Source organism: Schistocerca gregaria, chromosome 4 (assembly GCF_023897955.1).
Source record: "Schistocerca gregaria isolate iqSchGreg1 chromosome 4, iqSchGreg1.2, whole genome shotgun sequence".
NCBI classification, from domain to species: Eukaryota; Metazoa; Arthropoda; class Insecta; order Orthoptera; family Acrididae; genus Schistocerca; species Schistocerca gregaria.
In genome coordinates this window covers 125,146,763-125,290,941 of record NC_064923.1, presented here as the reverse complement: position 1 = coordinate 125,290,941, position 144,179 = coordinate 125,146,763, and positions in this window count along the sequence as shown.

Below are 144,179 nucleotides of genomic sequence, written 5' to 3'. Positions count from 1 at the left end.
TTTAAGTCCTTGTGCAGATCATATTTGTTCCTGGTATTGTATGTATGAACTGAGCTGTTTGTTGGAAAAAGAGATATGTTGTTTAGGACAAATTTCATTAAGGGGTAAATATACTGAGAGGCAGTAGTTAGTATACCCAGTTCTTTGAAGAGATTTCTACAGGACGTCCATGAGTTTACTCTACAAATATTACGTATTACACGCTTTTGCAGTCTGTTAACTTTTGTTTGACTTGAAGAGTTACCTCAAAATGTTATACCATATGACGCGTTCCGACCATGCTTCCGGTTCCCTATGGGACGGGTTAACGAGGTTCTACTGTACGTGGATCATTCCACGGACGATATGGGAGTCAGTGGGGGAAACCTCCGACATGAACGACTTCGACAAAGGGTGTTATAGTGCGATGTCTGGGAACGAGCAGCACGGAAACTGCAAAGTTGGTCGGCTGTTCGTCTGCAAGTGTCGTGAGCAACTGTGGAACGTGTTTTTCGCGTGGTGGAATCATGAATGCTGGACATCCACGTCTCTTAACAGAATGCGGAGATTGGCGGTTTCCCGACTCTAAACCGTGGTAGACAGCGATCAGTGACAGATCTGACGGTGGAGTACAGTTTTGGAACAGATACAAGTCTTTCGCACCTCGCCGTTCATTGCACGTAGTTCAACTTCAGCTCCACAGCAGATGGCACCTACGTGTCCGCGTACTGACGCAGTGACATCGTCAACTGCGTTGCAACAGGCGCCGAATCACTGAGACTGGACCGTGAATCGGTACTGCTACATTATTTGCGAAACTTACCAGTTATTTCTGGAATCCATGCCATGCGGAATCGAAATATGCACAGACATAGTAGTAGGCACTGGTCATGACTTTCCGACTCGTCAGTATAGTCACTATTGAATAATTTGATGTCCTACTCACAATCCGTTTTCAAGTGCAGTGCATAGCTTACAAAACTGACGAGCAGGCAAAATATTACTATTCTGCCTAGCTCGGAAATGGTATGCGAACAAAAGCCATGTACATAATACGAGAGTTATTCGGAAAGTAAGGAAAGATCGGTCATGAAATGGAAACCACAGCGAAAACCCGATGAAGTTTTGCGCAGGTGTGTTGGGCAGTGTCTCTAATATGCCCGAAGAACGCGTTAAGTCGTTTTTTTAGTTCTGAACACACAGGGAACACTTAAAGATACCTAGAACAATAGTGTCTCCCGCCAATTACGAGGGTCTGATGAGAAATTTCGCCTGAAGCTAAGCAGCCAACATTACATAACTGTAGTGCGTTTTCTTCTTCAAGAAAATTCTCAGCCGAATTCTGCAGGGGCAATGAAGATGCTCCTGTATAGTTTTCAGTTGGAAATGTTTAATTATCCACAATACAGCCCGTAATTGTCTCCCTCTGAGTTTTATCTCTGCTCACATGAACCGCTGGCTATAAAGACAACATTTTGGCACAGACAATGAGCTGTAGGTCAGCGTTGAGAATTGGCTGAAAGCACGGGCGGCTGTCTTCTATAACAAGAGTATTGAAAAGTTGGTACAACGCTACGAGAAACGTTTAAGTCGGATCGGCGAATATGGAGATAAGTAGCTGGAAGTTGTAGCCAACTGTTGCAAACTAAAACAGTTTTGTTTTTCACTGTGGCTTCCATTTCGCAATCTATTGTTCCTTACGTTCCGAATAGTTCTCGTATATTGGATTTCTAACGTCACCACTACCACGTAATAAAATGTCGTGCAGTGTTACTACCCGAAGGTGGTCGTGATCATCCCTACAGGTAATAAAATGAAGAAAAGTAATTATAAACAGGGCTGCTGTCGATTAAACATTGTGCTTTCCATACGTGGTCTAACAGAGCGTCATTCATACTAAGACCACAGCATGTAAGACTAATATCATTTGTAATGAACACTTAAAATGTCGATTTACTGGCACGATATTTAAGCCAATTTTCTACGATGTGCTGCAGACACTGACTATTTTATTTTAGCAATCTGCTTAACTCAGACAGCCGGTAACTGTGTCGTACTTCACCTATGTGAATGTTTCTGTTTCGAATTTCTCTGGTAAAGTATACCTTGTCAACAGGTATAAAAGTGTACACTCTAAGATAAAAAGATGAGGAACCAGGAAGGAGGACGTGTATGGAGACGCCTCGGACAGTGGTGCGATACCAGTCTGACTGTCGCCCGCCATACGGGCCCACAACCATGGCTGATGGTCTGTTATATCATTTACTTTTAGAGCAGTAGCCCTTTAGTTCTGATCCGTGCGGTCCTTACAGCGCCGCTATACGTCGACGATGCTCTACGTCTCGATTTATTGCCCTCCATGGTAAGCCATTTTGGGCTTACATTTCAGCACGATAATGCCCGTCAGCTCACGGTGTAAGTTTCTACTGAGTCTCTTCGTGCTTGCCATACCCTACCTTGTCCATCAAGATGGACTGATCTCTCCCCAGTTGCGAACGTTTGGAGCATTATGGGCATGTCTCTCCAACAACCTCGGGATTTTGACGATCTATCCCACCAACTGGATTTCATATGGCAGGATACCCATGAGGAGAACATACAACAACTCTCTCAGCCGTTTTGAAACTGAATTACTGCTTGCATAAGGACCAGAGGTGGACTAACACGCCGAGCAGTCTAAGGCGCTGCAGTCATGGACTATACGGCTGGTCCTGGCGGAGGTTCGAGTCCTCCCTCGGGCATGGGTGTGTGTGTGTGTGTTTGTCCTTAGGATAATTTAGGTTAAGTACTGTGTAAGCTTAGGGACTGATGACCTTGGCAGTTAAGTCCCATAAGATTTCACACTCATTTGAACATTTTTGGACCAACACATTTCAGACTTACTCAATTTGTGAAGCTCTTTCTCTTGAATAAATTATTCAGTTTTTCTGAAATTGTACTCATTTGTTCGTCTGTACCTGTGCACCATATATACCGATTTCCATCTCATTCACATGATTCATTTATGGTTTTTCTCTCAGAATGTATCTAAATATTTGCAAAGTAGACACAGTGAGTTCTTTTATGACTGAAAAAAATTCATTCGTTTACGAAGGACATACATGGCCACAAAATGTGGTTATTTGATCCAATTGGAACACATCTGTGCCTACTGGGAACCGGTTCCACGTCCACATATCACCGGCGCATGAACTGTGTGTCTGCGAGTCGGTGTCTGCTGGGATGTACTTACGAAAACCTACCAATCACATGTCGAATTACTGTATCACTTTCACATAGCTGTTAAAGATGAAACCACAGACTTCGAAATTCGTTAATGTGTTTATTTTTTCATACTAGAAGCTGTAAAATTGTTTGCTAATACAGGGTGGTCCACTGATCGTGACCGGGCCACACGAAAAAACTACAAAGAACGAAACTTCTCTAGCTTGAAGGGGGAAACCAGATGGCGCTACGGTTGGCCCGCTAGATGGCACTGCTATAGGTCAAAAGGATATCACCTGTGTTTTTTTTAAATAGAAACCCCCCATTTTTTATTACATATTCGTGTAGTACGTAAAGAAATATGAATGTTTTAGTTGGACCACTTTTTTCGCTTTGTGATAGATAGCGCTGTAATAGTCACAAACGTATAAGTACGAGGTATCACGTAACATTCTGCCAGTGCGGGCGGTATTTGCTTCGTGATACACTGTCTGTGTTAAAATGGACCGTTTACCAACTGCGGAAAAGGTCGATATCGTGTTGATGTATGGCCATTGTGATCAAAATGTACAACGGGCCTGTGCTATGTATGCTGCTCGGTATCCTGGACGATATCATCCAAGTGTCCGGACCGTTCGCCGGATAATTAAGTTAATTAAGGAAACAGGAAGTGTTCTGCCACATGTGAAACGTCAACCACGACCTACAACAAATCATGATGCCCAACTAGGTGTTTTAACTGCTGCCGCGGCTAATCCGCACATCAGTAGCAGACAAACTGCGCGACAATCGGGAATCTCAAAAACGTCGGTGTTGAGAATGCTACATCAACATCGATTGCACCCGTACCATATTTCTATGCACCAGGAATTGCATGACGGCCACTTTGAACTTCTAGTACAGTTCTGCCACTGGGCACAAGAGAAATTAAGGGGCGATGACAGATTTTTTGCACGCATTCTATTTAGCGACGAAGCGTAATTCACCAACAGCGGTAACGTAAAGCGGCATAATACGCACTATTGGGCAACGGGAAGTCCACGATGGTTGCCACAAGTGGAACATCAGCGTTCTTGGTGGGTTAATGAATGGAGCGGCATTATGGGAGGAAGGATAATTGGCCCCCGTTTTATCAATGGCAATCTAAATGGTGCAATATATGCTGACTTCCTACGTAATGTTCTACCGATGTTACTACAAGATGTATCACTTTATGACAGAATGGCGATGTACTTCCAACATGATGGATATACGGCACATAGCTAACGTGCGGTTGAAGCGGTATTGAATAGCATATTTCATGACAGGTGGATTGGTCGTCGAACCACCATACCATGGCCCCCAAGTTCATCCGATCTGACGTCCCCAGATTTCTTTCTGTGGGGAAAGTTGAAGGACATTTGCTATCGTGATCCACAGACAACGCCTGACAACATGCGTCAGCGCGTTGTCAATTGATGTGTGAACATTACGGAAGGCGAACTACTCGCTGTTGAGAGGAATGTCCTTACATGTATTGCCAAATGCACTGAGGTCGACGGACATCATTTTGAGCATTTATTGCAATAATGTGGTATTTACAGGTAATCACGCTGTAACAGTATGCGTTCTCAGAAATTATAAATTCACAAAGGTACATCTATTACATTGGAACAATAGAAATAAAATGTTCAAACGTACCTACGTTCTGTATTTTAATTTAAAAAACCTACCTGTTACCAACTGTTCGCCTAAAATTGTGAGTTACATGCTTGTGACTACTGCAGCGCCATCTATCACAAATCGAAAAAAGTGGTCCAACTAAAACATTCATATTTCTTTACGTACTACACGAATATGTAATAAAAATGGGGGTTCCTATTTTAAAAAAAAAAACGCAGTTGATATCCGTTTGACCTACGGCACTGCAATCTAGAGGGCTAACCATAGCGCCATCTGGTTTCCCCTTTCAAGTTTCGTTCTTTGTAGTTTTTTCGTTTGACGCTTATTTCGTGAGATATTTGGCCCGGTCACGATCAATGGACCACCCTATGTAACTTCAGATCCTAACACATCGGACAAGTATATAAAATAGTAGCCTCTACGGAATTCGTACATATCTACGAACAGAAGATTATTTGAAATATTAGGAAGGTGGAAACAGAGTCGTCTCAAGCTTCGGGCAGTATACAGCAAGCCTGCGTGAGGCGACTGAAGCTCTTTCGAAATGCTTGAAGTGTTAACGTTATCGTATCATCATTGCTATAATCGGTAGCGCGATAAAAAACGATTTGATTGGCGTTGGGCAGTTTTCGTTTCGGCGTGAGAGTCAGCAGTGACAGGAGGGGACGGCACGGCGTGGGAGGAAGCGACAATTGTTTGCTTCATTACGGCGCGCTTTTTAAAAGGGGTTAATTTCCCCGCCATCGTGAAGAGGCTCCTCGCACAATGGGGGGACGCGGCATCGCGTGAGATTAATTTATACGGCACTGCCATTTTTTGAGAGGTGCCGGCGTGGCGAGGGGCGGGTCCCCGCCGTACTTTGATCCGCCTTAATTCAGGGCGACGGGCCAGCACGATATAATCAGCTGTTATAGCCGGCGCATTCGGAGACGTAATCAGTTCCGAGAAGCGGCGCCGCCATTGTGGCCGGAGACGCGGCAGGGCGCATGCGCGGCCGAGGACGCCTGGCGGACGCCTCTGGCCGCAGCGCGCCTCGGCCACCACGTGCCTTACCGGGCGGGACGGCGCCTGCAGATGCCGGCAGTTCTCCAGGGACGGGTGCGTCAGGCGGTGGCGCTTCTGCACATCATCCCCCGTATAATGATACTGTTTCACACAAAACATTATGACTACCTGCTTATTAACTCTCTGGTTTACTGATGGACCCAGTACAGCAGCGGTTCTAGAGTGCCATGGATTCGGCAAGTCGTTGGTAAGTTTCAGGAGGAATAGGGCACCACGCGTCTTGGCGGAGGTCGTGCAGTGTACAGGCCGGTGGTCTGAGGGTCGAGCTGGCGCCCTACGTGTGTTCCATCATGCTCAGATTACACAAATCTGGTGGCTAAGATATCAGTACGATTTCACTATCGTGTTCCTGAAACCACTGTATGACGATTACGGCCTTGTGATCTGGTCACTTTTCTTGCTGGAAGACTCCGTCGCCGAAGGTGAGGACATCAATCGTGAAGAAGTACAGTTGTCATTGTGCCTTCCATTACTACCACAGGTCCCATGGAATCCCAGGTGAATGTCCGCATAGCATAATGCTGCCCCACCGGCCTACATCCGCGGGGCGGTGCATGCCTTTCGCCCGGATGACAACGTATCCAGTCACGATCATTGATATGGTGTAGCAAGAAATACCGGGTGATCAAAAAGTCAGTATAAATTTGAAAACTGAATACATCACGGAATAATGTAGGTAGAGAGGTACAAATTGACACACATGCTTGGAATGACATGGGGTTTTATTAGAACCAAAAAACACAAAAGTTCAAAAAATGCCGACATATGGCGCGTCATCTGATCAGAATAGAAATAATTAGCATAACAAAGTAAGACAAAAGAAATATGATGTTCTTTACAATAAATGCTCAATATTTCCACCATCATTCGTCAACAATAGCTGTAGAATAATGTTGTGAACAGCACTGTAAAGCATGTCCGGAGTTATGGTGAGGCATTGGCGTCGAATGCTGTCTTTTAGCATCCCTAGAGATGTCGTTCGATCACGATACACTTGCGACTTCAGGTAACCCCAAAGCCAATAATCGCACGGACTGAGGTCTTGGGACCTCGGAGGCGAAGCACGACGAAAGTGGCAGCTGAGCACACGATCATCACCAAACGACGCGCGCAAGAGATCTTTCACACGTCTAGCAATACGGGGTGGAGCGCCATACTGCATAAACATCATACGTTCCAGCAGGGGTTTATCAGCCAGGCTGGGGATGATGCGACTCTGTAACATATCGGCGTACCTCTCACCCGGCACGGTAGCAGTTACAAAACCAGAATCACGATTTCCTCGAAGAAAAAAGGCCAGATAACGGTAGATGTGGTAAATAAAACCCATACCATGACTTTCTCGTCACGCAATGGAGTTCCCACGACAGTTCTAGGATTTTCGGTAGGCCAAATTCTGCAGTTGCGGGCGTTGACAGACCCTTGGAGCGTGAAATGTGCTTCGTCGGCCCACAACACGTTACTCAACCAATCGTCATCTTCCGACATCTTTTGAAACGCCCACACCGCAAATGCCCTCCGCTTCACTAAATCGCCAGGTAACAGTTCATGATGCCGATGGATTTTGCACGGATAGCATCGGAGGGTACGCCTAAGTGCCAACCAAACAGTAGTGTATGGAATGCCTGTGGGACGTGCGACTGCACGAGCGCTGACTTCCCCGTGCATAGACGAACCCGCTGCAGTCTCCATTTCTCCCTGAACTGTCTCAGCAGCATTAAGCCTTGTGCTCGGTCGGCCACTACGGGGTCTGTCGTCTAAACAAGCTGTGGCTTCGAACTTCGAAATCATTCTCGCCACAGCTGCATTTGTCAACGGACCTTTACCCTTTCGAATCCCCGTCCTATGGCGATAGGATCGTATCTGAACTAGCACATTCCACATTCTGATAATATAACATCACTAAAAGTGCCTTTTCAGGTAACGTCAACATGCTGCGAATCTCTCTCATTACACCTCCTTTTATACACGATTGTCATGCGCAGTCACTGACGTTTTTCTGTCCAGCAACATCTGTCGGACATTTTGTGAACTTTTTTTACGTTCTAATAAAATTCCATGTCATTCCAAGTATGTGTATCAATTTTTACCTATCTATCTACATTATTCCGTGGTTTATTAAGTTTCCAAATTTATACTGACTTTTTGATCACCCAGTATGATTCATCCCATCAGGCGACACGTTTCCACTGATTGACGGTGCAATCTCAATGATCGCACGCCAACTGCAATCGTAATTGACGATGACATTGATTCAACACGGGAGTACGAATGTATCGTCTGCTACGAAAACCCGTATTCAGTAATGTGTATTGAACGTCTTACTCTCAAACACCTGTGACTGCTCCAGCACTGGACTATATCGTCCGGTCTGCCTTAGATTGCCGCAGTTTAAAGTATATAAGGTTGCTCTTCAACATTCTGTGGTCGGGAGTGCATGTCCAACATAGTGTCACCTACTCGTGATTTCACCGTTGTTCAGTCAATGTTCATATATACTTATGACAGTAAAACGTTAACAGCGGACTATATTCGATGTTTTCGTGCTGTTCGTCCCTACGCACCGTGCCTTAATACTCTGACCTTTGTCAAAGTCGCATACATCAGTACACTTCCCATTTACGTGCAATATCATAGTTATGATTCCCCATTCGTTTCTGCTCCGCTTGTACGCTCTTATTGCCGCAACACCATCAGGTGGCTTTAAACATCGCGGCAGTCTCTGATCATAATGCCTTGACTCATCAGTGTATACAGTGACAGAAGGGGAAAGTGTTACACCATGATGCACCAGTATGATACTTATCAAGGTTTTTGGAGATGTTCCTCACATAACGGGTATTAGAAGATTAAACTTTTTTCCCAGTTTGATTTTCCCATTTGATACTGACATCGATCATCAACATCAGTAAGATGTGTGACCACCGCGAACACGAGTACACTCTCGCAAAACAAATTTCGAATGTCATACTGAGGAATTTCTTGCCAAGCCTGAAACAGATGGTGTGGTAGTCCATGAACGTTGCTCGCTGTTGTGTGGTATGAAAAAGTACGTTGCATCTTCCAGTCACATCGCAGACTCATCATATGGGTGACAAATCAACGGATGGGGCACATCAGTCAAGGATCAGCTCATTCTCAAGACATTTATGCTGTGAATTGCAGTTTTGGGTCCTCCAAGACACTGCTAGAAAATTCCGCATGGTACGTTCATCGTGGCAGATATGACAACAGGTCAGGTTCTTGTCAGATACTGGCGACGCTCGGCCTCCCTTCAAAAATTACCGAAGAAATCCTGTTTTCATACCCAACCATTTCCTCCACCATGATTCGGCGCAACTGAAGCGCTCGATACAGCGTCACCAATTCACAACCAAACTATTACCTTTCAACCCAATCTAGAGATCGGGTTGCAGCACAAAACACCAACTCACAAGCAGAACTATCACATTCGAACCTAACCTATGCATTGGGCTACACTACAGATCATTTGATAAACTAATACAGACGAAGAAATATTGTCGTGTCCTCTTTCCGTTTGCACACGCATGACCTCACATTGGCTCTGAGCACTATGGGACTCAACTGCTGTGGTCATCAGTCCCCTAGAACTTAGAACTACTTAAACCTAACTAACCTAAGGACATCACACACATCCATGCCCGAGGCAGGATTCGAACCTGCGACCGTAGCAGTCGTACGGTTCCGGACTGCGCGACTGGAACTGCGAGACCACCGCGGCCGGCCTCACATTGCTTATCGCCATTATGTTACGGGACGAGTCGTATATCCAGTATCGGTAGGTTCAGTAGATCCATGATTCCAGGTGTTGCAGATTCTCCAGTCGCCTACGGACAATCTAGCATCGTTCCGATCGCAGTAAAATGAAGCGAGACCCATGGATGAACATCACAGTTAACTCTGGCTGTAGTATAGTATCAGCGGTAAATGACGCATGGCATCTCAAGATCTCAAGACTTGTGCCAGTAAACTGTTCCCAACGGTTCGTGGTAAGGCCGTCTCTACGACCTCTTCCCGGATTTCAACATTTGTCATTCGCTATTCATAGGACTAAATGCAACAATCGTACGATCTTCTCGTCGTGTAGTCCTGGAGGACTGTTGTCCTAGTCATTGGCTGCCGGATATGAAAGTCGTTCCGTAAAAAAGCCAGCTGTCTGTGTATGCTGACGAAGTGTTGTGTTCCCGTGTCCCTCATGTCAGTGCCTTTCCCAGAGTGCGAAAAACGGCAAGAAGCTGAGCTCACACGTCTTCTGCCGAAATGATGTGTTGCGATGTCCTCCTGAAAAGTTCCAGTGTCGTTAGACGTACACAGTACCTCAGGTTTAGTAGACAGTTGCATTAGCCACTGCACAACGTGGTCACAACGTTTATCGAATAGCGCGGACTATCTCGGTACGCCCCTTGACCCATATTCCAACAGAACGCCACCTGCCTGCAGTCCGACACACATTTTCACTCGTCGCCGCTGTTTCCACATAAAAGTCCCACAGCGGCTTCACTTTCATTTCCTTTCTCCCCTCCACCTTCAGTTTCGTTGTGTATGGGTCGTCTGGGTAGAACGGCTAGCACACCTCCTATTGGTTTCAGGTGCTCCGAGGTGGGCGGAGGAACCACGACAGTACAAACAAATTAGTGACACACAAATATGCACTTTGTTGCGCTTCGAGACTTATTCGAGTTGTACAGCAACTCGTTGGATGTGCCTGCGGACAGATACAACTAAGCAGTGGGTTGTCAAGCCGTGAGTTATCGAATACAATGTCAACAAGAATGTGGCCGCTCTGGGCGCCATGCCTACTTACTTGCTCCTCGGCTCTACAGCTCTTCAAGGTCCTTGGCCTGCATCACAATATCCTGCCATTCTATCCCGCTGTCCGTCTCCATCCTCTGACACCTAGCTTTTTCATGTCTCCCTCAATTCCGTCCACCCATCTCTTTCTGGGTCGTCTCTTCCGTCGTCTGCCCCCAGCCTTGCCATCAAAAACCTTCTCACATGTTCTGTCTTCCTCCATTCTGACCACGTGACTTGCCCATTGCAGTCCTCTTATTTTAATCGTTGTGACAATGTCAGGTTATTTAAAATGTTGTTCTAATTCTGCGTTCGTACGGATGCGCCAACCTTCTCGATTGTATATTGGCCCGTATTTTTTACGCATAACCTTTCCGTCCCAAATGCTAAGGATCCTTTCCTCATTTGCAGTCATGGTCCACGTCTCGGTACCATACATAACAACTGATCTTATAACTGTTTTGTAAATGAGGGTATTAGTTTTTCGTGATCTAAGTGAGTTCCCAAGTCTGGCAAAGTAGCATCTGTTGCCTGCTGCTATCCTAGCTTTCACCTCGCTGCTGATGTCATTTGTCTCTGTAACAGTTAATCCGAGGTACGTGAAGTCTCTCACCCTTTCAAGCCCTTTGTTGCCTATCCTGAGATTTGGTAGGTTTCGCTGGTTGGTCATTGGCATGTATTTGGTCTTTTCGACATTGACTACCGGGCCAAGTTCACTTATACCTCCCTCCAGGTATTGATAGGCATCAGCTGGCACAGCAGCGTTTCGTACGAGTAATTCCACATCGTCCGCGTAGGCTAGGTACTGCAGTGAACGAATAAAAATGGTTCCTCCTCTATTTAACTCTGACTTATGACTTTTTCTAGGCAGAGACTGTATAGCAGTGAGGAGACATCATCACTCTGTCTCAGTCCCTTCTTCACTTCCACTTCTCTCGAGATTTCGATATGTATTTTTACTTTACAGTTAGTTTTACTGAGAGTCATCGTAGTAGGTTTAACGAGCTTCTTAGCTATTCCAGCCTCTTCCCTAACATTTCGCAATGCCACTCTTGAGATGGTATCATAGGCTTGTTTAAAATCGAAAGAAATCTGGTTAATGTTTATTTGATGATCATAACATTTTTTTCGAGTAGTATGCGTAATGTGAATATTTGGTCAGTTGTTGGCCTATTGCTTCTAAAGCCGCTTTGATAGTCTCCAAGTATCTCTTCCACGTAGAGTGTAAGCCTCCTAGTTAGGATCTTGGAGAACATTTATATGTAATATTTTGCAGGGAGATTCCTCGGTAATTCTGGAAATTTAATTTATGTCCTTTTTATGTATTGGGCACACAATAGCCGTTTTCCACTCCGTTGGCATGTTATCGTCCTGCCAGACTCTCAGTATTACTTTATATATTATTTCCTCACCATATTTGAGGAGTTTCGCCTGGATCTGATCTTCTCCAGGTGCCTTATTATTTTTTAAGGTCTTGATGGCTTATATAATTTCCTCCAGTGTGGGTTCCGGTGCTAAGACCTCTGGTCCACAATAAGTTATTTCCATCAGCTCTTCTTCTTCTAATTCTTCTTTTTCTGGGTTCAATAACTCTTGGAAGTATTCTTCACATCTGTAAAGTATTTTATTACCTTCCCCTAAGAAATCCCCTTCTTTACTTCTACATATACTTGTTTTGGCTTGTAACCCGGTCTTTCCTTCTTTAATCTTTTGATACATTTCACGTACTTGCTTCTCTTCCCGAAGCAGTTCAATTTCTTCCAATTTTTCCTTTTCTAGTGCTCTTCCCTTTTGTCTGCAACTCTCTTAGCTACACAGCACCCCTCATTATATTCATTCAGATTTGTGCTAGTTCTTCTCTGAAATAATTCCATTCGTGCTATGTTACGTTCCTCAGTTCTTCTCATATATTCTTCATCAAACTAATCTGCCTTCCTTTGAGCCAGTACATGTCCCAAAACCTCACCAACTGCCTCGAGTATTGCTGTTTAAATTGTTCCCACATAATTTCTATATGTTCATTTGATGTGTCGGTATCGTTCTTAATCCTCTCTTCTATTTTCGTCTGATATGCTCCCCATACTTCTCCTAACTTCAGTTTCTTAATTCAGAACTATTCTATTCGTGTCCGTTTTGTTTATTCAATAGTGAGATCCTTTGCCTGTACTATATTCTCACTAGATGATGATCTGAATGGCAGCCACCTCCAAATTGGCTCCTGAAATCCATTATGTCCGATCCGTGCTTCTGATCAATCAATATATGGTGTATCCGATTTCTAGTTTGTCCATCTGGTGACATCCATTTTTCTTTGTGTACCTTTTTGTATGGAAAACATGTACTGCTGACAGTAATGTTTTTACTTATAGCAAAATGTACAACACTAATTTCAATCTCATATGCTATTTCATGGAGGCTATGTCTTCGTATAGATGGCTGATAAGCCTCTTCTTTTCCCATTTTTGCATTCAAGTCTCCTATTAAGATCTTAATATCATATTTGGGTGCTTGATCATACAACAGCTCTACCTTTCTATAAAACTCACTCGTCCTTCTGTTGTCCCTCTGCCTGCTCTATGGGTGCGTGTATTGTTATGTTGAAAAATTTTCCTCTTTTAAACTTACCATGGACATCCATTCATTGATTAGTTCGAAGCGCATTACAGCATGTTTCAGTCCTTTAGCGATCACAAAACCTGTACCACAGATATTCGTCCTCCTGCCACTATAGAAGATAGTGAAATTTCTTGAGTCAGTTACGTCGCTTTCCTTCCACCTAATTTACTGGAGAGGCAATAGTTTTATACCGTAGTCGTTTACTTGCGTTAGCAGCTGCCGTAGGGCTCCAGCTTAGTATAGGCTCCGCACAGTCCATGTTGCTAAGTACATCTCTCATCATTTCTCTGTTTGCTGGGGTCGTCATCAGAATATCTGTCCGGCTTATTCCTTTGTTAGCATTCGCAACAAGTCATTTTTACTAGGTAAGATGGTTAATCTTCCGGCAACTATTTGAGGGGTTACCACTTAGCGTTCGCCGGGTAGCTGGTTCCATTTACAGGAGAACATCCTGGGCGCCACAGTCAAATGGTTCAAATGGCTCTGAGCACTATGGGACTTAACTTCTGAGGTCATCAGTCCCCTAGAACTTAGAACTACTGAAACCTAACTAACCTAAGGATATCACACACATCCACGCCCGAGGCAGGATTCGAACCTGTGACTGTAGCGGTCGCGCGGTTCCATACTGTAGCGTCTAGAACCGCTAGGCCACTCCGACCGGCGTGCCACAATCAATCACTTGTCACTTCACGAAGACTAAGGCGACTCCACTTGTAAACTACGTCTCGCAGGCTATTCTCCACTACAAACTGAAGCCACTAAGAGCAACCCTGGAACTCTGTACTAGAAATATCTTACGTCAACGCCGAATATGAACCATCCATTGCTGCCTGAGCCCGTCGCTTATCACAACGTGGAAGTCCATCTCATTGGTGCCGGCGCGGAGGTTGCTGACTGGGTTGCGCTTTTGGTTGGCGACAAACTTCAAAGCACCGCCCTTGGAACCAGTCGGAAACTGTCTCAGACTGTCAGCTCCGGTTGTGTCCATTGCCTAGGACTCAACAAATTTACATAATATGTGTCGCAGCTGCAGATTCCACATGGTGCCTGGTCTTTCAGTCACGTCCGAAAGAACAGACACCACTCTTTCATATAACTGATTCTCCTCGATGGGCAACGAATCCAACAACTTCAGGGCCGATGCACAGCTACTTTCGACCTCCTGTGGGAATCTCAAAGTAGCGAGCATGGAGAAAATGGACGGGGACATCGAATAGGTGTGATTAGGTAGCCGGACGGTCTGGCTGAGCGGTTCTAGGCACTTCAGTCTGGAACCGCGAGACCGCTACTGTCGCAGGTTCGAATCCTGCCTCGGGCATAAATGTGTGTAATGTCCTTAGATTAGTTAGGTTTACGTAGTTCTACGTCTAGGGGACTGATGACCTCAGATGTTGAGTCCCATAGTGCTCAGAGCGATGTGAACCATTTCTTGTGATTAGGTGGGAATGTGGGTCGGCCGAGGGGCGTATCGAGATAGTCCCGTAGCCGCGATAAGCACTGTGTCCAGTGGCAGAGTGGTTAACACAACTGCCTAGACAGAAGGACGTTCCTGGTTCGAATCTCGGTCCGGCACACGTTTTCACTCGTCGCCGCTGAGTCTGCATAATGTCTCAATTTAGCTGACATGAATATTTCCTTCCCTTTCCTTTCTCTCCCTCCACCTTCAGTTTACATAAAAATCTTTCTTGTTGGTACTGGGAACCAGTCAATTTCTTGGCAGTATGGCACTTATAAAGTTATTAAAAAAGTGTGTATTTTCTAATTGTTCTCATAATTTTTTACGGCGATGCAGTGAGCAGCATAATTCTGTGGTATCAGAGCACCTTCTCAGTTTTTGGGAACGAATCAGTTATGTAGAAATAGACGTACATCGTTTATCCATTCTCCTGACAAATATCAGGCATGGTAGTTTGAATGTTTGGCAGTTTTATTCTCCAACTGAGTGGACAGTTGCGGACCACTGTCCAAAACTGACTGATTTGGTTGCCATTCAACTGCAAATATCGTGATTGAGGCTTTGATAGCGGCTTCTAACACAATAAATGGCTGTTTCTTACGCATGGCCATTAATTTTTGACAACGATTAGGCACATTCTGTGTAGCAGAGGGTTATCAAAACCTACACATTTCCTGCCGGAGGATTCGATCGATTTGGAATATTGCTACCGTGATGCTACTTAATGCTCTACAGAGGTGAGAACCTCTTTGAACCATAACTCCGAAGTCATTTGTGATCCCTAGCCAGAGGGTGTATGTGCACACTATGTATTGATGTAGATGAAAGATTTTAAATGCGCAGTCAGTTGCGACAAAATTTTCAATTACTTCAGGAGAATTCCGGTGTCAGACACAATCCGAATGGAAGAATGAGAATTTTCACTCTGCAGAGGAGTGCACCCTGATATGAAAGTTTCTGGCACATTAAAACTGTGTGCCAGACCGAGATTCGAACTCGGGACCTTTGCCTTTCGCGGGCAAGTGCTCTACCAAGGCTCGCAGGGGAGCGTCTGTGAAGTTTGGAGGGTAGGAGATGAGGTACTGACAGAAGCAGAGCTGTGAGGACGGGGCGTGAGTCGTGCGTCGGTAGCTCAGTTGTTAGAGCACTTGCCCGCGAAAGGCAAAGATCCCGAGTTCGAATCTCGATCCGGCACAGTGATAATCTGCCAGGAAGTTTCACAATCAAAATGGTTCAAATGGCTCTTAGCACTATGGGACTTAACATTTGAGGTCATAAGTCGCCTAGAACTTTGAACTACTTAAATGCAACAAACCTAAGGACATCACACCCATCCATCCTCGAGGAAAGATTAGAACCTGCGACCGGACAGACACAATAGACGTAATAGGTTTAGAGAAGTATTGGAGAGAGAACTCGGTAAAGACCAAGCTTAAAGATCGTAGTTGCAAGAGTCTCTTGCGTCGACACACGTATTTGTTATAGCGGTGTGCTCACGTCATGCCCAGCTGTCTTTAATGAGCTTGCTGTCTAAAGCAATAACGTTCGAAAGGAAAATTTGAAAACGTACCTGTTAGCTACAGATCTAACGGCGTTAGCACAGCCAGTATATTTGTCTGTCATGGGGCGAAGACGATTCTGATTGTCTGAGTCAAAAGTAATGTGTCCTCAGCAAATGTTGGCAAGCTACGGTGCAAGACTGATCTGCAGAGGATAGGGAGAAGAAGAGGAAGACATAGGCATTTAGTAAGACCCCTATTTTTGCCAAATCCATTTTGTAAGAGACATTTCGTAAAATCTATCTACAGGGGTACTTTAATGAGATTGCTGTTATAATGGAGGTAGGAGGGCAGGGTGAGGGAGGGGTGGCGATAATGGGAAGATGGAGGCGGGATCGTGCGTTTATAAAAGTCTTAGCAAAGGTCTTTTACAGGGTAATACGGTCCTAAAAGGTTCCACTATTGACTGAAAAGCTGTGATGAATGGTAGGGGAATGATGAATGGTGGCGTCCGATAGAGTGGAGAAGAGGGGAGAGGAGTGATCTAATAACATATTGCTGAAGAAGAGTGTCTGATTTGTTCATTCGCTTTACGCATCGAATCAGTCAGTAGCTTCCCTTAGCACAGACGTCGTCAACATTACTGAGACCATTACTGACGAACGAAACGAAGTATCAACCGACAACCCCAACAGTGTTCAGCACCTAATTTAACTTGAGACTGAAGAGGTAATACTCCCATCTTTGAAATACTGCATGAGAAATATTGCTTAGTTAACGATCGATCAAGTAAAACATGTGGGTTAGTAGAATTTTTGCTAACTCAAGATTTAATGAATGAAAATACGTTGATTTTACACATTTCTAACAATCATTTCTTATGTTTGTTTTCATGTCGGCCAATACAAATCGTAAGCCATGCTTCTAGCCATTCGGTTACTCGCTCATGACACTAGGTTCATATCTGGGTGGACGATGTTTGAAATACCCGTTCAGCCATACAGGTTCAGGTGTTCCTCTGTTTTTGTAAATTGCTGAACCTAAATGTAGGGATCGTTCCTTTGAAAGGACGCAGCCAACTTCCCCTACCACCCTTCCTCGATCTGAGCTGCTGTTCGGTTTCTAATTACTACATTGTCGGTGGGACGTTAAACCACAAACGAACTTCTTCCTCGCTTATGTTTTAATTGCAGTCATGGTCGACAATTAACATTCACATCTGTAAGTTGAGGCAATGGAAGCGAAATTCATTACAGTTATTCTAATAATAGTGGATAACAGACATTGACATTTCGCCAATCTAAAACCAGTTATATATGAGAGTGTAGACGTTCGTAACCGGAGTCAGTTTCAATAAAATAATTCTGGGTAAATAAGGGCGTTATGTGTGATAAAACTACCAACCTTTGTGCTGTTGTTGAGGGCAGGGTGACTACTTGCGGCTTGTGGTTACTGTTTTGCATTTGTTACTTGATGATAGCTGGTCGTTTTAGCATAACGTATTTGGATTGGATGACAGGGTCAATGGGACGGCATCTCGGATATTATTACTAGGAACTTTGAGGTGAATTTTGACTAGCTATCATCCACCAGTTCGGTGGAAGCTTCCAGTCTGGATGCAGAGCTACTGACTCACTGGTTGGTGGCGCCTGAGTCATGTCAGTGCTTCCTGCTGCCCCCGGGGTCCGGTGTTCGTGTCTTGTGGATGGGCTGCTCCACTAACACCGTCGGCTCCCCGGCGTGCACTCGCTGACAACAGAGACGGTAACAGCCTGTAGCCCTGTTCGGTGTTCGTGTTGGACGATCGCATAGCTATCTACAGACACTACGATTTTTCGCTTAGTGGCAGATGGCTGCTGTGACCACGTCACAAAAATCAGGCACCTTCAGCACAGTATACCGATAGAACTAAGGAGGAGCTGCGTGTTAGACTGGGCCAATTCACACATAGATTCGATTTTTATTACATTTTTGTTATTTAGATTTTCCACACTCACAGTTCTTTAAGGTTCTTTGCTAGATCTAAAATTTGTTTTGGTCAGAATACGAATTAACAAGCAATAGCTTAGACAAATGGCAACAAAAGTGACTTACTTGAAAAACAATATTATATTTTTGTAAGAGAAATTGAAAACTCATACTCCAAAGTAACTTTACTACGTCTTAACAGTTCCGGAATCTTTCAGAGCAAGGATGGAACCTGACATGCCTCTGCATCACCTATGTGAGCTCAAAGTCAACCCCTTTTGAACCAGTTCAAAACATTGCTCAGGGCGTTGTCAAATAGCCCAATATACTCCACCCCTTAACAAGACAAGGCAAATCGAAATTATGTGGAATCTGCAAAAGAACTAATGTTAATATCCCACAATAAGCATCTTAACCATTACAGGAAGCAACGTGGGAAGCATCTAGCCGTTATGACTTACACATTAATTAAACCCACTTAATCTTGTAATTTACTTAGTCAATCACTCAACAGGTATGCTAAAACTACCTTGGGTGCTTTCCTTTATTTGCCAAATAACCGACTCACTCATAGTCAATGAATTACACCAAATAACATGTTCATGTCCCTGTTAGTTCAAGGTAGGAATGCATTAGCTAAATTCAAATAACTTAATACGGGCAGTCAAATGAAAACTCGACAGATGGAAAAAAGTAAATAAAATGTTCATTATTTCTAAAGTAATTGCCGTAAATCTTTATATATTTGTCCCACTGTGAGACAAGAAGGTCAGTGCCATTATGGAAAAATGTTTGTGCCTATGGAACGACGATTGTAGTCAGACGTGCACCTTTTCGTCCGGAGAGGCTCCAAAAATATGGAAACCGCATGGTTAGAGATTCGGGCTGTGTAGACGTTATGTAAGGGCTTCCCAGCGAAACTTCTGCAGCATCGTTGCAACAGCTTTGCCAACATGTGAGGCTATCCACATCACAGTTCACACCAAAGGAAATCAGAGTCCGTCATAGTACAGTATCCAGAATGAGATTTTCACTCTGCAGCGGAGTGTGCGCTGATATGAAACTTCCTGGCAGATTAAAACTATGTGCCCGACCGAGACTCGAACTCGGGACCTTTGCCTTTCGCGGGCAAGTGCTCTACCATCTGAGCTACCGAAGCACGACTCACGCCCGGTACTCACAGCTTTACTTCTGCCAGTATCCGTCTCCTACCTTCCAAACTTTACAGAAGCTCTCCTGCGAACCTTGCAGAACTAGCACTCCTGAAAGAAAGGATATTGCGGAGACATGGCTTAGCCACAGCCTGGGGGATGTTTCCAGAATGAGATTTTCACTCTGCAGCGGAGTGTGCGCTGATATGAAACTTCCTGGCAGATTAAAACTGTGTGCCCGACCGAGACTCGAACTCGGGACCTTTGCCTTTCGCGGGCAAGTGCTCTACCATCTGAGCTACCGAAGCACGACTCACGCCCGGTACTCACAGCTTTACTTCTGCCAGTATCCGTCTCCTACCTTCCAAACTTTACAGAAGCTCTCCTGCGAACCTTGCAGAACTAGCACTCCTGAAAGAAAGGATATTGCGGAGACATGGCTTAGCCACAGCCTGGGGGATGTTTCCAGAATGAGATTTTCACTCTGCAGCGGAGTGTGCGCTGATATGAAACTTCCTGGCAGATTAAAACTGTGTGCCCGACCGAGACTCGAACTCGGGACCTTTGCCTTTCGCGGGCAAGTGTTCTACCATCTGAGCTACCGAAGCACGACTCACGCCCGGTACTCACAGCTTTACTTCTGCCAGTATCCGTCTCCTACCTTCCAAACTTTACAGAAGCTCTCCTGCGAACCTTGCAGAACTAGCACTCCTGAAAGAAAGGATATTGCGGAGACATGGCTTAGCCACAGCCTGGGGGATGTTTCCAGAATGAGATTTTCACTCTGCAGCGGAGTGTGCGCTGATATGAAACTTCCTGGCAGATTAAAACTGTGTGCCCGACCGAGACTCGAACTCGGGACCTTTGCCTTTCGCGGGCAAGTGCTCTACCATCTGAGCTACCGAAGCACGACTCACGGCCGGTACTCACAGCTTTACTTCTGCCAGTATCTGTCTCCTACCTTCCAAAATTTACAGAAGCTCTCCTGCGAACCTTGCAGAACTAGCACTCCTGAAAGAAAGGATATTGCGGAGACATGGCTTAGCCACAGCCTGGGGGATGTTTCCAGAATGAGATTTTCACTCTGCAGCGGAGTGTGCGCTGATATGAAACTTCCTGGCAGATTAAAACTGTGTGCCCGACCGAGACTCGAACTCGGGACCTTTGCCTTTCGCGGGCAAGTGCTCTACCATCTGAGCTACCGAAGCACGACTCACGCCCGGTACTCACAGCTTTACTTCTGCCAGTATCCGTCTCCTACCTTCCAAACTTTACAGAAGCTCTCCTGCGAACCTTGCAGAACTAGCACTCCTGAAAGAAAGGATATTGCGGAGACATGGCTTAGCCACAGCCTGGGGGATGTTTCCAGAATGAGATTTTCACTCTGCAGCGGAGTGTGCGCTGATATGAAACTTCCTGGCAGATTAAAACTGTGTGCCCGACCGAGACTCGAACTCGGGACCTTTGCCTTTCGCGGGCAAGTGCTCCACCATCTGAGCTACCGAAGCACGACTCACGCCCGGTACTCACAGCTTTACTTCTGCCAGTATCCGTCTCCTACCTTCCAAACTTTACAGAAGCTCTCCTGCGAACCTTGCAGAACTAGCACTCCTGAAAGAAAGGATATTGCGGAGACATGGCTTAGCCACAGCCTGGGGGATGTTTCCAGAATGAGGTTTTCACTCTGCAGCGGAGTGTGCGCTGATATGAAACTTCCTGGCAGATTAAAACTGTGTGCCCGACCGAGACTCGAACTCGGGACCTTTGCCTTTCGCTGGCAAGTGCTCTACCATCTGAGCTACCGAAGCACGACTCACGGCCGGTACTCACAGCTTTACTTCTGCCAGTATCCGTCTCTGCCAGGAAGTTTCATATCAGCGCACACTCCGCTGCAGAGTGAAAATCTCATTCTGGAAACATCCCGCAGGCTGTGGCTAAGTCATGTCTCCGCAATATCCTTTCTTTCAGGAGTGCTAGTTCTGCAAGGTTCGCAGGAGAGCTTCTGTAAAGTTTGGAAGGTAGGAGACGGATACTGGCAGAAGTAAAGCTGTGAGTACCGGCCGTGAGTCGTGCTTCGGTAGCTCAGATGGTAGAGCACTTGCCCGCGAAAGGCAAAGGTCCCGAGTTCGAGTCTCGGTCGGGCACACAGTTTTAATCTGCCAGGAAGTTTCATATCAGCGCACACTCCGCTGCAGAGTGAAAATCTCATTCTGGAAACATCCCCCAGGCTGTGGCTGAGCCATGTCTCCGCAATATCCTTTCTTTCAGGAGTGCTAGTTCTGCAAGGTTCGCAGGAGAGCTTCTGTAAAGTTTGGAAGGTAGGAGACGGATACTGGCAGAAGTAAAGCTGTGAGTACCGGGCGTGAGTCGTGCTTCGGTAGCTCAGATGGTAGAACACTTGCCCGCGAAAGGCAAAGGTCCCGAGTTCGAGTCTCGGTCGGGCACACAGTCTTAATCTGCCAGGAAGTTTCATATCAGCGCACACTCCGCTGCAGAGTGAAAATCTCATTCTGGAAACATCCCCCAGGCTGTGGCAAAGCCATGTCTCCGCAATATCCTTTCTTTCAGGAGTGCTAGTTCTGCAAGGTTCGCAGGAGAGCTTCTGTAAAGTTTGGAAGGTAGGAGACGGATACTGGCAGAAGTAAAGCTGTGAGTACCGGGCGTGAGTCGTGCTTCGGTAGCTCAGATGGTAGAGCACTTGCCCGCGAAAGGCAAAGGTCCCGAGTTCGAGTCTCGGTCGGGCACACAGTTTTAATCTGCCAGGAAGTTTCATATCAGCGCACACTCCGCTGCAGAGTGAAAATCTCATTCTGGAAACATCCCCCAGGCTGTGGCTAAGCCATGTCTCCGCAATATCCTTTCTTTCAGGAGTGCTAGTTCTGCAAGGTCCGCAGGAGAGCTTCTGTAAATTTTGGAAGGTAGGAGACAGATACTGGCAGAAGTAAAGCTGTGAGTACCGGGCGTGAGTCGTGCTTCGGTAGCTCAGATGGTAGAGCACTTGCCCGCGAAAGGCAAAGGTCCCGAGTTCGAGTCTCGGTCGGGCACACAGTTTTAATCTGCCAGGAAGTTTCATATCAGCGCACATTCCGCTGCAGAGTGAAAATCTCATTCTGGAAACATCCCCCAGGCTGTGGCTAAGCCATGTCTCCGCAATATCCTTTCTTTCAGGAGTGCTAGTTCTGCAAGGTTCGCAGGAGAGCTTCTGTAAAGTTTGGAAGGTAGGAGACGGATACTGGCAGAAGTAAAGCTGTGAGTACCGGGCGTGAGGCGTGCTTCGGTAGCTCAGATGGTAGAGCACTTGCCCGCGAAAGGCAAAGGTCCCGAGTTCGAGTCTCGGTCGGGCACACAGTTTTAATCTGCCAGGAAGTTTCATATCAGCGCACACTCCGCTGCAGAGTGAAAATCTCTTTCTGGAAACATCCCCCAGGCTGTGGCTAAGCCATGTCTCCGCAATATCCTTTCTTTCAGGAGTGCTAGTTCTGCAAGGTTCGCAGGAGAGCTTCTGTAAAGTTTGGAAGGTAGGAGACGGATACTGGCAGAAGTAAAGCTGTGAGTACCGGGCGTGAGTCGTGCTTCGGTAGCTCAGATGGTAGAGCACTTGCCCGCGAAAGGCAAAGGTCCCGAGTTCGAGTCTCGGTCGGGCACACAGTTTTAATCTGCCAGGAAGTTTCATAGTACAGTATCCTATTATTCACTGTTACTGAACTCGCACGGATCCCTACATTTTTCAAACAACCGTACTGTCCACTCCTGTGTTCGCCAGCACGAAATTTGTCGCAACGACAGAGAGCTTCAAGTCCCATCATCCAGTGGCAGCGAATAGAGATTTCCAAAGTAGCTGTATCTTCTCCACAAGCCACAGCCGCTCTCTACGTGCCTGCCACTGTCGAGACCCACTGGACGTACTCTCAAATTGGCTTGCGCGCGCCGCACCCATCTCCATGGCTGTTGTCCAACACAGAACAAACCAGTTCCAGTTTTTCTAGATCTGAACGACAAATAATAATCCTCAACACGGCCGTCTTTTGATGGAAAGGCGTGTATTAAAAAGTCGAGTGAAGCGTAAGAATGCGTGAATTATTAAACTCCTTGAAAAACTGCTACGTACCAAGGAAAATACCTATCAGAAAAACAACATACAGGAGCGGAAATATATACTTCCCATGCATGAAATACTGTCTTCATATTTATTATTTTCGTCCAGGATAAACTGCCAGTAGGCAAAAAATTCTTCAGGAATATGTTGGAGCTTTTGTCATCTAATCAGTGAGATTCGCTCCTATCCTATTTATTTCACGATCATTCCTGTTTCTCGAAAATTTGCTAATGTTTAGGACACAACAAAGTATTTCGTAAATTAATCCGAAAAATAATGAGAAACAAACATTCATCTTACAGCTGCCTTCTCACCGCTAGTGGCGCTAGAGTCGCTCAACTGTCGGATGAGAATAACTTTTACGGCAGTGAATTTTACAACTGTATATAGCGGACTGTGAGTGTAGCCTGTAGCTCTCTTCCAAAACATTGAACTGAAAATTAAAAATCAGTGTGTGATATTACAAGTTTTGACTCATATAGTGGCAAGACGTGTACCTTTAACGTTAGGTCCATCCAAAAGCTAAAGGACTGCTCGGTGATAAATGGAGAATCGCATGTTAGGAATTACTAGGAGAAACAGGAAAACCTCGAAACGGATCATAGAACAGATGGAAGTGATAGATGTATAAAGGAATGTAAAAGTAGATGAGGCCTTTATTTATCAGTAGGTGTCAAATGGCTGATACTGTGCTAATGATAACATTAGTTTATTTAAGCGGCCATGATAAATAGTATTTTTAAAGGTCTGAGTGATCACTAAATCACTCGTTTTTGCCGCTCAGGAAGTTTCATTTTACGCAGCTCATGTTCGGAATTACGCGCCACCAATCGCCCCCGCTCACCTTGGGCAGAACACCGCTGCGAGGCACACCTGGCTGCTGCGCTAAGCTGCCCCCTCAAGACACACTCTACCACACGACAAACTGCATCCTACGATCCTAGGAGGCATAATAAGAGTTTAGATAATCCTACACACACTCCAATAGCTATGACATATGTTAGGTAAATGTGTCCTGTCATTTTGTTTTATTCTGAAAGTAAATACACGTTTGTGTCACAAATTAAACAATATTTATTAAATCGTAAGTTGACCTGGTGGAAGAGACCAAACGGCGATGTTATCGGTCTCATCGGATTAGGGAAGGATGACGAAGGAAGGCGGCCGTGCCCTTTGAATGGAACCATCCCGGCATTTGCCTGAAGCGATTTAGGGAAATCACGGAAAACCTAGATCAGGACGGGCGGACGCGGGATTGAACCGTCATCCTCCCGAAGGCGAGTCCAGTGTGCTAGCCACTGCGCCACCTCACACGGTAAAATCGTACGTCTATCGTTCGCAATCAGCAATCTGGCGCAGGTCTAGAACATGGCTGATAGAGGAGGGGACTTAGATATCATGTGGAAAGCTGCTAAACTAGAGACGGTGTTTTCTGACTAAAGATTTGTCTAGGAGAAAATGACATGACCTTACTGTGCAGGAGCAGTAGTTACATTTGGGTTCTTTAGTCTGCCACTCACTCCATTTGTATGATTGTTGCAACTCTTTCCCATTGCTTCCCACCCATAGACAAATAGCAGTTCAAAAGTATCACATGCATTAACAATTCGAAGCCTGTGCAGTGAGTAACATAGTAGATTCGCTGGAGTTACAGGCCCCGTTGTAAGCACCCCGGTGAAAAGTTTTTGTATCTGTTCACGGAAATAAAATCATAATTAAGTGCCTCAAAAGCACTGTCCTCATAAACCCTCTAACAGGTCCTGGAGTCCTCATCCGGAAGTGGACGCTATCACATAAGTTATGGTCCCACGAAGTTTGACAAACTTGCTGATACACAGTGGACGCTATTATTTATTGTTGGTACGGTAAAGCTTGACAAATGCGCTGGTACACAGTGGACGCTATCACATAAGTTTCGGTCCTAGGAAGCTTGACAAAAGGGCAGATAGACGATCCAGAAACATTAATGTGACCTTCGCCTATGTTCAACATCAGTTTGCGATAGCCACTCATAGACGAAAGATGACAGCAGTATCAATGGAGAGTGCATGAAGTGTGTCGGGGGAACACGGAAAACAGTGCAGTAGTTGTAACGTGGTAGCAGAGTGATTTATCTCAGGCCCAAAAGCGCATTGATCATTGGCTTTGTGGCCAAGGGTGGAAGCATTTCCGAAATGACTAAGTGAGTAAACTGTCCGCACGTCACTGTGATTAAAGTATGCCGTATACCGTACATGGCATCATCTATACTGACTGATGGTCATCGGTGACGAAGGATTGAATTTCCATGCCAATACCCCAACTGGACATTCACTGAGTGGGGACAGGTGACATTTGCTGATGACACACGCTTTATGCTCCGTGGGACAGATGGCTGTTGGCGTGTCTGGCCTGATACATCAGAAAGCATACACTCTGCGACGATCGTCCGGAGAGTCAAGAAGCAGATGGCATTTTATGAGTGATCTCGTCATTCTGGAAAGTACAATTGATTAAAACAAGTACGCATCTATCTTTGGGGACTGTGTCCAACCGCAGTCCACATGATTCCACATCCCTGACACTATCTTTCAGAACCTCATTCACTCTCTTCCTTTATGTCTATGAGCGGTACGTGATGTAAAAGGTTTCAGGCTTTTGACAGCCGTGACTGAACAGTGTATAATGAATTAGCCCACCGGCAGTATGTTACGTATAGCGCATGAACTCACCGCCAATATTTGACTACTGCCCAACCGCGTTTTTGGATGTTTATGGAGCAACTAATATACATGCACCAATAAGAAAAAAAAAGTTGCCAATAGGCTATCGTTGTTGCAGCGGTTACACATCAGAGACTTTACATTAGTTGAAATACGCAGATATCAGCAATTTATGGGGTCGTTATGTAAATCTATGTGGAAATGAATTAAAAAATGCGACAGCTGTACAAAGACACGTTAGAGAACTGAGAAATTTGCTGATTTAAATTATTCTAGTAAAGGTCAGATTGTAATCTTGCAGCCGGTGGGAAAGAACGTACCTCAAACAGTGAACGTTACGGAGTCTTCACGTGCTCAGTGGCAATGAGAAATGAAAGTAGGAAATTGGTTTGGTCTGGAATTGTAGACGGAATGGAACTCTGTACAAGTTTCCAAAGTTTATAAGTTCATTACATGGAGCTGCAAGAAAATGGCGATCCGTACGAATGTTCGTTCTCAGTCAACAACCACAATGGTGCGATTTCGCTGAGGTTTACTTAGCAAGCCAGTGTATGATTTGTGGCAGAAGACACATAGTGCGCCTTCTCTCCCCCAGTTACACCCTTCCTACTTCATGCGAGAATGATACGTGAGAAGACAGATGTGGCTACCACTCCGTATAGGTCAAAATGTATCTAATTTTAACGTCATGGCCACGTGAAACGTATGTTTGAGGAAGTAGAGTAGTATGCTTATTGACAGTCTGGGACGTGGTCTGCCGGCCGGAGTGGCCGAGCGGTTCTAGGCGCTACAATCTGGAACCGTGCGACCGCTACGATCGCTTGTTCGAATCCTGCCTCGGGCATGGGTGTGTGTGATGTCCTTATGTCAGTTAGGTTTAAGTTGTTCTACGTTCTAGGGGACTTATGACCTCAAAAGTTGATTTCCATAGTGCTCAGAGCCATTTGAACCATTTGAACTAGGTTAACACAGCGCTAGTGTTTCTGGAGGTGTATAACAGCGGCACAGTGGCTTTAGTGAAACCAGAGTTACTTTTGATTTAACTCTGCCTGGTTAGCAAGAAGATGACGGTAGTCAAGGCTTCTGCTTTACGACGTTCATAGACAAGTGCACCAGGCTATAGGATTGTTTGGTGCAGCTCTCCACGCTACTCTGTCTCCTCGATGTTTCTTCATCTCTGCATAACTACTGCTACTTAGCTACCTACATCCACTTTCAGTTGCTTATTGTAGCCAATAGGCCTTTTCCTCCCTCTACAATTTTAAGACCCCCCCCCCCCCCCCCCCCGCCCTCTGTCACTTCCTTTCGTCCCAAATTTATTGACGCCTCTACTTTATCACTTCTTTCATTCAAACTGTGCCGCAAACCTAATTACTTCCTTCTTCGGTTTAGTGTCTCGGTATAATCCAACTGATCTAGTCACCTGATATTAAGGATTCCCTTGTTATTTCAAAAGCTTCTGTACTTCTCTTGTCTACACAATCTATCGTCCACTTTTCACTTCCAGATGAGGCTGCACTCCAGTTAAACAAACTGCTGGCCACTGAAACAGATAACTGGATATCAAATAAATGGCATTTCATCGCAACAATGGAAATCAGACTATAAGGAAAAATTACACAGCAGTTTCTCATTCATAAATTGGTTGTTTTTGAAAAGCTCGTGCTGTGTCTCGCGTGAGAAAGAGAAACTTGTACCAGATCTTCTCAAAACTCGACAGAGGCAGGTTCGCGGCCTATCGCGACAGTTTATTTTATCGTTAAACTACTTCTCACGTTGGTCAGGACCCCAGAATTCTCCTAAGAATATGTAATCTTCGGGTTCAGGAGGGCATTTACGGGAGGCCATGACGAGTGGCCCTGCGTAGCTAAAGACTATTCTTCCCTCTGACGTTAATGGTAACACAATCAAATTACGTACCTTGAGTCGAGAAATGCGCTTGTACGAAGAGAGACATGTATATCTAAGACGTTTAGAGGAGCTCGGACCGTCTGCACAGTGACCACCGTTGCGACTCGTATTCACTGAGTTGCTCAGGGAGCGGGATTGCATGTGCTGCCATCGAGTACACAATACCATCTCCCATCGTACACATGGTCGGTAATTTGGACAGCAGGTCTATACTTCTCACATGTTCAGGTCTGTGGCATCGCCCTACCTTAGAGGTCTCTATTCATCGCTTTCAGCAAGATAACACAAGACCGCAACTTGCCGTGCTGCCCTAGTCTATTCCGATACAGAGGATATTGTCCTGGCCAGCACGTTCTCGAGCTCTCTCATTCATTGAAAACATATGGTCGTGGGTTGCCAACAGACTGACATACCACCGTTCGCCAGCCGACACAACTGATAAATTCTGGCTTAGAGATGAAGCATTTTGGAATGAAGTACTCGTATCTGTCATCCAGGCTCAGTTCATCTTGGATATCCAGTCCGGTTAGAAACACTGTTGCTGCCAGAGATGATAGCTCTGTGTAATAAATTTACGTGTCATGTGGTTCCGCAAAACACATATAAATTCACTCATCAGTTCTACCTTCTGTACCTTAGTTAAGTTCGTTATCCCTGTCTCAGTTTTAATGCCTAGCAGGGTACTTACAAAAATAGTTCATAACTCTTTGATTGATATTCGATTTTTAAAAATTCTCAATTGAAGCTTACATTCGTTATGATGAAAGTGAGATCGGCTGGTTTTCGTGGCCTACTCAGTATAAAGATCGGTAGTGGCGACAAAACTGAACCGTGTGGGCCTCGCTCTGGCTGTAGTAGGGAGCCGCGCGGCACGCGAGCCTGGACAGACGGGAGGCGCACAGACAGACAGGGCGCCGCGTGTAGCTGGAGCAGCGGCAGCAGGGGCAGGCAGTATGTGCCCGTCACTGTTCCGGGAAGCTGCGGCCCAACCCGACGCCGCTGCATTCCTCGCGCTGCCGCCGTCCGTCTACTGCGCCTCTCCACACACGATTGTTCCCGGCCACTGCTCTCCCCACACTACCGCTCTACCCGTCATTAGCGCCCCGCAGTCCGGATCACGCATCACGAGTGTGCAAACCGAGCTTCCGTTTTGATTGCACATGTCCATCAGCTCCCGCATTGAGGGATGCGGATCCAACTGCCATACTACGTTTCAAATCTTTGAGCTACAAATTTTGAACTGTTTACGTTGTGAAAAGGGTGTATTACTTTCTAGCAAAAGGCAAAAAGCGAATTAATTCTTGATTCCGAACTTCTTTAATTTACAGAGAGGTGAATGCGAGGCTCATGTTAGGCTCATATTGTTCTATGCACTGGAGCTAGTTTAGAAGTAACTGAAGATTGTTACAAAGTTTATTACAGAACTAACTATGTAAGAGCAAGACATTATTTCACTCGAGTAATTAGTATTAATCTACAAGAAAAAGACGAGAAAATATTAATATTCCCTATAGTTTTGTGAAAATCTTGAAAACAAGATTTCTTGGTACTTTGATACAAGATAACTTGGATACTTAACACATACATCGACAGATATTTTCCGGTAGCCACTGTACAGCACGTGGCGGAGGATACTTCGTGCCAATGTTAGCGATTTTGTTTTCTGTTCCATTCACGTATTCAGCGGAGGAGAAATGATTGTCTATATGTTTATATACGCACCCTAATATCTCTTATCAGGATCACTTTATGAGACGTCTGATGTTCATAGCAGAATTCCTCGAATACCAGTTCTCAAAATTTACTCAATAGGGGACAAGTACGTGCAGGCGTTATTTCAAAGTTATCCGTCTAATTTTCCCGTCCATGTCTTTTAGACCTTCATATGGCCTATCCCGACATTTAGGATCATGGAATTACGTCATTTTGCCTGTTTTTTGCTTCCTTATTTGAAATCCCTAAAATACAGAAGATATTGTCAATAATGCTTGATTACTTCCTTCCAAAAAATAGCTTATAAACTGGCTCATCAGTCACATCAGTAAAATTCTTTGAAGTTATCTACCATTCGCTATGCAATATTGTAGCGAATACGTAACACATTCTCCATAAAACACAAACATTTGATTATAAAACAGAAATAAAGAATTATTAATGCGTACTTGTCAAACATCAGTCAAACATTAAATGCTATTGTGTAAACCTTGAAAACACGAAATAAAATCAACTGCTGTTACACATCCCAGCTGCATGATGTCACCAACAGATAAAGGCACCACAATTTCTATGTCAGCGCCACGAGATGTTCTCACTGTCAAAAACAGATGTCTCTACTGATAAAAATGTTCAGAATTCGAAATATTGACCACACTTGGTTTAAGACACAACAGAGCCTTAACATAATTATTTTCCACACCTATGCTGTCACAGTATACTAAAATGTCTGCAAAATACGTCGGCAACGGAAAAAGTGTGATGTTTACATCAATGATCACAGTGATTTTTTCATCAAGTTATTAGTCATCTAAAAAACATGGTTGTAATCTCTGAATTATTTGTCAGGGGAGCAGAGATTAAAGATGAATTATCAGTAGTAATTATAACAATTGTAGCAAATGATTGGGAACTAGATGAGGTTAACGTAATGTGTATTCCGTCTGATAATCTATCAACTGTCATCCCCTCACATTTTTTCCATCGTTAGTTTTGAAGGGGAGCGAAGATTATACATCACCAAAAAACGGAATTGATGACAAGTATTACAAGCAAACTGCTGCTGCATTTGGAACTATCGCTCAGTGGAAAACCTGTAGTAACTAAACTAACATCTAATAGAAATACCAACAGCAAGCACACATGCGGAACACGGTTTCTTTAGGTATGGAAGGAATAAGATGTTCGATTTTAGGAAGTAATGTATTTTATTACACTACATCATCTTAAACTGCAGAACGTCATGGACTTCTTACACACAATCTCAGGAGAGATGACCAACGATGGTGACAGTGAGAAATGTCTCCAAATTTTATGCCAAAGTCGATATATCAAAAATAAATAAAACATTTATGGTACTAAGGGACAGATCAAGATAATATGGATAGTTTTTATGAGGCACTCAGTGATGTAGTTGTTAGAGTAAAGGACAAGGACAGTTTTCTGCTCATGGGTGATTTTAATGCCAGGATTGGAAATCGAACAGAAGGGTATGAAAAGGTTATGGGTAAATTTAGAGAGGATATGGAGGCAAATAGGAACTGGAAACAACTCTTGGATTTCTGTGCCATTATGGGCTTAGTAATCACAAACTCCTGTTTTAAACATTAGAACATTCACCGGTATACTTGGGAAGGCAGAGGAACCAGATCTGTCATTGACTATATAACAAAAGATCAGGAATTCAGGAAGGCTGTGAGGGACACACGTGTATTCAGGGGATTCTTTGATGACACTGGTCATTATTTAATCTGCAGTGAAATTGGGATTGTGAGGCCGAAAGTGCAGGAGGTCAGGTCCATTTGTAGGAGGATAAGAGTGGAGAAACTTCAGGATAAGGAAATCAGGCACAAGTACATAACAGCGATCTCAGAAAGGTACCAGTTAGTTGTATGTAGTCAATTATAGTTATTGGAAAAGGAATGGGCAAGGTTCAGGGACACAGTACTAGAAGTGGCTAAAGAATGTCTTGGAACAGTAGTGTGTAAAAGTAGGATGAAGCAAACAGCTTGGTGGAATGACACAGTCAAGGCTGCCTGTAAAAGGAAAAAGAAGCCGTATCAAAAATGGCTACATACTAGAACTCAGGTAGACACAGAAAGTTATGTTGAAGAAAGAAAAAAACCCAAACAGATAATTGCAGCATCCAAGAAGAAATCTTGGGAAGACTTTGGAAACAGGTTGGAGACTATGGGTCAAGCTGCTGGAAAACCATTCTGGAGTGTAATTAGCTGTCTTCGAAAGTGAGGTAAGAAGGAAATGGTAAGTATTTTGGACAGGTCAGGAAAACTGCTGGTGAATCCTGTGGATGTTTTGGGCAGATGGAGGGAATATTTTAAAGAGTTGCTCAATGTAGGTGAAAATACGATCAGCAATGTTTCAGGTTTCGAGGTAGAATGGGGTAGGAATGATGATGGAAATAGGATCACATTTGAGGAAGTGGAGAAAACGGTTAATAGATTGCAGTGCAATAAAACAGCTGGGGTGGATGAAATTAAGTCGGAACTCATCAAATACAGTGGAACGTCAGGTCTTAAATGGGTAGACAGGATAATTGAAATTGCCTGCGAGTCGGGACAGGTTCCATCAGACTGGACAAAAGCAGTAATCACACCAATCTTTAAACATGGAAACAGAAAAGATTGTAACAACTACAGAGGTATCTCTTTAATCAGCGTTGTGGGTAAAATCTTCTCAGGTATTGTTGAAAGGAAAGTGCGAGTATTAGTTGACGACTAATTGGATGAAAATCAGTGTGGGTTTAGGCCTCTTAGAGGTTGTCAGGACCAGATCTTTAGCTTACGGCAAATAATGGAGAAGTGTTATGAGTGGAACATGGAACTGTTATCTATGCTTTATAGATCTAGAAAAGTTATATGACCGGGTTCCTAGGAGGAAGTTATTGTCTGTTCTACGAGATTATGGAATAGGAGGCAAACTTTTGCAAGCAATTAAAGGTCTTTACATGGATAGTCAGGCAGCAGTTAGAGTTGACGGTAAATTAAGTTCATGGTTCAGTGTAGTTTCAGGGGTAAGACAAGGCTGCAACCTGTCTCCACTGTTGTTCATATTATTTATGGATCATATGTTGAAAACAATAGACTGGCTGGGTGAGATCAAGATATGTGAACACAAAATAAGCAGTCTTGCATATGCGGATGACTTAGTTGTGATGGCAGATTCGATTGAAAGTTTGCAAAGTAATATTTCAGAGCTAGATCAGAAATGTAAGGACTATGGTATGAAGATTAGCGTCTCCAAAACGAAAGTAATGTCAGTGGGAAAGAAATATAAACGGATTGAGTGCCAAATAGGAGGAACAAAGTTAGAACAGGTGGACAGTTTCAAGTACTTAGGATGCATATTGTCACAGGATGGCAAGATAGTGAAAGAACTGGAAGCGAGGTGTAGCAAAGCTAATGCAGTGAACGCTCAGCTACGATCTACTCTGCAAGAAGGAAATCAGTACCAAGACTAAGTTATCTGTGCACCGTTCAATGTTTCGATCAACTTTGTTGTATGGGAGCGAAAGCTGGGTGGATTCAGGTTACCTTATCAACAAGGTTGAGGTTACGGATATGAAAGTAGCTAGGATGATTGCAGGTACTAGTAGATGGGAACAATGGCAGGAGGGTGTCCACAATGAGGAAATCAAAGAAAAACTGGGAATGAACTCTATAGATGTAGCAGTCAGGATGAACAGGCTTAGATGGTGGGGTCATGTTACACGCATGGGAGAAGCAAGATTACCGAAGAGACTCATGGGTTCAGCAGTAGAGGGTAGGCGGAGTCGGGGCAGACCAAGGAGAAGGTAGCTGGATTCGGTTAAGAAAGATTTTGAAGTAATAGGTTTAACATCAGAAGAGGCACCAATGTTAGCACTGAATAAGGGATCATGGAGGAATTTTATAAGGGGGCTATGCTCCAGACTGAACGCTGAAAGGCATAATCAGTCTTAAATGATGATGATGATGATTATGGTACTATATGCAAGATTTCGCACATTTTGAAAGCACAATGAAGCTTCTCACTAAATACTTCTGCACATGAACAGTCTGTTTTACTTATTGAAATATTCACAGCTTGCTTTTTGGTACTACTAATAAAAGACTTTTACCTCAAATATCATTGTTAAGAGTTACACAAGTGTGTTGTACGTAACTCTTCTGATATAAATAAACTAATTACATTCTATTAGCAATATTGATTTATTTTTCACAGTTAAAAAAATACAAAAGTAAACATGTTAACAATGCGTTTTATATGTCGAAACTTCGTTGATACTGAATTTATCACGACAAATATACTCTTACTGTAACTAAACCAGCACTCTGATACACAGTACCTAAGGAAAAGGATGTTGCACATTGAACGCAGACAGCTATGTCTCTTTATGGAAAGAATAGCACTCTCGTCTCTTCTTGGGAACATATTTTACACAGGCGATCGTTTTCAAAAGCCTCACAGATAATTAGTGTTCAGATAATGAAGGAATGGTGCTTTTGGAATAAAATAGTTACAACTGCCTGAAGAGTATGAGGAAGGTCAATGTTAACTGCATCCTTCGCTATAATTGAAAAGTTTTTGTTTTGACATGTGTTATCTGCAAAATCGTTACCTTAGACGCGAAACGCAAACAGACACTTGGGAAACCACACTGTATCATTCATGAATCATCCGATTATTCCCAACATTTCAAGTCTCCACAGCAATGGGATCACACAGCTTAATATTCGACATTAGTATAAAATAATCCAGTTTCACTTAGTTCCTGTTGACGCATCTTAATAGACAGTCTCGAATAACTGAAGGACGACAGTTTCGCCTCATGTATCTTTCATTTAGGATGAGCTAACCTTACGGTCTTTGTATTATACACGAACTGTTCGATGGTGTTGGTTCAGGTGAAGAATGTTGGCATATTTCCATTCTGGGTGAGGATTCTCCAACATAATGTGTTGAACTGCACACTGTGGGGATGAATGAAGCATTTTCTTTTCAGTTACGGGTAAGTATTTCCCCATACTCAGCGCATGTGTCAGTGTGTACGCGCAGACATTGCCAAATCTTATCTTGATGACGTCTAAACAAAGTGAGACTCATTCCGACAAGCAAAAGCAAGTTGAGACCTAACATGCCAGTACTTAGTGGAAAAACTATATTTCCTTTGTAATATTTTCTTGACTGGAAATGATGATAAGAAAACAGATTTCTAAGTAGTATTCATTAACGAAGTCAGCAGGAAGGGATTCGCTCTAGAACTTCTTACCTCCACCGACTTCCAAGAAAGCATGTGTGCCCTCACACTATCTCCACTTTAGAATGCTCTTAGAAGAGCTGTGCTGCGTTAAAACTTAATCATAGCAAACTAGTTTAAAACAATTACGTTTATCACACAAAATACGAGAGAGACGCGTGCAGTGACGTCAAGAAAGAAAGATATGCTACTAGGTAACTTGGGAAATAATGTTGCCCACCCTGTCATTTGAGTAGGTGAGCGCGGTGGTCTTCCGTATTTAAGAGGCAAAGTGTGACTACCTTCTAGATCTACGTCTACATTTATACTCCGCAAGCCACCCAACGGTGTGTGGCGGAGGGCACCCTAAGTGCCACTGTCATTACCTCCATTTCCTGTTCAAGTCGCGTATGATTCGCGGGAAGAACGACTGCCAGCAAGTCTCCGTGCGCGCTCTAATCTCTCTAATTTTACATTCGTGATCTCTTCGGGAGGTATAAGTAGGGGGAAGCACCTCATCCAGAAACGCACCCTCTCGAAACCTGGACAGCAAGCTACACCGCGATGCAGAGCGCCTCTCTTGCAGAACCTGCCACTTGAGTTTGCTAAACATCTCCGTAACGCTATCACGCTTACCAAATAACCCTGTGACGAAACGCGCCGCTCTTCTTTGGATCTTCTCTATCTCCTCTGTCAACCCCACCTGGTATGGATCCCACACTGATGAGCAATACTCAAGTACAGGTCGAACGAGTGTTTTGTAAGCCACCTCCTTTGTTGATGGACTACACTTTCTAAGGACTCTCCCAATGAATCTCAACTTGGCACCCGCCTTACCAACAATTAATTTTATATGATCATTCCACTTCAAATCGTTCCGCACACATACTCCCAGATATTTTACAGAAGTAACTGCTACTAGTGTTTGTTCCTCTATCATATAATCATACAATAAACGATCCTTCTTTCTATGTATTCGCAAAACATTACAGTTGTCTATGTTAAGGGTCAGTTGCCACTCCCTGCACCAAGAGCCTATCCGCTGCAGATCTTCCTGCATTTCACTGCAATTTTCTAATACTGCAACTTCTCTGCATACTACAGCATCATCTGAACTTCCGACTCTATCTACTAGGTCATTTATATATATTGTGCCGGCCGGCGTGGCCGAGAGGTTCTAGGCGCTACAGTCTGGAACCGCGCGACCGCTATGGTCGCAGGTTCGAATCCTGCCTCGGGCATGGATGTGTGTGATGTCCGTAGGTTAGTTAGGTTTAAGTAGTTCTAAGTTCTCGGGGACTGATGGCCTTAGAAGATAAGTACCATAGTGCTCAGAGCCATTTGAACCATTTTCTATATATTGTGAAAAGCAATGGTCCCAAAACACTCTCCTGTGGCACGCCAGACGTTACTTTAACTTCTGTAGACGTCTCTCCATTGAGAACAACATGCTGTGTTCTGTTTGCTAAAAACTCTTCAATCTAGCCACACAGCTGGTTGTGATATTCCGTAGGCTTGTACTTTGTTTATCAGGCGACAGTACGGAACTGTATCGAACGCCTTCCGGAAGTCAAGGAAAATGGCATCTACCTGGGAGCTTGTATCCAATATTTTCTGGGTCTCATGAACAAATAAAGCGAGTTGGGTCTCAAACGATCGCTGTTTCCGGAATCCATGTTGATTCCTACAGAGTAGACTCTGGGTTTCCAGAAATGACATGATACGCGAGCAAAAAATATGTTCTAAAATTTTAAAACAGATCGATGTCAGAGATATAGGTCTATAGTTTTTCCCATCTTCTCGACGACACTTCTTGAAGACTAGGACTACCTGTGCTCTTTTCCAATCATTTGGAACCTTCCGTTCCTCTAGAGACTTGCGGTACACGGCTGTTAGAGGGGGGGGGGGGGCAAGTTCTTTCGCGTACTCTGTGTAGAATCGAACTGGTATCCCGTCAGGTCCAGTGGGCTTTCCTCTGTTGAGTGATTTCAGTTGCTTTTCTATTCCTTGGACACTTATGTCAGCCATTTTTTAGTTTGTGCGAGGATTTAGAGAAGGAACTGCAGTGCGGTTTTCCTCTGTGAAACAGCTTTGGAAAAAGGTTTGTTAGCTGTTGTTTGTATATGAATTGAATCACAGTGTTAGCACAGACAGCAATTAATTGCTGCATGCTCTTGATTACACAACATCAAGGTAAACCTTACTTTATGACACACAGTTGATTATTAAGGATTTTAATCCCATAAGGTAACAACAGTCAGCCATAAAACTGATTATCATTGATCACTGAGCACCTTTGAGCACTGACCATCACTGATCACGTATCATCACTGATCACTGACGACAATTGAGCAATGACCATCATTCCATATCTGCATACTCCGCAAGCCATCGTACGGTGCGTGGCTGAGGGTACTCTCATAACTACTTGTCATTTCTTTCTGTCCCGCTCTCTAATAGAGAGTAGAAGCCTTGATATGAGCCCTTCTTATCTTCGTAATTCGTACGCGGAATGTACGTATGTGCTACCAGGATCGTTCTACACTCAGCTTCAAATGCCAGTTATCGAAATTTTCTAAATACTTTTCCTAGAAAAGAACGTCGCTTTCCCCCTGGGGATTCCCGTCTGAGTTTCCAAGCATATCCACAGCACTTGTATGTAGTTCGAACCTACCAGTAACAAATCTAGCAGTCCGCCCCTGAGTTCCTTCGATATCTTCCTCCTATCCCAACCGGTATGGAACACAAGAACTCAAGCAATACTCAGTAATAGCTGGCACTAATGTCCTAAATGCGGTCTCCTTTACAGAAGGGCTCAAAATAAACTGCAGAAGATTTGAAAACGACGAAACAAGATGTTTTCCACGGGTTATTGATTAGAAAGGCCACTCAATATTTTAAAATACCTTTTAGCACACTACAAATCAGATTAAGAATTGGAAATGATTCAGAACAAAAGGTAAGCTCTACTTTTTATCGCATAAGTGTTGAATAAAACCATGTGGCTATCATTCTGTAAACTAATATTATCCATTTGTATGTTTAGAAGGGTACAAGATGTACTACAGAAGATTTGAAATGAATCAGACCCCAGCATAGAAAGGAAATGTGCACACCACATAAAAACACATAAAGCTATGATGTGTTTAAACAATCAACTTTCCGTCGAATTGTTTGAGTAAAAATGTAAAAGAACAATATTATATTCTGTAGGCTATTTCCATTACTGAACAGAGATGTTAATGAGCCATTATTCTCTATTTCAGACCAAAACCCAGCTCTGTCTAAAAAAACTCACCAGGTTTTGGCAGAGGAGAGGAAGCTCTGGTTCCAGAAGAAGCGTGCACTTAACTTGCTATCACACCTGCTTCTTAGATGTTGGAAGAGCTATTAGGAAAGAAGGCAGACGCAGACGTTAAAAATATTATATTTGTGCAGTCGAAATAGGATTGTGAATATGATGGTGATGGAAGTGAAGAAGAGATAGAGGTTGAGCTGGCTGCATCCACAGGAAGAGACTGGGTGATTGGTGATTCATCTTTAGATGCTGAAAAAGATGATTTGATAACACGCAATGTAATGTATCGGGGAGCAGTGAGACTATACACTGCTTAGAAGGATTAGGGGAACATGAATTTGGGCATCCGCCATATCCCAATGAGCAATGATTGATGACTGGGTTTGCTACCAAATCATATAATAGTCCTTCACAATTGAAGTACACATCAAAACATCATTACACCCTCCATCGTTTACATAAAAAGATAGGTGTGGAAAACAAATACGAAAAAAATCAATCGTCCCGTCAGTCTGATTGCTTGTCATTAGACTATGAGAGCTTCAATAACATATGTGACATCCGTGAGCGTTTATCACTGCCTGACATCTACGTGGCAAGCTCCATATATGTTTACCGCCGGCCATTCCAGTACCTCAATGACCAGACTTAGCAAGACATCTCTGCTGACGCCCCCCGCATGGGCCCTCGAATTAGAAGGAATTCAGGGTCACCATCGTATCAACCAGCATCTACGTGATCCAACAGGATCTGTTTGATGTACTGCCTGGCGGTAAGTCGACCGTGAACAACGACAAGATCCGTATGGGCAAGATCCATAAGCGTGTCAGCACTGAAGCCAACCGACAAACTCACAGAACTTTGGAAATCTTTGGCAAGTATCGCTCACCATAGGTCTCCGTGCATGAGCACAGCCATTACCTCGATTCAGCGGACATCGCGACCCGTCTGTGAGTGACACGTTTCGCCAATGACGAATTAGCCAGTTGACATGGGAACGGCAGAAGATGTAGTCGTGTCCAGAGGGGTACTCGAAGAGGACTAGGAAGATGAAAATTACAATGAAGAAGAAAAGGGTGATAACATTCACAATTGAAAAACAGTCTCCAACAAATCACCGACAGATATCAAACCGACTGAACTGCGAGAGCGATTAGTATTCTTGCTGGTTTCAAAAGCGGGAAGCAATAATTAACTTCATAATGAAATACTGTCTATTGAAGAGGAACTTCTAGAAACATGATTAACGTCTAAAGTTTGAGGGAAAAATAAAGTGAAATTGCATATGAGAACATTAGGCCGCACCTAGACTCGGTAGGACGTAACTCGTGAACTTTCCCTTTCCTCGTGCACTGTGTGTCAGAAAGAGCTACAGTAAGAGCATATTTGTCGTAGTAAATTCAATGAATAGTTTTGACACATAAAATGAATTGTTAACATATACATTTTTACACATTGTTGCGCTGTGCAAATAAATTAATAATGTTAAAAGATGTAATTAGGTTTTTTAGTAGCAGACTTAGATATAACATACCTGTGAAACTCTTAAGAGAGAATCTTACCCGAAAGTTTTTATCGGTAGTGCCAACAGACGAGTTGTATTTTAATAAGTATCACAGGTAATTTAAATTCAAAAATATTTAATCTGATGCTTCATTGTGCTTGCAGAATGTGTGAAATCTTACATACAACACATTTTATCTTCGCCAGAGCTTTCAGAGAGCTCTTGCGCATTACTATAAGCATGCAAGCTGTATAATCATTTTAATAAGTTATACAGACACTCTATATGCGGAGAAATACTGACTGTAAACGTCCGTAGAACTTGCAAGTGTCATACGCCTACCAAGTTTCATCGAAAACGAGTGGTCTCCAAAAAGTTCTTTTCAAGAGTGCCAATACGTTAGCTGCAAGTATTTTAATAAGTAATACAGACAACGTAGATGTGGTAATGTGTAATTTGAAGCTTCATTGTGCTTGCAGTGTGTCAGAAATCTTAAATATAATGAAATTCAGTTTTGCGCGAATTTGTATGCCACTTATACCCCCAACTACGGACTCACCGGATAAACTGAGTCATTTCTGGAGGTTTTGTACCAATTGGGGGTTCTCGCACTATGCAATAATGTAAAATGAGGTCCTATATTTCAGCCACCATAAATTCAATTAGCTGCCTGTCGTGTGCAATGGTGTAGCAGCAGATACGACATAATGCGAATACTGCTGTGTGTGTGTGTGTGTGTGTGTGTGTGTGTGTGTGTGTGTGTGTGTGTGTGTGTAGCCATGAAACATGTGGCCATCCCTCATTTCTCTATTGTTGAGTGTTAAAACATAGCAGCAATTCATTTTTTTTAAGGAAAAAAGGATCCAGCCCATTACAATCCACGATCCTTGTTAGTCAAGTCCCAGGGGAGATGGGAGTGGAATGGTGGATTTCATAATTACCAGCAATTGCGAGCTACTTCCAGCTCCGTTATTTGCTTTAGAGTAAAGAAAAGCGCTGAAAATTCAGAGTCGGAACGGAACGGAAGGAGCTATTATTACCTCGTTCCCATACAAAAAGAGCAAACTTTGTTCATAGATGTTTCCCTTTGAGCGTTATGAGAAAAATATCGTTAACTTTCTAGACATGATTTTTAATGTATTTATCTGGCATCCGATTGTTCCTTTCTCATTCAGTTAAGCCACAGAGTAGAAAAGGGACCGAAATTAAAATTTTTGTTATGTTTACGCTAGCACAGCTACAGGCGATACCAGATGGAGGTACTAAAATAGCTCTGGAGCAGAAATAAGCAATCCGGACTGTAAGTCGGTCGAGGACACGAGAACACGTTTCTACATTAGCACCAATCGCCAGACACAAGCTACACATTCTCCAAATTCCATGGAGAGAAGGAAACATGAATCTATTCGTTAGCTCTTGTTAAGTGAAGCACCAAGCTTTATCTCAGATGCAGTAACATTTCTGCGAGTTGACAATGCAGTTAAGAGCATGTAACGAATTGTTAAGCAAACACAACAGAACGATGACCACTGATCACTCGTAAAGAAGCAGACCACACTAGGTCATAACGAACTGAGCCTCACACATTACATCCACACATACCATAGCCCTTTTGCTATAAATGCAGTAGGTCATTAGAATGGATGCCATTCGTACTGAGGCCTTCGATTCAATGATTATTAAGGTACAGTGACATCCATGTATTATATGATCCAGTACTTCTCGTGAACATGCTGCTTTCCATTCCGAAGAAGACAACATCCAGGTAACCACAACCTGATGCTTGTGTGACTTTGAATTGGTTGCCACGTAGCCAATTGCTGATGGAGGGACTGGGGATCTTGTAACACCTGTGCATCTGACAGTACCACACTATCGTCAACATCACTGCTGGGTGAGAGAGCCATCTGCTGTCTCTGTACCTGATCATCGTTGCAGGTACTTCCGGATGCCGAGGGCCTACTTGTCATGTGGGGCCAGGATCAGCTGACTACACGACTTCTGACAGCATGCTACATCCCGATGGGTCACCACAGATCATCGTAGTGTTTCGGAGCGGGATCCAGGAAACACTGTGGTGCATATACTCACAATACAGCTTCGCTGCCTGCAGACTGTAAGTCTTCTGCCCGCAAGACTTGGCCAAACTGCTAGAGCAGTGACCTTGCCAGCCAGTCTGGCCGACAACAGGAGTCAGTGGAATGTCACCGTGTCACTGGCAAAAGGCATCAGCTGAAGCTGACGAGAAGACACTAAATTGCAATTTAGAATCAATAAATATTAGCTAACTAATTGTGTTTTATTGGCGTCAAAAGACTCACTACAGGTTCCAAAACACCATCCTGACAACACAGCGGTCTCTCCACACGGCATCCCTACAATTCTCTGCTCTTAGGATCAGAGCGGAATCTTTGAGATCCTGCGCTGTAATGAGTAGCGGAACTTTCCAGCCACATGTCCCAGAGAGTATAGCAGAGGGCGTATCAATTGGGAACTTAGGAGACTTTTAGTACTGGTGTAATCGAGGGAAACCTCCCAGACCATTGGTCGGAACTAGGGTATTAGGACCAGATTAATTTATTTCTGGAACGATGTTATCAACTGTCCTAGACAAAAATTAAAATTTATTTTACATCTTTCTTGTGTGTATGTGTATGCACGTTTTAGTGTGAGTGAACTATTTTTCTATCCACTCCTCATTCTCTTCTCCAAGAGTAGTGTGGACTGTTTCAGATCAGGCCCGTTATAGAGTTACAGTTTTATTCATTCAAATATCCTGATTGGTTGGTAGTTGAGCAGAGGTAATCCCAGTAAGGAACAAATGAGAGAGGATTAGCAGCTCTGGAATTTGCCCGACAAACAAGGAAAATGTTCCGAAGACCTTGGTTGGACCGGGGGACTGCAACTGAATCTTTTCTCTCAAGAGCTACACTGAAGCGCTAAAGAAATTGGTATGGGCATGCTCATTTAAATACAGAGATATGTACACAGGCAGAATACGGCGCTGCTGTCGGCAACCCTTCATGAGACAAGTTTCTGGCGCAGTTGTTAGGTCCATTACTGCTGCTACAATGGCAGGTCATCAAGATTTAAATGAGTTTGAAAGTGGTATTATAGTCGGCGCACGAGCGGTGAGACACAGCATCTCCGAGGTAGCGATGTAGTGAGGATTTACCCGTACGAGCATTTCACAAGTGTACCATGAATATCAGGAGCTGGGTAAAACATTAAATCTCCAACACCGCTACAGCCGGAAAAAGATCCTGCAAGAAGGGACCAACGACAACTGAAGAGGATCGTTCAACCTGACAGAAGTGTAACGCTTCCGCAAACTGCTGCAGATTTCAGTTGCTGAGCCACCAGCAAGTACCAGCGTTTCCAATCAATGAAACATCGATATGGGCTTTCGGAGAGGGGGCCCACTCATGTACCCTTGATGACTGCACGACAAAGAGCTTTACGTCTCGTCTGGGCCCGTGAGCACCGACATTGGACTGTTGATGACTGGAAACATGTTGCCTGGTCGCACGAGTCTCGTTTAAAATCGTATCGAGTGGATGGACGTGTACGGGTATGGAGACAACCTCATGAATCCATGGACCCTGCAGGTCAGCAGGGGACTGTTCAAGCTGGTGCAGGCTCTGTAATTGTGTGGGGCGTGTGCTGTTGGAGTGATATGGGACACCTGATACGTTCAGATACGACTCTGACAGGTGACACGTACGTAAGCAACCTGTCTAATCACTTGCATCCAGTCCATTTTGCATTCCAACAGACTTTGTCAAATCCAGCAGGGCAATGCGACACCCCATACGTTCAGAATTGCTACAGAGTGTCTCCATAAATACTGTTCTCAATTTAAACACTACCGCTGTTCACCAGACTCTCCAGACATGAATATTATTGAGCATATCTGGGCTGCCTTGCAACGTGTTGTTTACAACGGATCCCCATCCCCTCGTACTCTTACGGATTTATGTACAGCCCTGCAGGAATCATGGTGTCAGTTCCCTCCAGCACTACTTCAGACATTAGCTGAGTCCATGGCACGTCGTGTTGCGGCACGTCTGCGTGCTCACAGGGTCCTACAAGATATTAGGCAGGTGTACCAGTTTCTTTGGCTCTTCAACGTATTTTTACTTCTTCAATTATATTCTATCGCTGTCACGTTAACTAGTTTTCACTGATACTTTTCAGAGGTGTTTCCGTAACCAAATCGACTAGAGAAAGTCACGATCTTTTAAGTGTCTCTGTGTTGTGTTTGGCGGAATTTTTGGTCACGCATGTCCGTGTCTATTGGCACTGTGTACAACTTGATTTTATATTTAACATTTCTCAACAGCATAGATCACAAACAAAACAAATTTACAGTATTATTTAATTAACTTTGGCTCGCTGAAACGTTATATAATTTTTATCTGCTGCAACTATCGGAAGACAGGCAGACGCAGACAATTTCACAGACTTCCGCACTCTCGTTGCCCCGTAATCGCGACTTATTTAGTATGATAATGGAAAGTCTTTCACATACATGTGTTGATTGAAATTCTGTAGTACTTTTGTGAAGTCAATATGGAAACGACGAAACTCTACCTGAGAAAAACAATGTAGACATCCTGGACGGTTTTGACGTAAAGGAATTTGTCTATAAATTTGAATCACACTGTAGATCATTCAGTTCCATCTGCACGAGTGCAGTGGTGCTTCCAACTGAAACGGCAAATGGTCTCGAAAACAGATGTAAGACTGGCAATGCCCTCAGAAGTTTAGAGAGAGAGAGAGAGAGAGAGAGAGAGAGAGAGAGAGAGAGAGAGAGAGTCTCTACAGTCTTAGTTGAGTTCCATCGAAAACTGTTGCATGCGACTTCATGCAAATAATGCGAGCGGCTTCAGAAATTTCTGTTTGTACCAACTACTTCTTCACCTGCTCCATGCCAGCAAATTTAGCAGGAAGTACTTGTTATACAGAACAATGAATCCCGTCTGTCGATGGTTGTCAGTTTTTGCTCTTTCATTATCAACTAAATTTTCAAATTTGTTCTGCTTCCAATTGTAATCTTATTTCACAGCAAATTTGCAGTACTCATCTATTATGTGACTGCATAGCAGGTATTGAGAATTCTCATCCCTCTTCTCTGTCATTTCCATTCAGCTTTATAATGTTGTGACGATACGTTGCTCTTTTCGTGCAAACAGCTACTGGACCTGTGAACGTCCTTCATACAACGAGCAAATAGAGAAACCTAAACAGTGCTGACACCACGATTCTGCCGATCTGAAGAGAGTAGTGTCGGCCGGACAATGCCACATTCCAGTACTATATGAAATGTCGCGCTGTACCGACTACTCCCGAGAACGGCCGAGAAACATCAAGACAGTCCGAGCCACGGCTCGCATGGAGCCTGCACACACAGCTCGTAGGTGGTTTTGCACGGTGCGGACGGACCTGACAGACTTAGGCGATTGAGAAGCACGGAGGCTAATACACTGAAAACGATACTCCGTTCCTGGTGCTTCGCTTGCGTGGATAGATGAAATATTAGATGCGGCTGCTGCGATTTGGCAGTCTTGGTAATATACACAATACACCCGTCAAAAAAGTTTTGCAACACACCAGTTCCCAGAACTTCTGTAGACTTGACTGTAGATACTGTATCACAGACACAGTCCCTGTTCAGAAATGTCACTAAACCACGCCCAAAGATGTAAACAACCACGCATGAGCAGCGTCTATTAGGTGGAGGGTGTCCGAAAGCCGATGTTCGAGTCATTCCACCAGGAAGGAGGTACACGGCTCGTGTTGTCTGTGGTTCAAACGAGCCTAGACGGTCAATACCGCAGTTCGATCGCGTCCGCATTGTTACCTTGTGCCGGGAAGGGCTCTCAACAAGGGAGGTGTTCAGGCGTCTCGGAGTGAAACAAAGCGATGTTGTTCGGACACGGAGGATATACAGAGAGTCCGAAACTGTCGGTGACATGCCTCACTCAGGCCGCCCAAGAGCTACTACTGCAGTGGATGACCGCCACCTACGGATTATGGCTCGGAGGAACCCTAAGAGCAACGCCACCATATTGAATAACGATTTTCGTGCAGCCACATGACGTCGTGTTACGATTCAAACTGTGCGCAATAGGCTGCATGATACGCAACTTCACTCCCGACGTCCATGCTGAGGTCCATCTTTGCAACCACGACACCATTCAGCGCAGTACAGATGGGCCCAACAACATGCCGAATGGACTGCACAGTACTGGCATCAGGTTCTCTTCACCGATGAGTGTCGCATATGCCTTCAACGAGGCAATCGTTGGAGACGTGTTTGAAGGCAATCCGGTCAGGCTGAACGCCTTAGACACACTGTCCAGCTAGTGCAGTAAGTAGGAGGTTCCCTGCTATTTTTGGGGTGGCGTTCTGTGGGCCCAACGTACAACGCTGGTGGCCATGGAAGGCGCCGCAACGGCTGTACGATACGTGAACGCCATCCTCCGACCGATAGTGCAACCATATCGGCAGCATATTGGCGAGGCATTCGTCTTCATGGCGACAGTTCCGCCCCCAGCGTTCTCATCTTGTGAATGATTTCTTGCAGGATAACGACATCGCTCGACTAGAATGACCAGCATGTTCTCCAGACATAGACGCAATAGAGCATGCCTGGGATAGACCGAAAACGGATGTTTATGGATGACGTGACGCGCCAACCACTCCAAAGGATCAGCGCCGAATCTCCGTTGCGGAGTGGGGCAATCTGGACCAACAGTGCCTCGATGAACTTATGGATAGTATGCCCTGACGAACACAGGCATGCATCAATTCAACGGGACGCGTTACTGGGTATGAGAGGTACCGGTGTGTACAGCAATCTGGACCACCACCTCTGAAGGTGTCCCTGTATGGTGGTACAACGTCCAATGTATGGTTTTCATGAGCAATAAAAAGCGCGGAAATAATGTTTGTGTTGATCTCTATTCCAATTTTCTGTACAGGTCCCGGAATTCTCGGAGCCAACGTGATGCAAAACTTTTTTTCGTGTGTGTAGTTCTAGGTACTAGACTATCGAAACTGATTGCTCATATTTAAGGTAACACTATTAAATTGTAGCAATTTTTATAATTCATGTTGCTTAACTTGCTTTGAATTGCAGAAATGAACATGAATTCATACTCACGTTATCGGAAAAGATTCACATCTCTGGAAAGTCAGCACTAGTGAGTCTAGCTACATTTAATCCGAAAAATCCTGCGGTCAATTCAGTCAACCTTTCTTTCAGTTTAGTTTTTTCAGCTGGTTTCCTTACAGTACACAGAGTGCAGAGCGTTAGTTGTGTTGTACAAATGTTGGTGTAACATGAAATGTTACTGTGCCGAGGAGTATGCGGATATGTGTTTCATGTATGGTGAGGCTAACGGCAATGCGCAGAAGGCTGCGTGCTTGTACCCTGAAGCGCCAAAGAAAGTGGTACAGGCATGTGTATTCAAATAAAGAGATATGTATACAGGCAGAATAAGGCGCTGTGGTCGGCAACGCCTATATAAGACAACAAGAGTCTGGCGCATTTGTTAGATCGATTTCTGCTGCCACAATGGCATGTTATCGAGATCTAAGTGAATTTGGTTTAAATGGCTCTGAGCAGTATGGGACTTAACATCTGAGGTCATCAGTCCCCTAGAACTTAGAACTACTTAAACCTAACTAACCTAAAGACATCACACACGTCCATGCCCGAGGCAGGATTCGAACCTGCGACCGTAGCGGTCGCGCTGTTCCAGGCTGAACCTAGAACCGCTCGCCCACTCCGACCAGCATTACCAAGTGTGAGCGTGCGATCGAGTCAACGAAACATCCTCGTTATAGGCTTTTGGAAGTCCACTCGTGTGTCTTGATGACCGCCTGGGCACGTCGACATCGAGGTTGCTCTGTTCATGACTGGAAATATGTTGCCTGGTCAGACGTTTCAAATTGTATCGAGCGGATGGACGTGTACGGGTATGGAGACATCCTCTTCAATCCCTGGACCCTGCACGTCAGCAGGGGACTGTCCAAGCTGGTGAAGGCTCTGTAATGGTGTGAAGCGTGTGCAGCTCGAGTGAAATGGGACCCTTTGTTACGCCTAGATTCGACTCTGACAGGTAACACGTACGTAAGCATCCTGTCCGATCACGTGCATGCAGTCCATTTTGCTTTCCAACAGACTTTGACAATTCCAGCAGGTTAAAGCGACACCCCACAAATTCAGAATTGCTACAGAGTATCTCCAGACTTCCGCTGTTCACCAAACTCCTCAGACATGAACATTATTGAGCACATCTGGGATGCCTTGCAACGTGCAGTTCAGAAGAGATCCCCGCCACCTCGTATTCTTACTGATTTATGGACAGCCCTGGAGGATTCATGGTGTCATTTCCCTGTAGCACTACTTTAGACATTAGTCGAGTCTATAATACGTCGTGTTGCGGCACTTCTACGTGATTGCGGAAGTCCTACGCAATGTCAGGCAGGTGTTCCAGTTTTTTTGGCTCTTCACTGTACCAATAGGCACAACCTCCCCTACAGCACCTCGTTACGGCATCTCGAGAGTCGAACGCTTACTACGGTCATCAACGCCTCTGAGAAACTGGGAGCTTTTCACATGCTGCGGGAGCCGGTAGATCTCCACGGAATACAATTTTGCTGTGGTAGTGGAAACAGTCGAAAACTTTCTATGAATCTCGACGAGGTGACTTGAAACAAAAATTCCTGGAACGCGCCGCCATAGTGTATAGAGAATAATGCATCGCAAGACCCAGTGTAGACGTATCATCTCCAACGGGTTCACTGTATTCGTTAGACGGACTTTGGTCCTAGACTAACGTTATGTTAGTGGATGCAACAAGCTGTAGGTAACACACTTCATTTAGACATGGAGAAGGGTTTGCTTGTCTAATTATCTCAATTCTCACGTATGTGGTCATCTAGCCTCCAACCCGCATACTGTACATGAATCTCAACATCAGCGACGTTTCTCATTGAATGTGTGGTTAGCGATACTAGGTGATCTCCTTACTGGGCCGTAAATGTAACGAAGGACTCAAAAGATCGAATTATCTCCAGCTTCTATGGCATCGTCAAGTAGGATTGCTTGGATATGTTCCATTACAACAACACCCGAGGGCGTGATACGTACGTGATAGAGCAATGGTCCATTTTGCTGCTATGGTGAGGCGGCACTAAACGCTCCGATACCACCAAATATGGATTGGGCGAGGATGACCTGTACCATGGTCTCCAAGATCACCTGATCTGAACCCCATAAACCTGTGTTTTGGGCCACCTGAGAGGCGTAGCGATGGGTACAGGCCTTCACCTGGGTACAAGAACAACACTTTCAACACCTCGTTTCACTAAGAGTACAGTCATGCACTGTGGTGTTCTTCACGTACAACACCTGGACTTCTACCAAATTGTCTCTAATAACTAGTCTCGACTAGCTGCGCCCTGCTGTTGTACCCGGGGTTAAACAGTTATTTCTGAAGAAATTATAATGCCAAAACTCACTGTCTTCGCATATGCGCCATCACGGAAGTTATCCTTTGGAGGTATTGAGGCATAAGCCACTTGCTGTTCAGCAAACTGCTTGATATTGCATAAACAATTAAAACCTTGGGAAGGGGAAGGCGTTAGGGTAGACAACCAGATTCTGAGACGAAGGGACAAGCTGACAGAATAAATGTCGCTCACAATGCAACTTCCACAGTCCAAGACCTCAACATTAATTCTTATGAACAATCGAGCTTCTAGAAGCAAATGAAGTCTACAAAAATATTACAAACCATCCCCATCGCAAGCCAAGGCGCTGTTTAAGAATCCAGATAATACCACAATCCAATACACTGCTGTGAAATATTTTGTCATGATTTTATCCTACAGGAGTAGTTCTGCTGTCCTAGATTTACGTAATTTCTTACTTTATTTGCCAAAATAGTTAACAACTAGCCTATACGCTAAACTTAATGGACTCATTTGATTGTAAACTTCCATGGATGTCTTTTTAGTCAGATTGCTTACGCCACTGAAACAGCAGTCACGTAGATCATCATGCGGGAACACTGATTTTTATAGGACTAGAAGATAACCTACGTGTTCATTCATAGCACAGGCTGTCTCCAATCCAAAGTGGATCCAAACCCGTCCACCAGCTTAAGCGTGAAGGAATAACAAACAAATGAACTCGACGAAGAAAGAAAATAAGCTATTTCTAGTTCGGTGCGGCCACAGATTTATAATATTTGCATATGCAACAAGGGACCAGGAAATGACCTGCGAGAGTCTCTGCAAACATCTTGAGACTCTGGCATAAAATGGGGGTGATACGCATTTACAAGAACTCAGCAAGAGATTTCTCACAGACTTTGTCACCTCCATTCTCCCAACTTCCTACCGACACTTTATCCCTTTTACAACGAGCAACTCAGCAGAAGGTTGGGTAACCAACCCCAGCGAGAAGCTGAGTCGGTGAGCAGACAGCATTTGGACGTCAGTTGAAGGCAACGCGAAAGCACCACTGAAATTATCCCAGAGACACCCAGTGGCTTTTCTCAACCCAAAATGCTCCGGAATTTCAAGTTCCTCGTTCAGATCTCCGGGGGGAGCCAGTCTGAGAGAAGCTTCACGAAGAGAAGATGCTGCAAGGAGAAGCAATGCATAGGAACATGGCTTGTAATATGCATGTATTACGAACTACAGACGTAGTCAAAAAAGAAATGGAGAGCTGTAACATCGACATGTGGGAATAAGTGAAATGAAGTGAACTGGGATGGGGGAATTTGCTACAGATGACCGTTCTGGACACAACAACAGAAGTAATGGAGTAGCCTCCATAGTAAGTGACAGAGCGGGAAAAGCTCTAATGGGACTCAAGTATAAAAATGATAGAATTATGTGAATTAGATTGCAAGGGCAGCCCCTTAATATCACAGTCATTCAAGTTTATGCGCCAACCATAGATGCTGGAAAGGAAGTTACTGATTAGTTCTTTGAAGATTTACGACAATTACTGCTGTCGACAGCAAAAAAGGATGTCGTCTGCATAGAGGGAAATTGCAATGCGAAAATAGTCAAATTGTCGAAGGTGTAACGGGAAAATTTGGTTTTAGTACAATAAGTGTACTAGGACAGAGACAGCTAGAATTCTTGCAAAACAAATAATTGGTTATTACTAACACACTTTTCCAGCTACTCAAACAATCCCTATATACTTGGACTTCACCAGACGGCCAACACCGGTATCCAGTAGATTACATACTTCGCAGTCGGAGGAGGAAGAGAGCGATTCAGTCAACTACAACAAGATCTGGAGCTGATTGCGGATCAGATCGCAAGCTCTTAAATGCAAAATTCCGTCTGAAACTGAGGAAAGTAGCAAAAGCTGTTCCACCTTGCAGATACAACCTTAGGACCGTACCCTTTGATTACACAACATAAGTCCGAAACAGATTTAATGGATTCATTGGAAAGACTGCATTGAAAGTGCTGCATTCAGATGATACTACACAGTTGGTATAAAGTGAAGAAGAGTTAAAGACATCTCGCTGAAGGTGAAAGATGAAAGTGAAAAAGCTAATCTTAGGTGGAATGGTAACAAAAGAAAAATTATGGCAACTCCACCTATCATATCATGGGATACAAGAGGAGAAACGATGGAGTTTCTACGTTCAGTTATCTCGGTTCCCAGATTTCTGCTGATGGTGACATGACATCACGAGACGCTTGCTGATTGGTAGAAAGGCAATGTTAAATCTTGACACTGTTTTTAGGAGCAATATAACTTTACCAACAAAGATCCTTACTGTAAGAGATATGATCTTTCCGATTGTGACATATGTACGTGAGACCTAGACCATTAGAAAGGCGGAACGGCAAAAAAAAAGGTTCCTTTGAAATGTGATATTGGAGGACACTTCTTAGAATCTCAGGGACTGCAAAAAGATCGAACAGGTCAATATTAGAGCGAATAAAACCAGAGTGCCCCCTGGAAGGTCTGACACTATGCAAAAGCTGACCTACTTTGGACACGTCATGAGAAGACATGTTTCACTGGAAAAACCTCTAATGTTGCGGAAGGCACTAGAAGAAGAGGACGTCAGAGGATGGATCGATGGCATCACTGAAGCAATGTGTTCCACCCTGGAAAGCCTACGGGAGAAAGTGTAGGACAGAAGAAGATGGCTTGCTTTGGTTCATGGGGCCACGGAGAGTCGGAACCAACTACACGAATAGAGAGAGAGAGAGAGAGATGAGTAACAGCGTCATCTGCCCTCACGTACGTGCTTGTTACCAGCAGATACGCTCGCATTTTTAATCACGCCCAGCCTCAATAAAAGCCTACCACATTCTACATGTCTGTGTGGCATACGGCATTTAAATGACACGGACGTTGTCGTCTTCAGGCATCTTGGAAGCTGTGAGACACGCGTGACGCTCGGCAGCTGGAACGCAATGGGCTTGTGATGGAAGTGTGGATTAAACACTTTGAGGATGATATAAGCATTGTATTCACTACTTTGAGGAAAGTATAAGCACTGGAAATTTGGAATTTTGTGGTAAGGTCTTATGGGACCAAACTGCTGAGGTCATCGCTACCTAAGCTTACGCAATACTTAATCTAACTTAACGTAACGTACGCTAGGGGCAACACACACACCCATGCCCGAGGGAGGACTCGAACCTCCGACGGAAGGGAGTCGCGCGGACCGTGACAAGACGCCGAAGACCGCGCGGCTATAAGCAATGCATTTATTATGTTGAAACATATTACGTAGGATAAATATTTTTACAGATACTATGCAGTTCAAAATTCAAAAAATAAATAGCTTTTTCTAAGAGGAAATTGCTGTTCCAAATTTCGCATTATATTCTTCAAATCAATGAGTAACTGGTGCTACACACTTTTGACAGTCTCCTATTGTTAACTTAGAGTATAAGCTAATCCCATTCCAAATTTATTGCGTTTATAATATATATGGGACGTTGTACAGTATTATTACCTTTTCCTAACTGGGAAGACGTTTCACATAATCAAGTCAGTAATGGCTGGTAACCACAAAGTTCCAATTATCTCGCAAACGGTTCGTTTACGGACCTTGTTTATTGAGAGTTCTTTTGCTTCTAGTATCATGTACTTTCAGATGTTTGTGTTTATGCGATTAATTATGATACACTCCGTATAGGACTTGACTGCACATGTCTTGGTGGTGGCAACGGGTCTTACACTATTAACTGCATTCGCTTTTGAACCAATTATATAATTCGAATTCTGATACTATTCATTATTTCAACCTTCCTCAGCGTTTACTGGGCGTATGAGCCCATATTGGAATATACTTTGGCTGCCGCCATTTCGTGATCGCGTGTTGTGATTCATCAGCTAGTGGTTGTATTTGATGAATTAAGTCGAGTATTTAATTTAACAAACAGCAGCTCCTGTTTTTAACAATACGCAACCGTGTTCTGACGCACTTATTTTCTGCTAAAACGGTAATTCTTACCGTCGGTTGGAGAGACTCTATGGACTATTCTGCGAAAGTGTGTTTATTCGTATTTTACAAGCTACCTTCAATAGTGTATTATTTCAGTATGTCTAGAACGTCTTGGCAAACGATGCACATTCATATCTTATAAACCGCAAAATCATTCAACCGACTTGAAGTGACATTGCCAGCAGATATCCAGTGTTTCATACTTGACTATTACAATGGCAGTATGAGGTCTGCAATCCCACTGCAAATATAGGTTGCTCACTGTCACTCTCTTTATATTGTTATGATCTTATGAGTGTTATTCATGCTTAATGAGTTTCATTTTCTAATTCTGTCCCTACTATTTTCATTACGCGGTTTAGCATAAGCGTGCGTTGCTCATTTTGGTTTCCTTACTCATTACACACAGATAGCTATAGTTTAGTATAACATACACAGGAACTGTTCACTTGAATTACCCTAATTTAACCAATTACTCATAGAGCTTCGACACAATGTGAGGACACATTATATTTACTCACATCGAAAATTTAGCTGCGATTTTGCGGATATAAAATTTGGGCTATCAATATACAACTGCAAATCTGCATGTGCTCAAGTCATTCAATGAGGGCTGTTAGATGTGAATATACACACGTAAGTTGCTCGACTGACGTCATTGCCTCACTTCTTACGACGTAATTCAACAGTCGAAATAACTGCAAACGCTTATGAAATCTATTACTTTCTCGAAGTAATATAACACTTCGCTACTGAATATCACAGTGTTGAATGTCACAGATGTCAAATGGTTCAAATGGCTCTGAGCACTATAGGACTTAACATCTGAGGTCACCAGTCCCCTAGAACTTAGAACTACTTAAACCTAACTAACCGAAGGACATCTCACACATCCATGCTCGAGGCAGGATTCAAACCTGCGATCGTAGCGGTCGCGCGGTTCCAGATTGTAGCGCTTAGAACCGCTCGGTCACATAGGCCGGCCACAGATGTCATTTTGAAGGTATTGACCAAACCTTTAAGATTTCTGCTATTATATAAGTGAATACTATATTGAAGTAGAACAGTACTTAGAAATATGTTAAACTGGACAGAGTGGAAATTGCGACCAGTGAGGCAGTGAACATGAGTCATATGACGCAACAACCTGTCAACAATAACTTTACATCTCTCGTCCACGTTCTGGGAGAAGTATGAAACAGTTACTTTGATTACAAGAATGTAATGCATCGGGGAAAAAATATTTCGAGTTACAACTACAATGCTTAAACACACATTATTAAGACCAACATTTGTCGGAAACAATGCAAATCAATCTACAACTGGAATGGATACAGCGACACAGAATACGAACTTAAAAGAAATATTTGTTTTTAAGAAATCGAAAATAGGGCTCAGTTCTAGTGTCCTATTCCACCTGTCGGCTTTGACCATTGACATAATTTGTGATGTTTTTTTGTTTATGCGAGAGACTGTAGTCATGAACGTTAAATGATTTCTCTGGATTTCCTCGTTAGGCGCATATATTAGAAATTCGACGCACATTGTTTTGTTTTTATATCGCAGTTTGTTTTCAGTAGCTTTTATTGATGCAAGTGGTCGTGATTTATAAGATCTCGATGTCTCACGCAATTGCTTTACATTATGGATGAGTCAGTGGTGTTTACAGCGAAAATTCTCCTTTAGAAAATGACTGACCGTAACTCAGCTATAAGACTTTTGCAATCATTGGGCATTATTGCAGAATTTTGCAAGTGCATTGTTTGTGGAAATTATATGGTTTTGACAAATGTTCCATCATCACGAGCTTCCTACGAATACATGTGGAGGAGCAGAAAAAATAATATATGGAGATCCATACGCAGGGGGACCTGATTCGAAAGATAGAAGCTGAATTTAGAAGTAATGTTAACCTACTATTTTTGCTATCAATAATCTTGTAAATCTGTCATCCACGAAGCAGGGGTTTCTTTTGTGGCACTGTAGTTGACTGGTTTTCATTTTATAGAGAAGTCTGCGGGGTATTTATAAAGTATAGGGGATCAATAGGGGAGGGCGAGGGGGGCAGAGGTTACAGTTGATGTAGATGATTCATATTTAGGAAAGAGAAAGTAAGAAAGGGGGAATGAGGTTGTTGCTTTTGGATTTCTGGAGTAGTACTTTCTGGAGGGGATTGTGCTGATGTTGTATTTAGGGTCTTACCAAATCGTTCAAAGGAAGTGTTGATATCTTTAATAGAAGAATATGTTGAAGAAGCTTCCGTAGTCATGTCGGATGGGTTTGCTTCGTACAAGGTGCTGGATGAAAGGGGTTATCATCATTTGGTCGCAAATCATAGTATTCAGTTTAAAGATTACAAGACGGCAGCATGTACCAATACTACTGAGGGGTTTTGAGAGGCTGTAAAAAGCCGGCCGTGGTGGTCTAGCGGTTCTAGGCGCTCAGTCCGGAGCCGCGAGACTGCTACGGTCGCAGGTTCGAATCCTGCCTCGGGCATGGATGTGTGTGATGTCCTTAGGTTAGTTAGGTTTAAGTAGTTCTAAGTTCTAGGGGACTTATGACCTCAGCAGTTGAGTCCCATAGTGCTCAGAGCCATTTGAAACATTTTTTTGAGGCTGTAAAAGCTGTTGTCGGGCGGTGAAAGAGAAGTGTTTCAGTGGTGCAAACGCAGTTGGATGAACTCTGTTGGAGGAAGAGTATTCTTAATGGTTACTGTGTATTTCTAGCATTTATGAAAATAGTCAGCAAAATGTATAAGCCTCATTTTGTTAGTTAGTGTTAGTGGAGCTGATATTTTTCTCTTGTTTTACGTTGCGTTTTTTTTCTGTTACTCTACTGTGGGTTTGCACTGTTTTGGTTTCTCTGGGGGAGATTTTTCTGTCGTTTTTATATTTTTTAGTTACAGTCGTAGGGAGATAAGGTTTGCTGTGTCTTGTACCGGTGGGTTTTTGTGATTAACTTGTGATATAAGTTTATTTATTATTTTAAAAGTTTGCGTATGGGTGAGGGCGGTTGGTAGGGAAGAACTGATTTGGGTGGTGCCTCTCTCGTGCCTGGCAGTTCGTGTTTCTTATTAATTTTTGTATTAGTTATTCTGGATTTCGGGTATTTCATTACAGTTTGACCACCTAACACTATGTTTCTTGTTATGTCCTTATTTTTTTTCTTCTTGTCAGCCTCGATCTTTCACTCCTTTGGAAGTTCATATGTTATGTTTTCCTTTTCGATGTTTTTGCTATACTCCTCTTAATTTTATTTTCATTCCTGATGTATCAATTTAATGAGTGTTATTTTGCAGCCACTGTAGCTGGTATTACTTCAATGTAGTATAGTTATCGGTTCCAAGATTTGGTCACTTTTTAGTTTTTTTTTGAGTGTACGGTAATGTTTGAAAAGATATTCATTTTTTTGAGAGTCTAGTCGTATTCTGTAGTTCACTAACAAGACCTTCTTTTAAGGAGGTTTCTCATACATTACAAGATTTTTGCGCTTGTAATTGCTATTTGTACTGCCGCGAAACAGCAATATTAGTATCGGTAACTAGAAGTGAGCTCCTATATAGGTTACTTCTATTTACCGTTTCCAACTAATCGATGGTTCATTACTTAGATCCTTTTTGCACTACATATGGAAAATATAACACAATACCTGCTTTCGTAATTGCTCTCTGAAGTTTCGCGCAAAAGCTAGTAATATTGGAAACGGTAACTAGAATTGACCTATATATAAGGTTCATGGTTCAAATCGCCCTGAGCGCTATGGGACTTAACTTCTGAGGTCATCAGTCCTCAAAAACTTGGAACTACTTAAACCTAACTAACCTAAGGGCATCACAAACATCCATGCCCGAGGCAGGATTCGAACCTGCGACCGTAGCGGTCGCACGGTTCCAGTCTGTAGCGCGTAGAACCGCTCGGCCACTCCGGCCGGCTATATATGAGGTCAATTCCAGTTACCGATTCAAACCATTCGCTAGTTCATTCATTAGATCGTTTTTTCTATTCGATAGTTCATTAACTGGATCGTTTTTTCTAGCAGGTGAATCGAATCTAATTAGATTTTTCCGCTAGTAGTTGTTCTTTGATTTACCGCGAAACAGTTACAAACATTCCACCTATTGGCTATTTCATTAATTAGGTCGTTTTTCCAGGTTCTGCATTAAATATAATACCATTTCTGCACTTGCAGTTGCTCCCTGACCATCTACAGTAAAGTTAATAATATTGGAATCGGTAACGGGAATTGACCTCTTATATTGTTAATTTTTGATAGATTTCCGTTGCTTGTGTTCTTGCCATGTTTAGGATTTACGGTGTTCGTTTCTCCATATTTTATGTTAGTAATTTGTATTTGTAATTCGCTTTATTTTTCTGCTGGTGTATTCTAATTTAATTTCACCCCTCCCAAAACCCCAACTTTACTCCGCTTCTCCCGTTTGAATGAATAATAAAAGTAACGTAATATTGCAATAGGTCGACTTCACCATGCGCTATACTGTAATACAGTTTATGGTTTACCGTCCCCCTCCACTCGCATAAGTTATGTTAATAATTCTAATTAGACAGAAATTCGTATTTATTTCGGTTATCTTCAACTCGTTTCCATGTAATTTGTGCGTAAATAATAATCGCGTTGAATGTAGTATTTTATCGCATGCTACACTCGTTTGTTTACGAGTATGATCCGTTCCCTTGATAGATTGCCGATATGCAACACTTCAACAATATAGCATCTGCCTACATTGTTAATATTAGATGCGAATATATATATATATATATATATATATATATATATATATATATATATATATATATATATATATATATATAAACGGTTATCAAAAGAAGTTTAATTTGTTATCGGAGAGGAAACGTGTCGAGCATCGCCAAACGAGAGCTCTGCAGATGTAATGGAGAAAAAATGTATGCTAAAGGAAACCAACAAATCGGGTACATATCAAATCCCAACGAAACAGAAGAGCCATTATTTTTATTTCCCACACACACAGCAGACATAAAACAGAATTGCCCCAAAAACAACACAGATACAACGAATAAGATTAAGGAAATGCAATTCAAAATGCGTATCTAGAAATAACGTCACAGCACCCATTACCAACCCATCACTGGCAAAATCTGACGGCTACTTTTTTCAAAATTCTTTTGATCTCCAAACTTTTTCAGAAACATTATAATAAATTGTTATAGTGGTTTCATAGATGTTAACGGAAACAGGAGCTATGTTATGGTCTGAATTATGGACTGAATCCGAAATAATTTTATTTTATATTTTATTTATTTCATTTCAACTGGGAGTAACAATTAATGATCACTGCTTAATGTGATAATATTTAGTTTCAAGAATGATGGTCGATCAACAAATCGCTTAATATATATCTTCTCTTTAATGCCATTCAGAAAGAAAACCTGAATCTCCCGGTTAATATATCTGTGAATACGTTATTTAAAATTTAAATCGCAATATCTGGGTTAATTATTGACATGCAGAAATACGTCTACTCACTGTGATTGAGGGGGTCGTTCCAGCTCGAGGTCACAGGACAGCGGCTGCACTGCTTCTAGATAGTTTCGTCCAGTTAACAGTTTGGACATCGGATCTAAAAGAACACGGATTCCTCCACCAATTACTAGTTGTCAACCACGCACAGAAGTCTCTGCAGCAGAGCTATATTCAAACAATCAGCGATCACATTTTTTGCACCAAAGAATAAACTTCTTTGCCACATCATGATTTTTGCCTCTTCTCTCTCTCTCTCTCTCTCTCTCTCTCTCTCTCTCTCTCTCCGTTATTTGCTTAACAAACATTTTTGCGGAACTGTAGACTTGACAAAATAACTCAGATCATGGGAAGACTAGTATAGCATTTTACACAAAAGAAATATTGTGTAATATTTTGTCCAATAAGCGACATGAAACACGGAAAAATTGGTATCACGCATCAACAAAAATACACATGTGAAACGAAGGAGGAAAGATTCGAGTATGACCCCCGTCGACGGCGCAGCCAGTAGAAACGAAGCACAATGTCGGATTACGAAAGGATGGGGAAGGAAATTGTTTGTGCCCTGCTCAAGGGAACCATCTCCGCCAGGAGCGATTTAGTGAAATTACAGAAAACATGAGTCCTGAAACTTCCTGGCAGATTAAAACTGTGTGCCAGACCTTTCCTTTTTGTAGGAAAAGCCTCTACAGACTGAGCTTGCTTGGACATCTCAGTCAGAAGAGCATTTAGCCGAGAAAAGCAAACGTCCCGAGTTCGACTTTCGGTCCAGTTTTAATGTGCTAGATAGTTTCATATCAGCACGCAATCCGCTGCAGAGCAAAAGTTTCGTTCTGGAACCTGAATCTTAACGGGCGGGTGGGAATCTGAACTTTTGTTTACCCGAATTGAGCACAGTGTGCTAACAAATGTGTCATTTCTGTCGGTGAATATGTAAGCGAGACCGGGGGCATATCCGCACATATTTCTTTTAGGAATTTCTAAAAAGATTTTTCTTTAAGTCATCGTATTTAAAACTGTTTAGTTTTATAACATGGTTATTAAAGTATAGTGTGATATTTATTTGTAATTCAACATTACATTTAAGAGTGCAAGCCGGCCAAAGTGGCCGAGCGGTTCTAGGCGCTACAGTCTGGAACCGCGCGACCGCTACGGTCGCAGGTTCGAATCCTGCCTCGGGCATGGATGTGTGTGATGTCCTTAGGTTAGTTAGGTTTAAGTAGTTCCAAGTTCTAGGGGACTGATGACCTCAGAAGTTAAGTCCCATAGTGCACAGAGCCGTTTGAACCATTTTTTAAGAGTGCAAAATAGTTTCAAAGAAGCTCATGTTTCGCACGAATGGGAACACGTTTACACGTACCATAGAACGAAATGATAAAGAAAGAAAACACGGCACGAAAATTTTGAAAATGTGTTTTGTTGACAGAATACAAAATTTCTTGCTTATAACAATTAACATGGTGGAACACTACAATGCTACTGGCAGTAAACAAATTTTTTGACTAGCTTCCACCTGTTGGCGTACACTGATAGTCCAAAACATCATGACTAATTACTTAAGGGTGTGTTGTTCCAGTTCTGCAATGCAATTCAGCAGCGATTCTGCGTGGCATGGATTCGACAAGTACTTGATAGGTTTTCAGTGATTTGTGGCATCGAATGCCTACGCCTATATCACACAGTTCCCGTAGTTTACGGGCGTTGATTTGCAGGCACGGGGCTGGCTCACGGTAGCATCGCATTTGAGTTTCATAGGATTCATATAAGCCGAATGTGATGGCCAATATGTCAACGTGATTTTACTGTAATGCTCCCAAAACAAATGCAGCACGATTCTGGCGTTGTGGCACGGACAGTTATCCTGTTGGAAGATGCCATCGCTGTTGAGGAAGACGTCAAGCATATGGGACTGCAGGTGATCCCTAATAATGCTCACGCAGTCCACAGCTGTAATGGTGCCGCAGGTCCTTGGGAATCCAACGTGACTATCCCCCATAACAGCCGGCCGCGGTGGTCTCGCGGTTCTAGGCGCGCAGTCCGGAACCGTGAGACTGCTACGGTCGCAGGTTCGAATCCTGCCTCGGGCATGGATGTGTGTGATGTCCTTAGGTTAGTTAGGTTTAAGTAGTTCCAAGTTCTAGGGGACTGATGACCACAGCAGTTGAGTCCCATAGTGCTCAGAGCCATTTGAACCATTTCCTCCATAACATAATACTGTTCCCACAGGTCTGTATCCGTGGTGTGCTGCTTGTTTCGAACAGCAGTCTCCATATGACGACTATCGACCTGTTTTAACGATAAACTTGGTTTATTCGACCAGGCGACGCGATTCCACTGCTCCGTTGTCCAATCTCGATGATCATGTGCCCATTCCAATAATAACTGTCGATGTTGTCGGGTCAACATAGGAACACGTAGGGCTCCTCTGCTGCGGAAGACCATGTTCAACACTGTGCGTGGACCATGTTCAACACTGTGCGTGGAACGACGTGCTCCAAAACACTTGTTCCTACCACAGTACTGTACTTTGTTGTCAGATCTGTCTCAGGTGGCCGCCTATCCTGCTTTAGAGAACAAGCAAGCCATGATCCCTATGTTCTGTGCTGAGGTATGGGCGTCCAACTTCTTGTCCTCCACTAGTGGTTTCAGCAGCACGCGAACAGACTACCAGCTTCACCGTCTCTCCCCCAAGCACAGGGCCACAACAAACCGGCTTTTCTCAAAGTCGCTAAAGTCGGTGGATTTCAACATTTGCGTCACTTATCGTCGCTAGAATGATTCCCCATTAGTTACTGCTCCGTTCACATACTTCTCTTACTGTGCCACATGAACTCAGCGCCACCAGGCAGCATAGAACCTCCTGGTGGGCAGTAGTCATAATGTTTTGGCTCATTAGTGTAACGTGGGCTACATAGAGGTCTGAGTGTTTGTTAAACCCTATTCAACCTTATCGGAGTTGCACTTTATGCACACACAAAAAATAATGTGTTTCCCGTGGCACAATCGTTGTGAGCTCACCTTTTACGCCTAAGGCACTGGACCCCTTACTGACTCGTTTGATTGGGTGTATCATTCCAAGAAAGGCAATTTTCATGTGCTTCATCAGACTGCTGCAGGTTGTATCAGAAAAAAAGAAGAACTAAATGGAGCATTCCTCGAGACGGAGTGTTTACTAACACTCTGGAAACACAAATTTGTGAGAGAGGATTTAGAGGAAACAGGAGATACAAGATGACAGACGACATAAAGTGAAGCGAAAATTACGCGAACCTGAAAAGGATGGCAAAATACGGGAGAACATGGAGAGCTACAATGTAAAAAACTGCCTTTGGGCAGAACACTAATGATAACGTCAAAAGCAGACCTTGTTCTTCTTTTTATCACTTTTTTGCCATTATCAGTCCTTGCTCTCATAGAATAAATTCGTTCTGTTTAAGATTGGTTGGATTCGAATAGTTTTTCCAGAAATTTGTACCTTTTCATCTCCTGTGGCATAATTGCCTTACATTGTGTTTACAAACGTAAACGTGCTCTAACAGAAATGAGTATACGTGCCCCATCGCAATGTTCAAATTAGTTTCCAAACTGCTGCAGTAACTTTCAGGATTTCAAATTTTAGGGATGTACCTTTTAAAGCAAAATAATCTCCTGTAAACGGAAGTTCTCAGTTCTAAAAGATGTGCTCCCTTAGAGCTCCGATGCTCGAGTAACACTTCGCACAAAAACGTCAATATGTTCTTCGCACTAAAGCCTTCACGCAGCCAGTGTCGTGAACTTAGAGACCTCAGTGTACGGCAGCACTAATCTCCCATTGTCGGCAGTGCTCTAGCACAAATGGTTCCCGAGAGAAGTGCTCTGCGTAAACGTGCCCCGTGCTGTAACGTGTCCCGGTCTCCTCGACGAGTATCCATCATAACAGTATTGGTACTCACATCTAGATAAGCATTTTCACACACAATACAAATCTATGGCGAAATGTTCTTCGTTAATAATTTTCGTGGACAGAGAAGCGTTCTTTTAGAACATCTCGAATAGTTTGCCGCAGATGTCGGAAAATCTCGGGCTCTGCTCGAGTTTTCGATCGACCCGCGACAGTCCAGTAATTATTTTTCCAGCAGTGACGGTCTTGGCTATCTAATTTGATTCTGTCTCCAGTACAGATCTGGAGAATGATGTAGGAGGAGCTTGTAGTACACACAGGAGAAAATCACACTTAATAAATTCGCTGTTAAAGGATACGGACGCCACAGTATTGAAAATTTTATCAGGTAACATTAATATTATCAGGAAGTGAAATAAACCAAACTGGAATGGCACAGACGAGTTTCCTTTAATGTGTGGTACAAATGTTGCATTCCCAATGAATAGTTTATGAATTACTACATTAAAGTAATCTACTTATTGTTCTGCATTAAATTAAAAACAGAAATGAAGGAATAGCGTTGAATATGCAGGGTAAACATTAATGTAGCCGAAAAACTGCAGGGACGGATTCGTGACTGGAAATGAAGGAAAACGTCCTATGAACAAATGTCCTAAAATCGATGGTGTGCGTGCAACGACAACAAATCGTCCCGGAACGCAATACAGAGCTGCATCGCGTCCACGTAACAACAGATGTTCAAAATGGCCTCCATGGGATGCAGTGCACGCGTTCACACGTTACGGTTGTCATGCAAGGTACACAAAATCGTACTTTGACTTACACCATGTTGGCGGGCCATTGGGGCTTGTACTACGGTTCGTCTCACTGCCCTGTAGAACCCGAGCCACCAAACCTTGTGTACGCACAGTCCACCGCCTGCCTGCATCGTGATCACATAAACGCCCAAAAGAATGTATGACCGGAAAATCACGCGACCGTGAGTATCGCCATCTTGAATAATTAGAGAATTAGCTTGACAGCCGAAACCGATCAGTATTCTGTGAAGTTAAAAGTGTCAACATGGAAAAGTTGTGAAAATTATTTAATGGAAATAGTGACCCTCGTTTCTTACCTGTATAAAAGTACCTCCTGTCTGTTTCGAATCTGATTGCGTGAAAGACCTATATGTCAAATAATTTCCTAGAACAGAGGAAAATCGAGACACCCAGCCCGTGTGTGTGGACATACCATAATTTTTTCGAAAACTATACACATATAAATGATAATTGCAGAGCTTGGCTGAAATGTAAATATGTTGGAGTGAGACTTTACTGTGCTCAGTGTTCCAGCTTGTGCAAAGAAAATGATGTGGGTAGGAAGTGAACAGTCTATGTCCAGTTTTACAGGGGGCATACGAGGTGCGACAATAAAGCAGTGAGACCGATTTTCTTTGAAAGCTGTGGCAACTTTGCAGGCTTCCGTAGGCACAATATCATTGACCTAGGTCTATAAGCTGCTTCTAGTTCAAACGGCACATCGGTGCAACTGTTCAGTCGTGAAGTTGTGCTGTAATAAGTTAAGGCATGTTTGTGTGTCTCGTCACGGAAATGGAACCGCATAATATTGCGCAACTGTTTGCCATTTCTTTTTGCATTAAATTGGGTGAAAACGCGACGGCAACTTACGGTAAGCTTCAGAAAGCTTTCGGAGAGGAGGTTATGTCAAGAGGTCAAGTTATTCGTAGGCATAAAATGTTTAGTGAAGGCAGAACGAATGTTGAAAGCGAAGACGGCAGTAGACGACCACCAACCTCACGGACGGATGTCAACTTGGCCAGGGTGCGAGAACTTGTACGATCTGATCGAATATTATCCGTGAAAATTATTGCAGAAGAACTGAACATCCATCGAGAAACAGTTTGTCTAATAATAACTGAAGATCTTGGCATGAGAAAGATTTGTGAAAAAATATATCAATCCAGGATTGCTAAGCCGTGTTATCACTGGTGATGAAAGTTGGTTTTTCAATACGATCAAGAGACAAAACGCCAAAGTTTGCAATGGTGCTCAAAGGGTTCACCCAGACCAAAAAAAGCTTGCATGTCAAAGTCAAAAGTGAAATGCATGCTTGTGTGCTTCTTTGATTCCAAGGGCATTGTTCATAAAGAGTGGGTGCCTCCTGGACAAACAACCAATATTACTACAAAGAGATCTTAGAAAGACTTCGTAAAAAAGCTCTTTGTGTCAGTGCCAACATTGCTGATAACTGTATTCTGCATCACGATAATGCGGCATCCCATACTGCTCTGTCAGTACAGCAAGATTTAACCTCAAAACAAATTTCAGTACTACCACAGCAATCTTATTCACCAGATGTCGCTCGGTGCGACTTTTTTCTATTTCGAAGAGTCAAAACGGCGCACAACAACACAAGATGTCCAAAAAGCTCTTACGAGGGTCTTGGAGGATATTACAGAAGATGAGTTCCAGAAATGTTACCATCAATGCCAGAAGCGCTGGAAAAAGTGTGTGCAATCAGAAGGGAACTACTTTGAAGGGGTAACACTAAACTTGACTAAACTGGTAAGTAACATTTTTTTTCGCATCAGTGTCATTACTTTATTGTCGCACCTTGTACATTCTCCAATTCTTATGCGGAAAATTGAATTTTCAACACACGTCCAGCTGTAGGGATATGAACGATTTACGTGGAAAATTATGTACTGTCATAAGGAGGATATGGATTTACATGAGAAATTGATATTTACAGAGTCATAGTCACTTTGAGGGGGTATTTCTGATATTTCGCTCAGTGTTGAATTTCACCAGATTGGCGTTGCGATCATAATATTTAATTGTAATTACACTGACAAATGTTTCCTACGGCGACTCCTCTTAGTCTCCGGGTGTGTGGCGGAGGCAGCTGGCGGCTGGAATGGGTGGACATTTACAGCTGAGCCTCCTGAACTGGCAAAGTGGGGTATGAGGGTGAAGTTGACCTTACTGTGTCGTCCTCTCCACGGGTGAATAGTGAACTAATACTCAGTGTGTATTGGGGAGCCTTTGTAATCACGTGTGTTGTGAATATTATCCGATTTTTATGTGGAAATTTGAGAAGATTTAGTATGGGGAGTGTTTGCGCTGGACAGTTCTCACCCACGGTGACAGTCTCTTCGGCCTCTGAGCGTCCAGTATGACCAGCAAGTGGATGCCAGGAGATGGGCACGTGAAAACGAACAGCGGTGGTGGCCTGCAGAAGTTCCTGAAATCTCCAACGTCTGACCCTGATAACTACTATTGAATGGATCGTGGTTGACATGTATGTGTTTACAAAGCGCCCTCTCCATGTGGTGACGACTGCTGTGGGTGCCGCTGAATTCTTCTCAGTACATCCCAGTGGACTCTCTCTTGCTGCAGAAAGGTAGAACGGTACTTGTTTAAATAAAAGTCTATTCACTGTCGTTATTGTCCTATCACACAGTCACTCAGTAGACTCTTTCTCCTCCTTCTTCTTCCTGATGTAGCAGGGGGAACCAACTTGGGAATTCTATAACGCTTCAAAAATTCCACGTAGAAGACTTGTAGATGGTCGGGAATCACACAACCGTGATGGCATAAATTCCGACGAAATTTGAAATTACAACTTCCAACCACAACACAAAATTCCTTATTGATCAGTTTATTGTTACCGATAGCAGTATTGCGAGCACACTCTAGTCATGCTCCTGCACAATCTCCTGCAAATTGTTTGAGGATATACCGCAACCGAACTGAAATTTGAAATTCTAACTACTAAATTTAGCTACCTCCAAAGTAATGGGTTTCTAGCCAATCGATCTAACTGGGCCTGTATCCACTAATAGGAGGCAAGGAAAATCTGGAAACAGGATAAGTAGGATTTGGAAACCAGACTGTTGGGGCATCAAATCCCAGATAGCTCCAGGATTTCCCACCGATATGCCAGTCCTAGTATCCACTAACAGGAAACAAGAAAAACCTTCCTCCACAGGGGGGAATCCATTTAATTAATTAGTCAATCAATCTGATAGAGTGGGGGTATTGAAATGAACTATTTTCAAGACATCCACAGTCCAGCATTTTGGGGACAGCTGGAGATTTTCCAGGTATTCACTCCCATTTTTAGAACAAAAGGAGGGTTAGTCTAGTTTCTGGTGGTCTGTGGCAGATGCTCACTCAGGAAGTAACATCTTGAAAGAGACAGAGAGAGACAGAGACAGAGACAGAGAGACAGAGAGAGAGAGAGAGAGAGAGGGAGGGAGGGAGGGAGGGAGGGAGGTAGGGAGGGAGAGGGCATATGCTTTAAATTTCCTGGTACTGGTTATTTTCGGTACCTGGAAATTACTGTTGAAACACACATATGTCAAAGAACACTGCTGCAAAAAAGGGGACCGCAGGCACATGTAGACTTGCCACTCAGGCAGCCACAAAAAAGGTTTCTTGCATCCAGTGTCATGGGCAATGTCCTCTGGGTGACTACAATAACCCAGTATGCATCACAACTGCATGTAGTTTCAATAATGATTGACAGTCTCTGAGTGCCTGCTATGGCATACATGTGAATACTGGGAGTTTCGTGCTTAACTGATCATGCAATCAATGCTAGTGACACACATGTTCGTCTGCAGTGCAGAGCAGCGTGGTTGCGAGCCCGGCGACAGTGGACAACGTGATCAGAAGTCTTTTGCCACATATGTTTTTTGTGATATGTAACAGTGTAATTACGCGTGATGCGTGTTTTATGTTGATGACGATTTCATAGTTGTATTCCTTGTGTTATCGAAAGGAAGGAGTCTGTTTACGTATTTAATTACTTATTTTCGGTATATTTTACTAGAACTGCATCTTCCAAAAGTAAATAAACATCAGAGAATGATGAGCTCATTCTGCCACATAAAGAGATCCAACCCATGCAAATTGGTATGCAAACTGAATTTTATAAATAAACGATATATTATTATGCCCTGTGCAATGTTGTTGAATTTCCTGTCGTGGTATCCTTCCAGTTCATCAGGTCACTACAGAATGAGCGATTTTCCCGTCAATATTTTCTAGGACGGGTCGAGAAGGAGGAGGCAAGGGGCATAGATGAGACAACCTCTGCTGGCCGTGGTGGCCGAGAGGTTCTACAATCTGGAACCGCACTGCCGCTACGGTCGAAGGTTCGAATCCTGCTTCGGGCATGGATTTCTGTGATGTCCTTAGGTTAGTTAGGTTTAAGTAGTTCTACGTTCTAGGGGTCTGATGACCTCAGAAGTTAAGTCCCACAGTGCTTAGAGCCATTTAAATTTGAATTTTGGACGACCTCTAGTGGTCATATTGGGCATTAGCTCAGTCGATCACTGCAAGTCCAGGTGAGCACACACACTAAAATTTACAAGACAAAACATCTAATCTGTATCAGTGTAATTACGTAGTTAGGACATGTAAATACTGGACAAGGTAATATTTGCACTTTCCACATCAATGGCTCTACACAGACACGCTATTTTCCTGTCAATTTTTTTTTGGGAGGGAAGGGGTGAGAGGAAGTCTGGATGATTTTTCAGGAGGGGCAAAAGCTCAGCATTAAACTAGGGAGGAGTGGCAAGAAAAACCGTCTCTTTTTCCAGAGGAGTGTGGGGGAGGAAGTGGAGGAGGACGAGGAGGAGGAGAAGGACAGATTTTCCACAGGCAGTCATAAATCAATTAGCATAACAATAGTTTAAGGGGAAGGGGTAATTTGCCACTGAATGTATGCTTGCTCCTGAATATAAGCAATCTGCCCAAATGAAATAACTTAGTTCTCTCGTTGCTCCACTACTTTTGTTGATAGAAGGAAGCTAGCTGAGGGCCTGCGTGCTAGACACACTGGACCTACGTCAGAAGACACGGTCTACAGTGCGAATTCATACAGCAGCAGGAGCACGGTCGTGGTTATCTCGCACACCCTGACTGAAAATTTATATGTCAGTCTGGTGATTCGCCTTGTTTTTTTTTTTTGTCATTCATCTACAGTATTCCAAGGAATGTTTTCAAGTGCTCGATCACATACCGCTGTTATAAGCCAACGTGTTCTAAAGAATGTTGACATGTTGCATTGTCCTCCTTGATCACTAGATCTGTCTTCAGTCGAGCACATATGGGATACCATCAGATGACAACTCCAGCGTCATTCAGAAAGACCATTAACCGTCTCTGTATTGACGAACTATGTGCAGCAGGCATGGAACTCCATCCCAAAACTGACATCTGGCACTTGCACAACACAACACACGCTTGTTTGCTTTCTTACATTCAACATCCTGGTGGTTACACCAGTTATCACTGTACAAGAATTTCACATTTGCAATGGCTTATCCCATACTTACAGTAATCTGTGGTCTTGCTGTTAATAGCTTACATATGTCACCTAGACAAATGTATTCCTTAGATTTCATTAGTCTACATAAATTATTTTTTGTAGTTTAAATTTCTTTTCTGCCAGTGTAAATCTTATCTCAGTCTTGGTCAGTAGGACAGATTTCTTGCTGAGAACACATCTTGTCTAAATGATATTGGTTGTGGCTTTTACAACTTTTTGGTTATGTCAGATATGGTGCCCACACATGGGTATGAGCTCCACTTTTTCAGAATTTTATGGAAGTGCAGGCTGTGCAGGGCACAGTATAATAACCAATATGGTAGGCACTTCATGTAGGTAATCATTAGCTACCCTCCCATGCAATGGTAGGCACCTGACAACGCAACTCACTCTTGGTGTCAGAGCTGTTGCCTTCCAATGCAACTAAGACTCCAATTAATGCCCATAAAACCAGTTGTTGAGCCCATGGAAGTCTTCCATTCAAGAGCTGATCAGCTTGTTTACCAACTACGTAAGGTCTGTAGCAGTAATTTGTCTCCAAGTGAATCTTCTATGGTTTTACTCTGTGGCTGCAAAAGGAAGGCCTTCACATCAGATGCATCACCACTTTGTGGTGCAAGGGAACTTCCAGAATTCACAAAATATTTGTTGAGAGTTTTACAGTTAATTAGGATAGTGATTTCCTCTTTGCTCTTTGTCAATGTTTATTTCACTTTTTTACCACATTCCAGGCTGCTTTACATTTAATTTTTAGAATTTAGTATTTACTTATCATTATATTTGATTCTTGTCGATATAATTTCAGATATGTAGGTTTTCTTTAAGGTTATAGAATTGTTTTTGTTCTAAAAACTGTCAGTGGTTACGTCATTCAGCATAAGCAAAATACCCTGATTTTACTGTGGTGTGGTATGTATAATTTTTTGTGTGGTATGGTTTATTACTATTGCCACTGTTGCAGCTTTTAGAAATAAGAGGACAGTTATTGTCTAGTATATATTTCGTGACTGAAAGGAATGTGAAGAAGCATTAATTAATATCTTTCTCACTGTTTAGTATACAGGAGAGCTCAATTAGTTTAAAGTGATTTCTCATTCTTCCAGTGTTGTTTTCATTGCGAACTATGTCTGTAATTAACATATTGGAGTTATTCGTAGGCAGGTTTCCAGTTTTGAGCCATATGCCACCATATTCAGATTTCCCTAATTTGATGGTATCACAGTCTACTTAATTTCTACACACATTGCTAATCATCAAGGCATGCTTCCATTTTGGCTGGTTTTTCATTTAAGCAACAGAAATTCATTGATCTTAACATATTAGGAAACAACTCAAAGTGTTTCTCTTTACTCTTATTTATGGGTTAATATCTCCTGTGAAAAAAACTGTGTTGCTTATATTTGACAAACACTAAAATTACAGTGGAGAATTTTTTGCAAATGATTCTTCATCTGAAGCTAGCATTTAGTAAATAGATGCAATAAGAAGTTTCTGAGTGTTTAGTGCTGTAGCAGATGCTTAGAAAATGGAACTTCTTGTCAGTGAATAATCAAATGATACAAACAACTTTATTTCTGTACTTTCATTACAGTGTTCATTCACATGTACAATGCTGCACATGATTTCAGCTAGTCAGTGCTGGAATTCAGTAACTTTACCACTAAAGGACTGCATATTCAATGTAACAAAATTAGCTCACTTTTGCTGCAGATAAGTACAGTGTTTATACTGGGCCTAATTTGTTTGTTTGTTTTTAGTGTCTTTTGTACAATGTTCTGATGTCCTTTGTTATGACTACAACCAATCTATCTCTGGCTTCATCAGGGTTATGCATCTTCCAGTCAGGTTCTGAGTGTTGAGAGAGGTTGCCTTATTTGCTTGTGCAGGTTAATTTACTATTTTCCATGTCAACTTTTTTATTTATGGATAAGTGTTTGTAAATGAACTGCTCTGAGAAAGAGAATGTAGTAATCACAGTGCTCAAGGTATTCCCAAAGGAAGAATTTCAATGCGCTTTTTGTTTAATGTGCTGTGGGAAAAAATAGGTAGCCTAATATGAATGGCCAGACACTGAGGTCATTAAGATAACTCAACTAAATATGATAATTTAAAAAAATGTTTTAATCTTAGTCTTTCAGTGATATTAGTTCTTCTTTATTAATATTATGGTAATTGGTCCTGCAGAGTTTTCATGTAGGTTATTGGTTATACGTGTGTGTACAACATATTCACCCTCACGAGATTATAAGAACACCTGACGATACCAGAAGAAATGTAGAAGTTTCTCAGACACTCAGAAGAGCAAGTCTGCTTTCAACAGCAGTTCCATCTGTTTTTCCAAATTGTCCTCATTATTTGAGCAAACCTGGAATCTATATGGTTGGTTCAGAGGTAAAGAGAGACAAAAACTTGAAGAGCAAATATACAGGTAGCTGTTCAGGAGAGTCTAAAGGAAAGGGAAATATATTTAAAATCTCAGGCCAAATTGTCAGTGTCATGAAAAAATTGACATCAGTATTGTTTGTTTCGGTCAAACATTAAATATTTTTTTCTTATTAGTGAAACCCTTGATGTATCAGTATTTCTTTTGAAGAAGCAAACAAGCAAGTTAGGCCAAAATGAGGATAACTTTTTAACAAGTGTTTCAAGCATTGTTGAATTGGGCAATATGTTAGACTTTGTAGGAAAAGTTTATCTGCAGATTAATGTAGCAAATAAAATTGAATAAATTTTTGGTTTTGTGTGTGACATTCTGCAGACACTTCAATTATCTGAGTATGAAAAGAGAAAAACATAGACTTTATCACTGAACAGTTGAAATCACTATCATCAAAGAAACTCTCATATACTCCTTCATTCCTGATTTTTATTGTTTAGCGTACAGTATTTCTCCATGTCCTTATATGTTTAATAGGGATTAGGGTCTTTTTGTAGGCTCTCATCCATCAACCATCAAAAAACGTTTTCTGGTATTAAATTAGGTCTCCAAAAAGAGCAATGTGAAAATCATTTTTGTCACATACAATAGCTAAATATAAATTTCTTAAACCACATGAGTATCATGTCAATCTTCTAATACACAAGATACAGCTAAAAGAATATTTTGACTGTAGAGGAGGAAGCGTTGTTGGTACGATTAATGGTGAGTGTCTGACAACAAATTCAGCATATGTTTATGTGATCAGCTATATACTGAGTAATTTTAAAGATGTTTTTCATATTTTACCAGTCAAGAAATTAACAGCTGCAAATTTGCATCAGGGGATTAAAAGAAGTAGAAGCATTTTGAAGGATGCCATCCCACAAACAAAAACATATTTAGCAAAAGTAAGTGAAGCTTGAATTTAGCATTCATTTTATACAGTGTGCAGAATTTATGTAGTGGAATATGGTTGCAATACATACTGTACATACGAGTTAGAACAATATTGTTATTCGTTACTACCCTGAATTCCTCGTAACTGTTGTGATTAATAATGCTATTACTTGAAAAAGAGTGAACAGTGGGTCAGTCCATGTGAAATCAACCAATTGTCTGGTTCTTGACACCCTAGATTTTTAAATTTGTTTGTACATTGTGTTCGTGTTTGCTCCAGCGATCATTACTTTCACATATTGATGACCTATACGAATGAAGATGTGTGAGTCTCACTAGCTCCAGCTATAACACATTTGTTTGGCCTTAATACAACGAACATTGAGAATCCAATTTGATTTGAAATGTCAGTATACTTCTCTTATTTTCCTAAATTAAATCTGGTTTGAACATACATCACCATCTTTTCGCGTAGAAATTTAATCCTAGAATCCCTGCGATGCATTGGCTATTTTACTTGTTTTGTGAGAAATGTTCTTTAGTATTTCGAGGACCGCTTATGTTCGTTGTTTGATTTCACTCTGACAACCGTGGGGTAATATCAGCTACAAAGGAAAATGGGAAGTTTTAACTGATCCAGTGATGACAGTCTATGACCGAAACCGGTAGACGACATGTAACTCGAAGGAAACAGCTGATGGTTAAAATGCATTTTCTAAAGAAGTTGCTGCTGTTTCAAGAGGCACCATTACGAAGATTCATTTCGCGTACAGGGAACGGGAGTTCCATCAGCAGAGAAATGCAGGACAAAATGGAATTCTAAAATAACTCATCAGTGATTCAAATGACAGTAACAGGACAACGTGGAACAGAAGCCATAAAAGATGAACTATGCAGCAATGAAAGGAACAATTTGATCGGATAAGACTTATTTCACATTGTTTTAAACTTCTGGGCGAGTTTAGATACTAAGAATGAAACATGATGGTCCCGCAGGATGATATCGTGGTATCCCGTGGTCCCCTTAGTTAATCTGCAAGATCTCATTACTACCAAGATTTATGTGGATAATTTTATTGATCAGGTCCATCCCAATATCTAGAGCTCAGATGGAAACCCAGTTTTAAGCAAAGAAGGGAAAGCAGAAAGGCGGAAGGAGTATATAGAGGGTCTATTCAAGGACGATGTAGTTGAGGACAATATTATGGAAATGGAAGCGGATGTAGATGAAGATGAAATGGGAGATACGATACTGCGTGAAGAGTTTGACAGAGCACTGAAAGACCTGAGTTGAAGCAAGGCCCCGGAGGTAGACAACATACCATTGAACTACTGACAGCCTTGGGAGAGCGAGTCCTGACAAAACTCTACCATCTGGTGAGCAAGATGTACGAGACAGACGAAATACACTCAGTCTTCAAGAAGAATGTAATAATTCCAATCCCAAAGAAAGCAGGTGTTGACAGACGTGAAAATTACCGAACTATCAGTTTAATAAGTCACAGCTGCAAAATACTAACGCGAATTATGTACAGACGAATGGAAAAACTGGTAGAAGCCGACCTCGGGGAAGATCAGTTTGGATTCCGTAGAAATACTGACCTTATGACTTATCTTAGCAGAAAGATTAAGGAAAGGCAAACCTACGTTTCTAGCATTTGTAGACTTAGAGAAAGCTTTGGACAATATTGACTGGAATACTCTCTTTCAAATTCTACAGGTGGCAGGGGTAAAATACAGGGAGCGAAAGGCTATTTACAATTTGTACAGAAACCAGATGGCAGTTGTAAGAGTCGAGGGACATGAAAGGGAAGCAGTGGTTGGGAAAGGAGTGAGACAGGGTTGTAGCCTACCCCCGATGTTATTCAATCTGTATATTGAGCAAACAGTAAAGGAAACAAAAGAAAAATTCGGAGTAGGTATTAAAATCCAGGGAGCAGAAATAAAAACTTTGAGGTTCGCCGATGACATTGTAATTCTGTCAGAGACAGCAAAGGACTTGGAAGAACAGTTGAACGAAATGGACACTGTCTTGAAAGGTGGGTATAAGATGAACATCAACAAAACGAGGAGAATGGAATGTAGTCGAATTAAGTCGGGTGATGCTGAAGGAATTAGATTATGAAATGAGACACTTAAAGTAGTAAATGAGTTTTGCTATTTGGGGAGCAAAATAACTGATGATGGTCGAAGTAGAGAGGATATAAAATGTAGATTGGCAATGGCAAGGAAAGCGTTTCTGAAGAAGAGAAATTTGTTAACATCGAGTATAGATTTAAGTGTCAGGAAGTCGTTTCTGAAAGTACTTGTATGGAGTGTAGCCATATATGGAAGTGAAACATGGACGATAAATAGTTTGGACAAGAAGAGCATAGAAGCTTTCAAAATGTGGTGCTACAGAAGAATGTTACAGATTAGGTGGGTAGATCACGTAACTAATGAGGAGGTATTGAACAGGATTGGGGAGAAGAGAAGTTTATGGCACAATTTGACTAGACGAAGGGATCGGTTGGTAGGATACGTCCTGAGGCATCAAGGGATCACCAATTTAGCATTGGAGGGCAGCGTGGAGGGTAAAAATCTTAGAGTTAGACCAAGAGATGAATACACTATGCAGATTCAGAAGGATGTAGGTTGCAGTATGTACTGGGAGATGAAGGAGCTTGCACAGGATAGATTAGCATGGAGAGCTGCATCAAACCAGTCTCAGGACTGAAGACCACAACAACAACAACAACAACAGGTCCATCCGACGTTACAGTTCTTGTCTCCCAGTGGTGGTGCTGTGTTCCGTCCCCGTCATTCTCACCTGTACTTGCCACTGGTTTGCATGAATAAGGCATAAGATTTCTTTGGAAACCATACAGGACTTGTATTTATCCAGTCTGAGGCGACTGGAATCTGTGATGAGTGCAGCGGCTTTCCATCACCTTTTTAAACATGGCAATGTGTTACGCTTTTAGTGTTTCGATATTTCTGTGCACTGTACCGCAAGTCCCCCAGGATCCGAAAGGTCATCGTCAACAAAACAAAGCTTTTTTTAAAAAAAATGAAGAGGAAATTTATTTGTTAATTCGCATATACTGACAAACATTCATTTTATACTTGCTCCTGATAATTGTCACGGCAACAAACTCGTTAATCACAAATATGCCTACATTAAAATAAATACACGCAGAAAACGTGAACTGGAGCCGATGAACGTAAATACACTTTTCAGTGTGTCGGACGTAGGGAATGCAATGAACATAGTAACCAGAGATGACGTACTTTTACTAAATACCTTAAAGCAAGAGCTAAAGGCATTTTTCGTTCATGGGCGAAGTTGAACTGTATGAAAGCTCTTTAAGACTGGGCTGTAAGGTGACAATGAGGCAAATCACTTGCTAATTAAGTGTTGGACAGCTACGAGGCTAAGTCAATACGTAGAGGCAATTTTGTCTACTTAGCAGTTTGACAGCTATGACTGAGCAATGATTTTTCTTAACCTCATCGTTGTCCTTGTGCATTAGCTATGTTTGTTTATTGAATAACTCTATCCGTAACGATCGCAAAGCATTTTACTAGTACTGTCCCGTTGGTCGACTGCACCAAGGAGAAGTGAGGCTGTGATTCGTTTTCGGCCCCCTGTCGTGCCTCAGCTACCGGAGATTACTCGCAGAATTCAGCTTCAGTATGGTGATACCTGCCTTAATGAACGAGAAGTTGATGAGTGGTCAAAATGCTTTATAAGGAGATACGTACCTGTGTGCGATTATGAGCATTCGGGTTAAATATCCAATTCGAAAACGGAGAGGAACATACGAATGGCCCACTGCTGCTTCACCACATTCCTGAAGATCAAACAGCGAATAGTGGGAGCTGCTGTGAGCTACTGCGAGATCTGAAGCCCGAAATCAAAACGAAGAGGAGAGGGAAACTTTCAAAAGCTGTGATTTTGCTTGAGGATTGTGCCCGTTGGGAAAACAATCCATTACTTTCAGTAACTTAGTTTTGAGCTGCTAGTGCATGCACCCTAAAGTTATGACTTATTTCCAAGTGATTTTCAACAACTCCTACAACTGGTGAGCAGGTTCAGCACCTACACTCTATAGGGCGCAGAAACCACTGCCCCAGTTGAGTACATGTGAGCATCGAACGTCGCAGTGTACAGAGATCAGTAAGGGGGGAGGAACACCGACGTCCTAGTAGGGCAACGTTCGGAAAGATGATGGAATCATTCACGAATGGAAGATTTCACCGGTACTTTAGCGCCTCTCGCGGCTGCGCGATTGTGGAAGCTACTGCTCCATTTAATGCAACCATACCTTGAGTAAGACAGCGCTCAAAACCTGGCGTCGTGTATCCGAATGGTTTAAAGACACACCATGGACATAACGGTATTTTGTTGTCCGCAGGCCACATAGAGTCAGTGGCATCTGGAGTGGAGCTGACCGAAATGTGCGCTTTGAACACAGTGTTGACGTGGTTTTGTCTCTCTTTACTCACACATCTACTATAGTCCGTAGGCGTTCTCAGAAATTTTTCCAAGTCGTGACAAGATTGAAAACATGCCAGTTTGGCAATAGATGATTTTATGTGTCTGAAAATGTATCGTGACCCAAAATTAATGATTATCTAGTTAGTGTTGAGGTCGATTGCATTTGTACCTAAATGCTAAGCATATAAGAAAGTACGAGGGTCAGTCAAAAAGTAATACCTCCTATTTTTTTTTTCTACGTTTAATTGTCAGGAAATTTAAATGCAATTACATAGGTTGAAAACCACAACATTGAGGATCATTTTGTCATTTTTCAATGTAATCTCCGCCCATCTCTACAGTTTTGCTCCATGTTTGAACAAGGGCATGTATCCCAGCACGGTAAAAATCACAGCTGTGCTTCCTAAGCCATTGACGCACGGATGTTTTGACGGCCTCCTCATCTTCAAAATGAATCCCACGATGAGCTTCTTTTAGTAGCCCGAACAGATGGAAGTCTGATGGTGCCAGGTCAGGGCTGTATGGGGGATGAGGCAAAACTTCCCATCCAATTTTGACAATCTCGTCAGAGGTGTGACGATTGGTGTGTGGTCTTGCATTGTCATGCAAAAGAAGAACATCTGCCATTGATTTTGTTGGGCGAACTCGCTGAAGACGTGCTTTAAGTTTTTTGAGGGTTGTGACATATTGAACAGAATTTATTGTGCATCCCTGCTCCAAAAAATGAACCAGAATCACACCCTCTGTATCCCAGAAAACTGTTGCCATAACTTTCCCTGCCGATCGCACAGTTTTGAATTTTTTCTTCCTCGGCGAGCTTGTGTGACGCCACTCCATTGACTGCCTCTTTGATTCGGGTTCAAAAAAATGCACCCATGTTTCGTCCCCGGTCACAATTTTTTTCAGAAACTCATCTCCCTCCAAACGGAAGCGCTGCAAGTGTTGGGAGGCTATTGTTTTCCTTGCCTCTTTATTCTGATCGGTTAACATTCTTGGAACCCACCGTGCACAAACTTTTGAGTACCCCAATTGTTTAATAATCGTGATCACACTGCCTTTACTAAGAGAAATAATGCGACACACTTCATCTGCAGTCACCCGACGGTCACCACGAATGATGTCATCAACTTGCTGAATGTTGTGTGGAGTCACTGCACTCATCGGCCTGCCGCTCCGCTTTTCGTCAGTCAACGGTGTTTGCCCTTCAGCTTCCTTACAACGACGAACCCATCGTCTAACTGTGCTGACATCCACTGTCACAACACCATACACCTTCTTCAGTCTTTCATGAATGCGTATGGGCGTTTCACCTTCTGCATTCAAGAATTCAATCACACAACGCTGTCTCAAACGAACATCGATGTCGGCCATCTTACAAACTTCTGCTGTGCTGCCACCTGTTGACACAGAAAGTTACTACTGCAGTGGATTGCAGAAGAAGGTTTGAGGAATGGCGCCAAATTCAAATTTTTCACTTAACTTAATTTTTTGAAGTAGAAAAAAAAATGGGAGGCATTACTTTTTGACCCACCCTCGTATATGCAAAGCACAGCTTGAGAGGTACAAGTATGAATATGAATGATACCTTTTTGATTCAACAACCTAAAACAACATCCTCATGTAACTCAGGGTACCCATCGAGTTAGGAAATGTAGCTAGAAAATATTCACTAAATAATTTATTCACACTCCCATAATATTAGCTTGAAGCCGAAAATTAAAAATCTGAAAGGGGGAAAAAAAGTTAGAATGATTGAGAGAACACTGCTTGATATCAACAAAAATGCAATATTAATAACTTTCGAAATGTGAAAACAGCGAATAAAGTTTAGGAAAGGAGTATTCGACTCTGATGCCATCAAAAACACTGTGTTTCAGCGGCGGTCAAGAATTCGGCCAGTGAGACGTGCCCTGTCATACAGTATATCCCGCAGCGTGCAACCTAACGGTACACTTCCCCCACCACCACAGCATTCTGTCTGAGCGTGAGGAGGGAGGAAATTGTGAACGTGTTACATTTAAATGGCAATGCAGTGATCAACAACACATACCACAAACAAAACAAATTTTCAGTAATATTTAATTATCTTTGGTGAACTGAAGATATAATATAACTTTTATCTGGTACAAAGTGTGGGCAAGGGGACAGGTGTGGGCAGTTTCACAGATTTTTGCACTCAAGTTGCCAAGAAATCATGCCTTATTTAGCTTCATAAAATAAAACTGGCCTTACACACATGTATAAGTTAATCAAAATATTGTATCACTTTTGGAACCTCGTTATGGAGACATGGAAACTCTACCTGAGGAAAACAATGCAGACATCCTGGACAATTTTAACATAAATGGAATTGTCTTTAAAACGGAAATTATATATCAGGTCAATCAGTTACATCTGTACAAGCAGAGGGGCGCCTTTAGTTGAAACGGTAAACGATCTTGAAAACAGCTCGAAAACATATGTAAGATAGACAGTGTCCCCAAGATGTTTGGAAAAATACTGTTATAATTATTTCAAGGCGACAATGACTTGTTCAGACCTTGCATTATCAGTGTGCTTAGGGAACAGGACTGTGTTCGTCAAATTTCCTCCATTCTGCAATGTGATTTTCTTTCTCAATGCTTATTAGTCAAAGCAGAACTAAGTTTTTTCGTACCTTGCAATTTCTTAGTGTGGGCAGTGTGCAGTCAAGTCTACTTAAACTGTGATGTCTCCAGTCCATTCCAGATATTCTAATTTTCGTTGTAGCACTAGTTTTTCTTTCATAAATTCAACAAAAGTAGGTTTTATATCGAGAATCGTTGCATGCATGCCGCTTGATTTAACCAATGTTCTTTCCAATAATATGTAAGGTCTCCATACCCTTTGTTCAGTTCCACCGAAAAATATTGCAAGTGACAGTGGAATAACGCGTATGACTTCACAACTTTTACTATTTGTACCAAGAATTTCTTAAATTGTTCCATGTCTACCAATTTAACAGAAAGTGCTTCTTTATGTAGAAAACAACGAATGCCGTCCAGCGATCGTTGTAATGTTGTACTCTTTTTTATAGTGAATTCAATATTTCAATTCTTAATGCACGACCGAGCGAGGTGGCGCAGTGGTTAGACACTGGACTCGCATTCGGGAGGACAACGGTTCAGTCCCGCGTCCGGCCATCCTGATTTCCCTAAATCGCTCCAGGCAAGTGCCGGGATGGTTCCTTTGAAAGGGCACGGCCGACTTCCTTCCCCATCCTTCCCCTTATCCCATGAGACCGATGATCTCGCTGTCTGGTCTCCTACCCCAAACAATACAATCCAATCCTTACTGCACGATACTGTAACGACGTTTCTAGCAAATGTGAAGCACTCGGTGACTATGCGACAGCATGACAGATAGTGAGACTTCTCATCCCCCTTCTCTGTCATTCTCAGTCATTTGTGGGGTCTGTTGTTGCACCGATAGACTTTGAGAAGATGCCAGTCCTGGAGAGAACATTTTATAGAACATGAAATTTCACACAATTTTCCCTTTCTTTTAGCGCAGAAATGATATTTTTTACGTCTGATGTTTTTGCGATTAAGAATAGATGCGTACACCTGAAGTATAGCATCTCCGTGTTGTTCCTAGCATACTAAAATACCTCCGTCGTTTAAAACTAAATGCAAAGTCAGCAAGCTATCGCGGGTTTCCTTTTCTCAAAAACAAATGATAAGCTAGTGTTGTGATTCCGCTGGGCATCAAGGAAAAGTGGTCCCTCTGGGTAGTGGGAATTGAGGAAGGATGACGGGCTGATATCCTACTGCTGTACTGGGAACTGTTGGCGGAATCCGTGCGTTGAAACTACTCCTTTCTGCAGCTCGGTAAGCGCTTAACGTGAAAGCGACAGAAAAAGGATGAAGACACTATTTCGGGACGGTTGTCTAAAGGTTCATATTCATACACTATGCAGATCAGTGCTGAAACCACAGACGTACGATGGAATCCACACAATTTCCCGTAAATAGGTCGACAACGACACTGTCCAGTTACATTGAGTGGCCACCCTTTAAAAGCCTGAATAACCAACCTTTGCAGCGCGGACCGCTGCTAGACGTGCAGGAAGAGGCTCGCTGAGTTTCTGGAAGGTACCGTCAGGAAAGTGGAGCCATGTCGAGTCCAGGACTGTGGCCATTGTCGCTAGGCTTCTATGTTGAGGATCCATGGAGAGAACAGTCCCTTACAGATAGTCCCACAGATTCTCGATTGGGAGTTTGGTGGCCAGGAGAGTATGGTAAACTCATCCTGGTGCTCTCCAAACCACGCACGCACACTGTAAACTGTGTGACACTTTGTGTTGTCCTGCTGGTAAATGCCATCTTGCCGAGGAAAAACAAACTGCATGCAGGAGTTGACATAGTACCCAAGGTTAAATCCATATTTGTGCTGATCGATTGCGCCTTCCAGAATAATGAGATCACCCAGGGAATGCCGCCCGGCCTGGACATTTCCGACAATTGTTGCAGGCTGTTTGCCTTCAGACGTTTCACCCCGTACTTGCCAACGGCTATCTCTCCGACGGAGCATAAAACGTATTTCATTTCAGCAAGCCGTCTTTCGCTACTCTGTGGACCTCCAGTTGAAATACTGGAATCAAAATTCCAGTCTTCGTTGCCGATGAACAACAATAGACATGGGTGTATGAACTAGGCATCCACTGTGGAAGCCCATGCACAGCAACGGTCGCTGAAAGGTCTTTGAGGAAACAGTTTGGTAGCCCCTTGACTCACCTGGGTGGTCACTTGCTCAACAGCTGCACGTCTATTCGCCCATACACATCTCTCCAGCCGTCGTTCACACCTGTCATCTATGTCCCATGGTGTAGCACAGTTGCTTGTGGATATCACCATTTGCCCATTCGCGACATACTTCAACCACGGTGGCAAGTGCACAATTTACAAACACATACACACAGAAAACACCACAGGAACAAACGGAATTTTTTATATTCTAGTAGACCTACATAACTCCTGCTCGTTGTCATCAAACACCTCCTCCGCCTAATTACGGCTCCAAGTTATGGCGGCAGCTCTCTACCTGTCGGTCACGTGCTCACTCACTAAGTCGCAACACTCTCGCAGCACACCATAAAACTCGCACTGTATCAGCAGAAAAGTTTATCGATCACCAAAGATTACTCACTACCGACTTCGTGCAAGCAACACTGCTCTAGCGACTTACACTCCTGGAAATGGAAAAAAGAACACATTGACACCGGTGTGTCAGACCCACCATACTTGCTCCGGACACTGCGAGAGGGCTGTACAAGCAATGATCACACGCACGGCACAGCGGACACACCAGGAACCGCGGTGTTGTCCGTCGAATGGCGCTAGCTGCGCAGCATTTGTGCACCGCCGCCGTCAGTGTCAGCCAGTTTGCCGTGGCATACGGAGCTCCATCGCAGTCTTTAACACTGGTAGCATGCCGCGACAGCGTGGACGTGAACCGTATGTGCAGTTGACGGACTTTGAGCGAGGGCGTATAGTGGGCATGCGGGAGGTCGGGTGGACGTACCGCCGAATTGCTCAACACGAAGGGCGTGAGGTCTCCACAGTACATCGATGTTGTCGCCAGTGGTCGGCGGAAGGTGCACGTGCCCGTCGACCTGGGACCGGACCGCAGCGACGCACGGATGCACGCCAAGACCGTAGGATCCTACGCAGTGCCGTAGGGGACCGCACCGCCACTTCCCAGCAAATTAGGGACACTGTTGCTCCTGGGGTATCGGCGAGGACCATTCGCAACCGTCTCCATGAAGCTGGGCTACGGTCCCGCACACCGTTAGGCCGTCTTCCGCTCACGCCCCAACATCGTGCAGCCCGCCTCCAGTGGTGTCGCGACAGGCGTGAATGGAGGGACGTATGGAGACGTGTCGTCTTCAGCGATGAGAGTCGCTTCTGCCTTGGTGCCAATGATGGTCGTATGCGTGTTTGGCGCCGTGCAGGTGAGCGCCACAATCAGGACTGCATACGACCGAGGCACACAGGAGCAACACCCGGCATCATGGTGTGGGGAGCGATCTCCTACACTGGCCGTACACCTCTGGTGATCGTCGAGGGGGCACTGAATAGTGCACGGTACATCCAAACCGTCATCGAACCCATCGTTCTACCATTCCTAGACCGGCAAGGGAACTTGCTGTTCCAACAGGACAATGCACGTCCGCATGTATCCCATGCCACCCAACGTGCTCTAGAAGGTGTAAGTCAACTACCCTGGCCAGCAAGATCTCCGGATCTGTCCCCCATTGAGCATGTTTGGGACTGGATGAAGCGTCGTCTCACGCGGTGTGCTCGTCCAGCGCGAACGCTGGTCCAACTGAGGCGCCATGTGGAAATGGCATGGCAAGCCGTTCCACAGGACTACATCCAGCATCTCTACGATCGTCTCCATGGGAGAATAGCAGCCTGCATTGCTGTGAAAGGTGGATATACACTGTACTAGTGCCGACATTGTGCATGCTCTGTTGCCTGTGTCTATGTGCCTGTGGTTCTGTCAGTGTGATCATGTGATGTATCTGACCCCAGGGATGTGTCAATAAAGTTTCCCCTTCCTGGGACAATGAATTCAAGGTGTTCTTATTTCAATTTCCAGGAGTGTATTTCCATCAACCCCAAGGACTGGCAACCAGCTGGCCAGGCAGCTCCATGAAATTGGATAACACTTAGGCCCTCCGTCAATCATATTCAGGAGCAGGACGCGGGAAATGCTGTTTGTAATTTGCCGCATACACTAATAACACTCCTATTGCATGGTTCCTTTCGAAGTGCACGGCCGACTTCCTTCCCCATCCTTCCCTAATCCGATGAGACCGATGACCTCGCTCTCTGGTCTCCTTCCCCAAGCAAACCAACCAACCAACACTCCTATTCAAACATCTACTGCTCCGCAAGCCATCCAGGCCATATTATCTACGACCATTGCTGCCGTCACATTTCCTGTTGTTATGCCGCTTATCCTTCACCGGAAGGATAATTCCACAAACTTTCCATACTGACTCTGTATTCCACCTGGGCAACGTATGGTTGAGTACTGAACCCTTATTAAGGTGCTCCAGGGATTTGACACTAGTTTTCGTGGGGAATCAGTCAGCTGACGGATGTGTTGCGGACTGCCATAATTTCCTCTCCTGTTGTTACGTCCTCAGTATCATTAGCACGTACACTGAACGGCCTCAGTTATTTGTTGGATATGTTCTAACCTCTGCCTCCTTTAGAATTTCTACCCTCTACGTCTTCATCTAGTACCATGTAAATCTTCCATGAAGTCTTAACATATGCTCTATCATCTTGTCACTTTATCTTGTCAGTCTTTTCCACATATTTCTACGCGCATCGATTCTGTGCAGAAACCTACATTTTCTATCCTATCAGCCCACCAATTTTCATCATTTTTCCGTGCCAGCACATCTCAAACGCTTCGCTTCTCTTGTTTTCAGCTTCCTCCAAGGTCAATAACTCACTACCTTACAATGCCATGCCCCAAATTAAGACCAACATTTGATACGAAGAAACTTCTTTTGTGCAGGAACGCCCTCTTTGCCTATGCTAGTCTGCTTTTAGGTTTTCCTTGCTTCGTCCGTCATACCTCATATTCCTTCCCAGATAGCAGAATTAGTTCCCTTCTTCTACTTCGTGGTCTCCAATTTTGATGATAATTTTGTGTGTAATGTTATTTCAGCCGCTCTTCAGCGCTTTCGTCTTTCTTCAATTCACTCTCAATCCATATTATGTGCTCAGAACATTGTTCATTTCGTTCCGTATACCCTGCAATTTTTCCACTGACGATAGCAACACCATCAAAGAATCTTATCAACGATCTTATTTCATTATGAATTAGAACCCCACTCCTGTATCTGTCTCCCAATTCTGTCATTGCTTTTTCAATGTACTCTCCGAACAGCAGAGAAAGGCCGAATCCTTGCCTGATACCCCTTTTACTCCGAGCTCTTCATTTTTGGTCTTCCATTCTTATTGTTCCTTCTTGATTCTTATGCGTTTTAGGTCGGCAAATTCTATGAATGTGCCTTGATTTTTCTTAAGACTTGCTTCTGCTGCGAACATCTCATAGTGTCGTACCTTAATTTGTGGCGCTACGGCACCATGTGTCACGTGCCTCTCAGTGTTAGGGAGGCAGCCGGCACTCTGCGTGGCTTCCGCCATGCGGGGTGCAGTGCGGGCCTTACTGCGGCCTTGGCAGTGGTAATAGCTTCCTCGAACGACATTAGCGTAACGAGCCGGCAGTAATGGTAGCGGCTTCTCATTAGCCGCGCGGACGGCCAGCCCCGCTCGCTGACGGCTCCATCCGCGGGCCGAGCTACTGCTGCGCTCCCCCTTCTCCTCTCCAACTCTCTCCCGTGCTCCCTCTGACTGCCCTGTTCAGCTAATTACGTCCAGCATGGAAGAAAGATCAAAGATAGGCTCGAAATATTTTATTCACGACTTCACATATGTTTACATATTGTTCTCTTCAAAATTACCCCATGCGCACGATACTTTGAAAGTTTTATATAAAATTTCACCAAACTACCACTGTTAAATAATTATATTGTATAAATGTGACAATTAGGAGACATTGATATTCTTCTTCTTTGTCGTCAATCTTTTGACTGGTCGATAGCTCAGCACCTGTATCAAATGGAAGCTAATTTTTTCATTTTGGCACAATTTGGAACTCATGCATTATGTGTAGCTTGTTTTAAAAATCTTCGTCATATCCTCTTTCCTTGTATTGATCCATCTAGGGCATTTGCAAACAATTGTTTGTGTCGCATAACGTGACCAATCCACGTGTGTCTTCTCCACTTTGTTCGCTGATTCTTTGCAGGACTTTGTATACTCTGTTCATTGTAAGACTGGTCCTGTAGTAAAGAAACACATGCATGGTGTTTGATCAGTGGTCGTAGGACACACCCATATTTGCACAGTTATCATATTGCCATTGGAATAGGCCCTAATTATGTATTAGATATTTTGTCTTACATGTATTTCTTATGTCAAAACTCAGAGTACAATCGCTTTCTCTGAATAATTCTGTGCACAAAGTTATGACTTGCTCTGATCTGTACATGTCGATTTTCGTTGTAAATGGTCTCTAAATTTCTTCTTTGAACATGAAATACCGAAACGCTTTAGTTTTCACCACTTTTTAATAACTGTGGGAAACATGGTATATTATCATTATAAAAATGTCACCAAATCCACACAGTTGTGTTAGTGTAGTGGACACATTAGCTGACTTGTACACGCATTGTTGTACGGTATAACTTAATTCTTTTAAATGTTTATCGAAATCCTGTGTTGTACACTTGAGAGTAAATGGAGTGTGCAGAGAAAAATCAGCATTTGTATGTGATAACGTATTACCCACCAGTCCCCAGTTTGTAAGTGTTGATCTTCCTATAAAAGAGCATTCTAATATCTATGTCATTCTGAAGAAACATCCGGAGAGTAGGTGGATCAAAGTACCTCTCCAGTTGTAAGTGCTGAAGAAAATGTCGGGAGGTTCCCTTCCCCCTCCCCCCCCCCCCCCCCCCCCCGGCGTCTGAACAATTACATGGCCATTCATTGCGACCTCCTCACTCGTTTTTGTTTCCCATGTGTACGGTGAAAATGGCTAAAACTGCGTCGCATTCTTTTATGAGGCATAGGAGAGGAAATACTGACAGTTCTGAATGTTTGTGACACGTTATCGGAAGAACATCTGTTCCTACCGGTACAGAACTTGCAGCAATGAGATCCGAGTTATCAGGTGCTTCTCTGACAAGTTTAACGTGTGAGCATAAAGAAAGGTCCAGTGTGGATACTCCGTCAACTCCAGGAGAAACAAGAAAACGTCAGTCGTGTTTATTTAGGAAAATATGATGATTTCGTTAAAAATAGATAGTGGACAAAGGTGCACCCATTTGTCTTCAGAAAAGAAGCGCCGACAATAAACAAAGTATTTAACTACTTCGCCGGCCGGTGTGGCCGAGCGGTTCTAGGCCCTACAGTCTGGAACCGCGTGACTGCTACGCTCGCAGGTTCGAATCCTGCCTCGGGCATGGATGTGTGTGATGTCCTTAGGTTAGTTAAGTTTAAGTAGTTCTAAGTTCTAGAGGACTGATGACCACAGAAGTTAAGTCCCATAGTGCTCAGAGCCATATGAAACATTTGAACTTAAGTACTTCAAACAGTAAATAATGACGATGACTTGATTACTTTTATAACAACAGCATTTTACGAACTGATAAAAGCTATTAGTTTTCTGTCTGGAAGCACGAAACGCTTTACAGAGGAGGTAATATCTCGGGCAGATACAACAGTTCGCACATGAGAAACGGAAGATTTGTTACTGTGGTGAAATGTCGGTTGACGCCTGAACAGATGATACAAAAAGTGTGGACTGACAAAACAGTGACTGACAAGAGATAAGCTTTTGTTTCAAGTCTATCAAAGGAGCTAAAAAGTGGGAGAAGGAGAAAGTCTAATAAGAGTGCATTTAGGAAGCTGTTGTGCTTTTGCGAAAAATTCTGAATTGGTTTTTGGATAAAAAAAGACTGAAGTTTATTATGAAGACATGATTGGTGATGTGTTCCTAAAAATTGTTCAAAATATTCTATCCAAATTAGAGCCCAACAGTCTTATAATTATGGACAATGATTTATATCTGAAGTTTAGGTTCAGCATAGGCCACAATAATCTTGGAGGAAGGGAGATATTGTAAACTGGCTGATGGGAAAGGGAGCACGTGTCGGTCTTTCTGCAAATAACATTGAATTACCGGAACAGGTTGAAGCTTATGTGGGAGATCAGTGCATTAATCATGGAACGGCCTGGACTGCGGGTCACATTGTCGTTAGTTACTGCCGTACCACTTCAGTCTGAACTTATTTGGAGATAATTTAAAGGATATGTAGCAAAAAATGGTGACATTCAAGTTACCATACTTGCTTAAATTAGTGCACGAAGCTCTCTTGCCGGTCACTTAAGAGCACTGGTGAAATATAGAAAAACAAGTAATAAAAGAAGGAGACAAAATGTGGCACTTGCATGGTTTCATAGATTGTATTGTTAATCGGCTACTCGTCACTGTTGAAGATGGCAGTTCTACTGATGAAATATCTTCTTCAGATTCAGCTATGGGGAAAGTTTAGTCACATGACGGAGGTGAATAACACCTTAGGTGGATTCAGTATTTCATTATACACCAAAACCTCTGAAATTCGCTCTTAAAATCACATATTGTGTTCACGGATAAGTGGGTTACACAAGCATTTTTGGTGCAGTTTTCCTAAGCTAAAATACGTTTTCTGTCTGGTCCCTTAAGAAAAATATTACTGCAGTGATACTGTATGTTAATTTATTCCTTTTAAAATTTAAATAGCGTTTCAAGTTTTATTATTTGTCTGCTGTTTGTCAATGTTGTATGTTGTCTGCTGGTGTAATGTTTAGTCTAATCTGCATCTGAATGTTTGATTTTAATGCTTTTGACGCGAATGATTTCAGTATTCCAAATACCTGTCTTTGGGAAGTATTAAAATAAAGCAGTTGGAAGAAGATTAAACGAAACATTACTATCCGTCAGTTGTGCAATGTCGAACAGAAATAAAATAAGTTTCCACACGAATATGTCCAGTTATTCACATCACGGCGGACTTGATGGACTGGCTTCCCTGTTTAAATGCGCCGGTAAGTGTTCTGTGTTGGGTTATTTTCACTGTTTAATGCAAGTGAGCTACATTGCAAACGTAAGGTTGTTATTGCACACGACTATACATAGCGGAAATAAAGAAATAAATAAAATGAGGTAATAGCAAACACGGAAGAAAACGCAGCGTAACGTTTACCTCAGGATTTTTCTTACGGTGAATAGACTATAGTTGCTGGATTTATCTGTCCATTTCATCTTCAGCATGCGTCTTCAGCATAATACTTTAAATAATTATAAATATTTTATTACGCTTTTGCCTATTGGCCATCTTTCACAGCCATACCATGCCATACACCAATTGTTCCTTGAAATACGACTATTTCTGTCTTCTGTTAGTTTTACTTTTTACTCAGTCTTTGGTACTGTATCCATAACTTTTAAGATTATTTATTGTTTCATGTTAACATATGACAGATACGTCCCCACAGGCCAAAGCGTATGTGTTCTGTCTCCATTTGTTCTAATTTATGAACAGCATTCTTTGGACTCGTTTATTACATGTTTTATGTGGACAGACTGCATCCATGTCCAAGCATTATTCTAAATAACTTTTTTATGTTTCTTATTTTTACTATCGCTGTTTGTATTTCGAACAGTTCTTTGACTCCACAGTCTAGTTTAATCACTGATAGAATTTCTGTCACCTTATTCCATTTGACAGTATCAAAGGCCTTCCCGAGGTCTCTGAAAACTGTGTATGTTTCACATAAATTCTAATTTACATAAATTTTACATAAACCACGTACCCGGATCTCAAGGTCATGATCATGATGGATAAGCTCCTGTAGTTCTTAAAGCATGTGTATTACCAGAATTATTCCTGGAATGTACACGTACTTTTGTGTAGCTCAACGTCCGCTCCCAGATTGATGTCATGAGAAGCGTATTACCATACGCCGCCGTCAATGTAGGAGAAACTAAGGTAGAGCCTATCTAGAAACACTTTATTTTTCTACTCAGAACGTCAACGACGGCGTTGCGACCATACTCTGGGCGCTTCTAGGACAAACGTAATGGCATGGGTGCAAATAGTGCAACCTACCGCAATCGACGACTGCCCATGACCGTAATCAGATCCAGGCTGCTGCAGGGCTAAAGACGTTGACTCAAAATTTTTGAGGAAGATGTGTTCCTCATTATAGCTGTATGGTTTCTAGTTTATTTTTTGGTATTCAGTGAAAGTGATGTTATCTCTCTTTTTATTCGATATGTCACCGTTCATATCTGTGCACTGGATATTTTCCAAACAGAAGTCATCAATAGTCGATATGTTACGCCACAGAAGTTCTGAGTACAATCATTGTGATCTTTGGTTGTGGGTAGCATTATCGTTGCCTGTGTAGCTCTGAGTGGAAAGTAATAGGGCTAGTCACGTGTTGGTCACGGTGCTGAGCGACTAATTTTATCAGATAGCGTTTATTTAAGGACATCATTTGCACTGTTCAGATTCACATAGTATCACAGAAATAGACGTAGTTTAAGAACAGAAAACCAGTTTACATCCACTACAACAAACAAACAATAGTTAAACCAAACGATTAGAGTTGTATGCCTTACTATAGCGCCAAGTACTCAGTCGTCGCCGCCTACTATTAAACAAAACCGCTTTTCGCAATTACTCCACTCGAGGATAATTCCAGTCGCTCGCTGACAAAAACTAATACACGTAATAATAATTCGCTGTTTCCGTTGCACAGCATGATTGAGCATTGAAACAAAGCCGTGTAGACACACGTATTTAGAAAACTCTCACAGTATACAGGACCCATTTATTGTCATAAGTGACAGTCGGACTGTCAACAACGGGGTTTGATTCCCACTGCACTCCACACTCTACTCATCATAATGGTATTCCAACGAAATAAAGAATACAAAAAGGGAAATTAATCACGGAACTGTCATGATCGACGGAAAGAGATAATGACACTTACAGACACAGGACAGAAAACAAATCATCGCCATCAAACAGGCAACAAAGCAACACCAATTGAATAGAAGCTGAAGATGAATTTAAACGACTCTTCATCCTCTCTGCCTCGTTTCAGTACACGGACTGATTACACATTAATCTTAGTCAAATTAATAATAGCTGTTTCATTAATCTAACTGAACCAGTACTGTGCAGAGCGGCTTTGTTGTCCTAGTCTTCCGTCTGAAGACTTATTTCAAGCAGTCCTGCATGCGACTATATCCCGCACAAGGTTCTTCATCTCTGCATAATCACTGCGACACACATACAATAGAACCTAATTACTGTAATCCTCTGTCCAGCCCTTTCACACTTCCCTTCATGGTGAAACAGACTAACCCTTGATGTTTCAGAATGTGAATTATCCAGTGAACTATCCAGATATCACTTCTTTTTCGTCGAGTTGTGCCATTAAATCCTTCCCTATGCATTTCGATTCAGCACCTGTTGATTAGTTACTCACCTACCCATATCGTCTTCAGCATTTTTCTGTAGCTCAACATTTCAAAACCTAGTAGTGACAACATCCTCTAAACCAATGCCCGTCTAGAGATCCGAATAGGGGACTCATTTATCTCGGGAATAATTTATCCAGGACGTTGCCATTATCATTAAACCATCCAGTACAGTTACATGAACTATAACGGCGGGAGTTTTTTTCTTGGTTTAGGCCGTTCAGCATGTTGTCTGGTGTTACAAGGACAGTTCAGCACCTATAATCTAAACTTTTCTCCTTCCAGCTACCGAAAGGCTGCTGACCCTCTTCAAGAACCAAACATTATCCAGGTGTCTCCACAGCTACCTCTGCGATCTGGTTGCACCTACTGTACGGCTAAATGTATCGTTCAGATACGCAAGTAACGTCTTACCGAAAGGTGTATGGTTCGAGGAGGCAAGGCGACATTATATTGGTCAGTTATTCAATGAATATCCCACTGCGTAAAATAACAAACGGCTCAATGCGTGCTACGGTCGCACGTTCGAATCCTGCCTCGGGCATGGATGTGTGTGATATCCTTAGGTTAGTGAGTTTTAAGTAGTTCTAAGTCTAGGGGACTCATGACCTCAGATATAAAGTCCCATAGTGCTTAGAGCCATTGGAGCCATTTCACGCAATGCGTCACTTCAGTACAGTGCGACAGTTGACATTAATCAAATCACAATGGAAATGAGGAGTTTGATTAGTCTGTTAAATAACGAAAGGAAATTAATGGATATGTCCAAAATCATAACATGATACAATTCCTACAGTTCACTATCATGCATGCGCAGTTATGCTAAATAATGAGATGCATAGTAGCAATAGTCAGGAATAGGACTGTGATCCATGTACATTGTGTCCTCGATACTTATGACGGAAATCAATTAAATGTACTTATTCAGTTCTTTATGGTTGTCAAGGAGGATACAGTTGTATAAGTAGAAAATGATCTAGATCACTCCATTAGAAGGGCCAGTGCTGCAGGGATCAACTTCAGATGTTACTGTTGTCTATTGCGTTGCCAGTTGCCCATTGCCCCATTACCATCTCCAGACGTCACTCAGCATAGCATTAGATACGGGTCATCCGTTACTCCGCCTGTCTATTATCACACAGTTCTTCATTGCCTGGTTCATGACAGGCTTGCTCAGACCTGTCTCTCTGACGGATAGCATTCATGTGTCCGTAAGTATCGTTGTTTCTAGAAATTTAGACAATGTTGCCTATGGAGTGCATCGATATGGGGCTAACGTTGATTGTATCAGCAGTCGAGATCGTAGCAACAGCTGTTTTTTATTAGCTGTTTCGGCTTATGTGAAAACCATCATCAGATGTTTTCTTAGGTCCCCTATGGCTGGTGTTGGCGGTTCCTCAGTTCTTTACGTGTGCCACGATGTACGATCATGGTTTCACTTAAAGAACCGAGTATTTGCCAGGACCAGCCATACCGGACCTACAAAAGTCTGAGGATGGCTTTAACATAAGCCGAAACCGGTAATAATAAACAGATGTTACTGCGATCTAGACTGTTGTTTTAATCAAAGTATCGTTGTTTGATTCACGTGCTCAGTTTAGAACAATGATAGTTCTTTGAGCTAACATTGCATTACTCTGACTCTGAATACATTACACTGAAGCGCCAAAGAAACTGATACACCTGCCTAATATCGTGCAAGGCCCTCGAGAGTACGTAGAAATCCCGCAAAACGATGTGCCATGGACTAGATTAATGTCTGAAATAATTCTCGGGGGAATTGGCACCATGAATTCTGAAGAGGCCGGAGAGCTCTTCTAAAGGCACGTTGCAAGGCATCCCAGATATTCTCAACAATGTTCATGTCTGGGGAGTTTGATAGCCAGCAGTAGTGTTTAAACTCAGAAGCGTGTTTCTGGAGCCATTCTGTAGCAATTCTAGACGTGTGGGGTGTCGCGTAGTCCTGCTGGAATTTCCCAAGTCCGTCGGAATGTACTATGAACATGAAGGGAGGCAGGTGCTCAGACAGTATGCTTACATACTTGTCATCTGTCAGATTCATATCTACACGTATCAGGAGTCCGCTATTACTCCAACTGCACAGGACTCACACCAATGCAGAGCCTCCAACAGCTTGAACAGTCCCCTGCTGACGTGCAAATTCCATGGATTCATGAGGGTGTCTCCATACCCGCACACGTCCATCCACTCGATACAATTTGAAACGAGACATGTTTCCAGTCATCAAAAATTCAATGTCGGTGTTGATGGGGCCAGGGGACGCTTAAAGCTCTGAGTCCTGCAGTCATCAAGGATACACCAGTGGGCCTTCGGCTCCGAAAGCCCATATCGATGATGTTTGGTTGAATGGCTTGCACGCTGACGCTTGCTGATGGTCCAGTACTGAAATCTGCACTAATTTGCGGAAGCGTTGCAGGTCTCTCACGTTGAACGATTCTCTTCAGCCGTCGTTGGTCCCGTTCTTGCAGTATCTTTTTCCGGCTGCATCGAGATCGGAGATTTGTTGTTTTACCGAATTCCTGATATTCAGGGTACAGTCGTGAAATGGTCGTACGGGAAAATCCCCACTTCATCGCCACCTCGGAGATGCTGTGTCCCATCGCTAGTTCGTCGACTATAATACCACGTTCAAAGTCACTTAAATTTTCATAACCTGCCATAGTAGCAGCAGTAACCGGTCTAACAACTGCTCCAAACACTTGTTGTCTTATACAGGCGTCGTCGACCGCAGCGCCGTATTCTGCCTGTATATGCATCTCTTGAATACCCATGCTTATATCAGTTTCATTGTCGCTTCAGTGTATTTTACGCTTTTAAACAGTTTCAGCATGTTACCTTCTTTATACTTCGTATCAAACCGGTGATTACTTTGACAACACACAACAGCTATCGACCTACGCTATAGTAGTATGTGCCAAACTTTTTTCGATAATACTCAGTATTGACATTGTAGGGCGACACCTTGCGCCATACAGGAAGGAGGGGAAGGGGGGGGGGGGGAAGTGGCCACTCAAAGAAAAATTCTTTTTTAACCGAACAGTGGCTATTGTTAAAAGCTTATCACTTACAAATTTTGTATCCGAATAATTTTTAAGCGAAAACAAGAAAAAATAATATATAGCAACTAAATACATTTTTCTGAAGGCATCACACGTGACCAGTTTTTGGTACGTAAGCGATTACTTTGGCCTGTACGATCGAAACAGGATTCCAAGTTCGTTGGTCTGCGTCCCGGGCACATTTTTCCAGGCATCTTCAGGCACTAGTACATGATAGAATACCAAGCGACCTCAGCACACATTTTTCAATCGGACTTCAGTATTAGACCAAATATAACAGACTTTTGTAAATAATATCACTTATTAATATAAGCCCACGGCCATACCACAGAGGATTGCACTCAGCCCTTGTGACGCCAACTGAGGAGCTACTTGACTGAGACGTAGCGACACCGGTCACGGAAACTGGCAACGGCCGAGAGAGCGCTGTTCCGATCACATGCACTTCCTGATCCGCATCCGGTGACGTCTAAGGACTGAGGATTACACGGCGACCGGTAGGGACCGTTGGACCTTCAAGACCTGTTCGGACGGTGTTTGTTTGTTTTTTAGTTAATGTAGATTTATTAACTTAATTAATTTCTAATTGTCACAAAGGAGAATTATGGATGATAGTTTTGTACACGAAAGATTTGGAGGTCAGTGTCATCTCCTGCATTATGAGTGTGTTAGCAAAAACACCACGACAAAAGGCCATGTGCAATAGTGGCCAAAACGCCGGTGAGTTTTTACGTAGTCCATTTTCTTTTCATAGTCCTATCTAGCCACTCTCACAAATGGTGATGATGATGATGATGATGAAATGATGAAGACAACACAAACACCAGGGTCCCCGAGCATAGAAAATCCCCAACCCGACCGGGAATTGTACCCGGGACCAGGTGATCCAGAGTCTGCAACGCTAGCCCCTAGAGCATGAGCTGCGGACATTAACCACTCAGTGCCGTGCTAGGTATCATCTGCCCCTGAAGTAAGCGGCAAACTTTAAATGGCTCACTGCTGAATGAATTCCCCAGTGTGAGTTAATATTAAGAACGTCTTCAAATATTATGTCTCTGTAAGTGCTTTTGTTTGTTACTGAACACGAAAAATACACTCTAGAGAAGCTCTTAAAGTTAGTTGACGTTCTTGGATTTTGCTGTTAGACGGCAGATGCATTTTATTATAATATACGGCTGTGAATCTCGGCCGTACGAACACATGCGGCCAGTGGGCCTCAGTTTCACGACCACTGTGCTATGGAGTATATGAGAATGATCAAGACAAGTGTGAACTTTATACACTTCCCTCCTCGTAACAGCGCCATCGACACTTTACTCACGTTCTTTACAGCGTGACAGATAGCACTACCATCTAAGCAAACTAAAGGTTACACTGCTTATCAAAAACACAAGCTGTAGAAACGTCTATGGAGATGGGATACAATGTAGTCGTGATATGGCACACTCTACATAAAGTTTATATACACACATCACTGTCATAGCCGCACATACTAAACGACAAATAATAACAACTGTTTAACAAGGCCTTTTCCCAGAGAGGAGCATTCCGAACTGTTGGAAGCGCTCTCAAACTCTAAGACAGCATCCCTTGAAATCGGTGAAGCCTATCGTGACCAGACTTCACGTTTCCACTTCGCTTTGCTGCTCTCTGCTGGGTGGAATTGGCCAAATAACGACGCTGCCACCCGCACTTGAAGGGGCGCAGCTGAACCTCTTGTTGTTGTGGTCTTCAGCATTTATCCAGTTTTAAATATTTCCTGCAGTGTTTATTTCTTTACGCTGGAATCACTCTATAAAGGACGACTTTATTTGAGTCTTCTTACCAGTAAAATGTGCAGTTAGTACACAGAAGCTAGTGCTATTTATAATTGTCAACCCGTCATTGTCTTTGGTGTGCGCAAATAATTTTTAATTCCACCAAATAACTGGACATTAAAAAGTTTTGTAAGTTTATCGAATTTGTAAGTTATATTTTGTACAAAGCATATTTAAGGATGTTTTAAAATTTTGTACACCTAATGTCTTAAATTATATATGTGATCGGGTTTCAATCATTGGCAGGTTCACGTATGCATTGTTTATGGTGAGAACATCACAAAATAAATAAATAAATCAGGATCTGGTCGGGAACCAACTGATATTGGCAAGTTTGATACTGATTGAAACTGACTTTGATGTTCTGGAAGGAAGACTTCATCTAATGTGGAAGCAAGCATCGCTGAAAACCATTCATGAGAAACAATTTCTCGAAGTCCTGAAGAAAAATCATCGGTTTATTGCGTCTTGGGCAGCTTCCTGACCCGCAGCATTCCACAGATACCGTTGGCGTTTGGACGTTATTCATACCTTCAGTTTTGATGAGGAGCCTGAAAAAAGAACAAGTTACCTGCTGAGAAAACACCGTGTTCCTTGTATTATCCAGTTTGAAACAATTATACATATCTCGCTTCAAGTTCCTCTACACAATGGTGGCGTGGTTGACTCATATCGTAAAGTACTGAAAAATATGTATTGAAAAAAATGAACTACTTACTATTAATATATATTTCTTAAATAGTAAAAACTTAAAATGAGAACAAATGCGCTTACATTAATATACATGTAAAATTTAATAATGCAATATGTACATCATTATTACTATAATGAACTATATCCACAACAAGTCGATATCGTATGGAGAGTGCTGAGGCAAGAAAGACTGAAGTCGAACTGTGAGATGAAAGAAAGAGTTGTGAGCAGCACAGGATCAGCGAGCAGCGATTGGTGTAGTAAATTATTAGACTCAATGACAAAGACTTAATTGTACTGCAGGAAGTTCACCTCTTATGTATAATTTACTATCTATGGGAATTTCGTTTTTCTAATGTTTTGAATCATGTGGAAACGATTTCGAACTCACAGTTTTTGACTTCCTCTCCAGGCTTCCACATCAAAAGGCACTGCATGTTTTTAACATATTTTTAATTAAATAATAATTCTTAAAACGAATTATATTCTGTGTACAAGAGGTATAGTTAGTGCCTTACTCATCTAATTGCATTTTTATGTATTTTCAGGCTGTTAATTTGGTTGGAAATGGTTAGTCTTGTGACTCAACGACCATGCTCTCTAGGTGCTATTGTTTTGAAGCTACAACGCACATCTTTTGAGCCCGCCACTTATAATATTAACACAGACTGTTCGTCATTGGTATTATCATGCAAAACTGACGTTTTCATTATCTGTGACAGCTACGTGATCTGGCGTCTCCAAGGTTACTGTTTTCCATTTATGACATGCGACTGTGATAATCTCAGTGTACTGACTAGAAAAGGTATCTTGCTGCACTAAAGATAAGCTTATGCCGTATCATTGAATATAGCAGCCAAATAATTTCCTTTTCTTGTCAGCTAACTGATGTGACTCTCTATTGTCAGAAATTTAACTTTCATTTAACCTTCAAAGGACATAAATGGGGAATATATTACAGTGGGCAGTGGAGCACTTAATGGTGGACGATAGGGGAACAGTGAGCAGGCAGCAGAGTGGTGAACAGTGAATGGGCCAGAAAAGCAGCTCCTTGTAAGCTTTCTTTTAAATCAAGAGCGGAAATAAATGGCGAGAAAATGTTTTCTGTCTTAATGTTCAGTTCTAAAGATTTTTGTATCCTTTCTATTCTTTTCAAAGCTGGCAAAGTCTGATCACAATAGTAAGGCATACGATCACAGTTATACATTCCGTCTATAGCACATTTTTGTGCAGCACAGGTTATGCCATAGTGACTAATTCAGAATGTTGCACAGGGCGCTATTGCAGCAGCCTACCTTCCATCCGATTGACATCACTGTATCCGAAGAGATACGCCCTCTTTCTGGTTGAGTCACTGATTCCTCACTTCATAGAAAGATCCAGCTCTTTGAGCCACTTCAGGAGCGGTTCGCCCCTAATTCCAAGTGCTGTAGCACATCTGAAGTGTACAGTGTGCAGATAATTGTCCAACCACCCTCAATCAGGATTTCTCCACATGCTTGGCTAGTATCTTACTTGGACCATAGTAACAGTCGCTGATGACCACACTGTTGAGCGCAAAAAAACTTTGAATTCTTCCAATTATCTGACCACAATCGCTGCCTTCATTTTTCCCTTTTCTAGCACAGGGAACATCTTTCTCCGAATCATGTACACTTTATTCTGTGTGTAATCGTATTTTAACTGTTTACATGTTGCGTTTTTTAGGCGAATTTGCGGTCCAGCCCAATATTTGCCTACATGAGTGTGGGAAACCACGTTTAACTAAACTCTGGCTGGCTGGTGTACCAGCTCACAGTCATTGGTCCCTGGCACGGATTCGATCTGGGTCTGACTCGCCTGGCACAAACTAGTGTGGCATGCGTTAAGCTGTACGAGAATGTCATCGTTCAAGAGGGAATATATGCCCAGAAATTAATGCTTTGGGTGCTGTGGGGTGAAAACTGGTTTGGGTATCGTTATGAGTTTAGTTATCGTTATGAGTGTGCGTTTCACAATTGGTTAAGAAAGAGAACAAGAGCATCACACTGTTCAGTAAATCACAACAAGGTTTCAGAATTCTAATATTCACCTTGACAGCAGCTGTTGCCTTTTACAAGTGACCAGTTTGCCATGTGGTACAAAATACTAAACGTTGTCAGTCCTTTTCCCATATACTGAGGTGACAAAAGTCATGACTGTCATGTCAGACCTCCATTTGCCTGGCATAGTATTGAAGCTTGACGTGGCACGGACTCAAGCAGCCACTGGAAGTTCCCTATAGAAATAATAGACCATGCTGCCTCTACAGCCGTCCAGAATTGCGAAAGTGTTGCCGGTGTAGGATTTTGTGTATTAACTGACCTCTAGATTATGTTCCATTACTGTTTGATGGGATCCATGTGATCTGGGTGGCCAAATCATTGACTTGAATTGACCAGAATGATCTTCAAACTAATTGCGAACAGTTATGACCCAGTTCCTCCCCCCATGAACCATGGACCTTGCCGTTGGTGGGGAGGCTTGCGTGCCTCAACGATACAGATAGCCGTACCGTAGGTTCAATCACAACGAAGGGGTATCTGTTGAGAGGCCAGACAAACGTGTGGTTCCTGAAGAGGGGCAGCAGCCTTTTCAGTAGTTGCAGGGGCAACAGTCTGGATGATTGACTGATCTGACCTTGTAACAATAACCAAAACGGCCTTGCTGTCCTGGGACTGCGAACGGCTGAAAGCAAGGGGAAACTACGGCCGTAATTTTCCCCGAGGGCATGCAGCTTTACTGCATGATTAAAAGATGATGCCCTCCTCTTGGGTAAAATATTCCGGAGGTAAAATAGTCCCCCATTCGGATCTCCGGGCGGGGACTGCTCAAGAGGACGTCGTTATCAGGAGAAAGAAAACTGGCATTCTACGGATCGGAGCGTGGAATGTCAGATCCCTTAATCGGGCAGGTAGGTTAGAAAATTTAAAAAGGGAAATGGATAGGTTAAAGTTAGATATAGTGGGAATTAGTGAAGTTCGGTGGCAGGAGGAACAAGACTTTTGGTCAGGTGATTACAGGGTTATAAACACAAAATAAAATAGGGGTAATGCAGGAGTAGGTTTAATAATGAATAGGAAAATAGGAATGCGGGTAAGCTACTACAAACAGCATAGTGAACGCATTATTGTGGCCAAGATAGATACGAAGCCCACACCTACTAAGGTAGTACACGTTTATATGCCAACTAGCTCTGCAGATGACGAAGAAATTTATGAAATGTATGATCAAATCAAAGAAATTATTCAGATAGTGAAGGGAGACGAAAATTTAATAGTCGTGGGTGCCTGGAATTCGGTAGTAGGAAAAGGGAGAGAAGGAAACATAGTAGGTGAATATGGACTGGGGCAAAGAAATGAAAGAGGAAGCCGCCTGGTAGCATTTTGCACAGAGCACAACTTAATCATAGGTAAAACTTGGTTCAAGAATCATAAAAGAAGGCTGTATACATGGAAGAAGCCTGGAGATACTGACAGGTTTCAGATAGATTATATAATGGTAAGACAGAGATTTAGGAACCAGGTTTTAAATTTTAAGACATTTCCAGGGGCAGATGTGGACTCTGACCACAATCTCTTGGTTATGACCTGTAGATTAAAACTGAAGAAACTGCAAAAAGGTGGAAATTTAAGGAGATGGGACCTGGACAAACTGAAAGAACCAGAGGTTGTACAGAGTTTCAGGGAGAGCATAAGGGAGCAATTGACAGGAATGGGGGAAACAAATACAGTAAAAGAAGAATGGATAACTTTGAGGGATGAATTAGTGAAGGCAGCAGAGGATCAAGTAGGTAAAAAGACGAGGGCTAGTAGAAATCCTTGGCTAACAGAAGAAATATTGAATTTAATTGATGAAAGGAGAAAGTATAAAAATACAGTAATTGTAGCAGGCAAAAAGGAATACAGACGTCTCAAAAATGAGATCGACAGGATGTGCAAAATGGCTAAGCAGGGATGGCTAGAGGACAAATGTAAGGATGTAGAGGCTTATCTCACTAGGGGTAAGATAGATACTGCCTACAGGAAAATTAAAGAGACCTTTGGAGATAAGAGAGCCACTTGTATGAACATCAAGAGCTCAGATGGAAACCCAGTTCCAAGCAAAGAAGGGAAAGCAGAAAGGTGTAAGGAGTATATAGAGGGTCTATACAAGGGCGATGTACTTGAGGACAATATTATGGAAATGGAAGAGGATGTGGATGAAGATGAAATAGGAGATACGATACTGCGTGAAGAGTCTGACGAGCACTGAAAGTCCTGAGTCAAAACAAGGCCCCCGGAGTAGAAAACATTCCACTGGAACTACTGACGGCCTTGGGAGAGCCAGTCCTGACAAAACTCTACCATCTGGTGAGCAAGATGTATGAGACAGGTGAAATACCCTCAGACTTCAAGAAGAATATAATAATTCCAATCCCAAAGAAAGCAGGTGTTGACAGATGTGAAAATTACCGAACTATCAGTTTAATAAATCACAGCTGCAAAATACTAACGCGAATTCTTTACAGACGAATGGAAAAAATAGTAGAATCCGACCTCGGGGAAGATCAGTTTGGATTCCGTAGAAATGTTGGAACACGTGAGGCAATACTGACACTACGACTTATCTTAGAAGCTAGATTAAGGAAGGGCAAACCTACGTTTCTAGCATTTGTAGCCTTAGAGAAAGCTTTTGACAATGTTGACTGGAATACTCTCTTTCAAATTCTCAAGGTGGCAGGGGTAAAATACAGGGAGCGAAAGGCTATTTACAATTTGTACAGAAACCAGATGGCAGTTATAAGAGTCGAGGGACATGAAAGGGAAGCAGTGGTTGGGAAGGGAGTAAGACAGGGATGTAGCCTCTCCCCGATGTTATTCAATCTGTATATTGAGCAAGCAGTGAAGGAAACAAACGAAAAATTCGGAGTAGGTATTAAAATCCATGGAGAAGAAATAAAAACTTTGAGGTTCACCGATGACAATGTAATTCTGTCAGACACAGCAAAGGACTTGGAAGAGCAGTTGAACGGAATGGATAGAATTTTGAAAGGAGGATATAAGTTGAACATTAACAAAAGGAAAACGAGGATAATGGAATGTAGTCGAATTAAGTCGGGTGTTGTTGAGGGTATTAGATTAGGAAATGAGACACTTAAAGGAGCAAAGGAGTTTTGCTATTTGGGGAGCAAAATAACTGATGATGGTCGAAGTAGAGAGGATATAAAATGTAGACTGGCAATGGCAAGGAAAGTGTTTCTGAAGAAGAGAAATTTGTTAACATCGAGTATAGATTTAAGTGTCAGGAAGTCATTTCTGAAAGTATTTGTATGGAGTGTAGCCATGTATGGAAGTGAAACATGGACGAGAAATAGTTTGGACAAGAAGAGAATAGAAGCTTTCGAAATGTGGTGCTACAGAAGAATGCTGAAGATTAGATGGGTAGATCACATAACTAATGACGAAGTATTGAATAGGATTGGGGAGAAGAGAGGTTTGTGGCACAACTTGACCAGAAGAAGGGATCGGTTGGTAGGACATGTTCTGAGGCATCAAGGAATCACCAATTTAGTATTGGAGGGCAGCGTAGAGGGTAAAAATCGTAGAGGGAGACCAAGAGATGACTATACTACGCGGATTCAGAGGGATGTTGGTTGCAGTGGGTACTGGGAGATGAAGAAGCTTGCACAGGATAGAGTAGCATGGAGAGCTGCATCAAACCAGTCTCAGGACTGAAGACCACAACAACAACAACAACATGACCCAGTTACACGGCACATTGGTCATGAAAGCCGCGAATGGCTACAAATAGTCTCCAAGTAGCCGAACATAACCATTTCCAATCAATGAGGTTGACAGAACACAGTCCATTCCTTGTAAACACAGCACACACTATTATGAAGCCACCACGAACTTGCACGGTACCTTGTTGACAATTCCGTTTCGTGGCTTCGTAAGGTCTGTTCAAGACACGAGCCATATCATCAGCTGTTACCAACTGCAACTGAGACGTACGTGACCAGACTACGGTTTCCCAGTCATCTAGGGTCCAACTGATATGATCACGAGCCCGGGAGAGGCGCTGCAGGCAAAGTCGTGCTATTAGCAGAGGCCTTCTCGTCGCCGTCGTCTGTTGCATTAATACCAAATCTCGCCGCCCTATCCCAGGAGATACTTTCGACGCACGACTGACATTGATTTCTGTGGTTATTCCACACATTGTTCCTTGTCTGTTAGCACTGACAACTCTACGCATACGCTGTTACTCTCGGTCGTTAAGCGAAAGCCATCGGGCACGGCGTTTTCCGTGGTGGGAGGTACCGCCTGAAATTTGGTATTCTCGACGCACTGTTGACTCTGTGGATCTCGGAATATTGAATTCCCTAACGATTCTCAAAGTGGAATGTTCCATGCGTCTCGCTCCAGCTACTATTTCGCATTGAAAATGTGTTAATTCTTGTCGTGCGGTCGTAATCACATTGGAAACCTTTTCACCGAATCAGCCGAGTACAAAATACAGCTCCGTCAATCTACAGTCCTTTTATACCTCGTGTTAGCTATATTAGCGCCAGCTGTGTCCCTACATATCTCTATCCCACGAGTTCTGTCACCTCAGTTGATACTCTCAATACAAAACTACACAGATCACACAGATCGGCTGACACATCCATGTCTAACCATAGCCAGAGATGGTACCAAGGTGGAATTTGAAGGAAAGATTCGTTATAAAACACACAGCAATGAGAAACGTTTTAAAAAGGTCGTCTCTTAAGAGCTGTTTAAATTTTTACTGCACCTCTACGCTAAGTGCCACCTGTCCAATTGAAGGTCCTGCGCTACATATGTGCAATGCGGGCTGTATCGCAGTGATTCTGAGGGGTTCACAGTGGTTTGACAAGTATCACTACGAAGAACGAATGAACATCATAGTATTCTAGAAACGGAAGGTGTATAAATTTTATAGTCTTATCAAAATTTCGAAAACATCTTTTTTGAAGGTAACATTAAATCACTGTTTAGCAAGTTTCATCGAGAATTTTGTGTTGCTGCTTCCAAGAAACGTATGTCCGTCCCAATCTAAGCATCTTTCTAGATTGTTTATGAAACTGACGTAGTGTACAAAAATGATCGTATTGCAACTATTGGAGTATACAAGTACGAAGTCTGAGTAGCTTAGGGCAGTTATGTGGAAACATTGGAAGTCGAAGAATACACAGATGAGCCAACATAATATAACCATAGCCTCTTCGTCCACCTCCGGATAATGCGTGCCATGGATTCGACAGATACTTCTTAGATTTCTGGGGTATGTGACACCAGGTGTTGATACACTGGTCTGGCAGTTTCAATAAATTACGGGCCAGTGATTTTGGCACCGAACTGGCGCTCGGTATTGTCCCAAGTGTGTTCTATCGGGTTCGGATGTGATGAATTTAGTGGCCACGACGTCAAAGCAAGTACACTATCATTCACCTCAAACTACTGTAGCAGGGTTATGGCGTTGTGACATGTACAGTGATCCTTCTGGAAGATGCCATCGCCACCGGGGAGAACATCAAGCATGAAGGAATGCAGCTGGTCGACAATAGTGAACACTTAGTCCGCATGCATGTTTCGAGCGACACGTATCCAGACACGACCATAGGCCTGGTGTAACAAGAAACTCAGTTCGTACAACCATGCGACACATATCCATTCACCCAAGGACTTCAAATGGTTGAAATGGCTCTGAGCGCTATGGGACTTAACGTCTGAGGTCATCAGTCAACTAGAACTTAGAACTACTTAAATCTAACTAACCTAAGGACATGACACACATCCATGCCCGAGGCAGGATTCGAACCCGTGACCGTAGCGATCGCGCGGTTCCAGACTGAAGCCCGGCCGGCTAACTCAAAACAAATGACTTTGCGGCCCCCTCATCAGGATGCACGCAAATACGATTCATGTTCACCGTCATTGGTGAGAATGGCTGCAGTGATAGCAAGGAGTTATAAGTTCAGCACCACCATTTATGATCAGCAGTTCTAAGGCAAAGACACCTCTTCCTCTCATGATCCAAGATGAAATGTCTATCTGCTCTCCTTCTCACACTTTTTCTGCTTCTGCCAGCACCGGTTTCTCGCTCGACAACCGCTGTAGATCTTTTGAGTTTTGACCAACGAAAAATTTGTAGTATATCAATAATCTCCCTTCCCCTAAATAATCTGCTGTGATTAACTAGTGTTACACATTTCTCTCTCACAGGGGTGCAGAAAGGAGAAACTCACTTCCACTATGAGTATGGTTCAACGGTTCGGCCGATGGTAGCAGCTGCACATATCCGTTCGTATCTCTTCATCCCAGCTAGAAAAATATTTTTTAATGCAACGAAAAACCAGTACAGAGTTGCAGATTTTACTCTTTTTATTCACTCGATGACTAGTCTCGGGCCGAGACCGATTTTCAAATAATCGTAACATACCCAAAATGGTATATTCGAAGGTGTGAAAACCATGTTAAAAATAATCAACGAACAGTTACAGCGTATACAGATGATGTAAGCGCCGTAACTGTTGGTTGAACATTTTTGACATCGCTTTCACGTCTTCGGATATAGCATTTTTGGCTGTGTTACGATGATTTAAAAATTGGTGATAGCCCGAAATTAGACATCGAGTGAATAAATTTGCAACTTTGGACTAGTTTTTAGTTGTACTGGTTAACAGAAGTTGCTGCTCCGTAGCCACTCCAGCATGTTGGAAGTTCATAAAAACATTTTTAGTGAGCAGAATTTAAACGTCAATTACTGATGGCTTCCTGTGGGTCGAATAGATTCTTCTCGCTCAGAGTGCTAGTGTTTTCCCATCCCATTCCTAATCCTTGTCTTCTTAGAAAGACTCCTTTAAGCTGCTGCTCAAAATGGAAGTTTACATCCTACCAAATTCCCAGTACTGCCATGTGGGATGCTCTTAAGGGAATCTGGGACACCGTCTCTGACTCGCCTCTCCACTTATCTTTCGACAAGGAACAGTTTAACGACGCGCTTGCAGTTGTACCCCTGTGGTCGTCACTCGTCCAATACCAGCCAGCGCGTCCAGATTAGTGGGAAGCATTGTACTACCTTTTTTGTAGGGCATTGTAATCGCCATTTATCAGTCAACGGCGAATATTACGTCCTTCAAAACTCCGGCCATGAGAAGTTAATAAACTGCAGATATTCTTTACCATATAGAAATGAAATGAAGGAATACTTATTAGACTCGCAATCACTGGTTATTGTTTAAGTTACATACATACTTTCATCTGCTCCTAGTATTTTGAATTGATTTGGTTGTCTAATTTGAATAGTGGGTTATTAATTAGATTACTGAGCAGTTTTTTTTGTTAAGACCTGTCCCATACCATCACTTCCTATTGAGTTTTAAAATTAATGGCTGTGTATTGGTAGTGGGCCATGTCTATATTACTATTACATCATAGAAATTTAACTTTTGCTTTGGTTTTAATTCTTTCCCTTGTTTTATGGGCACTTGATTGACGCGCTTCGTGGCATGGGCTATGGGACTGAGGGGGTTATCCTGTTGCGAAGGCCACGACTTTTTAAATGGTCACTTAATCTTAAACACAAGTGCTCACATAACTACTCTTATTTGTTGTTGTCGGGATAAACTTTTATTTCGGAACATCTAAAGCATCAGATTACAAAATCCCATTCACATTTACTTCATTATTTTATAATCAGTGAAAATTCTTTGCTTTAGGATTCTGATTCACAAAAGAATACTTTTTAATCATAAGTCAGTCACTCCTGTCACTGAGCAAACGAATATTGAGTAAACGTCCACTCTTACTGAATTACAGTGACCAGTCATTCTCACTTTTAAAGTTATGTACATTTTGACAAATCTTATGCAGGTGCTATTACGTCTGCGCTAACTTACAGCATATAATAAAGTATCTCCGGACGTCTAAAGGTTTTCAAGTAAGAATTAGATAGGGAAAAGGAAAAGCGTCACAAATTTATGAAAAAGAAAAGAATCCAACACCTCTGATGGCGTGCTAAAAAGTTTCCGTATTAGATAGTTAGCTCGTAAAAGAGCAGCAAAAATGTACGTTGAAACTGACCAATAGGCCAGTCCTTGAGAATACACTATTTAAAAAGTACACACCAATGTTTATTCTCACAGAGCAGCAAACGGAGTTGAGAATTGCATTGCTCATCAAATGAGATAGAGCAGATTGTTTCTGTAGACCATGTGTGCACCAGTATTAAAGTTTCGAAATGGCTGGTACACAAGTACCACTCCTGACTTGCTTTGGTTTGCTTTTATTCGCAGTAGCGCATTAGTGAAGTCTTTTGTATTCATCTGCAGCCCAAGTGCAAAGTAACTACTGTCCCAGATCGGCTAGTAGTCTGTATAGTTTTCCTCACAGAAGTTGAGGAGCTGTCAGTCAGTGCATAAGTTCTTGACATTGATGCAGCACTTTGGTCTAGGTGCTCCCACTTTGGATTAGGTGGACGGCAGCGGCTGACTGTTTTGTGGCGTATGCGACTTCTCTTGTTCTCCTCAGCTGTGGCGTGACTGCATTAGCACAGTGCCACAAGCTGACATTCCCTGGCAGTGTCAAACACTGGGTGTGGGGTTCCGTTGGCGAGGATCTCAGCCACGGGAGAAAACGGCAGCTCCAGCTAGACAGGACCCCTTACTCGCTCATGCCGTGCGCTGGGCCTAGGGTCATCCGAATTCTTGATTCAGCAAATTCCGTCATTCGGCGATTCTCCCCTAACGTATTCTGGAGTTCCGGGTAGTTCAGTCACCCTGTTATAGAATCGTGCGTTAGGTAAACATAAATTTTATAAACTAATACCATGAGAAATGTAAGTTCGTGACCAAATGGGCCATAGCTCATTAGGCATCCTAATATTAGAATTGCTGTTCTACTGATTATCAAACTAAAACTGACAATGTTATATATTTCACGTACAACAAGAAAAGTTAGCTGACCATTAGAGTTGTATACTCTATAGTGACTGGAAACCTACAAGCAAGAAAGTACTCAACAGATTAGTTATAGAAGTTATTCATCACAACGCGTTTCTTTTTCTAACAGTGGGAGTGGATGTATGTACGATTAGTTTGTTAAATCTCATGCAATTAGTTCTGTTAAGTGCAAATATGCTAATACCTAAGTTAACTGACAATTGCTTCCAGACATCTGACAATTACATTTTCAGGGAAACTTCCTGGCAGATTAAAACTTTGCGCCGGACTGAGACTCAAACTGAGGAACCTTGCCTTTTCTGGGCAAGTGCCCTACCGACTGAGCTACGCAAGCACGACTCACGACGCGCCCTCACAGTTGCAATTCGGCCAGTACCTTGTCTCCTACCTTCCAAACTTCACAGAAACTTTTCTACGAACCTAGCAGAACTAGCACCCATGGAAGATAGGATATTGCAGAGACATGGCTTAGCCATGGAAGTTTCATATCAGTGCACACTCCGCTACAGAGCGAAAATCTCATTCTGGAAACATTTTCACGGGTTTTGCTGTTACAGTTTTCGTGCTATTACCATAACAGCGGCACCAAGCTAGCTATCCGTCCCCAAGTATTTCCATGGGAGTATACTTCTCCCTTTCTTGGTAGCTCGTTCTTACCATCATAAAACAGTTTCTGAGCTCTTCACGATGCGTTATCCGATCTTCGGTACTGGAACAGGCAACATACATACACGTATAATATTTCAACAAAAGCTAATCAACACATGAAAATCTGATGAACAATTTCTTGTTAACCTAATTGGTACCTGGTGTGTCTTACTTATACATTTACCGTTACCTCATCGTAATCTATGTTGCTGATTGATTTCTTCTGATGAGTAACCATGTCATGTTTTTTGTTGATTACCTCACATATGGACTTCTTCCAGAAATCACCTGCACTACTACTGAGCAGGACAGTTAACATACAAACAATGCATCGTCTTCGCTCCATCTGACTCATGCACTTGTACGTAAAGTGTCCTTACTCTTACCCTGAACAGCCTATTGTATCCCATTATTAGGTGTTTTAATAAACATTAATTATAAAAGTTCCATAATGGCAGAGTGCTACTATAGAACTGGCAAATCTGTAAAGCTCAGTGTTTCCTTGCTACTGGTAAATCATGGCTCAGTGCATCCAGTAAATGAATTCTATTAAACTCCAACATCCAGACCGTCCTTATTGAGCCGATTAGATTAGTTATTAACCCGAAGATATCTTATCTATAATATTCAACAAGGTTACAAAGATTCGAACTTTTGATGGAAGTCATCCAAATTTTAATTTACTGAAACCTCAACTACTATTTATACAAGGATTAAATTGCTTTTCCTGCCCTTTAGTATCACCTTCCATGGGTGTGAGACTTCGTGTATAGTCTCAGACTCTCTCATTCTATGAATCGTTCGAGGTGGGAAATATGTTGCTGTCTCTTTGATTTGTGGCTGCCGATAGCTTCGATTTTTGCAACACTATCATGGATAGTTTTCCGTTTGTGGTGTGGTTCACAGTAGAATAGAAAAACCTGTGGTTTAAAAATTTGTTTTTCCTTGGTCTCTGCCTTATCTTCAATAAAAACATTATCGCCTTCAGCGAACCAGTCTGCATTACATCACATTTCTAGTTCTCCTTGCATCTCCTGTTCTTCTATGTTACCCTCTCCAGAGTTAACTTCACAGTCTCCTGATGCTGTCTATACCGGAAAAATGGATAACCAACGATTTACTGACCGCTATGGTCGCAGGTTCGAATCCTGCCTCGGGCATGGGTGTGTGTGATGTCCTTAGGTTAGTTAGGTTTAAGTAGCTCTCAGTTCTAGGGGACTGATGACCTCAGCTGTTAAGTCCCATAGTGCTCAGAGCCATTTTAACCAAGCCAAAGATTTACCTTATACTGTTCGTGGGCTGTTGATTCAGCAATGTTGTCTCGAAGGTAGTTTTGTGAGGTAGATCGTTAAGGATATGCCAAAACTTTATTAGATACTTGTCTTAGGGCCTGAGTTGGACGTGTCAAGACAAGCAGGAAAATTTAATGGCCTCTCTAATGATGCTCTTGCTGGGGTTCAACGCTGGATGGTAGCGTGAGATGAATTCAATTTATAGTTTGTTGCTTGCAGTGGAATTTTCCCGGGTTCAAGAATGAAATTGTGGCGTGTTGTCAGACGTCGTACGAAACAAAGAAAATGCCTATTGAAAGCATACGTCACTGTCGTGTTGTGATGTAGGGTGGGTGTGGTTCCAGTTGAGCATACCACTGAGATGCGAAATTAAAGTTCCCGGGAGCACCAAACAGACTGAAGCTCCCTATGCAATCATGTGAATTTGCTTTTAAAAGCTCATTAACCAAATTTCTGACCAGATAACATATTATTACATCTGAATTTAACGTAGGTAGGCCCACTTTCAAAAGGTAATAGTCCCGTATGGAATAACCAGGTCAACCATTACGCAACGCATCTTATTAGTTAAGGAAGCCATCTAACTACGAATGAAAATGCACACTTATGACAGAATTTATTTACTCCCCTTAATGTACCTTGAGGCGGGAAGAGCTTCTACAAGACGACAATGAACGCAAAGATAAAGAAACAGTTATGTTTAACTCTGATAATTAAGACCGAAACCGGTAGTCTGATGACAAAAAGAAATTGAGACCACAGACGTAAAGTAATGGAAATTTATTGTATATTCGAGTCACTGTTTTATTCGCGACCATGTCGCAGCTTGTCTTTTTATTCTTGGTATGGAGCAATCTTCTGTTGCCCTAACTTAGGCTGGATCTTGCCAGACACCATCTGCAGAAATTACATGTTACAGAAATCCTACCGCCTTGCATCCAACCTCAGACTTTGTTAGGTTGGTCTTAATTCTCTCATCCCTAAAAGCAGTAAGCAACTGGTCTAAACCTGCATTATTGTCTTGCTATATCTTTTCCATAATGGGTACGTCATGGATGTACAATGTCACTTTGTCTATTAGTGTTTCGGGGGTCACAGAAACCCAGATCATCAATGAAAGTAGCCAACAATATTTCTAGTATAGACTATTACTTCCTAAATTGGTGGCTTCGCCTGACATATAGAAATGCCGTGCACTGTCGACATGCAGGGTGCAACTCAACCTGCCAGTAACTTGCACGCATTTCAATTGATGTTACACACACATGCCATGGAAGCATTGCAACAACTCTCTTAAGGGGCTCGTCTATTGCTCTGAGTCTCAGTCATGGTGGTAATTTACTGCACATCAAAAACCAGCTGAATAGTATCGTCCTTTTTCGTAGCACACAGAAGGAAATTACTGTAAGAGTTAACTGTCTTCTCACAGCATATGTCTAATGTATTTTTGTACTTTATGTCTCGACACCAGCGGGTTTTGGTAGAGATTGTACCCGTGCATCTGAGAATATGTGTGCATCAGTTCCACTCTTCTCATTGGATTTGGTGTGCTTTAATTTTCTGTTAATTTCATTGTAAGTGCCTTAAGCCTCACTTCTGCCTGTTCCTACAAGCTTCAGACCTACGTAATTCGATCCACTGTCTCCATCAGTTCACAGACAAACAAGCGCAACTTCTTCGCCTGCAACTTACGTCACAGTGAACCTATCAGCCATCTGCACTACCATATTGTGCTTGAAATCAGGGTCCAATATGGCTTCAGCTGGTAATCTCTGTATGACCACGAAATTCGAAATAACTCGTGCCCTTGACACCTGAATTCGACAAGGACTTGCTTTTTGGCATCGTTTGTCCTTAACAGCGACACAGACATTTTTCGCTTACAGAACTGGCTAAAATCGTGTTTGGTTGCATGCATCACAAACACATTTAGGGAACACCCAAGTTTGACTTCGAGTATCTGGAATACATTGAAGAATCCCGTTGTCTATGTCTTCATTTATTACTGGGTAATGAAAACAAACTGCATCCTTTTCTTCTCCTTGTAGTGTCTTTATGTACTCCTGGATGTCGATATACAGGATTCTTGGCTTCCTTGTTTGTTGAACACTGCTGCCCAGCTGCAGAAGTCATCAGTGAGTCATGTCTCCTGTGCTGCTCCCCCATCACTCCTCTGTTTTCTTCATGGACTTTGGACTGCTTGCTCTCCACTTCGATTTTTCTTTCTAGCTCGGTGATCAATGCTCCGTTTTGTCTGATTTGCTTTCTTCTTTTCTAATTTGACGAAGTTTTCTTCTGTTCTTTTGCAATACTCATTTTCGCTTGTCTTGTTCCTTACTTTTCAAAGATATTTCTGCGCTGTTTCTTCAATTTCCCGTGCCATCTCTATAAAGAAAGACTGAAAACCAAATGTTGCTGGTACAGGAGGATTTGATGCACGAATCGTAACACCCTGTTACTTTCCGCCTGCCACGTCATCACGTTTCCCTCACTAACAGACCCACTTAGGATCGCCAAATTAATATGTGAGATTATAGCTGAGCATTTAGTACAGCCTGAGATGCTAATGAGATCTGAACCCAGTGAGCAGACCGCTTCTCGTAAGGTCATGTGAAATGTGACGACAAAGGCATGCAATGGAAACTAATGAATAGTGGAATTTAAAAAGGAGTGACTTAATTAAATATGAAATATGGAGACCATAGCTCACATAGATACAATAAGAAATGGTTTCATCAAACTATGAAATGTAACTGAAGGTCACAATAAATTTATGTTAAGTTTTAAATGCATCAACTTGATTCCAATCTGAATAAAGGCAATACAGATATCTATAAAGTGCAGAAAGATTCAAATGAATCATTAAACATACACAATATCTTGGCACAAGTAGGTAGAATTCTAAATGAAATGATACAATTAGATATGTACATGTATAAGTACACAACCAATGATTAATGAATTAATCAACAGATCAAAGAAAAGACCAAGGGAACTACATATAAGCACCACTACCGTCGCTTAAGCACATGCTGAGTACAACCAGTTAGCTGTCTGAAAAACCGACAACCACCCGAACCAAATGACTTTGCAGTTCCCTTACCATGACATACAGAAATATAGCTCATACTTACCATCGCTCTAAAACTCAGTTGCAGAGATGGCAAGCCACGCTCTCACTTTAAAACTGTCAGTCAGGTTAAAATTCATATTTTCGGTCATGATGTTGGTGTTGCCCATTACTACATTTGGTACGTGTGGTTTATGACTATTTTACGTGAGGAAATTGTGGGCAGAATGTTTACATAACTGCATGTGTTGACTGTAGAGAGCCTGACTGTGCGAGTGATTCGGGAAGCAGCGCTCTATGAATTGTACCTGCAGAGAAACATCAGGCTGTGGCACTTCACTCTTCCCACTTAGGGTCGGAGCAAGAGGCCGCCGGCCCGCGAAACGTTTTACTTGGGCCAGACGATAGTCCATCACGAAGGCGCCAGATCGCAGAAAGTGGGTGGAGGAAGCCGTTTAATAGAGACTGCTATAATCTGAGCTTTTGTGCAATCGTTGGGCAGATCACAAAACTGCAAGCATTCTCATGTTAGAAGCTGGCACATGTGGATAGAGCAGCTGGTACACGTCTTTAGTGGAGGCAAAGCTGTAACAACCCTGACACCAGGAATTCACCAGATTCCCCTAGCGATCTGTAAAAACATATATTTCGGAAGCATGACTTTGCAGAAATTGGAAATGGTTAGCGTGGAGAGATTAGATCTTCCCGCGATTGAGGCTCTGTGGTGCAGTCTAGGTAGGCGTTTTTGCCGAAACAAGGCCACATTTACCATGAGAACGAGGCCTCTCTAGTCTGAAATCTTACTTTTTCACACATGAGAGGCTCTGAGTCACTGATTGGCTCCTTTCAGGATGTACAAAGCAGAGGCTTGCTTCCTGCGAAGGGGAAACCTGGAGCTGTGTCTGGATTCGCTACCAGGGCAACAGAAGAGCCGAGATGGGAGATTCAGCAAGAGCATAGTTTTGTTTGTACAAAGTTAGGTTTTTTTATTTAATTTTTTTTTTGCTGATTCGGCTCCCGTACTGAGGCTTTGTGGAAAGTGTTTGTGATCCTTTGCCTTCTTCGTCTTCTAGTGCTGCCCTGGTGGAGAGCTTCTGAAGTTTCCCTAGTGGGTGATACTTGGGGTGTGCAACTTGCGTGGAATAAGAGTCAGTGGCAGTTTCCAACTGTAACGTGAGTGGAACTGTTCATCATCTCGGACATATCACGTGTCATGATGGTGAACTTGTTCGTCCTGAGTCGGCCGTCCGACGTTTGACAATTCCAGCACTCAATGTCGTACCTGTGAGTCAAATTGGTTTGGCCAGACAATCGAAAAACACTTTTGATTATGTAAATATAATAACATTCAGCATCACTCGGACATATATATTTTTGATTAAAGCAAGTTACGACTTGCAAATTAAAAGGTTCAGCCCCGTTATCAGCTCTAGGATGAAGTACTCTGTCTCTCTGGAGCTCTAAGGCGAAGACATCTCTCCTGACAATCCAAGATGAAGTGTCTGTCTGCTCTATAACAACAGTAACAATCTTTTTCCTAAAGAATTTGCTAGGATTAACTAGTAATACGCATTTATGTCTTAAAATGGGACAGAAAGCAGGAATTCTCGCCCACTATGATGGTTCAAAATTGTTCAAATGGCTCTGAGCACTATTGGACTTAACTTGTGAGGTCATTGGTCCCTTAGAACTTAGAACTACTTAAACCTAACTAACCTAAGGACATCACAAACATCCATGCCCGAGGCAGGATTCGAACTTGCGACCGTAGCTGTCTCGCGGTTCCAGACTGTAGTGCCTAGAACCGCTCGGTAACTCCAGCCGGCTGTGAGAGTAGTTTTACACTTCGGATGATGGTAGCAGCTACACTCATCCACTCCTGTGTATTCATCCCTACTACAAAAACAGTTTGTTGAGCCGAACTGGGTCTCCCTTGCAGAATTTAAACATCAATTACTGTAGCCTCCTATGGCCTGAACAGTTTCTTTTCACTCTGAGTGTCTAGAGTTTTCCCATCCCTTTGTGAAGCTCTGTCTTTTTAGAAAGCTTCCTTTACTCTTCTTCTCTAAACGAAGTTCGCAGCCTACCGCATTCCGCATCCTGCCTCGGCTAAGCTCTTGTCGGAATGTGGGACACCATCTCTGGTAGTGCCTATCCGTTTAGTGTGTGACTCTGCCTTTCAGCAAGGACTAGTTTTATGACTCGCTTGCAGTTCTACCCCAGTGGCCCTCACTCACCCACAATAAGCCACCAGACCCAGCTTACAGAAAAACACTGCGCACATTCTTCACCGTACAGAAACGAAATGAACAAGAAAGCACTCATTATATTTGCGGTCATCGGTGTTTGTTTCAGTTACATCCGTACTTTCATGCACTTTGAATTGACTTGGTTCATTTATTTGAATAGTGGCCTTTGATTAGTCTTCAGAGCATTTTTTTTGGAAAAAGCTTTCTTGTAACAGTGAGCAGTTGCTGCACACGTCTTTTAGCGAGGCTTTGCATATTCTGTACTACGAAGGTGTTTTGCATGCTGAGTGCACTGTTACAATGTTAATAATATCAGTTCTTATCTCTAAATAAGCATACACACACACACACACACACACACACACACACACATCACAAAAAATTTTGCATCACCTCGCTTCCGAGAGTTCCGGGACCTGTGCAAAAATTTGGAATAGAGATCAATATAAACATCATTTCTGCACTTTTTATTGCTCATGAAAATCACACATTACATGTTGTACCACCATACAGCGAGACCTTTAGAGGTGGTGGTCCACATTGCTGTACACAACGGTACCTCTAATACACAGTATCACGTCCTCTTGCATCGATGCATGCCTGTATTCGTCGTGGCTTACTATCCACAAGTTCATCAAGGCACTGTTGCTCCAGATTGTCCCACTCCTCAACGGCAATTCCCTCAGTGTGGTTGCTGGGTCATGTCGTCCATAAACAACCCTTTTCAATCTATCGCAGGCATGTTACATAGGGTTCATGTCTGGAGAACATGCTGCCCACTCGTCGAGTGATGTTGTTATCCTGAAGGAAGTCATTCACAAGATGTGCACGATGGGGGCGCAAATTGTCGTCCATGGAGACGAATACCTCGCCAATATGCAGCCAATATGGTTACTCTGTCGGTCGGAGGATGACATTCACGTATAGTACAGCCATTACGGCGCCTTCCATGACCAGCAGCGTACGTCGGCCCAACATAATGCCACCCCAAAACAGCAGGGAACCTGCACCTTGCTGAAGTCGCTGGGCAGTGTGTCTAAGGCGTTCAGCCTGACCAGGTTGCCTCGAAACACGTCCACGACGATTGTCTGGTTGAAGGCATATGCGACACTCATCGGAGAAGAGGTCTTGATGCCAATCTTGAGCGGTCCATTCGGCATGTTGTTGGGGCCAATTGTACCGCGCTACTTGGTGACTGGGTTGCAAAGATGGACCTCGCCGTGGACGTCGGGAGTGAAGTTGCGCATCAAGCAGCCTATCGCTCACAGTTTGAGGCGTAACACGACGCCTTTTGGCTGCACGAAAAGCATTATTCAACATGGTGGTGTTGCTGTTAGGGTTCCTCGGAGCCAAAATACGTAGGTAGCGGTCATCCACTGTACTAGTAGTCCTTGGACGGCCTGAGTGAGGCACGTCATCGACAGTTCCTGTCTCTCTGTGTCTCCTCCATGTCCGAACAACATCGCTTTGTTTCACTCCGAGACGCTTGGACACTTCCCTTGTTGAGAGCCCTTCATCACAAAGTAATGCGGACGCAGTCTAACCGTGGTATTTACCATCTAGGCATGGTTTAACTACAGACAACATATGGAATGATTGGAAATTATCAGCTGTCGGACCCCCTCCGTCCAATAGGCGCTGCACATGCATGGTCGTTTACATCTTTGGGCGGATTTAGTGGCATCTCTGAACAGTCAAAGGGACTGTATCTGTGATACAATATCCGCAGTCGACGTCTATCTTCAGGAGTTCTGGGAACCGGGGTGATTGGAAACTTTTTTTTGATATGTGTAATATCCAAAGTTAAAGCGCATTGCTTGCTGAATGTGGTAAAAATGTAAAAGTCATATGGCTTAGTTGGCTGGGATATTACAAGGGAGAGTTTAATCGCCTGTCGGAAAGGGTTTTTTCCTCCATACACTTTGGCCTCTATTCCTGCAGATATATGAGGTTTCTGTAGTATGTGTATTTATGGAGTGTAGCTAAGTGTAATGTATATATGTAAAGTGTCGTTTTCATGTTGGAGACGATGAGAGAAGAGAGAGGGTGAAACCTGGTGCAGCACTTAGCTTACTCCTGTCGAAGAGGAGCTTGATGATCTCATTCGAAGGACGAATCCCATCAACAGTGTCACGTGTCCCTGCTTCATAAGAAATTGCTGAAATTGTGTGAATGTGTGCTGTTTGTTCTTTTGGACATGTCCGAAAGTATGGACAACACACATTCATATAATTGATTCACCTTGATTGGCAATGAACCCACAATCTTCAGTGGAGATGCTAACTTGGTCGACCTCCAGTGGGAATCTAAATTTAGCGAGCACCGGGGGGATGGATGGGGCTGCGGAGAGGTGGCGCAGGTGGGAGTGTGAGTCAGCCGGGGAACGTGCAGAGATACTCCGGCCATTTGCGATATACACTGTGTCAAGAGGCCGTTATGGTCAACGCAACAGCATAGTAAACAAAAAATCCCGTGTTCGAGTCGCGAGCCAATACACTTTTTCACTCGCTGCCGCTGATTCCGCACAACCTCCCGATGCTATTGATATCGTTACTTCTTTCCTTTCCCTCCCTCCCTCCACCTTCAGTTACATAACATTGCTGAAACGTTGAGAATTTAATCGAGGACAGTGGAATAAAGACTGGTGATCAGGGAATTTATTCCCCAGTTTTTCTCCCTTTACTTCCCTAATTTGATGTGGAAGACAAAAAATATTCTTCAACGATAAAACCGCCACAGTGAGCTGCGGTAAAGCTTCAAATATTGAATCTGAATACACAGTAAAGGAGGTAGATGCTGAATTAACAAAAGATGCAATGAATTTCATCTTGTGTACTACATAATGTTGCGTCTTCCTCACCTGTAAAACAGTGTCTCTTGTGTTCCTGAGTTGTGGGCGTAAAATATATGCTATAATGTAAGAAAAAGGAACAAATAAAAGAATCCACATGTAAACAGAGTTGACGTCTCATCATTTTTTCCTTCTCTTCACGACGGTCATGTCATGTCATGTTTGTTGTTGCACTCTTAAAAGAATTATAGAATGTTAGCTACAAACTTCTAGTTCCATATAAATTCAGAAACTTGTTTTCGTTGGTCACTTTTAGGATGTTCGTCTTTCGTCCCCGGTCGACTAAAATATGAATTATCAGTTCACTAGTGATGTGCGCATTAGAGGAGTCGTTTCACTTGGTCTGAGTGCGCCCATTTACTATAGTTACATCCTTAAAAAGTTCTGAAAGTGAGTCTTTAGTTTTGGGATGGTTCTGCAGATTACGATACTCTTCATTCATACACTACCGAACGTCCCCTAGAGTGGGTGATACGAAGACTGTGATACAGTGCATAAAGTGTCCCATTATCCAAGTGTAGTTGTTCTGTTTTGCACTTGGGCAAATTTTCGAGATAGATAAAGTGCGCCATTCACTGTTACGGTGGCAGCAACTGATCTGTTAACGAAGAATAGTTTCTTTTGTTCCAGTTAGACACTCGTATTTTGTCTCCCCGCTAATATTTAAAAATTTGAGTAACTATTTATTAGTTGAAAAGTAATCGCCATAGCTGCTAATACATTTAATCTAATGCGGGAGATTGTGCCTTCTTTGAAAATGGTTGCGGCTGTCAACGGAACCATGATTGTCTTCAGGCGTGCACCCTTTCATCCGAAGCAACCGACGGTCGTGTCTTTTTCGGGGCTCCAAGAAATTGAAATCGCCTGGGGATAGATCCGGGCTGTATGGGGGATGTGTAAGGGCTACCCAGCGAAAATTTTGCAGCGTAGTCAAGAAATGTTGGGAACATCTGGCCGTGCCCTATTTGCTTCGGACGAGGAAGTGGATCACCGGATGCAGTCACGGTTCCGTAGGCAACCACAAGTATTTTTGACAGTTTCTGTCTTGCCTCACAGTGGGATAAATCTATAAACAGTTATGGAGATTACTTTTGAAATAATAAGCATTTTACTTATTTTTTTCCATCTTTCCCGTTTTTCATCTGAGTTCCCCTCACACACTGAAGAACCCAGGAAACTGGTACACCTGCCTAATATCGTGTAGGGCCCCGAGAGCACACAGAAATGCCGCAACACGACGTGGATTGGACTCAACCAATGGCTAAACTATTGTCTGAAGTAGTGCTGGAAGGAAGTGATGCCATGAATCCCGCAGGGCTGTCCATAAATCTGTAAGAGGTCTGGAGGGTGGACATCTCTTCTGAACAGCACGTTGCAAGGCATTCCAGGTACGCTCAACAATGTTCATGTCTGGGGAGTTTGGTGGCCAGAAGAAGTGTTTACACTCAGAAGAGCGTTCCTGGAGCCCCTCTGTAGCAATTTTGGACGTTTGGGATGTCGCATTGTCCTGCTGGAATTGCCCAAGTTCGTCGGGATGCACAATGGATATGAATGGACGCAGGTGACCAGAAAGGATGCTCGCGTACATGCCACCTGTCAGAGTCGTATCTAGACGTATCAGGGGTCCACATCACTCCAACTGCACACACCCCACACCATTACAGAGCCTCCAGCAGCTTGAACAGTCCCCTGCTGATAGGCAGGGTGCATGGATTCATGAGGTTGTCCCCATCCATACTCTCGATACAATTCGAACCGGCAACAGGTTTCCGGTCATGAACAGTCTAATGTCGGTGCTGACGGGCCCAGGTGAGGCGTAAAGCTTCGTGTCGTGCAATCATCAAGGGTACACGAGTGGGCCTTCGGCTTCGGTACTCCATATCGATGATGCTTCGTTTAATGGTGTGCACGCTGACACTTGATGGCTCAGCACTGAAATACTGCAGCAGATTGCGGGAGCGCTGCACATCTGTCACTTTGAACGATTCTCTTTCAGTCGTCGTTGGTCGTTTTCTCGCACGATCTTTTTCCGGCCGCAGTGGTGTCAGAGATTTTATGATTTACCAGATTCCTGATATTCAGGGTACACTAGTGAGATGGTCGCATCAGAAACTCCCGCTTCATCGCTACCTCGAAGATGCTGTGTTCCATCGCTCTTTCACCGATTGTATTACCACGTTCAAACTCACTTAAACCTCGATAACCTGCAATTGTAGCTGCAGTAGCCTATGTAACAACTGCGCCAGACACTTGTCTTATGTAGACGTTGCCGACCGCAGCGCTGTATTCTGCCTGTTTACGAGTGTCTGAATACGCATGCCTGTACCAGTTTCTTTGGCGCTACAGTTTATATGACCGAGACTGCGAGTCGTGTCGCTGACTGTAGTTCTCAAACCTTCAAATAGGGGCTGCTTGAAGCCTGGCTTGTTTATCTACATTATTTTTGGCGACTGAGTCTGCGAAGGCAGTGTGATGTAATAACGAATTCGCATTATACAGCAAGAATTCGTAGATTACATTTTACTATGTAATCAACAACAAGTACCGTGAGTACAATGGTTTTCTCTACGGGCAGGAGTGTTAGTAATGTGAAGAGAGCGAAACGCGGCTATCTTTGCCATTAGTTGGAAACATTGATTGTTATTAAACCTTTGCTGTGAATGTCAGTTGTCATCGTGGAACTGGTTAGAGCCACATACTAGTTTGAGATAACCTTATTGATTAAGCAGAAAAAAGTAAAATTTATTTCACATTTTGTTCCTTATGGGAATGAAAACATTTTCAACTGATGAACTTACACATTGTATCAGCGTGATAATCATACAAAGATTCAAGTGTGATGGTGAGAAAAAATGTATTAATACAAAGGAAACTGTTTCTAGGAACAACTGAGTCGAAAGTTAAGAAACCGAACTTCTTACGTCTTAACGGCGTCCAATGGTAGAGATCCCACCAAATCTACGTGCTCATATATTGTCCCAACAAAACAGAGATCCAGCTCAGCTTACTCATCTCTTCCGTAAATGCCTACATCACACATCCCATGAATGGTACGCAGGAAGAGAAGATCGTTTTTCATGTCCAGATAATTCATGTAATATGACGCGACTTGATTTATTCTTATAGGACGACGTGAAACGTCTTATGTCGGAAACATCTTCCAAGACTTTAGGGGATGTCCCTGGCATATCGCTTTATGCCTTTGACGTTGTTCGGACAATACCGGGGTAGTTCGAACCTTCTGCGACTACACCATGCCTGCATTGAAGCTGAACAACTCTAGTTAATGTAGCACTTTGTGCAGTTTGTGCCGATGAAGGAAATTACCACGAACTGTGTGTATCAGAATAAAAGCTTCAAGGAGTTCTTGGTGCGTCCTGTGTGTATTCAGACTCAAGTTTTCGACTACTACCGTTTTGTAGTTTGGAAGTTTCATTAGGCCATTAGGTAATTTACAAAAAAAAAAAAAAAAAAAAGGTTCAGATGGCTCTAAGCACTATGGGACTTAACATCTGAGGTCATCAGTTTCCTAGACTTAGAACTACTTAAACCTAACTTACCTAAGGACATCACAGATATCCATGTCCGGGGCAGGATTCGAACCTGCGACCGTAGCAGCAGTGCGGTTCCGGACTGAAGAGTCTAGAACCACTCGGCCACAGCGGCATGCAAAAAATTTACATAATAGGCTGAATTATTTGATAGAGATGTCGAGAAGTCACGGAACTTCGGCATGCTAACATAGATTATGTCCATTTCTACGACAAAGGAACATTTGTTTAGATGCTAATTCCGTTATCTGTTGTATGACTTGCTTCTCTGTTGCCTTACAGCGTAGGCACTCGATTCCATGCACCACTAGTGATGTATCCTTTAACCCTGCTAAATTCGTTACGCGTTTTGACCTTAACGGCTTCATTGATGACAGAATCACAGAAAGTAGAGGCACAGGATAATATTTATGTTTCATGAAACATAATTGTAAGTTTGTTTATGAGGGTGTGTCTGGCAACTGCAGATCTGTCATAATCACGATGTTTAATGTTATAACAGTGGTTTGAGCAGCTTTCTGAAATCGTACGTACGGGCTGCCATTGTAATTGCTACCACATTCACATATAATAAGTTCCAGGAAAAACCCGAGGTGGTCATTTACCAGGCGCAGCATTTTTTCAATTCTTTTGGGCGGCTGTCGGAAAATGAACACCGTGTAGACCCAGGATTCTGCCTGTTTTATTTTCTGCAGCATTACGTCCATTGTCCAGAGACGTTGGGTCTTGCAGTTACTTAGAGATGCTTAGATTATCTAAAAAAGGAAAAAGATGGATGGCAAATGGCAGTATAAACCAGTCTGAAGACTCGTAACTTGCAACAAAATGGAAAAGGGTGCACAAGATGACGGTACTTCATATAGACCCGCCTCGCTGTCCTGAGACTATGTACGTTAGCCGTCGTACAGAAGACAAGAGCAGAGCAGTTGTTAGGTGGCGGGGGAGACATGTCGTGGGCGTTGCAGCCCGTAGCTGTGGCTGCCGTGTGATGGAGAGCGAGAGAGAGAGGTAGAGAGAGAGAGACCGAGAGAGAGAGACGGGGAGAAAGAGTTTAACGTCCCGTCTACATCAAGGTCATTAGAGGCCCGGCAACGCTGCCGCTGACTGCCCAGTGCCGAGTCAGCGCAGTTCCGGGAAGACGGCGCAGCTCCTGTCCACCTGCTCCGCGCTGCTGCGCCACCCCACCGCTCAGTACGGCACCCAAACCTCACACCTCTCGCTCTTCACAGGCTGCCAACGAGGGCGGCGGGGTTACGTACCGTTGGCGACTACATGACGCTCACCTCTGTGCCTCTAGACCAATGGTGCTACAGACGCGAAATTCAACCGACAGGAAGAAGATGCTGTGATATAAATGATTAGCTTTTCAGAGCGTTCACGCTAGGTTGGCGACGGCGGCGACACCTACAACGTGCTGTCATGAGGAAAGTTTCCAACCGATTCCTCATACACAAACAGTAGTTGACCGGCGTTGCCTGGTGAAACGTTGTTGTGATGCCTCGTGTAAGGAGGAGAAACGCGTACCATCACGTTGCCGGCTTTAATAAAGGTCGAATTGTAGCCTATCGCGATTGCGGTTTATCGTTCCGCGACATTGCTGCTCGCGTTGGTCGAGATCCAATGACTATTAGCAGAATATGGAATCGGTGGGTTCAGGAGGGTAATACGGAACGCCGTGCTGGATCCCAACGGCCTCGTATCACTAGCAGTCGAGATGACAGGCATCTTATCCGCATGCCTGTAACGGATCGTGCAGCCACGTCTCGATCCCTGAGTCAACAGATGGGGACGTTTGCAAGACAACAACCATCTGCACGAACCGTTCGACGACGTTTGCAGCAGCATGAACTATCAGCTCGGAGACCATGGCTGCGGCTATCCTTGACGCTGCATCACAGACAGGAGCGCCTGCGATGGTGTACTCAACGACGAACCTGGCTGCCCCAATGGCAAAACGTAATTTTTTCGGATGAATCCAGATTCTCTTTGCAGATTCTGATTGTCGCATTCGTGTTTGGCGACATCGCGGTGAACTAACATTGGAAGCTTGTATTCGTCATCGCCATACTGGCGTATCACCCGGCGTGATGGTATGGGGTGCCATTGGCTACACGTCTCGGTCACTTCCTGTTCGCATTGACGGCACTTTGAACAGTGGGCGTTACAATTCAGATGTGTTACGACCCGTGGTTCTACCAATCATTCGATCACTGCGGAACCCTACATTTCAGCAGGATAATGCACGACCGCATGTTGCAGGTTCCGTACGGGCTTTTCCTGATACAGAAAATGTTCGACTACTGCCCTAACCACCACATTCTCCAGATCTCTCACCAATTGAAAACGTCTGGTCAATTGTGGCCGAGCAACTGGTTCGTCACAATACGCCAGTCACTACTCTTGATGAACTGTGGTATCCTGTTGAATCTGCATGGACAGCTGTACCTGTATACGCCATCCAAGCTCTGTTTGACTCAATGCCCAGGCGTATCAAGGCCGTTAATACGGCCACAGGTCGTTGGTCTGGGAACTGGATTCTCAGGATCTGTGCACCCAAATTGCGTGAAAATGTAATCACATGTCAGTTCTAGCATAATATACACTCCTGGAAATGGAAAAAAGAACACATTGACACCGGTGTGTCAGACCCACCATACTTGCTCCGGACACTGCGAGTGGGCTGTACAAGCAATGATCACACGCACGGCACAGCGGACACACCAGGAACCGCGGTGTTGGACGTCGAATGGCGCTAGCTGCGCAGCATTTGTGCACCACCGCCATCAGTGTCAGCCAGTTCGCCGTGGCATACGGAGCTCCATCGCAGTCTTTAACACTGGTAGCATGCTGGACGTGAACCGTATGTGCAGTTGACGCAATTTGAGTGAGGGCGTATAGTGGGCATGCGGGAGGCCGGGTGGACGTACCGCCGAATTGCTCAACACGTGGGGCGTGAGGTCTCCACAGTACATCGATGTTGTCGCCAGTGGTCGGCGGAAGGTGCACGTGCCCGTCGACCTGGGACCGGACCGCAACGACGCACGGATGCACGCCAAGACCGTAGGATCCTACGCAGTGCCGTAGGGGACCGCACCGCCACTTCCCAGCAAATTAGGAACACTGTTGCTCCTGGGGTATCGGCGAGGACCTTTCGCAACCGTCTCCATGAAGCTGGGCTACGGTCCCGCGCACCGTTAGGCCGTCTTCCGCTCACGCCCCAACATCGTGCAGCCCGCCTCCAGTGGTGTCGCGACAGGCGTGAGTGGAGGGACGAATGGAGACGTGTCGTCTTCAGCGATGAGAGTCGCTTCTGCCTTGGTGCCAATGATGGTCGTATGCGTGTTTGGCGCCGTGCAGGTGAGCGCCACAATCAGGACTGCATACGACCGAGGCACACAGGGCCAACACCCGGCATCATGGTGTGGGGAGCGATCTCCTACACTGGCCGTACACCTCTGGTGATCGTCGAGGGGACACTGAATAGTGCACGGTACATCCAAACCGTCATCGAACCCATCGTTCTACCATTCCTAGACCGGCAAGGGAACTTGCTGTTCCAACAGGACAATGCACGTCCGCATGTATCCCGTGCCACCCAACGTGCTCTAGAAGGTGTAAGTCAACTACCCTGGCCAGCAAGATCTCCGGATCTGTCCCCCATTGAGCATGTTTGGGACTGGATGAAGCGTCGTCTCACGCGGTCTGCACGTCCAGCACGAACGCTGGTCCAACTGAGGCGCCAGGTGGAAATGGCATGGCAAGCCGTTCCACAGGACTACATCCAGCATCTCTAAGATCGTCTCCATGGGAGAATAGCAGGCTGCATTGCTGCGAAAGGTGGATATACACTGTACTAGTGCCTACATTGTGCATGCTCTGTTGCCTGTTTCTATGTGTCTGTGGTTCTGTCAGTGTGATCATGTGATGTATCTGACCCCAGGAATGTGTCAATAAAGTTTCCCCTTCCTGGGACAATGAATTCACGGTGTTCTTATTTCAATTTCCAGGAGTGTATTTGTCGAATGAATAGCCGTTTATCATCTGCATTTCTTTTTAATGGCCAATAGTCTACTAACATTGTGAGACGTCACCTCGGTTCGCTTATGTACCGCGCTTATCGTTAGTGTTATGAGCCCCCAGTGGACTAGCTATACTAAGGACTGTGATAAGTTGGCCACCAGACAAGTACTGATCGTTAAAGGGCGTCACCATTCAGGACCTTTAGTGTCGACTGATCTCTATTTCGCAATGGTGCCAGCCTCAGCAACCACAAAGTTATGACACTAGCTTTGTCTGACGCACTTTTGTAATATTATCAGTGTGAGCCGATGATTAATTGATTAATAAGAGTGCTTGTGCTTGCATGTAGATGCACTACGCAGTATGAGATACGATGACAAATGTTTACTAAATGTTTCGAATGTCATTTTCCTTCTCGTCATTGCGATATAGTACAACAGCCTCAAATCCATTTCATATTGATTGCTACAAAACACTGATGTGACACAAAGTAATGGGATGCCACCAAATATAGTGTCAGACCTCCTTACAGCCGACGTAGTGCAGCAGCCGGACGTAGTGTGGAGTCAACAAGTCGTTCGGAGTCCCCTGCAGAAATATAGAGCCATGCTGCCTCAGTAGCCGTTCATAACTGCGAAACTGTTGTCGCTGCCGGCTCTTGTAGTGGAACTAACCTAACCATTACGTCCCATAAATGTTCGATGGGATTCATCTCGGGCGATCAGAGTGGCTGTACCATTCGCTCGAATTGTCCAGAATATTGTTCACACCAATCGCGAACAGTTGCGACCCTGACATGGCGCTTTTTCATTCCATACTTGTTTGGGAGCGCAAAGTCCATGAATGGCTGAAAATGGTCTACAAGCAGCCGAAAAACCATTCCACGTAAATACAGCCCACATCATTATGGAGTCACCACCAGTGTGCACAGTGCCTTGTTGAAAACCTGTGTCCACGGGATTTCTGTAGGGTCTGCCCCACACCCGAACTCTACCAACTGAAATCTGGACCAGGTCATGGTTTTCGAGTCGTCTACGGTCCAAGCTATATGCTCACGAGCCCACGAGAGTCGCTGCAGACGATGTCGTGCTGTTACCAAAGGCACTCGCGTAGGTCGTTGCTGCCATAACCCATTAACGCCAAATTTCGCCGCACTGTCCTAGAGGACACGTTAGTCGTACGTACATTTACATCAGCGGTTATTTCACGCAGTGCTGCCTTCTTGGTAGCAGTGACAACTCTACGCAAACGCCGCTGCTCTCGGTCGTTAAGTGAATGCAGCTGAACACACGTTGTCCGTGGTGAGCGATAATTCCTGAAATTTGGCATTCTCGACACACTCTCGACAGTGTTGACCTCGGAATATCGAATTCTTTAATGATTTCCGAAACAATGTCCTATGAGTTCATCTCAAACTAGCACTCCGCATTCAGAGTCCGTTAATTCCCGTAGTGTAGTCGTGATCACTTCGGAAACCTTTTCACATGAATCACCTAAGCGCATTTGCGACAGCCTCGCCAAAGCAATACCCTTTTATATCTTGTGTACGCGATATTGTCGCCATCAGTATTCATGCGTATGCTATCCCATGACTCCTCTTACCTCAGTGTGAGTACCGCAGTTAAAGATGACCATCCGTGTAATGGGTACTTTGTTGTGGTTGGCAGGAGAGGCAACCGTGTTTTTCTAAAGGAGGCCGATATGCACGCCTCTCAGCTCACGCAGGCTGCGTGACGTCTGGAACATGACAAGGGAATTAGAATTGAGAAAAACGGACGTAGCTGGTGGAATACTTAACTTTAATCCATTAATGGAGAACGTCCTTCTTTATGGTACATGATTCACAATATCAATAGTACGGATACTGGCGCCTTGCTAGGTCGTAGCAAATAACGTAGCTGAAGGCTATGCTAACTATCGTCTCGGCAGATGAGAGCGTAGAAGTCAGTGAACCATCGCTAGCAAAGTCGGCTGTACAACTGAGGCGAGTGCTAGGACCTGCCGTGTGGCGGCGCTCGGTCTGCAATAATTGATAGTGGCGACACGCGGGTCCGACGTATACTAACGGACCTCGGCCGATTTAAAGGCCACCACCTAGCAAGTGTGGTGTCTAGCGGTGACACAACATACTTCATATAAAAAATTATACTACAGTAGTTTATCGGTACGAATAGCGCGCGTCCGTTAGTTGTCAGCGCCAGAACGCAAGCAATAAAACACTTTCACATCCTCAAACTCCACATTAACCGCACTACGTATCCTCTTACCCATGTCCCCTGTGTAATTACTAATTTCTGGAACCCTGTTGTTGTCGCAATAGCACTAGTAAGCACGATATTTTGTCGGAGTAACATCTAGCTTCACCTGCACCGTATCTATCCCGCCATGTTAATAATAATTAGAAACGCCATTTTTGTGGCGCAGGGATCTCTGCCTAAACTGGAAGTCGAACTCTGTCTATCTGTTCCAGCCATAGACGCTCGTACTTGCTGGGGCCATTGACATTGACATATTCTTAGCAAAACAAAACCAGAAGCCGCAAGAGAAATGGATAACGTTACTGTGACGTAAGTCATGAAGGAGGTATGTGACCATCTGGAAAACATGTGTAGTTTACAAATTGCTGAATAGGTCGCTGAGGAAAAAGTCGTTGACTGGAAACAAGCTGACTTTATTATTCCAATGTTACACGTTTCAAACGTAGCCATCATCAGATATTCTGGAACATCATGTTGCACATGGACATAAAAGTTATATGTTGTTGCTGCAACGACCATAACAGACTCAGTCAATAAATTAAATACTACTTTATCCAATTACGTAGAATGAGGATCACAAAAAATCTCCATTTACATCTGCAACACTAATCTGCAGTTCAGGTTTGCGTGCTTGGCAGGAGGTTCATTTCTTTCAGATCATTCCTCGACAGTCCCACATTCGAATACTGTGTGTGTAAAATAAACACATAAATCTCTCCGTGCAAGCTATGAGTTATCTTATTTCATTACGATGCGAATCATGTAGATGAGAATCAACATAGTACTTTCGCATTCGAAGGAGAAAGTTGGTAATTCGAATGCTGTGAAAAGATCATGCTGGAAAAAGAACGCCTTGTTTTTAAATAGTGCCATCCCAAGTCACATATTATACCCATGACAGAAACAGGAACGGACGGACAACTGTAGTGTAGGCAATCTCTGCATTCCGTTTGGTCGCATATGCCAAGATGTCGAACGTCATTTCTCAGGAAGATTAGCTGCGTTTATGGGTTCTACATGGGCTTTATTTTGTCATCAGAGATACGTATACATGACGACAGATAATCGGTTTCGTGATTACTTTCACAAATGATTATCAATTCCGTGCCAGACACAGGGTAAATGCACCTTCGAAATTTTACTTTAATTTAATTTGTCATTTAAAATCAAAGCATCTAATGCATTAGTGTAATCGCTTGGTGGTCTGCTTTCAGGTGCGGCTACCAACAAAAGGTTTATAGTCAGTTACAGGAATATAATTTTAAAACCTGTATAAACCAATGGAAACTTCTTACCTATTTGTAATATGGAGAACGGCGCAGTCATGTGGAATGTATATGTACGTGGAATTCCTATGTACAGAAATTATTGATGTGGCATTTTCTACTGGAGTCTTTTGACCTGTGACTCTTCCGTGCTGACAAAACATCTCGTTGTGAATCTCTGAATTGTTGTTTTTTAGTATATTCTCTGTCCACCTCAGGTTAGTAAGTTTCCCAGACCGACGAACACCATCGCGAATTTGCAGAGGTAGAGTTTGCTGAGCGATCTTCGTATCGGGTGAGATACTCTTCGTAAGAATCTTAACGTAAACCCCAAAACGCCTTCAACACAGTGTAAATATAAGCAGTCGCCCCGGGATAAACCACTTTGAACAGAAACTCGCAGGTACCCCACGGCTGTGACGGATTCGAGTGACTCCTTTCCTGCCGTTTAGTGGAATCATGTCGGGTATTTTCGTTTATTTACGCTCTTCGCTTTACATTTATTTATGTTGAAACACCTCCACGTAAGCTATTCCACCGATTTTGGAAAGCAGAATTCTGTTTCGCTACATTTCTTAACGACTCAGATGTTCGGTACGACTATGACTGCAGAAAAAGATGAATTTACATTGATATTATAACTGCATTTCTCGGTGATATTTCAGCGCTAAAGGAGAATTTTTTTTTCAATTTCAAATTCATAACTATGTTGTGTATGTACTTGTGTAATCCATTATCAGGCAGTCATGTATCTTTCTGTCCCTACTGTCGTCTGCTAGTGTGAATTTGTGGTTTGTCTGTAGCTGGGACTTCGGATTTCTTAGTTGCCAGGAGATTTCCTTGAATGTTAAGGGCAGTTTAGCCAACCTTTGGGTATAGCTTTGAATAAGGCTACATTCGGTTTGAGAGGCATCAGTGGCCACTGATCAGCATCCTGTGAGGTCGGTACAGATAGAAACCGCTTACATCCTCTGAGCCCTTTCGGGTTGCTGTGCAGACCCCGGTGACGGGGCAGGTTATTTATACTCTTCCAAAGGAAGCCAGTAAGATAGGATGCTCTGAGTAGCCGCTAAGTTGAAATGTATAAGAGTTAGCATTGTTTGAGTTTCTGGTTGTCATTCCGTTTTGTGGCATTGATATTCCTACCATGCCAAATATTTCACTCAGGGAATGGTATTAATTTCATTAGTATTCAGTTTATTCGATGAGATCATTTGTGGCAATGGCGTCGACGAGCGGTGCTGTCACGTGATGTACAGTTTTAGTTAGTTTCGTATATCGTGTATGAATGTGTCACGTGCTTTGTGGAATGCTTGTGTTAAATTTTATTTAGTTTACCTTTCAATTTGTAATAATTTCCTACGGGCTTATTAGCCCGTACTCTACTGAGCCACGTGCGTTTCTTTGTAAACCATGAGACTCCAATTCGAAGACTCAATTCGTGTTCGAATTGAATCCTCAGTTTCATCGCAGAGTAAATGTGCTCACGTTTGGTAAATTTGTTTACAAAATTAGTGAGTTGTACAGAACTTTGGAAGCGGACTTTGAAATTGACCGTTAAAGTCAGTCGCCCTCTGGCCTAGTGAGCTTCACGTGGAGCACGGAAACTTTCTTCTAAATTCCATCTTTTGTTGTATGACTGATCAGTGTGAACATGGTGAATGTGTGTGATCCTGATAAACTGTAACCAGTAATTTAGCAGACCCGCCATCATACGTGTCGGTCCAGTTTTTGCGTTGTGTAATGTACCACATGTCGGGATTCACGCGTCAACATTCCAAGTATCTATGTTTTAACTTAACATCTGTGTGTATGTTACTTTTAATGAGGAAATAAAGGCTAATTATTGCTAAATTGTTGCTACTACATCGCACAGCACCATTCGGCTTCCTAGTTAGGCTCCTTAAAATCAGTCAATTCGCCCCTGGCCATGATAATGTCTCAATGGAATTTATCATGATTATTATATATCCCATATATGGATTGGTGTTTCATTACACGATCAAATGATTTGTGAGGTGGCGCCCTTTTGTTAGTTTAATTAATTCATTCTTAAGTAAATTTGGCCCACTAATCAGAAATTTTGCGTCTGGCACTTGTTCGAGGCAAGCGAACGTAGGCTCTCCTACCAGTAAAATAGTAAATGTCGTGTGACTAGGGCCTCCCGCCCTGTGGACCGTTCGTCTGGTGCAAGTCTTTCGATTTGACGCCACTCCGGCGACTTGCACGTCGTTGGGGATGAATTCAAGACGATTAGGACAAGACAAAACCCAGACCCCGAGCAGAGAAAAATCTCCGACGCACCCGGGATTCGAACCAGTCCCTTAGGATTTACATTCTGTCGAGATGACCACTTTTTTCCTTTGATCTAATTGTGTTCTATATTTATAATTAAATAGATATCATAGCTGCAAACAGGCGTTGATATACTTCATTGAGGATATGCCGAAAATGTGTGCCCCGAGCGGGACTCGAACCGGGCATCTGCTGCTTATATGGCAAACGCTCTATCCACCTTTTTTTTTTTTTTTTATCTGGACAGGAAAGGAAAAACTACAAAAAATGTCTATTTGCCACCGCCACTTGTATTCTAACAAAAAAATAAAATTAAATGCACCTCTTCAGGCGTTGGCACCTATCTACACCTATTCCAAAACAACTAACCTATTACTGCAAAGGTGTAGGAAAGGAAGAAAGTAGGGGGGAAGAAACATAGAGAGTAGCGATAAAAAAATGAAATTTGTTGTGAACAGGAACTTTGTTTTTTTTAGTTTATTGTATTGCATTTTTGTATTCTTTATTTTTCTTTGTTTTTTTTTTTTGTATGTATGTTTTTATTTATTCATTTTTTTTGTATTATGGCAGTCGTTGCACCAGAATTCTAGGAGTCGCTTACGCCGTCTGATTGGCGGAACATCCAAACGTGTCTTCTCGAAATTTTAGTGGGGATTCCGTGTGTAGTACGTTCAGAACATCATATCGGCAAAAAAGCATCAGCATCTCATGGCTTGGACGTTCCAGCTGGAAGGCGGGTCATGAAAGGCGCTCCGTAGAAAATTGGAAAAGAACTGCTTGTATCTGGGGTTGCGAACAAGTGCACAATGTCGATCGTTAAGGTACGTCCAATAACCTAGTTCTGATTTCTCATCGGGCCCAAAAAGGTAGCGGACTGTATGACCGCGTATCCAATTCACGGCATTAGTTTTTGTTGTGGGGTAATGAATCACATCCGGGAATAGAAGCGTCAGGAAAATAATCTGAGCAGGCGGCTGTCGGGTGAGGAAAGCCAGGATACGCTGCGCGAGCCTCCAGACGTCAGCAGACGGACCACATGAGAACCGATGAGCGTCCGTGTCCTCTACACCACAGTGAACACAGAGTAGTGTGTCAGCAAGGCGGATGCGGTGCAAACGAGACTGGTTGACCTGTTTGCCATTGACGGTGATATACCAGGTGGACTGAACGCTGGTGTCGAGGTAACCAGCATGCACTGCTTTCCACACACGGCGCCATATGATCTGGGGAAACTTGTGTTCAATGGGGTTGGGGGTTTGACACATTTGTAAGGTGTCGTATACAGTCTTTGTCTGGAGTATACGGAGAAGGGGTAAGGAGTGCAGAATGTAACTGATTTCAAAGAAGAAGTACCGAAAGTGATAAAAGGGGGGTGGAATGTCGGATAACATGACCGGGGCTGACATGGAGACTGGTGCGTATTCACGCAAAAGCAGTCCGGTCAGGCTCGTCGGGCAGCGACGCCAGACTTTCAGTTGGGAGCTAACAAAAAGTGCGGTAACTCTGTCTGGCACATGGAATAAGCCCACTCCACCACGCTCCCGCGGGAGGGCAAGGGAGGAATATTGAACTTTAAATAACATCCCGGCACAGACAAAGGATCCCATCGCCATCAACATACGACGTGCGAGGGTAATCGGAACCGGGAACACTTGTGCCACATGGGGGATGCGTGAGGCGTGATAAACATTCACGTATTGCGCGCGCTGTATAATGTCGAGGGATCGAAGCCGGTGGTCCACAAGGCCAGCCCTGATCGTTTGTAGGAGACGTCGACCGTTGGTTGCCGCTGAGCGACGGAGGTCATTCATAAAATCAATGCCCAAACAGCGGACGCTGGTGGCCACACTTAGAGGAGCGACAGATCTTTCTGGTAGACCCTCACCAATGAGCAGAACCTTCGATTTGGAAATGTTAAGAGAACTGCCCGATGCCTCCCCATAAGTCGTCACCCAAGTCAGAGCAGCGCGAACATCGTCTTCATTGCGGAGGTAGAGGACTAGATCGTCAGCATAGGCTGTACAACAGAAGCGGTGCCCATGCAATGTCAGGCCCACCAGGCGTTGGCGAAGCCCCTGTAGGAGGGGCTCTAATGCCAAAGCATATAGTATCGTGGAAAGTGGGCATCCCTGTCGGACAGAGCGCTCGATCGCTAGAGGCGCGGTGAGGCGACCATTACAGAGTATTCTTGAAGTTGCGCCGCTCAAGAGCCGCATTACCACCGGAAAACCCATGTGTTGGAGGACCGATTTCAGAAAAGTATGGTCGACACGGTCGAAGGCTTGACGGAAGTCAAGCGATGCCAATGCGCCAGGTAAATGTCGCGAGCGCGCGAGCGCAATCATGTCCCTATAACGGCAAAGGGCCGTATGGATGTTGTTGTCACCGCCCAACGAAGTCTGATCAAGGGAGGTGACGGATCTTGCTGCCTTCTTGAGGCGTGAGGCCAACAAACGGGTGAAAATTTTCATGTCACTGTTGAGTAGAGTGATGGGCCGGTAATCACAGATCCGTGATCGCCCATGTGGCTTAGGGACCAGGATGATGACCCCATCAAGGAAGGTGGCTGGGATCATCGTTGTGGGTGACATCAATTCACGACAGATGGACGTCCAAGCAGGTAACAAAAGGTAGCTAAAATACTTGTAAAAGTCGAGGGGGAGGCCGTCAGGTCCAGGGGACTTGTTGGCAGCCCCCACCTTGATTGCATCTAGGACTTCATCAGAGGTCACTTGTTCCTGAAGTTCTTGAGCCACATCCTCTGGCATGGTGTTGACAGTCATTGCTGCCACCTCCTCAATTAAGGTCGGGGGATGAGGGACGGCAGCGAACAGTTGACGGAAATGAGAATAGAAAGCGTGACCAATGTCGCATTGCGTAGTGTGTCGTCGTCCTTCCGCATCTGTGAGATCGTGGATGAGGGTTCGACGACGACGTCGGCGTTCCCTGAGAAGGTGGTACATCGATGGCGTTTCATGAGGCATATGGTCACGGGTGCAGGATCTGACAAGAGTCCCTTCTAAGCGCCGTCGCGTGAGGGAAGTGATCTGCGCTTTAGCACGATGCACCATCATCTGACGATCAGGAGAGAAGGCCATCGAAGTGCAGTCACGAAGGACTGCATAATAAAAGTCCATGGTGCTCGCTTGCCAGGCTTTGAAGTCTTTGCCATATCCTATCAGCGCCCTGCGCAGAGCTGGTTTCGCGCATGATACCCACCACGATAAGGTGGATGCGTAGGCGGGGCGACGACGATGACAGAGGGCCCACGCATCCTCAACGATTCGTCGGCAGTCAGGGACAGTCAGGTGGGAAACGTTGAATTTCCACAAGCCGCGGCTGTGCCACACTTGTTGGCGGGCGAGGACGACATCGCAGATGTAGGCGTCATGGTCAGAGAAAGCCAGAGGCCATACTTCGGCATGTCGAGTGTCGGCAGCAAGGGAACGTGTGAGGTATATACGATCGAGACGACTAGATGAATGCGCCGTATAATATGTGAAACCTGCACGGGTGCCATGCACCTTCGTCCATGTGTCAACAAGCTGGAGTCTGTCGATGATGACGGAGAGGGCCGCACAAGGGGAATGATGCGGTAATTGATCTTCAGGCCTTTGCGTGGAGTTGAAATCGCCACCGAGGACCATATCATCTAGGGGACCCTCAAACAGCGGTGTTACCTCGTCAGCAAAGAAAGTGTGTCGATCACGACGTCGACTGGAGCCGGACGGCGCATATACATTGAGGATACGGACGCCGAACAGCGTGAGAGCCATACCCCTAGCATTAGCAAGGTACACTACATCTTCAGCAGGGAGTCCAGAACGGAGGAGGATGGCAACTCCACTACCGTTGTCAGAAGCATGGGAGATGTGTGCCACGTAGCCAGTGGGGGCATGGAAATCGGCGACAAACACTTCTTGGAGGAGGGCAATGTCGACATCAGCAGCATAAATGGTCTCGCGGAACATTGCCAGTTTATGGGGGGCCCGAATGGTGGCCAGATTCATCGTCGCTATGCGGTAATGTTGGGGGCGTGCTCCCACCATTGGCACAGATGTTCCGGCAGAGATGTCTGGCTGGCGTGTAACATCTGACGTAGTCACCGTTGTCGTAATCACTGGCTGGAAGGTGGGTCAGGCACCTCCATGGGGCACTGCCTGATGGGAGGACCACCATCTCGAACTGCTCCTTCGTCGATATCATCAGCCCAGGAGACTGGAACAGACGGTCAGCGACTGTCACACTCCTCGAGGGCGAGTTGTAGCGACGCTGCTGTAGTGGGGTCCAGGGAGGCACCCTCCTTGGAATCCGTCATATTCGTGTGAGATCGTTCTTCAGATGGGACATCAGGAGCAGCCTCTCCTGTCGTCAGAACGCTCGAAGGGAGATCACTGTCGTGTATCAGCTCCACTGCCTGTGATGCCACATGAAGAAGTGTGTCGTCAGATGGCGTTTGACTCCTCTTCTTCCGTTTTCTGGGCGACCGTTGCTTTCGGAGGTGCTGTTCTGAATCAGAATGTGGATGTTCGATGTCCGAGGTCGCGCCAGTCTGAAGAAAGGCAGAGGTAGGCACCGCATTCGCGTCGATGTCCATCGAGCTCTGGAGAGTTGGTGGTGTCGTAGACGTCAGAGGAGATGGTGCCGGTGAGGCCATGGCAGCACCGTCATTTCCAGTGGGGAGTGCCGGGTGGAGAAGAGGTGCTTCCTGAAGTGACGCATCGGGGCTGCGTACGGCTGTGGCGTAGCTATCTGGTAAAGAAGCGGCCGTCACTTTGGGAGCTGAGTCACTGGTCGGGACCTGGAGCAAACGTCGGCGGAGACATTCTGACCGAACATGGCCCTCCTGTCCGCAACCGGCACACGTCCGCGGCTGGCCATCATACATAACGACGGATCGCACGCCACCTATCAGCAGATAGGATGGTACATGTTTGGAGAGTTCGATTTTGATTTGGCGGACACCATTCAACACGTTGTATGTCGTGAATGTCTGCCATTTCTCCGCGATGTGCCCCAGAACATTGCCATAGGGTCGGAAAGCTTCGACGACCACATCTTGCGGCACTTCGAAAGGGAGCTCAAAAACCCGGATTGTTCGAAGTCCGAAACCAGCGTGATCGACCGTCACCTCTCCAATATGCCCGTCAGAATGTTTGAACTTGAGTCCGCGTGCGTGTTGTCGAACTACGTTAGCACACGCTTCCTCCGTCGTCATCTTAATATAGACGATGCTGCTAGTGATAGAGAAATGAATACCTATCACTTCCTGAGGGTCCAGACGTAGCTCTTCGCGAATGAATTGCTCAATTTCAAAAGCGCGTGGTCTAGCATGTTCGGCTTGGAATGTTACTTTAACTGTCGCTCGGCGGTAACAGTGCGCCATGAGGTGCAATAGACATGGACGCTACACAACACGGAATACCGCGACGCGGAAGTAAACAAACTACGGTGCGCTGTCCGGCGTGCGGAGCCGGTCCGCACGCGACCTCGGCCGAAAGCCGACTGACCTGAGCCACCGAGGACACAGAGGATAGTGCACCTGCAGGGACTTATCCATTGCACCCTCCCCGTGAGACTCACATTCCCAACATGTCCACACCACTACATTCGTAATGCGCCTAATAGGTGTTTGCCCATCATACTCATTACTCGTGGCATATTAATCCACCAAGTCCCGTACGAGTTCAATGAAGTACATCAACGCCTGTTTGCAGCTAGGGTGTCTATTTAATTATCATTTCTTTTCTAGCAAAACTGCATGGGCAACAACGGTAAGCCGGCCGTGGTGGCCGAGCGGTTCTAGGCGCTACACTCTGGAACCGCGCGAACGCTACGGTCGCAGGTTCGAATCCTGCCTCGGGCATGGATGTTTGTGATGTCCTTAGGTTAGTTAGATTTAAGTAGTCCTAAGTTCTACGAGACTGATGACCTTAGAAGTTAAGTCCCATAGTGCTCAGAGCCATTTGAACCAACAACGGTAACTGTTCTTTCGGGAACAGATAGTACCTTCATATACTATTCTATATTGTTCGGTGAATTTGTTCGGGGCGGACGTCCGATGACACCCTTTCAGGTTCTTTGTTGATCCGTTCAATCAGTGTTTTATTACAGAGGGTAGCTAACCCTCTGACCGAGCACGCTGAGCTACCATGCCGGCTACCACACAGCTGCCGGGGGCGGACATCCTACGAGTACCTTGAAGTAATACAACACTATACGTATCATTCAATGCTAGCGCTCAGAGACAATATTACCTTTACAAACTGATTGTCCTGATGTCTCTGCGCTATTCGTAACAGTTTTCTAAGGATGTTAGTCTATTGTATACAAAAATACGGCCTATGAACTCTCCCATAGGGAGAGAACGTGCCAATGTGGCATGTCGTTTATACATATTGTTTCAGAACTGCTGATAAAGGCTTTTAGGGGATGTAGAGAGGAGTAGTACATGAGTGTTTAACAAGGAATCTGTTTCTCGAAATGTATGGTTTGGATGTAAATTAACCTTATTATTGCCGTTCTTTTACATCTTATGTGTGGATATATTCTCGTTACTTATTTTAAGTGGCTGTTAACATCGGTCCATCTGCATATTAATGTCTGCTCCCGCATCGATTTACATAGAGGATTCCCTATAATAAAGTTCTTTTTATTTTAAATGACCTCTGAAAATAGGGTAAGATTCTAGGATCACAGTCTGCAGTGAACGTTCGTGCAGCCCGATAAAATCGCTGGGACTAGATGCAGTGCTTCCTCGCGGACATCCGGTTAACTTCCATGGGGTTTACTGCGGATCGTCTTCTTCGAAGCGAGTATCGTGCGCGCCCGTCATATTCACCTGCCGCACGAGCTGGCAGCCGGCGTAAATCTTCTCAATTAGAGTCATTGTCGGCGGAAGCGGAAGTCGGGGCAGTTTTGCAGGGTGGAGCTGCGCTTCTGCGAAGATTGGAGTGGCGCGGTTCTGGGAACACGGCGCGGCGCGGGCGAGCGCCGCCGACTCGGTCAAGTTCAGCCCGCGCGCCATTCACAGCCACGGCTCTCCATTCACGCACGGGTCACCGGACTCCCCCTGCAGGTACACAACACTGTCTGTGTCACACTTGTGTATTCAGGCTGGGTGCGGCCTATACCGTCCGTCTCTCCGTGATTCATAACGGCTCTTTGCCTTCTCTGCGCGATAGCAATGGAGATACTATCGCAGGCAGTGCTGCCAATGCAAAGTTACACAGCCTTCCGAAATACCTTCACAAAAGAAGACGAAGTAAATATTCCAGAACCGGAATCAAGAACAGCTGCCAACATGGGTAACGTACAAGTAAATATACTCGGAGTAGTGAAGCAACTTGAATCACTTATACAAATGATGACTAACTGAAACCCTCAGCTGCCGACAGGTGTTGTTGATATACCTCGATGTGGACAGCTGAAAATGTGTGCCCCGACCGGGACTCGAACCCGGGATCTCCTGCTTACATGGCAGACGCTCTGTCCATCTTTTTTTCCCATTTTTGTTCGTTATTGATCGTTGTGTTTGGTCGTTGCGGACGTCGCAAGATATCCTGTTGAAGTTCGGTGGTTGATCCTTCCACTCAGTTTTTTTATAACAGAGGCCAACCGGCTCTCTGACCGAACACGATGAGCTACCCTGCCGGCACATGTATCGTTCCAATTTTAGTATATGTACCGCCGAAGCGAGTACTCCATCCATCTGAGCCACCGAGGGCACAGATGCGCGACTGCAGGGACTTGTCCCTTGCACGCTTCCCGTGAGACTCACATTCCCAACTGTCCACAATTCTACATATGCATTGTACCTTATAGACATTTACAAATTCACTCATTACTCGCGCACGCTCTGGCGATTCCCGTAAGAGGTTGGGCAACCTGTGCGCTTTCGCACAGACGAAGGTCAATGGCTGGGTAGCCTTTAACTATATATATATGGTGGTGGTGGTTAGTGTTTAACGTCCCATCGACAACGAGGTCATTAGAGACGGAGCGCAATCTCGGGTTGGGGAAGGATTAGGAAGGGAATGGGCCGTGCCTTTTCAAAAGAACCATCCCAGCATTTGCCTGAAACGATTTAGGGAAATCACGGAAAACCTAAATCAGGATGGCTGGAGACGGGATTGAACCGTCGTCCTCCCGAATGCGAGTCCAGTGTGCTAACCACTGCGCCACCTCGCTCGTTGACCGTGCTGCTTTTCCCTGGCCAAAGCGTGAGCGAGTAATGAGTGAATGGGTAAATGTCTATAAGGTACATTGCATATGTAGAATTGTGGACAGTTGGGAATGTGAGTCTCAGTCGGGTTTCAGCCGTGATTACGTGCGGACGGGCTCGGCGCGCCGGGCAGTGCTCCGCAGGTGTTGTTGTTTACCCGCTAGCGCGCGGTCGCGTCGTTGTCTTGCCGTATAGTACCTGTACCGACCCGACACGGCGTTCTCATATCGAAAAGCTACAATCAAGTTAACGTTCAACGCATGGTACACGAGACCGAAGGCCCATGAAATTGAACGATTTCTCAGACACATCATGCACATAGAAGCACACGAACTGATATGAATTCATCTGTCTATTGTAACCAGCACAGTGTACCTCAAACTGATTGACGAAGCGGCCTGCGACAGATTACTACAACGATCTGCGAACGGCTTTCGCTTCTGTCACGCGTGGTAGGAGTTGACCATGCTGGTCTGGGGGTGCGTACCGTGCGCGTCTTTTAACTACCGTTCGAAGTTCCTGCCAACCTAGTCGTTGATGCGCTGCGGCCATACGGCACAGTTCTGAGTCACACAGAGGAGAAATGGAACACATACGAAACGTACCCTGTCCTTAACGGGGTACGACAAGTGCGCATAGAACTTAAGAAGCACGTTCCATCATATATTTTCGTTGGTGGCTGCCGCGCAATTGTTATATATGATGGACAACCGAGGACCTGCTCGGGCTGCGGCCAGGAGGGCCATGTTAGAACTGAGTGTCTGCAGCGACGCCTCGTTCAGGTGCCCCGCAATGAACTTCCCCAACGATCCACTATGACCTCTCTCCCGCTAACGTATGTGGAGGCGGCACGACATGATGTGATGGATGATCAACACATGCCACCTCCTCAAGCCGCTGCCAGCTCCGTTGGAGAGTCAACGCCGTCGACAACGACGCACCCCAACGGTGTAGAGGTTCCTACAGCCTCTGCCCACCGCAGCGTCGTGGGCGCCCAGCCACCGTCACTGTCGGGATCGGACACAGGGGCTCCTAGCGACCGAGACTGTGTCGAGCCCCGCCCTCCAGTGGATGTCGAATCTCGGACCCGAAAGCAAAAATCACCCAAGCGACACAAGAAGAGGCGATTGTCAGCTGAAGAACAGGACAGGGATGTGCAGCCGGCGGAAGACATCGACTTCATTGACTCGCCCACAAGTGCAACGCACTCCAGTGGCATCATACCCCAGAAGGTGCCTGAACACAAGGAACACACTCCTAAATCTGGTGGCCCAGAAAACGAGCCGCATTGCGTCGACTCCCAAAATGTGGGCTCCTGTGAAAGCGACCAGCCCCCAATGACATCACAATCGTCTCTTGGTGATTGGGTAGACGATATGGAGGCAGATGATGCACAGCACACAGCGATATCTCCACCACAGCCCATGGCTGACATTGAGCCCGGAGGGCTCTGCCAGTCAGGGACTCATACGGCACAGTAATGCACAGCGTGCTGATGGATGGCTGTGTGGTGTGTGAGATCACTATGGGCTTGCACCGGCACACTGCCTCCGCCACTTGATATGTCTCAGTCATACCGAGTGGGAACAGTCAATGTAAATGGTGTCCACCCCACTGTCAAGACCCGCATGTTACACGACATGATCAGAGCGGCAGACTTGGACATTGTCCTTCTCCAGGAGGTCCGTCCCGAGCTGCGTTTAGACCTATATGGCTACACCACGTACAGACTACCCGTAGGCGATGGCGCAGGAGGAACGGCCATCCTTCTCCGAGATGGCATAGACGCGACGGACGTGACGTACTTGCCGAACGGGCGAGGCATCGCACTCACACTTGGCGCAGTCCGCCTCATTAACGTCTACGCTCCCTCCGGTAATTCGCACCGAGGTGACAGGCATGTCTTCTATTCGGAGGAGGTAGCCCCACTTTTGCAAGGAAATATGGACCATTACATAGTGGGCGGCGATTTTAACAGTGTTCTGCGGCCCGAGGACAATATACCGCATTACGTCCCATGTCCGGCTCTACAAGCATTGATACGTGACCTCGCGCTCCACGACACATGGCTCTTACATCATGAGACCCAGAGTGGATATACGCACTTTGCCAGCCATTCTGCCAGTCGTCTGGACCGGATATACGTCTCGCGTGCCCTGCGCACAGCAACCCGTGATGCAGAACTCTGGCCGACGGCCTTCACGGACCATCTCGCGTACATCTGCACTGTCACCTTGCCCCGACTACTCACAAGACGCAGCATGGGCCCGTGGACACTGAACGTCTCCCTCCTTCGCGAGGAAGCGTGTCGGCGAGCAGTCACTGACACGTGGCGTCGATGTATCAGGCGCCTGCCCATGTATGCTTCCACGTTGCTGTGGTGGCTGGGATGTGTCAAACCTGCACTCCGAAAGACCTTCATGGTCTACGGGCGTGACAGATCGAACTGGCAAAGGGCAACATCGGAATTTTACTATACAGCGTTACGTGAGCTGGCGACGCAACCACCGTCTCCCGAACGCCAGATGTCCGTACAACACATCAAAGCTCGTCTACTTCGCATCAGGACGGAGCAGCTAGAAGGTGTCCGCATCTGTGCGCGAGTGCGACTATATCCCCAACGAAACAGCGTCAGTGTATCACATTGTGCGCGAGAGGCGCCACCGCAAACGTCAGCTCATTACGGCGGCCGCGCAGTGACACAAACGGACATCGCGCACACGTTCGTCAGACACTATGGGACCTTGTACATGGAAGATCCGCGAAATGTACGTGATTATGACGAGCTGTTGCACGATATTCCCGCCCCTCGGGACGTGGCGCCCGATGATAGTCTGCTGTTGCCCATTACACCAGACGAGCTGACATCGGCCTTGGCACGTGGCGCACCGAACAAATCGCCTGGACCGGACGGTTTACCCCTGGAATTCTACCGCACTTTTTACCACCTAATGGGTGACAAGTGGATCCAAATGTTTCAAGACCTGATCCGCCCTGATTTCACTGCCCCCACAGAATTCACAGAAGGCATATTGATCCCAGTACCGAAACCGAATGGCGGTTGTAGGTAGCAGGATTTTCGCCCATTCACGCTCCTCAACAACGACTACAAGATCTTCGCCCGTATCCTCCGCGCGCGTCTCCACACCGCTATCGGGAAAGCCATTCACACCGATCAGATATGTTTAGGTGGTGTCAGCAACATTCATACGGCGTTAGCAGCATACCGCGACGTAATTGCTTTGACGGCGACCTGCAAAATACGAGGCGCCCTTGTCGCCGTCGATTTTGACCACGCATTCGACCGCGTCGACCACGGCTTCTTACGCGCAGTTTTGCAACACATGGGCCTCTCTCCGGAGTCCTTCGACTGGTCCACGGAGCGCGCTCCCGCATGATGGTCAACGGTTATCAGGCTGGTCACATTGTTGTTGGACGGTCAGTGCCACAAGGGTGCCCCCTGTCAGGTATATTATTTGCTGCAGCGCTTGAACCAGCTTTACATGGTCTACGGCGGCGATTATCTGGTATCTCCTTGCGGGACGTGACCTTTCGTTGTGGTGCATTCGCCGATGACGTGGTGTTCCTGGCCAGATCAGAGGATGAAATGCATATGGCTCTACAGTGGCTACGCCAGTACGGGGCAGTCGCTGGGAGCATCATCAACGTGAAGAAGTCAAAATACATGGATGTCGGAGGGGGGCTTTCCCACACAACGGCAGTGCCCTTTGACAAGGTGCCCGTACTCAAGTGTTTAGGAGTGCAATTCTATAGCAATGTCCGCCGCACGGCGGCGGCTACTTGCCGTCGGCTCCTACACCAGACACGTGCTCTGCTGCAGGACAACAAACTGCGGCGCTTGGATATGCTCCTCAGAACACGTTATGTCAACACCTATCTTGTCTCAAAACTGAAATATTTTGCGCATATCCTTCCCTTGACGGCTACGATGGCCGACAGATTTCAAGCAGCATATGGACATTTCGTAAGCACCGGTCTTGTTTTTAAAGTCCGATTCGCCACCCTGACACTACCGCAGCGGGCTGGCGGTATCGGTTTAATTCATGTATATAACCGCGCGCGATCGCTTTATCTCAACACTATGCGTCGCAAGTGGACCTCTGCCCACGCCACTCTGACGGGCACCCTGATAGCGGAAGTGGCACCACACTCTCTGGATCCCCCGGTTTCTGTAGGACACATTTCACCGGCACTCACCCACATCAGAGAGTTCTTTCTTGACTTCAGCTACATACGGTCGGAACTTCCGACGACACGGAAGCCCGGCACAAAAGACTATTATCGCCTCTATCAACAGCGGCAACCTGTAAATACGGTCGTCCACAGACATCCTGAAGTTGCCTGGAACGCGGTGTGGCAAGCGGTACACACGCCTTTTCTACCTACGACGGTGCGTTCACTGTGGTACGTGGTTGTGATTGGGAAGCTCGCTACTCGTCAGAGGCTACATTCCATACATCTGGCGGACTACCCCTTGTGTCCGACATGCTCAGTCGCTGACTCGGATGCGCACCGTCTGACTTGTGCCGCGACCAGCGAGTGCTGGCTACTGACGCAGCACATGCTGGCGTTACTCTTGCGGCGATCACCGGAGTCAGTCTCCTCTGACGAACTATTGCGCCCCGACGACGTATACTTTCCATCAGCCAGAACGAACGCCGTTAACTGGCTAAAAGGCATGGCCGTTTACTACATATTTTGCGATGCTCCCAAAGGCACACTCGACTTTTGGTCCCTATTGATGACAACACATGCAGCTTTCAGCCGCCACCCGAAGTACAGAACTCGT